General features: G+C 34.3%; 2 protein-coding genes across 2 annotated transcripts; one reads left to right on the top strand and one right to left on the bottom strand.

Annotated features, from left to right (window-relative positions):
- Positions 1 to 2,557: 2,557 nt before the first annotated feature.
- Positions 2,558 to 4,326, top strand: LOC123541124 (uncharacterized). The gene is made up of 2 exons (XM_053526557.1): positions 2,558 to 2,909; positions 3,428 to 4,326. The coding sequence occupies exon 2, from the start codon at positions 3,576 to 3,578 to the stop codon at positions 4,308 to 4,310; it is 735 nt and encodes a 244-aa protein (XP_053382532.1). The 5' UTR covers positions 2,558 to 2,909; positions 3,428 to 3,575; the 3' UTR covers positions 4,311 to 4,326.
- A 4,330-nt stretch (positions 4,327 to 8,656) lies between these two features.
- Positions 8,657 to 88,356, bottom strand: LOC128549574 (cysteine-rich venom protein kaouthin-2-like). The gene is made up of 8 exons (XM_053526556.1): positions 88,284 to 88,356; positions 86,048 to 86,138; positions 85,610 to 85,752; positions 13,080 to 13,165; positions 12,205 to 12,302; positions 11,055 to 11,159; positions 10,494 to 10,613; positions 8,657 to 10,237 (listed from the first exon to the last, which is right to left on the bottom strand). Exons 1-8 carry the CDS (start codon positions 88,338 to 88,340, stop codon positions 9,951 to 9,953), a joined length of 987 nt encoding a protein of 328 aa, XP_053382531.1. The 5' UTR covers positions 88,341 to 88,356; the 3' UTR covers positions 8,657 to 9,950.
- Positions 88,357 to 104,394: the final 16,038 nt, after the last annotated feature.

The following is a 104,394-nucleotide window of genomic DNA, read 5'->3' as shown; positions in this document are numbered from 1 at the left end:
TGAAGTGATTCAATTCCTTTACTTATGAAGAAAATTGCATCGAAATAGTCTGTTCCTTTTTAGGGGGTAATCTATATAAGTTTATTACAGTTTGATGATAAATTAAACCATTCTTGAATTATATCTCTTTTAGCTCAGCGGGGAATGAAACAAACACTCTGACATAACTGCTTTGTGTGTAACTCTCTTTCAGACTATTAAGGGGAAATTTGTTACACCGTTTTGGACCCCCGCATTGTACACAAATGTTAGGCTCGTTTGAAGTTTCGATGGGGAAATTGAATTCATTTTAAGATAACTACAGAGTTACCATAATATAATTTATTTTGTTATAATAATAGAATCCCGATGCATAACATCTTTGTAAAAATAGTATCAACAGATTGATCCTTTTTCTTCCTTTTTACATGATACATATCATGCTTTTTCTCCAGAATTGCATAAAGAGAAATCCATGTAAAGCACCTCATAACTCCTTAGTGTGTCATCAAATTGGAATCAAGTTACAAATGCATGTATTTGACAAAAATGTCCATCTAAGATACAAAGAATATGTTCCTCCTGCATTGATCCACATTACGAAAGTGCAAAATAAAGAAAACAGAAAATATTTGCACATTGCATTTGACCTGACCTGCAAAATTCAAGCTAATAAACTCGTAAAAAGAAAGCCAAAATCACGCAACATATTCTATTCCATACTTTCATTAACCTGCACTTCACATATTTTGCAGACAGTGAAAACACACCTTGTTCCAGCACATTGTTTTCCAAGATATGAATACGCTATAGAAAATATTGAAGACATATTTAAGAGGTACAACAAGTTTTTTTTCGCAAACACCAAATTGCTGTATACAAAAGGAGGAAATATCCATCCATATTTGCAAAGGAGTAGAAGAACCATGGATTCCTCTTAAGGACGTTCTGCTTAACAACGACAGAGCAGATGGCATTGATATGACATGCAAAACTAAAGATACTATCAAACGTCTGATGCAAATCGGCAGGAGAGAAATGTCAACATCGGTCATTATAACTGGAAAACATCAAACGAATCTGATCAAATGGGGAGCTAAAAATGCCTTAGGTGTCGTTATCGTTGCTGCAGAAAGATTAGAAAAGAGTGTGGTATCAAGACGATACAACCTTTGCTTTAGACGGAACATAGTAGTAACAAATGTTACATCTGCCGCCGAAGACCTCTGCAATATGCTTGAAAGACTCGCTTTTTCGAAAGTAAAAGGCGCTTGTGAAGGTATATATAACCACTTAGAACAGGAATGTTTTGCATTGCAAAATTCAATTCTGGCAACCTCACTCGAAGGTAAAGAGACGTTCGTGTCCCATATCGCACCGAGACAGACAATGCAGTCAATTCTGATCGAGCAGGAACAAAGAAACTATCTGTTCAGACAAAAACAGACAAAAACAAATCCAAATAACACACCAAATCGATAAGTACATGACGTTCTAAACACACTAAAATGACTGCCTCCATGATCAGTCATTTTTCTTAATTTTCATACTGCCCTCTCTTTTTCAGTAGTGGTCCGATTTTAAAAATTATTTCAACGTTATAAAAGGTTTGAAGATGGCTTTCATATAAAATTAACTTATTGGCAGGCATTCCTTGCCCTTTAAATATTTTGACAATTTCTTTTGATTCAGATATCTGTTCTAGTTTTACATTTGTGTTTGATAGATAACTATCTGGAACAAAAGACAAGTTTTGAAACAGCGTGTGCCTTTCGGATTCATCTAATTTCAATCCTACTTGGTTGTGCAAACAGAAATGGACCAAGGGAGGTAATAGTGAATTCATAAACAAGCATTTTTCTGAATTTTTGCAAAATATGTATTTATCAATGCAAAACTTTGACAACTTTAATATAATTTTGCTTATATTCATTTTATTCCTTTGGCTAAATACAAGGATAGGAAAATGATATTTTAAAAACCTTTCCTGTGGAAAACTAACGTGTATTTATGTGTCGGTAAACACAAATAAGTGTAAATGATCAGTTGGTTAATGTCAAACAAATTAATTGGTTGATTATACTCTGATTAACCACCTTTAGTAGTGAAGATTCATGCGCGCTTTTAATTAGTTGAGACTTCTAAGTGCGTTATTTATCATCTGATCTTCTCACGGGGTGCCCACATTATCCTTTATTTGTTTGTTAGGTTCTTGTGCGCCCGCTTAGCTCAGTAGGTAGAGCGTTGGTCTACGGATCGCGGGTCGTGAGTTCGATCCTCGGGTAGGGTGTATCTTCTCTGTGACTATTTGATAACGACATTGTGTCTGAAATCATTAGTCCTTCACCTCTGATTCATGTGAAGAAATTGGCAGTTACTTGCGGAGAACAGGTTTGTACTCGTACAGAATCCAGGAATACTGGTTAGGTTAACTGCCCGCCGTTACATGACTGAAATACTGTTGAAATACGGCGTTAAACCCAAAACAAACAAACAAATGTTCTTGTGGTCTAATTGTTTAAATTAGTCTTCACATGTTGCAGTTTTAAAGATATGATTTAGTGTTTTTTTCTCTTAAATCCTCATCTTTGCTTTTAATTGTGCATTTGGAAAGCCATATTACTTTAAGTAAAGGAGACATTCCTCAGATGATTATCTTATGAAAGAAATGTGTACGGAGACATGTGTAATTATACGAATCTTTGAAATGTATTTACAATATTATCTTATTTTGAGGAACTTCCTGTAACTCACACCTTGAAGGCTTGTTTACACCGTACATGATAGACGAACGCTATCTGCAACATATTGATGTCAGTATCAAAGAGTCGCTGCTTGAGGAAATTCTTGCATTGTACAAATTGAGTAATGTTCCCCACAGAGAGTGGCCAGATATCCCAAGGCAAAAGGATCGTAAAGTTCCAAAACAGGTGAGAATAGCCTAACAGGATGAAAATGTCCATAAATTATTATCTAATAATGTATTTTGACAATTTACATAGACCAATGGACAAATTATGTACAATTTATATACTTTATAAATACAATGTTTACGGAAGGTCGGTGGTTCTACCCAGGTGTCTTCCTCCACCATTAAAAGCTGGAAAGTCGCCATATGACCTATCATGTGTCGGTGCGACGTTAAATAAAAAAAAATATAATGTATACAGAACTTAATCTTTTAAGCTTGTAATGGCTCGGAAAGTGTGTTCAAATGTAAAAAACCTAAATATTCTGTGTTTAACGGAACACTTTTCTCAGAGTCTATTATATGTAAAGTGGTGTAATTTTCTGATTGAAATTGAATATAGATTTTACAGTTTTCGAATCTTAGTCTTATATACATGTTTTACAATTGTAAGACTAAAATTTAACAACAGTTAAGATTTTTAATGCGCAATTAGTTCCATTGATTTTACTTATATGTTTAAATTCTCTAAAACAATAGGTCAGTGAAAGAATATTTCGAGCCTGTCCGATTGTAAAAGGCGTTGGATATAGATTCAACACACTATAAATTGTGGTCGAAGAAAAAACATCGAAGGAGAGTGTATGTAGTCTCGAGAAATTTCTCCGGCAAATGAAAATAGATAAATATGTTATTGAAAGAATTTTCGAGTGTAGGATCCGAAATTTATGTCGATAACCTTACCACATCGGGTAGTCTTGGAGGCTTTGCTACTATGAAAACCACATCTGAAACGAGGTCGTCATGTGTTCTCTTGTCAAAACATGTGGCTGCTGCAGGGAAAGGCAAAGAAGGACGAGATGGCAAATTAGTTGCTAAAGAAGGCGATCGCTTACTTGGCTATGTTATACAAGATACTGTAAAAGAGAGAGGCTATGATATTGCTGCTGAAAGACTGGATGTGGACATCACAACATGCGACACCGTGTTGAAAAATTCTAAGGGAAAGACAATGAAAGGATCTTCAAAAGGCAAAGAAACATTAAAAGGAAGTCTGCGCGGCCGTAAAGTCCATTTATGGGGTGCTAAATCAAAGCCAGGTAAAGGTGTAGTTACAATTCCTTATTATATAATGGAAGGAATGGATGAACATTATATACAAGTGGAGAACCTTCATGGAGAACATAAAAGATTTGCAGAACCAGGTGACAGCGTTGCTATCGCATGTGCAGACGACCCTTTCCAAGCGTCCGTCTATCCGGTGTCCATGAATATGGGAATACTTAACCACAAAGAGATTGAAGAGGATAACAAGAGAGACATCAAAACAAAACGAGGAAAATATCTAACAGCGCCACTTTCTGCAGGCCTCGAACAATTAGGAACCAGGACTGGATGCACATTTGATTTAACTACAGAGTGAAAACTATAAAGTTTTCCAAAGAGGTCATACATTCAATGATTGTGTTATATTTATAAAATGACTTTACTGTTTTAAATGTGTTTATATTTAATATTTGATCACTTTAACATAAAAATACTTTCAGTCTAGGTGTACGCATGTTATATAAACAGAACAAAGAAAGTTCGTCCCTGTTTTAACAAACAAAATTTATTATTTTACTGGCATACACGTAACGGAGACGATTAGGGCAGTGTTTGCTATTCAACAATAGACATGGTTATACAAACTTCATGCGTGATATAAATTTTTAATTTTTTGAAACAAAAGTTGCAAACATATTAACGTTAGACAAGCAAAATGATCTTATATGTCTATTTGTTTTTATTTCGTAATTATTGCTGTTATGAATTTTTCTATATATAACCATTTTAGATGTTCCATGAAGAATTTCCGTCTGTATACATAATTATTATATGTTGACGCTACTTAGAATACGAGAAAAACAATGTAGTAAATAAAGATAGTGTTAGAACTGAATTTATTGAACAAGAAGAATATAATATGATTCGAGTCTCTGGCGAGTTCAATACATTATGTATTGAAACAATACGAAAATATATCACAGAAAACAGCACTATATCTTGACTCCGATGCTATAAACAATTCTAACACGGCTATAATTATTTTTCTTAAAAAAGGAGTAAAAATTAGGTTTTATTAATGCAATAATTCACTGCTTGCACGTAACAATTATTAATCATAGCGTCAAACGTAAAGGCGGAATAGAAACCTATAAAAACATGCCAATATTTGGTGAATGCCACAATAATGTATATACTACTACGTTTAAAACAAAATGATATATCTCAGACTGTGATCTGTACCAAGATAAATTCATTGCTGCCATTATGATATAATTCCTTCGCGTTTGAACTCCAAACAATGGTTTTATTCAGCGACAAATCACTGCTTCTGGCAAATCATTTGAACTTAATCCTGAGCTCGAACTCTAATGATTACAAAATATATGTTCGTTTTTGCTCTTTTTTTTAATTTAATGACATATTCCTGCTAAACTACGGAGTCGGTGTAACTATGTTATATAAAAATACATGAGATTATTTAAGGTGTTTCACAGTTTAGAATATATGAAAATATTTATATCTTTACTGTTTTTAAGAAATTGTAAGTTTTGCCATATGCCTTCTAACGCTTAATAGTAACGACACTTCCTTTCGACTGAGACAGAATTTTGGTCATACTGTTGGCCTTTCAAAATATTTCAAAAAAAAAACAGGACCCTGTTAGCAATAAGCCTTATATGTATGATTTTTTTTTTAATCAAACCCACAACTGCAAGATCAGCTGAAAAATGAGACCCTGAATTGCAGTGGTGGTATATGATCTAAGTGTCCATGACAAATTCTATATCATTTCATTATGAAAATGCTATCTACATGTCAAACATAGATCTGTCATGTGATTTCAGTAAAATAGAAAGTACAAAAAATAAGGAAAATAGCTTTACAGAGACAAAAACTAAGGACTATGAATCCGCTATTATGCGGCATCTATTTTTTCGCGCCATTTTCCTATTTAGTGTCTGGTTTGTGTGCCTCGTTACAAGATGACAAGAGGACACTTTAAGCCCTTTCTGAATTAATATGATTTTGCAACTTCTTGTGCTGACTAATTAAGCCAATCACTTTTCAGTATAGATTTAAAACATGGATAAATAAATATCATACCCTGTAGGAATAGTGTGGCCTCAACTCAGTATAATACACCAAATACTGTGCATATAACGACATTTATTCAAGAGAATATATAGGTATTAAACAAACTGTCAAGGCCGTTTAAATTTACTGTCACTTTGCTACTAGACACCTGTATTTCTCATGCTTTTCAAGCAAATAATGTATAATTTCCATCATGGAAACAAAAAGGAATGCAGTTATTCTGTGGAGTGTCTTTAAATGAAATTGTTTAATATGTAGTTAGTGTCAAAATGTTCCTTACATTTTTATATATAAGTAATACCTGTAGTTACACTGCGTTTTTCGACGAAAAGCTGAATTTAAATTAGCAGAATATTTCATGTAACTGTTATATTTTAATTTTCGTTTTCAACAATATGTATACCAATTATTTGCTATCATGCTATTTATCATTAATTAGTATTCTAACTCAAAACGAAGAACAAAAAACTATAATTACAAGCGACGTGTTTTGCTTATATGCAGGTTATTTGTTTGTCATAGAAAGTCTGATATATATCTCATCTTAGGTTATCCTAAATGTGAACCTATAGATTATCCTTAATATGATTTTGTAACACACAAATATTTTCTTGTCTATCTGTAGGGGGAAAACAAAGATGTCCCGAAGGAGAAGACATTATATTTTCTATAGAAAAAAAGCAGAGTGCACAGAACACTCTTATGATATTTAAACTAACGAGCTTATTTCGGAAATCAGCCTCTAGAATCCAATTTATGGTGGAATGGTATCCGTTATTGTCTCCAGAAACAAACATCCCTTACTCTATTGTTGTTTCCTGACTTGGAGATATATTTGTCTTAGTATTACAATACTCCAACCGTATTTCTTCTTATATCACTTTTCGTGCAGTAGTCGAAACTATATGTATACTCTTATAATTATTATTATTATTATTAAACTAGATTTATATAGCGCCCTTTTCATGATAATAAACAAAGGCGCTTTACATATAGCAAACGCAGCCACACAGGGCGCGAAATTCATCCTCTACTAGTACAGACAAAGAGCGATCTGACCAGAGGGACAGATTGAGATAAATCCCCAAGAACAGAGAGAAAGAAATCCTTTTTAGATACAGGCTGTCTGGCTAACTTAGCCTAGCTATTTGCGAATAGACAGCCTGGTTCTTTAACATGCCCGGTGTATAGCACCGGTACACGCGAAGCAGTCTTTTCTGGGAAGAACCAGTACAGGCCTATTAGTTAAGTGGGAGACACTCAAGAGCATCTCAGAAATTTCCAGTGCCTGGACCGGGATTCGAGCCCCGGACGTTTGGATTGACAGTCAAGAGTGTTACCACTAGATCAACGACCCATTATAACATGACATCTACATAAATGATAGTTTATGCTATTGACCGATCTATAGTTCAACGCATGTTTGACAGGCTGAAGTCAAGCATGTAGAAATAAAACTTCGGATTTTTTTTCTAATTTCATAAAATGAAAAACGTATGAAATAGCTTGCCGTCAATAGTCAAAACTATAAGCCCTTATTAATATAGACCTCGGATACTAGCTCTAACTATGCAATAAGAGTATAATAAAGAACCATTAAACAATACATCATTGGCAGTACTATGTGGCCAGAGAGTAAGAGAGATCCTTAAAATAACATATCAGCTTTAAAATGTTTCATTTCAATATTTATAGTTGTTTGTCTCTTTGGAATATGCTAGTTACACTTACGCAGTGATAATTATTGGTGGAGGGTAGGGAAGGTGCGTGAAGGTTTGGGTCTTAGACCTCATACAGCTATCAAGAACAAAAATTCAGCATTGGAAGGAATCGTATTTTGACGTAGAGACATAAGGACAGACACTAATATGAACTATTAATCAACTTTATGTTGTAGTGAGAACGCGAGAACGCACTGTTTTCTACAATAATACTACTTTCAATGGCGGCTTAAACTAAAATATGTTATCAGGCGCTGCCTAAATCGGGATATTACCTGCTTTCAACTCATTCCAATATAAACGAAAAATGCATTTTATGAGTTATGTGTTTTAAGTTGTTTTCTTTAAGGAAATGTGTAAACAGTATGAAAGTATTTGTATTACGACGCACTTTTCCCCAATTTCCGTCGTGACGACGTGATCCTCCTCCCCGTTATGTGCCCTGTCACTAATCCACTGGAGCTGAACAAACCCTCAGATCTCGTGACTTATTTTCTGACATACTTTAGTAAACTATTGCACCGAAGGACGTGTTTCAATTCTCAAACGCTGGATGGGGTAAATCACCTTTGTTTACTTTGAAATATTTTAATTTTCTTACGCAAACGCGTTTCAGGAAATGTCAAGAGGTTACATCCCGTATATTTTTATTCCAGTACTTCTGCAAAGGTTAATGTGTCATAGATTAGCTGTCATAATCAGTCCACATCTTCGAAATTCCCAATTAATAAATTGTTAGTCTATAAGTAGTGCAACTGAACGGCCATGCTTACAACTTCACTTTTTTCTTTTCGTTCAGATGATGCTGTTAAACTTCCGAACAAACAGATGCAAATTTAAGATTTAAACCTAGAATTCTTTCTGTTTGATATTGCATTAAAGCAACCAACCGGTCATAACTTTGGTTCGACAAATTACGTAGACGCGCTTGTTGCACGTGTCGGAAGGACAGATTTTCATCTGATAGCATAGTTTAAGTTGGTATCTTGCAAGTTACCGCAGAGGGACGAATATCGGGTAGGTTAATTCAATATTAATGTATTAGGCAAAAGTTCCACTACCGGCAATATGTAAATACTATGTTGCCGAAAAATATATATGTAGACTTCCTTTTAATTTAATCACTTAGATACCTGAACATGACAAGCGTAAATAATATGATTTTTATTAAAGTGTCATGTGTCATGGATCTACATCGAAACCTACAGTTTGAATAAGTACATCATCCTAGACTTTCTGGGCTCGTTCTCGACCTGTACACTAGAGACGGCTTTTGTCCATATTGAATTAAAAAATAAAAACGTTACGGTAATTATTTAAAGATTTCGACTACTGTTTATCCATGAAGTATTGTGAATGGTTAATCGCTCTATGGCCATAAACGTTAATTGTTTGCTACGACAGACTCCAAATTCATACATGAAATAATGTTTTCTGAATTACCCTTTAAAATCATTTGCCATTATAGAAGTAAAAAATAACAAGTTAGATTAAAGAAGTTTATATTGAGTATCAAGAAGTTCAACTTAAGCAATCCCTCACTGCTTTCGGATACATCAAAACTCATTAAACGTTGTTTGAAAGAGATCATCACAAAACAAAACATTCAACACAGCAAGGCACGAACAAGTGGTCAGTAAGTGGAAAAGGAAATGTGGACTTTAATTGGTTCATGGTATAAAATGTACCAAACTTGAAGAAATAGAAATCATCTCCACTACGTGCTAAGCTCAAACATGAATGAAATGTACAATTCATGTCCTGAGGAGTTAAAAGATATAAACCAAACAGACCATAAAGTACAATTAATCTTTTTTTTTTTAAATTTGATGTTGATAACTTACTGACCTATGAAAAGTTACTATTATCCTTAATCGTGTTGAGTCGTGTATGGACATTTGTCAAAGTCTACATGTTGTACGTATAACAATAAGTAGATTTTCTTATATATGAATTTTTTCATGTTGAAGTTATTCAACGAGTTAGACAAGATAAAACACGAGTCAAGTTATATAAATTATATGTGGAAGGACGAAGAATTGTTTATCATATGCAAGCTTTTCATGCTGAAACATCTTAACTTTTCTTTCATTAAATAATATCAATTTAGCCGATATCTACGAGGACAATCCTGTAATAGATAAAACCTTCATGGCTTTAAAATATTTCAAAGTTTTGCTACTGTAACAGTTAATCAGTCAAGCAGCGACACGAAAGCTGTTGAAGACAACAACGAAAACAATAAACTCTGACGTAAGAAGAACACGTGATGATGCATTCTTATTTAAATAGTTCTTGCTGGTACTGGTGCCTGCCAATGTACTTTTTGATGTCACCACAGACGTTGCTGCAACTACAAATCCAGCAGACGTTGTGGAAGTCGTTGTGGTAGTCGTTGGTGTTGACGCTGTCGAAGTTGTGCATACTGGTAAGCCGCGTTCCCATGGTAACAAAACGCTACTCTCTGTATAGTTTACATCAGCATCTAAAACAAGTTTGCAGGTGAGCGAGGAGGATTATATTTACACTCCTTATAAACATATTTCCAAATTAAATATGAAAGTATCAGTAATAAGTTCGTGATGTAAATGCATTTTAGCATTTTATTAATCGTTTCATTTTTTTCTTCTTTGTAATTCACATATAAAAATTCATAATGTTTGAATTTGAAAAATGATCATGGTTCTGAGAATTAAATTAGCTACTATCTAATTGAAATTGTTTACATTTGTGTTACGTACATGGACAAATATTACACATCCAAGGACAATGAAAATTTGTGAGGGAGTTGTTTCCACACGTTGAGTTTGCATATGGATGTCTGCCGCAAAGTGGGTCATCACCTCCAGAAGTACAATTCACTGACAACAATAAATAAAACACAGGTCAAATATAAGATAAAGCAAATTATTAATCGACACAGTTGAATGTTTCCAACTTTTTTGTATACTAAACTTAAAACCGAATGCACACTGCACTTCAGAATAATATGATTTTTTTCGTCATCATGTAATGAAACACTTTTTGGATGTCTTTAAGTTACCAGTCAATAGTCAAAACTATTTTCCCTTGATCCTTCGGACCACGGTCAATGATTTTGACTACTGACCGTTAAGCCAATCAATAAGAACAACAATGTTTGTTGTATATGTCCTACGATCATAATTTGTGTTCTAGCTTTACGGACTGAACATTTTTCGACAAAGTCATTAATGTCTTTGAAAAACAATAGATTGATTTTTGTAAAATGAAGTCAAATATTTGATATCCAGAAGTAGTGCCAATGAAACCCAAACACTTACGTTCGCAGTACTGCGGATCATATGTTCTCACTTCTTTGATGCACTCACATGTACATGTCATTAGATTTAACTTGCCTCCATTCAAACAGAGTTTTCCATAGCAGTCTGCAAATTTACGACACCCCATGATTGTTATAAATCTGAATACTTTAAATTAAAGTACAACTTCAATATGTGTTCATTTGTACAAATTAGGCAGTGTGATGATTTTATTAATTCAGCTGCTGCTTACAATTCTTTAAAATATAAGAAGGATACCTGAAATATTTCCATGGATTAACGCTAAATGGAAATTATAGAACCATATCTAAGACAGCAAATCATTACACTTAATCTTACGTTAATTTAAAGACGTACAATTGCCTTAAGAATTATGTCCCACCTTTATAATAAAGATATATTTCGAGGTCAATATTTTAATGCGTCCACCACTAGATAACAATTAAGCGAAGAGAAAACATAATACATAGTACATAATTTGTTTTCTCTTTTGGTAGATAATAGAACATGTGAAAAGAAAGACATTTCTTAGTGAAATTTAACAAATTTAAGACAACTTTATGCTTGACTTTATTCGCATGGAACGAAACAGTATGCGGACCATGTAGATATAATAGTTGGAACTTTTTGTTTGTTATGTCCTAAGAAAATAATAAGCACCTGCAAAGACTACTTATACCGATATCAAACATGATAGCCTTTGTAAGGTGCGATTTACCTTTTATGTAATGCATTGCCAGAAACTTACTTTTATCTAGACAACCGGCTAGCTAAAAAGCTAAATGCGATTTACAGGCGGGCGAGACATACAATTCAAGACAAACGACTCTCTTTGTTTCTGTTTATAGTAACATACGTACGAATAATTCATTATGTCATAAAACATAGCTTTTTCCATGTACAATTGAAACTTGATATTTCGTACTCGCTTATCTCAAATTCCGGCTATCTCGAAGATATTTTCATGTCCCAACCCGAAAAATGCGTGCACAAAATGTCCTTTTCAGTCGACTTTCGGTTATCTCGCTTGATACCATTGAATTTGAGATACAAAGTTTCAATTTAATATTTAAATTGTGTACAACAATCTACAGATGTATGATAGTTGTATAAAATATAGACATTCCTTATAAAATAAATTTTAGCTTACCACATTGTTTAGAAGTCACATTATCACAGTGAGTCTTACAAGAATCACACCAGCTGCCGGATGATATATAGGGAGTAGATAGCTCAGTCACGTTCATACTGACACAGAGAATCGATTAAACAGAGAATGAATTAAATTAATGGTAACATATGAATTATGTCACTTGAAATGCCGTTGTTGCATAAACAAATCCAACAACGAGTCTTGATTGGCTAATGTACTAAATGCTCATTTAAATTAGGTGCATCAATTGCAATCTGACTAAAGTACTCGATCTTCTAAACGAAGATCTCAGAACGACCCATTCACATTTGTCTTCTGTATATTTCGGATTTCCAATATTTTTATTTTCTCAAATCTATTTTTTTTAACCAATCAGACGACTTGTTCGAATGTAAAAGAGTAAGAAATTTGTGCCGTCAATCCAGGGCTCGAACCCGGGACCTTCGTTTACATAGCAAGTGGCCTAACTACTGAGCTAACCAGCTATCTGACACATAACGACATACGAATTGTTAATATAGATTTGCAAAAAGTTGTAAGTTAAGCTCTGATTGGCTAGCGAAAGGGTCGTCAGAACGAGGCTATCAATAGCTCCTTTTCAGATCCTTTGCGTAGCGTTATAGGAGATGGACTTTAGTCAGACTGTATCAATTGTACATCGGCTCCTAATCCTTAATTGTGCAAAGGTTGTGAAAGCAGTAAGTACATTTTTAAAAGATATTTTATTACCACTTTTACCTTCAGTAAATATACCCTTATGAGAATCTGATCACTCGACAACTTAACTGTTATTATAGATTTTATTTTTACAGTAATATTACTTATATGTACCATCATATTGCCAAACTAACTTTTAATTGATATAAACTCACCCAGGAGCATAGTTACACACATAAAAGTAATTTGTTCCACATTTGCTGACACCACATCCGAATAAGAATGTTTCTGCCCAAATCATCTACAAAAATATATAATGTTGCTGTTATTCTACAAACGTAAGATGTGTGTAGATATTATAATAATAGTAGAAAAAATTACCGGTATAACAGTCATTGAATAAGTACTTGTGACTTTACATTTAGCTCTCTGTAGGCAGGTGATTCAGCCTCTGCGATAAGTGCAGACCAAGATCAGCCTGCACATCCGTAAAGTTTCATCATGGTCTGCACTGTTCACTATTCAGTCAGTAAATATTTAGTACAAACCCCTTCAGATAGTAAATGGGACTTCCCAAATTGAATGATAGACTTGTCAATTGTTGACATTTAGCAAGATAAAGGTTAATAAGGAAATGGATCTTTATGAAATGCGTGTAATTACACTTTTTTTAGTCAATTTATTATTCTTCTGACGTAAATGTTTCTCGACCCACAAATGGCTTTCAGTAAAACCCGGAAGGTTTAGATACCGCATGTGGAGAATGCGTAACTCGACGACTGTCATATCAGTAGCCAAGTCTTAATGTATGACGTAACAAGAACTTTAACTGTAAGTTATTATTTATCATCATATTTTTTGAGGCTTACAAGAACATTATATAAATAATTTGATTCTAACAAAATCAGAAAATATTTATAACACAAATACCTTTCAAATACCATATGCCATATTATACATAAATGATGCCCTTATTTGGGCATCGGAAAGTCACAAAAATGTAGAAAAATACTTACAATATCATTTATCTCAAAGCGGCATGCCTCCAGATCGTTCGACAACAAAAAAATAATTTTTTAGATATCTTGAAATAAATGCTATATTTCTTAAGAAGGCTTTAAAACTTGATTACTGACTAACTTTATGTTACGGAAACGCATGAGAATTTGCTGTTTTTGCTACTTTTTACGATGAAAATAGAAAAGCGTTTGTCACAGTTTTACTCCAGGTAAAATGTCTCGATAATAAATATATATATATTAGGGATGGGAACGAATATTCGAATATTCGAAAATCGGTCGAATATTCGAATATGAAAATCAAATTCGAATATTCGTAAATTATTGTATATTTTTTTCCAAAATAAGTATCATTGATTTTTGGCAATATGAGCATGCTAATTCTACAGAATAAAACCATGTCATGTTTATCGAGTATCAAAGATACCAGACATGTCCAATTAACAGACAGACAGACAGACAAATTCTTTATTTCATCTCAGGTACATATGTACAACATGAGGAAATACAAATATTCTGCAAAGAACAGTTATGCTTCCAATAGTGAAAATATTATAGCCAACAATGTACATTAAAGGTTGAAGCAAGATAACAGCATTTTCTTTTGTCATCTATGGGGGAACTCAAGTATGTTCAAACGATTTGCAATTGATGTCAAGATAATTTAGATATGTGCATTTCAACTTATGGTATAATTTATATAAATAACGGGAATTCGGCAATGAGACATGCAGAAAAAAGATCACGTCTCCCTCGATCAAACATGGTTCTAGATCCAACGAGCTGTGACCCACTTTACACATAACATTGCCTCACACACGTGATTTAGTGATGACTAAGCGCTAGTAGGTTATTCCAAAAACCGGTTACTATAATTAGTGCATATATTTATAGGACACTATTTTTGGCTATTCGACACGCGCATATAATTATAAGATAGGATTTTGTAAATTAGATATGTCTTTTGCATTTTAATCACATTTATGAAACAAATCTATTTTAACTAAATTGAAAGAGTAGAATTTTATTCCAGATAATTTATAAAGGAAAAGTAGTTCCATTTGCGGATATATTTAGTGTATTTAATGTAATTAGGCTCTGCACGTTTTGACCCAGTAATTCAAGTGTGCTTTACTTTTTTTTTTTTAAGTAAAAGTTGTAATATTTCTTGGAATAACCTGCTTAGTAATCAAAAAAGTGCATGCCCCGTAATGACAAAAGTACGGGATCCGTATACTCAGTATATCATGCGTATACGGAAAAAATCCGAAGCCCGTATATTAGAAAATACAAGTCCGTATATGCCCCGTATATTAGATGCAATCACAGTCCGTATATGACAAAATACGGGATCCGTATACTACGTATATCATGCGTATACGGAAAAAATCCGAAGCCCGTATATTAGAAAATACTAGTCCGTATATGCCCCGTATATTAGATGCAATCACAGTCAGTATATGACAAAAATACGGGATCCGTATACTACGTATATTCGGAATATACAGGCTCGTATACGTCTTCCGTATATTCTAAAATACAGAAAGTATACGGGAAAAAAGTCTCAAGACCCTTCGAATACATGAAAATGAAACTTATGTTAAAGCAAGACACGAATAAACACCATTTCTAGGGATTTTTTTTTAAAGTTCGTATATTGCATATATACGGGAAATATACATGTATGTATATTCGGCGTATACGGGATCCCGTATATGCATGACAAATATACGGACTTCCCGTATACTAGATGTTCCGAATACGGGATCGTATATTAGGTCCGTATATTTGTAATATACATCCCGTATACTCCCGTATTTTCGAAATATACGGGACCGTACACTCCCGTATATTGACCCTTTTTTCGCAGTGGTTTGCATTCGAAATTAATTAAAATCTGTGCATTTTCTAGTTGAAATTACAGTAGAATCAAACTGCATTGATATATATACTTATTATTATACTAAAACAACAGTATAATTTAAAGCTTGCATGAAGAAATCTTACAGGGCACTTTTCATGTGCTCGGTAATCAACTGGCCTCTTACAGTACACCATTCTCGTCATCATAGGTTCATCAAAATCCTGAGATAAACTAGGAAACCATGGTAGACCTCTTGTATGCGAGAATGACAGTACACAATGATCAGTACTCTTTTATCAATTAATTTTAACATTTTACTGATTCTCGTTACCTTTATGCACTCGCAGTGACGTAATGTGTTGATAAAAAAAATTGGGTGTGGCATGTCTACAGGATAAAGGGAGGGATTTGGCTGAAGATCAAAGGCAGGAGGGCATATTTTAAGGTCAACATGGCGGCAGTTTAGAAGGGCAGGGCAGGATGCCCCCACTGTCTCACTATAGAAATAACACTATCATCTTGACTTTAAACATTGAAACCTGTTTAGATGTGTAGTTTAATTTTTGATTAATTTAATGTTGTTAAAGGGAAAGGCAATGTTAACATATGTTTATTCCGTCTCGTAGAACTTCTTAAATTATTTAAAGAAGTGAAAGAATTTCAAAAACTGACGTAAAAAAGAGAAGTAATTGATCAAACTTGTGGCCATTTTGTTTCCATGGCAAGGTTAAATACCATGGCGAATTTACTAAATTGCTAGATTTATATTCGATTAGTAGTTACTTGTTTCTATAAAGTAATTTCTCTACTTTTTCCAGCTATAGAAAGAAATAACCATGTTTCACATCTTTCACTAAAAAAAAACATTGGGAGTTAATCTATTTTAAAGGTTATTTGCCGAATAAGCAGTGTGTAAATAACGTCATAAACATAATAAAATTGCTGCCTCAGCCATTTTCTTAAATTTCAAACTGCTAAATCTTTTCCAGTAGTGGTTCTTTAAAAATTCTTTCAGCGTTATGACAAGGCTTGAGAATGGCTTTTGTATCAAACTAACTTATTGTCAGACCTATGGTCAGAAGTAAAATTAGAGATGTGTGGTTATGCTGGTGGGGAGTGTCTGCCAGTCCCTAGGAACAAATTGACTCTTGTTTATTCCACTGAGATGGGGATGTGTGGGAGTTTGGGTTAGGGAATTTACTAAAACTGATCTTACTTATTGGGATAAATATATTGTTTCCTAACAAGATTCTATCCTGCCAGAAGAAAAGTGTATTATTTTTGATGTGCGATTTACTGGGAACAAGCCTTTCGCTAGATGTTGAAAAAAAGCTGAAATAGCATTAACGTAAACAGGTGTGGAAACATGATAATATCTGTATTTATTTAAGCTTTAAGTTGTGATTTTAGGCAAGCAGCTAAGGTTCAGGGGAAGGACAGTTACTTATTTCAAAGAAGACCACTACCATGAAAGACTAGCCTCAATCACTAAGATATTTTTGTGGCTTTAGTAACGCCATTGATTTACTACTACTCATTAAACACAAAACACCCGATGTTGGAAGTGGAAAGCAAAATGCTTGAGATATGCAGGATTTTGAATGAACTAAACATGAAAATGATAAGAAAAACGGCATGATGGACCATATGAATTTCTCGGGGAAATAAAACTTTCAGTTGTCGAAGCTCAAGCATGTAGTCCTCTGTCATAGAGGATTCAAACTACTGTTGTTTAATATCAGGTGAACATGCCTAATGATAAATGTATCCGCTTTCTTAATATAACAAATGCTTCTTCTTTTACAGGCACCATCAAGAGAAGATAAAATCAATACACATTTCATTGCCTTTGTTTGTAAAAACAATGAACTTTATGAACTTGGTATGTACATTTGCATGTTTTAAATCCTAACTAGTATCCAAAACATTTGACTAAAGAACGTCTTAAAATCAGTTTGAAATGTACTAACACAACCACACAGACCTATAGATTTCACTATATTGTAAACAATACGATTATTTATACTAATGGGAACTCCTATGCAAATCTGCATTATTGAAAAAATTCTGTTTGTGAAAATGCCATCAAAATTGTGTTACTTTCTACAGTTAGACTTGTAAAAAATCAGGTTTACCATACTTTCTTCGAATTTTCCGTATTTTCTAATTTTGAAAAATCATGGTTTTTATGAAATCCTACAATCATGTAGAAAAATATTTTATCTTAACATGTAGAACTACTTTAAGCTGTCAAAATAGAGAAGATGATTATGTTTATTATCTACCTTTTCCTGAAGAACTGCACAAGGGTTTTCACCTAAAAAATCTAAAGCATGGTACTGCCTTACTAAACAAGTAGATGAGCAGATATATGTTGTCAAAAATTGTTTGCCTTTCAACCAAAATCATTTTCATTTTCTGTTTATTACCATTACAACAGATGTTTGTAAATACATTGTATATGGTTTAGCTTTTTACTTAAAATGTAGCATTACATAAGTTTACACTTACTGTTGATCTGAATGTTATTGGAAGAAGATGATTTCCCTCCCTGAATTTGAGGCCACAGGTATGAATTCTACCAACAGATAAATCTGACCATGCCTGCCCAGTTGTTACCAACAGGTATGGTTAGCATAAGTCTGCAGTCAAGATAAGTCTAAGTTTAGAATCTCATGTTAGTTAAATTCTGTTGTTCTACTAAACTTTCATAAGGGTCTTGAAAGAAAAAGTGAACATTGTACAGGTAGACAACTCTGCCTCATTTGCAATAGTGAGATATTTGAGTTACTTTATTTACAGATTTTGTTTCCTTTTACTATTTCAGATGGAAGGAAAACTGGTCCAGTTCAGTATGGTCCAACAGGTCCTGACACTTTACTTGAGGTTAGTTCAAATTTTCCTTAGATTCCTGATAATGAGTTTGTATGTTATCTCAGTTTTTATGCCCCCACACATTTAAATGCGGGGGGGGGGGGGGGCATAATAGTGTTGCTGCTGCTCGTGTCCTTACATACGTACGTCCTCAAATCTTGTGTGTCCAACTCCTCTCTCACTATTAACTTGATTTGCTTTACAGTTTCACAGTGTGAAGATGACAATAAAGGAATGATTTTTTTCTGTGGCTATTTTTCTACAGTTATTGCCCTTTGATATTTTTGCTATATAGAATATAGAAAAAATATTGTTTGTCCAACTCCTCCCATACTACTAACCTGATTTGCTTCAAACTTCGACAGATGAACAAGCTTGAAGTGCAGAATGATGACCTTAAAGGAAGAAATGTTTTCTTTGAATTGTTTTACTGCAGTTATGGTCCTTTGATAGTTTTTGCTCTATAGAGGATGGCACAGTATGTGGGTGCATCCATGACCTATAGACACAATTCTAGTTCTGCACCAGGACTACACTATAGTAATAAGAATGTGTGCTGGAGTAGAAAGTCTGTAACTCCTTTAGCTTGATACAGGTATGAGGAGAAACAGTCACAGTATAGAAATGAACTTAGTCAATACTGGATATAGTTATATAAATGCTTTTGCATAAGATTGTGTTCACAACTGAGAATATTTTTGCATCACTTGAACCTCTTCAAACATGGGATTGCACTGTACGTGGATAGTTTAAATATATCTTTATATATGTATATTTAACGAAATATACATATATAACCCACCCGCTTAGCTCAGTAGGGAGAGTGCCAATCTATGGATCGCGGGGGAGTGAGTTCGATACTTTGGCGGGTCGTATGTTCTCCATGAGGATTTGATAAAAGACATTGTTTCTGAAATCATTCGTCCTCCACCTCTGACTCATGTGGAGAAGTTGGCAGTTACTTGCGGAGGTTTATGGTAAAGAAACAACTTGCTACTGGTCTGACAGTGTAGTCGCAAACGACAAGAAGAAAGAAGAAGGTAAAGAATCCAGGAACACTGGTTAGGTTAACTGCCTACATGACTGAAATACTGTTGAAAAATGGTGTTAAACCCGAAACCAAACAATATACATATAAAACACAATTTGAATAAAAGAGTAATTTTGATTCACCAAACTGAAAAAAATCCATTAAAACACCATTGTAACATACTAAACTTTACACATTGTAAAATTGCGCATTAAATCAACAAGTTTTACAGAGTCTAATCACCATTATCAGATGTACCATGTTGTCTTTTTTGTATTGAGAAAATGTTTTGCTATATGTAAATTTGCATTTATCAAAGTAGATATTAGTTATTCAGGCTCTTCAGTTCAGTTTTTATTTTCACAACTTTTGCCAATAAAATTACCATTGGTCACAGTTTGAAAAAAAAAATAATGAATAACTGCTATTAGTCATTCTTTCCTCGGCCTCCACATCTGTATCACAAAAGTTTTGCATATCGGCAGATTTCTCAGAAATCATTGTGCCAAATGTTTTCAGACTTTGAACATATCTTGGGCATTATGAGATGACCTGTCAGGACAAGCAACATAAATGTACTTTTTATTTTGTCAAAATTATGCCCCTTTTTAGCTTGACTTTTGGAAGAACAAGTAGAGGTATTGCACTTGCCCCGGTGTCAGTGTCATCATTGGTTAAAGTTTTTGATAAAGTCAAATATCTCTGTAACTATCAAAGCTATTGACTTGAAACTTAAAATAGTTACTTACTATCAAAGTCTACACCAGGAGAAACAATCCCAATAACTCTGATTTGAATTTTGACAGAATTGTGCCCCTTTTTAACTTAGAATTTTTGGTTAAAGTTTGTGATAAAGTCAAATATCCCTGTTACTATCAAAACTTTTGATTTGAAACTTAAAATAGTTAGTTACTATCAAAGTCTACACCAGGAGAAACAATCCCAATAACTCTGATTTGAATTTTGACAGAATTATGCCCATTTTTAACTTAGAATTTTTGGTTAAAATTTTTGATGAAGTCAAATATTTCTATTACTATTAAAGCTTTTGACTTGAAACTCAAAATAGTTATTTACTATCAAAGTCAGCACCAGGAAACACGATTCCCATAACTCTGATATGAATTTTGACAGAGTTATGTGCCTTTTTAACTTGGAATTTTTTTACTGACAAAGCTCTCCTTCAGAGTCAAGCACTGAGAAAAGTCGAGCGCACTGTCTTACGGACAGCTCTTGTTAGCATTGTATTTCAGGTTAAAGTTTTGCATGTAAGCAGTTTTTTCAGAAACTACTAGGCTAAATGCTTTCAAACTTCACACATGTCTGTGGTTTTCCAGGACAAGTTACATTACTATAGCTTTCATTTTGTCAAAATTATGTCACTTTTTAACATAGTTTTGCATGTTTCTCATGAAATAGAAGACTAAATGTTTTCTGATTCTTTACAATTCTTTTACTTCATGGGATATATATCTGACTTACTTTTTAGCAAAAACAATGCCCTTTTTTCAACTCAAAAAATTTGCTAAGCTTTTGTATGTGAGATATTATTAGGTGAAAGGTCTTCAGATAACCATGTAGTGTAATATTGTTTATATCTATATTTCCAACAATGGCTAACAACTTTCCAACTTAAAACAGAGATGAAGGGAGAGAGAATAATTTTGGCAGTATTTTCTTTGGTCAAATTGTGAGTTAAACTTTGACTTTGATAGTCTCAAACAGTCTCTGAAGATCTAGCCAGGAAGACTGAAAAATATTAGTTTTAGAAAACTTGGTAGAACTGCTTTAGAATGAAGTGCACTAGACTAGTATGACTATTATACATTGAGCGAACTGCCTGTCTCATGCTTTAAGCCAACAATATCAGCTTCGAGTAAAGGCACCTACAAGTATAGCTGGGAAGCTGAAAACTTCAATCACTAATACAGTTGATAAGCTGACGATCTCACTTGACAGTACACGGGGTTGGGGAGGGGGATGAAAACTGACAACCTCAGCATCCAGGACAGTCTAGAAGCTGACAACCTTATCCTCTTGTACAGGCTAGAAGTTGGCAGCCTAAGATACCATAACCAGTTTGAAGCACACAACCTTAGGTATTAATGCAGGCAAGAAGCCAACAACCAAAGCGCAGGTTAGAAGCTAACAACCTCAGTTACCAGAACATGCTAGCTGACAATATTAGTTACCAGAAAAGACTATAAGCAGTAGCTCTATTTAATCAATACATTCAACTGGTTAATAGCCAAGAATCCTGCACATTTTGAAATAATGTTTACAACTACGGTAATTATCCCACATTCACTTCAGTTTTATTTTTAGTAAATAATGAGTTATCATCTTTAATTACCTTTCACTTTATTTATTTTAATACAGCTGAAAAAAAAAGTTAAAAATGAATTTTCATAAATTGTTATGAAAATGATTCTGCAATGTTAAAACTTAAATAATAATGTACTGGTATACGTAGTTTTATGCTTAGATCACTGTTTTGATTGAACTGTGATGAAAGTAGAGTGAAAATTGTTGGACTTTTATAGCATCATAAAGACCATTTGCAAAATAATTGAGCTCTTTTAAGATAATATTGTGCTTTTTTTAACTCCCACTTTCAGTATATGATGCAGGAGAACCTGTGCCTCAGGCCATGTCAAATGATTGCCCATGAACAAGCAGTTGTGGTCTACTTTTAATTTCTTTGAAAAATGTAACTGATTCAGTTAAGCTGATTTAATAATTTTGTTATTTTTCAGTATAATAAAATGGTCTTTAGCTTAGCTGTATGAAATTTTCAGTTGTTTTTTTTCTTATCACAGTTTAATCATTTCACATTTTACAGAAGTTTTGCATGTAAACAGGTTTCCCAAAAACTACTTCAGTTTTCATACATTTCGAGATTGCATCACAGGGCAAATTACATAACCAGCTTTTATTTTGTTAAAATTATCCCCCATTTTAGCTCCACTTTTCGGAGAATAGGAGCTATTCTACTCGCCCTGGCATCGGGGTGACCTTTCTTGGTTAAAGTTTTTCGGCAACTTTCTTTTTTCTGTCATGATTTTGTTACTGTTTTTTTTTATCATATCTTTGTTACTGTTGCTTGTATCTTACTGTAACTTCACATAAACATTGTCCAGCATACAACCAAAGTATGTGCAGGGGCTAGGCCCATTAAACCCAAGGTCAAGGTCACCAAGGTGTTATACTTAGGTTATTTTTAAGGTAAGTATTTCGGCAACCTTTGTTTTTCTGTCATATCTTTGTTACAATAGCTGATATCTTACTGTTACTTCACATAAACATTTTCCAGCATACAAACAAAGTATGTGCAGGGGCAGGCCCCATTATACCCAAGGTCAAGGTCGCCAAGGTGTTATACTTAGGTTATTTTTAAGGTTAAAGGTTTTCGGCAACCTTTGTTTTTCTGTTATATCTTTGTTACTATTGCGTATATCTTACTGTAACTTCACATAAACATTGTCCAGCATACAAACAAAGTATTTGCAGGGGCCAGACCTATTATATCGAAGGTCAAGGTCACCAAGGTGTTATACTTGGAATTATTTTCATATTAATTTTTCGAAAACTTCGTTTATAAACATATCTTTGGTACTTTAAAAGATAGACTTGAAATAAAAAACATTCCTTCGTAATCATCTTGTGAATGTGTGGTTATACTCGACATCATTTATCCCGCGGTATCATTTGTCTCGCGGTATTTACGTAGCGCCACCTAGCCAGTGTTTACCTTGTCACGTTGTTGACCTACTTTCATTTTGCGACAGAAAACAGCTTTATCTCCTGTCATGAACAGTATCTTGGTGAGTAACTTTCCATATATGTTGAAAATATTGTTTTCCATTGAAACAGGCAAGAATCCTACATGTAAATGCCATTATTTTTAGAAAATTTGCATTGTTTACATTCTCGTTTGCCCCGCCTCCATGGTCAGATACCACTAAATTCATGCACATAGGTTGACTGATTCCCGTTCGATTTTTTTTTTAGGTCAGATACCACTAAATTCTTTCCTTCTTAATCTCTACTGATACCATTTTGTATTTTTCTTGCAGAAACTGAAGCCAAACAGGGAGAAGAAATCTTATGACAGGGAAAACCTGAAAAGGGCATACCAGGCTACCCTCTCAGGAATGTCAGTGTACCGTGCCTCCAGAGTTTACAGTATACCCGAATCAACCCTAAGAGACCGGACTAGACAGAATGTGTCTATTGATTGCCAACACGGAGCAGCCAGACTGTTTACTGAAGTAGAGGAGAAGGAGTTAGTAGACCATATTGTGTACATGGCTAATATCGGATATGGATACACGATTACTGACATAAAATACTACTGTTTGCAGATCAAATTGCCCTTTCGTCTTTTCTTAAATCGACATACTTGTACCTTTACGTTACAAAAGCAGCGATGCTGAAGCTATTTTTGGATCTCATCTATACAGGTAACTCCGCCTTTCCGATACGAGTAAAAAAAACTGAATGAACTTGTTACATTGGTTTTATCACCGAGAAAAGATGATTTAAATACTCATAAATACTGTTGGAACGGGTGTTTAACCGGATTGTAACAGATGTATCAGATCTAATCTTCATTTAGAATTTAAATGAATCTTGCCACAATGCACACTACATTTAGGTAGCGTGTATGTGGAAAAAGGACACCCTCTTATACATTACAGGCCTTTTTCTGCGTAAATTTCAGTACCTTTTGCTGCAGAATTTTCTTTTAAATAATGTATCTCATATTAAGTTGTCACTATAATTATAAAACGTGCCTGACTCGAGTGTTGGGTTCGCTCATCATTGATTGAAGGGCATAAGTTCGAATCCCGGAACTGACCATGCCTCTTTTGTTGAAAGTCGGTAATTACGGAATATGCGAGTCTTAATCTAGCCAATTTGACGTGATCCTAGGAAACAGTTACGAGTTGGCTTTAAATGCTGATTTTGTTGCAAATATGAGAGAAATTCAAATAAAACTTTCATGTATCAAAAGGAAGTCCAAATAATTGTACTCAATATTTTAATATCGTTTATTTTTTGACTAATCGATATCCCCTTTACGTAGACAACGTAAATTATCAAAATGTAAAATCGGTCTTCCCGAGGTCTCATTATTTAGACTTATCAAAAGGGATTCAATTCCTCATTAATTTATGTAAAAGTTATCATAATTCCCTTTAATACGATTAACGTTACCCATAATATGCAAGCTAACTTATCCTAAATTATTATGGTCCTTTTAGAGTGACTGTCAAAAATATAAAACAAACAAAATATCGAATTATTTTGACTTATGTGATTCTATAACTGGTTCTTTCCATGAACGAAGACGAGGCTTATCAACTGCCAGTATGTAAATAACTGAAATAGTGTTTTAACGACTTCAAATAAATAGATCTAGTAGATAAATTCACATGGGGCCTACACGTTAACCCCACCAAAAAAAAAAAAAAAAAAAAAAAAAAAAAAAAGATCTATAATGAAGTGAGATTCATACTTTCATACCTTGCATGGTTGGAAATTTCGTCGATAATAATTGTCATAACAAACAAAAAACGCTATTTTCATTTGAATGTAGTTGAAATAGTATTCTATTCTACTTTTAACACATATCCAATGATTATCACCTTATTGCACTTTACAATGTATGCAAGTACGCTGATACTTCAAAGATAGAGTCAGAGCGTGCGCTTTGTGTGACGTCAAGATAAAGAAAAAAAGTTTCACTACAAGGTAAATGATTAATTTATTGTGGATGAGGCGGGGTTAACCTGTCAAGAGTATTCCAAAAATAGCTTCAGCTTCACAGTTTTTGTGACGTGAGCATGCAACTCTATCGATTTGAAAAACGTTGAAGGGGCAATTCGATCTGCAAACAGTAGTATATGGCTGCTGGCTATGCCAGATCTCTGGGCAAGACAGTGAGGGCTAAGGAAGGTTTGAGCCAGGGCTGGATGTATTCCTTTCTTGGAAGGTGGGATGAACTGAAAGTTGTGAAACCCCAGAAACTTACGATATCTAGGGCCAAGTCAGCTAGCAAGGAGACCATCACTAACTATTTCAGAGAGTTAGGAACTATACTTGAAGAAAATGAACTAATGAATGCTCCTGAAAGAATATTCAACATTGACGAGTCAGGATTCTCAACAGAACATACACCACCAAAGATAGTATGCGGGACCGACTCAAAGCCTCAAGCTGTCACTTCAGCTGAATCAAGGACAGTGACTGTAATAGGTGGTGCAAATGCTGTGGGAAACCATATTCCACCCTTCTATATATTTCCCGGGAAAAGGTGGTGTGACAGCCTGCTAGAGGGTGCTGCCCCAGGGTCAGTTGGTGGAATGTCTAAGAGTGGTTTTGTGAACAGGGGTCTCTTTGAGACATATCTAACAGGACACTTTACAAAGCATGCTGGATTAATCAAGGGAACAGACAGACCTGTCACTCTAGTACTATATGATGGTCACAAATCTCACCTCTCATTGACCCTCACAAACTGGGCAAGGGAACACTCTGTGATTTTGTTTGTACTGCCTCCGCACTCCAGTCATCTCACACAACCGCTGGATGTCGGGGTATTTGGCCCCATGAAGCATTACTACAATCACGAATGTAAGGCATACATGCACTCCAATCCCGGTGTCAACATCACCAGATATGATGTGGCCAGACTAACTGCAAAGCCCTACGCAAGGGTATTCTCAGCAGAGAACATCAGTAGTGCCTTCAAGAAAGCAGGAATTTATCCATTTGACTCTGACATGATAACTCCAACTCAGACAGCACCATCTTCAATATACCCTGACCCAGAACCTATGCAAGAACAAGAACAAATTCCCATCTCTCCATCAGTAACTGTAAATGATAATGTCCAGCAAAGTCAATCAACACTGGAAAAAAATCAACTGGAAATCAGCTTTCTTGAAAGCAGGAAAATCAAAAGTGTGGTTCCGAAGCCAAAGAAAAAGTTTGTTCCTCCCTTCAAAGTGCAAGGAAACTTAATGTCAGGAGAGAACCTTGACACATTGAAAGAGCAACATGAAAAGAAAGTTCAGCATTAGCAAAGCAGTCAGCAAGCAAGAAACCAAACATGAAGCGCCTAAAGAAAGTGAAATCCACCACTGGCAAAAAGCACCCAACATCACCCAGGCCGTCCACATCTGGCCTTACAACCAGAGCAGGTGCCCCAATTAGTCTGGATGACACGTCAAGTGAGGAGGAGGTGGATGAGGATCCCTGCTGTGTCTGTGGCAAGACCTTTCCACCGCAGCTGAGGGGAATACCTTCCCTAGTCATAATTAAATGGGGACAGTGTGATAAATGTAAACATTGGGTCCATCTGACCTATTGTACAGAAGTTAGAGTGTTGAGAAGGGACAGTACATTCTTCTGCAAGCACTGCCCTGAAGAGTAATTTTTGACAGTCAATGTATTAAAGTATCGACAATCCAGTATTTATTATTTCAAATTAACTATTGACCTCTCATATAGACAACACAAAGGTAGTTTTATGATTATGTAACATTTAGTGGAGTCTAACCTTTTATAAAGTAAGTTGTTAGTTGAAAGCAGTGTATACCGCGAGACAAATGATGACGTAATATTCCAAGATGGCTGTCACCTGTCATGTAAATAGTCATGTTGTTATTTTTATGCCCCCGGCATCTACTGATATGGGATGTACAGATGTAACCTGTGACCATTCCTAATCTTCAAACATCACCCGAACTCAGTTTGACCTTGACCTCGTTTTGGACTTCTAAGGTTGCTTTGTATCGACAAGGATGCCACCAGAGGCATCAAGCGTTTATTGAACGCAGCTCCTTGTTTTGTTGTTGTTTTTGTAATATTTCCGTATAGTATGAAATGTGAAACTGATGGAATAGAAGTTTGAAACAAAATATTTTCTGGTAGGTTGTTTGTTGCATTTGAATGTTTAATTCAACAGTTAAGTACCGCGAGTCATCAGATAAGCAGTATACAATTCCTTATAAAGCTAATTGTATTTTAGACAGAATTATGCCCCTTTCATACTTAAAGTTTTTTGGCAATCTTTGCTTTCTCGATATAACTTTAGTACAATGTAAGATAATGACTTGAAACTTAAAATGTATCTTTATCATCATCATCATCATCCGCATGTGTGGTAACAATGCCCATAACTCTGATTTGTATTTTGACCAAATTATGCCCCTTTCATACTTAAATTTTTTGACAAAACTTTGTTTTCTGGACATAACTTTGGTACTATATAAGCTAATCCCTTATGAAAAACCTTCCCTATTGTCAGCGTATGGTCAGTTTATGTCCAGTGTGTTTCCAGTGAATAATACTCTAAAATCCAGTTACTTGCCAGCCTATTTCCAGAGCTGACAATAAAATGATCCAGTGTGTTGCCACTGAATAACCATCATGTGTCCATGTACTTGTCAGCTAATTTCCAGACCTGAAAACCAGCTGTAAAATTTAACTTCCAGTCTGCTGTCAGTTTATATACAGTTTGTTGTCAGTGATGTATGTAATGACATTTTAACAAAATTTCATTGATTTTTCATATAAAATTATTTGAAGAAACTAAATTATATAGAGGTATCTGGAAATAAAACACTGACAACAAACTGATATGCAGTGTCAATCTGGCAACACACAGGATACACAACTGACAACAAGCGGCTTTTTGGACTTTCCAGTCTGTTGTCCTTGTATTGTCAGTGCACAGCCAATCAACAGGAAATATTTTTCTGACAACACACTGGCATGTTGTGTTGTCATTGTATTGTCAGTGTATAGTCAGTCACAACATGCCAGGCTCTCTTACATGGACAAGAGAAACACTTTAGCAAACTGGACTCATTATTTCAAGTTTTAACTAAATTCCTTTATGCAGTACAAAGTTATGAGCACTTATACATTAGTGTGGCAGATGGGCTAGTTTTGTTTGTTTGTTTTGGGTTTAACGCTGTTTTTCAACAGTATTTCAGTCATGTAACAGGGGGCAGTTAACCTAACCAGTGTTCCTGGATTCTGTACCAGTACAAATCTGTTCTCCGCAAGTAACTGCCAACATGAATCAGAGGTGGATGACTAATGATTTCTGAGACACAATGTTGTTTAACAAATAGTCACGGAGAACATAAGCCCAGTCCGAAGATCGAACTCGCGACCCCGTGATCCGTAGATCGATGCTCTAGCTACTGAGCTAAAGATGGACTAGTATCCCAATATATCGCTTGCTACTCAGTGTTACTAATCTTATTTATTTCCCCCTAGGAAAATTGTTTTTATTACCATTGTATTGTCAGTGTATGGGAAGTTTGTTTCCAGTTTAGTGTCAGTATATATTTTTTTCTATTTATCTTTATTAATGTTTAATATGAATTTTAATGTGACTTAAAACCTTCATTTGCTTGTGACTCAATTTTAAAACCAATTAAAATTTGCAATATTTCAATTATCAATAATATAATATTGAAACCAAAGGAAATTTGACCGAGATTATGGTAAATTTGCAAGTTTAATTTTACAGGGTAGCGAAAATACATGACTTTTAAAATTTCTGTATCTGTTTAGCACAAATACTTGTTGCAGACAGAATCTGTGTTACAATGAAAACAAATAACTGTAAAATGATGAAAAAGTACCTTTACAATGTGCCCATCAATGCTGGAAAACTATTGAAAACTGAAAATAATTTTGGAGGGAAAAACGCAATACTCGGCCATTTTGATAAGGTGTCTTGTAATATTTGTTTTGCTGTGAAGATTGCTAAGATGTGTATATTGCCAGTGTATAGCCAGTGCATTGTCAGAATCTGATCTGAGTAAATTTATATCCACTCTACTGTCAGACAGACAGAAAATCCATATTGTCACTTATGTAATTTTTATCTCGACCATTCAAAGAATAGTAGAGTTATTGGACATGCCCGTATGTTTTTTGTTGTTTTTTTTTTTTTACAAAATTATGGCCTTTTATCGACTTAGAAGGTTAAGGTTTTGTATGTAAGCTGGTATCTCAGAACTCACTGATGGGAATGGATTGAAACTAACTACACGCTTGTTCACTGTCATGATCTGACATGCACTAAGCAGGTCCCATAACTTTTTTTTTCAAAATTATGCCCCTTTTTCCACATAGCATTTTTTGCTTAAGTTTTTGTATGTAAGCTAGTATCTCAGTACTCACTAATGGAAATGGATTGAAACTTCACACACTTGTCGACTTTCATAAGCTGATATGCACTGTGCAGGTTCCATAATCCTGTTTTGCATTTTTACAAGATTATTCCCCTTTTCCGACTTTTGCCTTCATTCAATTGACAAGGCTGTTGAGGCATTGCTGTCCTCCAACAGCTCTTGTTTACAATTCCAGTGTGTTGCCATATCAGTTTGATTACAGAAATTATGCTTTTTATCCCCCCGGCATCTACTGATGCGGGAGGCATATAGTGATCGTCCCGTCCGTCCGTCCGTTCGTCTGTCCGTACGAGGTTAACCAAATGGGACCGTTTCGTCTGTCATCAATACCCCTAACTAGAATGACTTGATACTGATGCAGATGTATCCTGTGACCATTCCTCATCTTCAGACATCACCTGACCTCAGTTTGACCTTGACCTCATTTTGGACTAAGGTTGCTTTATATAGGCTATATCTTGGTCAACCAAATGGGACCGTTTCGTCTAGCATCAATACCGCTTACAAAAATGAATTGATACTAATACAGATGTAACCTGTGACCATTCCTCATCTTCAAACATCACCTGACCTCAGTTTGACCTTGACCTTGACCTCATTTTGGACTTAGGTTGCTTTATATGGGCCATCTCTTGGTTTACCAAATGGGACCGTTTCGACTAGCATTAATACCGCTTACAAGAATGAATTGATACTAATACAGATGTAACATGTGACCATTCCTCATCTTCAAACATCACCTGCCCTCAGCTTGACCTTGACCTCGTTTTGGACTTAGGTTGCTTTGTATCAACAAGGATGCCACCGGGGGCATCAAGCGTTTATTGAACGCAGCTCCTTGTTATTTTTCATTACTGTTAAACAATTACTAATGTTACAATACAAAGAACCTGTCACTCTCGAATCATCGAAGAAAGATATGAACAGAGGGGATTAAAAAACGTCTACACCGGACTAATAAACAGCACCGGTGTTAAAATGTTCAAAACGACGTGAAACAAAAAATGTAAAGTAGAAACGATTCACAAGTCGTATGTACGGATATGTAGGAATACTTCTCATAAAATTACATACATTAACTAGCGCCTGAAAACCTATGGGTGCCCGATACAAAACACATTTGACGATAAGGGTCTTTAAGTAGCTGGTTCTGATATGCTTCTAATAGCATCTGGTGCAATATCTGTGATATTAGACCTAACAGTGGCATGAATTTATACAAAATTGACTTGTTATTAATCCAAAAAAGAAATGAATTATCTTGTATTTTGTTACAATTTCGAGTCAAAATAACAACAAATGCCCAATTTCCCTCATAGCTTTTCACAGTCGGTACCTTCTCTCCAATTTGTGTCCCAGTTCACACATTTTGCAACCGGGCTTGAATCAAGCAAATATATAATAACACAATCGTACATATGATAGTTGAATATTTATCTGAAGGTTAAAACCGGTGTGTGAGTGTTTTTATTTGTTAACAATATCGACCAGAAAAATTGAACTGCGCACAATGATATATTTAGAAAAGAATAGTTTAAAACAGTAACAGAAACCCCCATTTCGACCTTAAAAAAGAACTTGTCCGTGTTCTTTAAAGGTGGTCTATCTAAAATTTGATTCTCCACAAGACATGTACCTTTTAAGAACATTTCTTTTAAAGCCAGATTTTGTAGATAAAATAGAGAAAAAGGAAACTTCACAGATCACTATTTAGGTTGAAATTATGTCATCCTGAATTCAAATTTTATTTCAAATAGACCTGTTACTTTATATTTTCTGTTTAACTTAAAGCACCTGTATAATAACTTAAGTATATATGTGTCTTATTATTCCTTCTCTTGAGAAGGAATATTATAGTTTAATAAGTCACACTTGACTGAGCTACTGATACCGAAAGCTGTTGCCATTACAAGCTTGCCAATAAAACTCCGTGACCTTAGAAATAACCTCTGACGTTAGACTATTCTTTCCTAATTGAGGCGACTGTCTGACTGAACGCGTTCCGTGGATTACATATTACTACATTCAGTCGACCAGATAGACATATATCAGCAAATTTAAATGTAAACAACTAAATATTTTCTTTCCTTGAAATGTATAGTTAATGTATGAAAACAAACCCCATTGCTACCCTCTAATTATGCGCAACAAATTTACGCATCGAATCGTAATTGATTAACCGGGTCAATGTCATACTGCCGTATTGACTCTACTGAAAGTGGTAACAGATTTATTAACAATTTATGTTAAATTACTAGCGTAAATACTTACTTCAAATTTTTTGGCAGTATAAAACAGACATTGCAACCAAAATTTTACAAGATGATCATTTTATATTTATATAGATATGCCCTAGAAGGAACTTTTGCTATGCTTTAACTTGTTCAGCTTGTGATTAATGTAAACTATTCCGTATCAAAGAACTTTAAAATCGATTAATTAATGTACATTTTCGAAGAAACAGTTTCAGTTTCTATCAGTATTCCAAATAACGTTTAAGTTTCTAATTTTAAATTGATGAGGGCCGTCTATGTTATTTTAATATGGAATTTTACAAAAAGGAAGTTACAACTGGTGCTTTTCAAAATTCAAATTCATTTAAACGCAATTTAGGGGCTAGGGATTTAACTTGCATACCTGTAGTATTTTGCTTATCACATGCAACTCCTAAATATTTGGCTACATGATTGCTATTTCAGTTTGCTTCAGGAAATGGTTGAAATGTACGTATCTGATATGCGCGTGTCTGTATACAGTAGTGGTCGAAATGCACTTTTCTGTATGCAGTGGTGATCGAAACGCATATTCTCGTATGAAGCAGTGGTTTAAATGCACGTGTCCGTTGGCATAGTTGTTGAAATGCACCTGCAATTGCGATTTGCCATTCTAGTGCTTTGGGGTATCGTACAGTGGCTAACAAAATGTAGTGCCGACTGTTTACATAATGATGTCGTTTATATAGAATAGCACCAGTATTAGGCAGGTACTTCTATTCAAAGCAGGCAGGTTCGAACTTTCAGACTTGTAACTCAGTGAACCATATAGCGGCCATATAATACGGAAAATCGTTCATTATATCTGCCATACCTATCATACAAAACATTTTAAAACAATTGAGTTAAATAAGATCTGACATTTTAGAATAGTCGTAGAAATGTATCGGTATGCATTACCATGGCAACGGCTGATGAAACTGGTCAAATTGGCAAATGCTGATTTTAAAAACAACTGAATATTTTTTAGTTAAACTTGACACACGATATAAGTACATCAGTTCCCATCACATTGGTTTATGATGATGAAAATTACCGTCTAAATGACCGAAATTTGGGGCTAACATGCAAAATCACATAGTTGATACGTCCGTACCTATTATTTTGTTTTTTAATTATTATTTTTTAAATCAGACATTAATTTTATAACGTCATTTGATGTTACGCTAAAATCTCAGTTGAAACAGATAAAAAGGAATGTCACATGTTAGAACTGTTTCCCAGTCCATTTGTCTTTTCTGTCACATTTGATGACAGCACACTTAAATACAAATCGGCCACTTTAGAATCGAAAATATTTATTTCAGGGGACGCACGCTTCAGTTGAATTGATCAGTCGTATTGTTGTCGAGGGATGGTGTAAAAAAATCCCCTCCAGACTAAGATCATTTTACTTGTAATAGTGTTCACTTAGTTATCGAATGTTATTCACATGCCATAATCATAGTAGCCTAGCCACAAGACTGGTGATAAATATATTTCTGCATTTTTTACCATTTTTGTCGAACTCAATTTGATAGAGACAAAGGCCAGTCTATTTTAGAGATTTTCACAGAGGAATGATGTTAAAAATTGTCACATTGGCCATAGGATATAGACTGGCTCAGTTCATTACATTCAATCATAAACATGTAAAAAAGATATGTCATAGTCCAGGAGCTAGTCCATGATAATAAAACAGTATCCACAAAAAAATGACCGGGCGTTTTACTTGAACGTTTTTGCAGGAAATGCATATATGTCAAATAAACTCTCTTTTAAGTTGACAATAATGAATATCCAACAGTTACAGCCTAAACTGCACATCATAAGTTTGAAATTTAGTTTTTGTTCTGTAATGCGCTCAACAGACGGTAGGTTCTAGTTGTACAACACTAATTATCTCAAAGATGTACCATTTTAAAATTGTACATTTTTCACATACAAACAGTATTCCACTTTCAGATAAATCACAGAAATTTACCTAGTAAACATAGTGAATCTGGTACTGAAAAGAATGTAACCATTAATAATAGAAAATAATATTCACCTTTTTATGTCCCATGAATTTGATTACGCATGACAAAAATGAACCGCGCCATGAGAAAATCAACATAGTGGCTTTGCGTCCAGCATGGATCCAGACCAGCCTGTGCATCCGCGCAGTCTGGTCAGGATCAATGACGTTTGCTTTCAAAGTATATTGCAATTAGAGAAACCTTTAGCGAACAGCATGGACCAGACTGCACGGATGCTGGTCGGAAACGCACTATGTTGGTTTTCTCATGGCGCGGCTCAAATCATTTAATTTTTCAGTGTCATCTTTTTTTTCCATTATGCATTGGAAGCCATTTTATATTCAGATTTGTGTTTATTTTTGGGCTGTTATTTCTGGAATTTCATTCACTTGCCTCTTATCAACTAACTATTTACCAATTTGTTGCTTGTCAACGTGGGTTGTACGTAAGGCAAAACTTACGAAATAGAACATGTCCTAATCTGTAAGTCAAGACTTAAGATTTACAAAATCAAGGAATAGCATCGTACACATGATAATACATGTATTTGGCTGTACATCCTAAATTTAATTGGTGTTGTACAAAAAAAACCTACCGTCTGTTGAGGGCTTAAGAAGGACTTGAAAAAATTAATAAATTACCTTCAATACTATATTTGTGTTGAAATCACCCTTTCAATAAATTAGAAAACTTAATTTATATTGTTATTGCTTTTTAAAATGCCGCGTTACCGGAGAGTCGAAGACTTGATTCCAACTTAGATCACGATCGAGCCTTCTTATAAGACACCAGTACTGGTTTTTCCAGGGAGAGGACTCAATCAAATTTACTACAACAACTACTACTACTACTACTACTACTGCTGCTACCACTGCTACTACTCTGCTACTGCTACTGCTGTTGCTTCTACTGCTGCTGTAACTTCTACTGCTAGTACTGCTACTGCTACTGCTACTACTACTACTACTACTGCTGCTGCTGCTACTACTACTACTGCTGCTGCTGCTGCTGCTGCTGCTACTACTACTACTGCTACTACTACTACTACTACAACTGTTGCTACTTCTACTACTACTGCTGCTACTGCTAGTGCTACTACTACTACAGCTACTTTTATGCTGCTGCTGCTGCTGTTGCTACTGCTACTACTCTGCTGCTGCTACTGCTGCTACTACTACTACTACTAATAATAATAATACTGCTGCTGCTGCTGCTATTACTAATGCTACTGCTTCTACTACTACTACTACTGTAACTACTACTACTACTACTACTACTGCTACTATTAATAATAATAAAATAATAATAATAATAATAAAAATAATAATACTGCTGCTGCTATTACTACTACTGCCACTACTTTTGCCACTGCTGATACTACTACTAGTACTGTATACAAAATGGTAAATGTCAATGCTAAATGTAATAGAAACTAATTCTTATAGTTAAATGATAAATGGTAATTCTCAAATTATTTAGCTTTATACATTAATGAGCAGTTTTCTTTTCAACTTATGAATGTCACTTTACTCCTTTGAAAAAAATCTACCTGACTGATTTGAAGCAATAATATGTTGCACCTATTATGGGGACATGGAACCGTAACTTTTTGCTGTAAAATGCTTACTAAAATAACACATAAAGCGAAGAACAATGAGTATATAAAGAATGCATTCATCCACTGATATCTTCAGCTATTTACTCAGCAATAAGCATTTAGCATTTATTGTTTCTACAATTAGCATTAACCATTGACAATTACCGTTTGACAGCCAATATATAAATTCAAGCATTTGGAAAAAAGGATTTTGCATTAACGATTAACCACTTTGCATTCAGCAATTAGAAAGGCGCATCGGCCTTCCACAGGTATATAACATTTGGTACGTTGCATTAAGAAAGGCCACTGACCATGGTAAAATCCAATTGATAAATGCCAAATAATCAATGAAAAATTCAACTACTTAATGCGAAATGGCATTTTTAACGCTAAATGCCAAATACTTTATGCTCAATATTACATAAATTGCATTTAGTATTACATATTTGTCATTTTTTGCATTACATAATTGGCATATAGCATTAAAATATTTGCTATTTAGCATTTGGCAATGAGCATGGTGCACCGACCTTTCATTGTAATGTATGTCACTCGTTTTCCAAATATTCTTCGTAAGGTACATGACATTTGGCATTATTATTTGGTATTCAGCAACTGACAATTAGCATGGCTCAAGGGACGTCCATAGCAAGATAAGCAACACTTCCGTAGATAGGTCTGATGTTGTTATTGAGACACAGCTTTGGATAGGTTGAACAAATGTAGGAAACCCGTTGGCATCAATGCGGCATAAGCTTTTATGTAAAACTTGGAATATTTTACAAGTGTTTGACTGAATGTCTGACTAGTAATAACACTCTATGACGGGGCAGGGGTAAGGAAGTGGGTGAATGATTATACGGGAATCTAAGATACAAATAATAAAAAAAATAAGGGGGGAGCGGTGAGGGAAGCTGGGGAGTAAATGTGTAGGGATGGAAAGGGAGAGTTAGGGAATATTGTCGGTAGTGCTGATGATGATGAGTTACTATGACCTTGATTGTAAAATGAACAAGGAAATAGAACCCATGATCAATACTAATTGGAATATGTCCGACCCAGTGTCGTACTAAAGATGGCTGCTGTAATTGAGGGTCATACTAATTCGGAATTGTCTTCAAGCAATTTGGAATATGTCCGACCCAAAGCCATACTAATTGGAATATGTATGATCCAGGGTCGTACTAATTCGAATTGTATTAAAGCTAAATAGATTTATCTTAATTCAGAGTCGTACTAATTCGATTTAATATCATACTAGTTGAAATTGTCTGACCCTGGGTCGTACTAAATGGAATAGCTTTAAGTAGAGACCGTACCATAGCTCTTCGCATACTTTGATTTTTCAAACTAAAGTGATTTTTACAAGTGCACCGGTTACGATAAAAATGTAAACAACGGACTCTGTCTATGAAACTTTGAAATGAATGAATGACAGTCGATCTTAGTCTTAATACTGATTGACAGTGAACTCCATGTGTTGCAGGAAGGTATTTAGTTTGTAACTGTAATTTCCCATCAATTGAAATCCTCTCAAAACTGGTAAAATAATTACTTATATTTGGACAAAACTCACCGTCTTTGCCGTTCGACAGCTTCAAAAAGGGCAAATATAAAAGATTCAGTGTAAGTAATATTTCACTGGTACTACCAGTTAGTAAGTTCATACTCTGAACAATATGTCAGAGAAATTTGGGCAAATTTGACCGATTATGACGTTGGCAGCATTAGATTATATTTTTTCTTTACACAAAAATTACCGTTAGGTAGCAAAGCGAATACGCCGATAATCCGGAGTTCACCGATTATTGTTCCAGTTCACGCAATGTAATTCAGCAATTAAACTGAATAGCTATTAGCTACTGCTGTTATAGGGAAGTGGTAGAGTGGCTGCCTTAGGTGTGAGAGGTCCTGGGTTCGAGTCCCAGTTAGAGCTTAACTATTTAGATTCTGCTAAAGCATAGTTTTGCTGTTAATAGACTGTTCCAGATGTTCTAATTTTTAGCACACAGTATCATGGATCGTTATTTAGCAATCCAGATAAAAATTGAATGTTAAATCAAATGCACCCAATTAGAAAATATTGACTATATTATGTCCCTTAGATGTTTATGCTCTCCATGTTCAAGAAGAGTTACATTTCCTTGATAACAAAATTTTCGTTAACATGAAAATATTAAATGCTCATAACTCCACGCTTCTGGTTAAAACATTGTCTATATTTCTGTTTTTGAGAAATATATGGACATTTGTCTTCATTTCAAAGCTTTTTAACTTCAAACCTATGATTTGAAAAACTTAGGTACTATCTCTACTTTAAGTTAATTCTCAACCAGGTTCATACTGAATTGAATTGTCTTAAAGCTAATTCGGCATTTTCGACCCTCACGGTACGTCATAGATGGTGTTACCATAAATTATATATATGGAAAAAGGTAATCTTATGTAAATTTAATCTGATTTTTTAGATATATATTTTAAGGAAGTCTAAGTCGTTTATTTTCACAGCTTTCTCATAGTATTTTATTTCTTTGGAGAATTGCAAACTATTGTAGAATGTGAAACCCTCTGCAATATTTAAAAAAATGAATTTTATCTTCTTTTCAAATTGTTAAGCCATTGCAAATTGGTCATGTACAGACATATAACGCCCTAATTGGAAATTACAGTTTCCTTCCATGACAAATGTATCTGTTTGATATTAAAGGTAGCCAGCTACATCTTAGCAAAATTTTATGATATTTTTCCTTTTTTCTTTTTTTTTTCTTTATATTTTCTGTGCAAGATTTATTTACGGAACAAAAAAGCAATTACATAGAATTAAGATTCTTATATGAACTGTCTGTTTTATTACTTTTACTTTTTACTTTTAGTATGAAAATGCTATCTTGGACTATTTCTTTTGATTTCTAAATTTACATTTGAATTTGGTAAATATTAAGATATTTAAACGCTAAAGGCATACAGACACTAACTAGGAAAGTGGCGCGCAAAAGAAAGGTAGTAAAATTATGGCGGATATAAAGGCAGATCCATGCTTGACATGTTGGTAGCATATTCATAATGAAATAATATCATGACAGAATTATTCATGGAAACTTAGATCATACACCACCAATACAGTTTGGGCTCTTATTTGTAGCAGATTTTGCAGTTTGTGTGTTTGACTGAAAATGTTGTCTTACATCAAACATGACCCCACCTTTCTTTTGATTTTTGTCCAACACTGGCAATATTCTTCAAGAAAATGATGGGTACAAACAATTAAAAAGGGTCCTGATGTGTGCTGCAGCCATTGGAAATAAGTCAATTTTATATAGAATAAAGAAGAACAGCTATTTAGTGTGTTGTAACCTATAATGCGACATTGGTATATAATGAAAGCTGGCCAGATGACGGTAGAATGGGCTACTTTGAATAGAAATTCCTCTTTATTCTACCTGTAAAGGTTGTGCAGCCGCTATAGGCAAAGGGAGGTAATGATAATTTTATAAACTCGCATGTCTAATCAATTTTGGCAATATATGTATTTGTCAAAGCAATCTTTGACATTTTAATACAACAGTGCTTAGATTCATATCATTCTTTAGGCAATATACGTTTATTTCATTTATACTTATGCTACAATAAAGCTATTTTAGTTTTGTAAACAAGCTAGGAAATCAAATTCTAAAATACTTCCGGAGACAATCTGATGTGTAAGAACTCAATGCACAAAAATAGTAAATGATCATTTGGTGAAGTTTTGAACAAATCCATAAATTGACCAAAATCTCATTTTCTAAGCATGTTGAAACCGAATCATTCCTGCATGTACTTACACAGCAGAAAATGGAAGGATATCAAAACAAAATTCCATGTATCAGCAGCATAACTTGGGCTGTATAAAACAAAATGTTTCAAAGATGGTGATTTAAATTCAGATCAAAGCGCTACTAAAGTGAAGCTTTGACTTGAGTGTTTTCTTTGTTTTTGCTGTTCTTGCTCATTGTATTACAGTAAGCCTCACTTATAAGGAACTCGGATATAAGGAACACTCGGATATAAGGAACAGTTTTCAAATCCCCGATCTTATTCCTTCTTTATTCAATGTAAAAATCCTCGGTTATAGGGAACTCGGTTATAAGGAACACTCGGTTATAAGGGACACTTTTTCCTGTCCCAAAGTACGAAATTCAATGGAAAACACCTCGGTTATAGCGAACAGACAAAAAGAATAAAAATTATTAAAAACCGGAAATAAACAGGAGAATCGCTGATGACGTCAGAGTAACGTCGGCACTTTCACGCACAAATTATTTCATTTCTATGATCTATAGTTTGTTAATTCACGGATACGATAAAATGACAAAAATATAATATAATCTTTAACATTTACAAAATACTAGACTATTATGTATTATGCTTCAGTCTATATACTCGTAGATAACACACTTGTGCTGTTTAATTTATATCCATACATTTGTAGAGACTCACAGAAAGTATTATAATTAACCTAACCAAATATTACAACACGTTTAATTCTGCATATTTGGAAGCATACTTTTTGAAAAATGGCACTAGAAAATCCCAAACGGGATTCCCCGGGACGCATTTTCTTTTTGCCATGCGCGTGCTTGCTGAATACACAATGAATTAACGGAAAACAGTTGCGCATTAGGAGTTTTGAATTCTCCGTTAATCGCGATAATTGGATTAAGTGATGATTGAAATTAGAATGTTTGCAGGACAGTCACAGGACTTAATTGTGTTGTTTTTCGTAGCCGTTCCCGAATCAGTTAAACAATAATTGGCTCACATTGTTTTCAAAATGGATACGATACGAAATATATTCCCTTGGCTGGTTTGTTTGGTCATTTTAAGTATAGAATTTCCTTGTGTAAGATAAATATGAAAAATAAACAGAGACTTGCAACTTTCTCACATAAAGATTCATGGTCGGCCCGGAGTGAGAACACATAGCCCTTTTCAAACGTCATTCAAGTAGTGTTCGCTATACAAATTGTGTTCGTTATACCAACCTCGGTTACAAGGAATTAGTTCGCTATACGGATATAAGGAACCTCGGTTATAAAGAACAATTTTTAAAGGTCCCGAGCTGTTCCTTATAAGCGAGGTTTACTGTATTTATACTGAATGTTATCTTTGTTTGAAATGAAAAGAAAGCATTACTATGATAATAAAAAAAAATACAGTCAGATCTGTGCTAAAGACCACCACTGAACTGAGACTACCTGACCCTATGGACCACATGTTTTGTTTCCCATTTTAACATTTACAATGTATTTTATCCTGTGAATAAAGACCACCTCCCAAATTAAGACCACTTTTAGGCTCACCGAAGGCGGTCTATATAAATAGGTTTGACTGTATATGAAATGCATAAGAACTGCCTAGAAAGAGAAGATGGCAGATTTGTCAGTAGCAGCAGTAGTATCAAAAGCAGCAGTAGCAGTACTGGAAGTCAGTAGCAGTAGCAGGAGTAGAATACAAGGAGTAGCAGTAGCAGCAGAAGTAGTAGAAGTTGACGCAGCAGCTAAAACGTGAAATTAGCAGTTACTGTAGCATTAGTAGCTGTAGCAACAGCAAAAACGTGAAATATGCAGTAGCAGTAGCAGAAACGTGAAATGCGCCCTAGCAGAAGCAGTAGTAGCAGTAGAAAAATCGTGTAACTGGCAGTAGCTAAAGCAGCAGTTGTAAAAATGTGGACACTTGCTCCAGCTACCACTTATTTGTTTGTTGTTTTTTTTTTTTTTTTTTTTGTTGTTGTTGTTGTTGTTTTTGTTTTTTGTTTTTTGGGACTGTTATGGGGGAGGGGCGGTATATATTGCAGTGACACAATTAAAGATCAAATGGCGACTTTCCAGCTTTGATAGTAAAGGTCGAACCTAGGTGCTCCTCCTTGCATTATTCATTATGCACAGTCATCTGTGTAGAACTACCTTCCAAAAGCCGGCTGGATGGCTTCCTCACACGAAGAACTCAGCGCCACGAGTGAGACTCGAACCCACATTGCTGAAAGTTGAAGTCAGCTACTTAAGTCACTTGGACGGCCCATCTGCAACCACTGCTTTTACTATTACTTCCAGTACTGATATTTACAGCTACTGCTGCTGTTGCTATTACTGCTGCTTCTGCTTCTGCTACTGCTATCATTGCTACTGTCGCTACTGTTACTGCTGCTACAGTTACTTCTGCTGCTATTACTGCTGATACTGCCGGTGCTATTACAATTAATGCTTCTACTGTTACTGTCGCTTCAGCAGGTTATACTATGGCTACCGCTGCTACTGCCAAATTCACGGGTTTTTACTGCTATTGTTGTTGCTATTGTCAATTTCTCGATTTTGTTACTGCTGTTACTGCTACTGCTACTGCTACTGCCAATATCAAGTTATTGCTATTGCAAATGCTTCTTCTACTTCTGTCGATTTCACTTTTTTTTGCTAATGTTATTGCTGTAACTGATGCTGCCAGTTTCTTATTTTCTAAATTTGCTACTGCAACTGCTCATCAGATTTTTAGAATGATAACAACGTCACTTTCCAAACCTTTTTTGTATCATTATATGATTTCCAGGTCAAGAACGACAATATGAAAACTGCTTCGGAAAACAAAACAAAATGAATAATATTATGTAATTGCAGTGACCATTTGTTGGAAATACACAAAAATATAACACACATTTAAGCTGAACTTTTCAGATATTCAAATTAGGATAGTCTAGTCTTTCATGAACAAGCAAAAGGCTAACTGATTTCTCTCGGCTTTCTCTAGGTGATATGTTTCCTGAGCAATTTTAGACAAACACCTCTAATTTTGTTTCTTTATAAAACGTATTCTTTGTGTTTACATCAATGATTATTTTGTTCTTGATTTCGTATTAGCCATTTAAAAGGTTCAGTACACACCGTGTCAAATTAGGTAGATGAAACAAGTAAATAACATAAATTTATATTGGCAAACGACTTATCAAATAAAACCACTGATTATGTCACATAGCACAAATGCCTTGAAAAATTTGCACACACAATGAGTTGACTATTCGATGACTATTGTAGAATAGTTCGACATCATTTGCGCTTTAGTGTAATTATTCTGCAAGACATATTACCATTTTCGAATAAGGCGTGTATAGATTAAATGGACCATCATTTGGGGCCATACATGCGCGAAGAATCAATTCTATCAAATTTGATCTAAAATTTACAATAAAAGACATATTTGAATCGAAATGATTTACAGCAAAACCGTGTTACGGCACTATTTATTCACTCTGGTAGTTACACGTTGTCCCTAAATTAAGAACTATGTTGAAGTCTACGGCAATAATGAAAGTTTTTTCATCATGATTTACAATAAATGTTTAAATGTTCTAAAAAGGTAATGTCGTCACTCTTTTGAGTATTTACAAATGAAATATCCAACACATTTATTTCAAAATTAATACACTGGAAACAACCTTCCATAATTTATGTGAGTCTATTTGTTTCAATGGCGTCGGACACTATTATTAAAACAATTGTACTATTTCAGCTGTTTCCATTTAAAGATGCTTTCCCGCGCCATTCATTCATAACAGAAATATCTCTTATGGCAATAAACATTCTGTAAATGTTGATGTCATATTAATTTTCTGTAAGCCAGGTAAATATTTGCTTTCGTTTCTTAGTATCTCCTAATTCTTTAATATAAAAAGAACATATTTTGTTAAACGTAATGTATTTAATTAATATGGAAGATCAGGTAAGAGAGGAAATAATACCAGAAACTATTATAGGGTACTGTAATATAAGAAAAATCATTTACCGTCATCGTAAACATGTCATTCCTACGGTCAGATAAAATGCATCACTCATTAAATTGGAAAAGCTAAGAGCATTGTGATATAACGTATGGAAAAAAATATGTTAACAATATAGACCCCTTTGCACCGCTTTTGATGTTAGTGGAAGATTCTACATCATTAGTTGTGCATCATCTGTGTATTAAGACACAAAACTAACCAACTGATTGTCTCTCTCACATAAAATAAGTCTAGACCCAAAGCCATGTTTCGAACCCATACCTTTGAGTGACAGTTGATTCAATGTCTGCCGCCTTAATCACTCGGTCAAGAATTCAAATGTTTATATTTTTATTTTTTAGCGCAAACTGAATATTGCCGCGGCTTCGCATTATCTATTTTGGACTTAAAGACATAATGAACACTAGAACAAGATTTCCTATTCCTTTTAGAATTAGAGTAACGTTACATTAAGCATTTTAAAATATAACATTTGTAGACATCATAACGACTGTTACCTTTATGCCTGTTTGATAATAATCCAATTACGTTTTTTTTTTTATAATAATCTTTTAGATGTAATATATCTTCCTTCGTCTTCTAGACACTTAAACAACGTATGTATTCGAACGTTAAGAGTCTCCTAATCTATGTACAATCAACAATATTAATGTCATTGCGTTGCCCTATTATCTGCTAATAAACGCTTTACCAAGGTGTATACAATTGTCAAGTCACCACATATCAAATTTACCTATTGCCCAATCAGGTATTGAGTTTTAAAACATTTATGTCCGTCATTTTACCTCAACAGATAAGTGTGTATCTACCTTCAAAGTTTTGTAACAAACTACTTTGCATTGTTAAACAGTTAAACGTGTAGTAAAGTTGGAGTACCATTTAGACTGTCCTAAAGACAAATCAGACCTTCAGTCTTTCTTACAATAACAAGCACTGATGTCGCCTGAAGGTGAATAAACCGTTGACGTTGAAAATTTTAGTCGTATGTAAATATTTATCAAAGTGTGACACCTTATTGAATAGGTATCCAGACAAAATCCCCCCTGGTCAAAAAAAATGGTCAAACAGAAAGAAAACCTGGATTTTTTTTCAAGGTAGACAAACCCCTCTTGATCAGTTTGGAAGACGTTGAAAAAATACCACAAGGCTTTTGTCCACATGACCGTGTTTAGCCCAAGGGGCTTTTGTCCTATATTCTATTGATAATATTTATAGTTTGTTGTTTTAAACATTCCACTATATTGTAAATATATACGAATATACAATGCAAAGCCGTGTATGCGTGAATCACTAAATTGATTTTGTTTCGATATTTAGCCATCAAACATCACACAATGTCTGAAATACTTAGTTAACTTTATGTGTTAATAATTGTGTTTGTAATATGTAGAATGTCTGTAATGGCTAGGCCAGATGGAACTTGATAAACTAACATACTTTCAGAAGACATCTAAACGTACGACAAATAGTTATTGAATAATATGAAGATAAATTTAGAATCAACATTATTGAAGAAGGAATAGTTTTGTAATATACTAAACAAACGTTACGTCTACAATGCAAATGCAATATATATTGTAGGCCTTTCAAATTTTCCCAGTATATGTATGTATCAATATACGCCCCTCAGCATATATAAAAAAAAATTACAATGATGCTTCATGTTTGCAAATAAAAACATTGCATATACATACAGTAACATCCCGTGGAGAAATTTTTAAAACCATTTTAAACAGTTCAACAGCTCATCTGGACTTATAGAAGAAGTGATACTTAAGCAGTTCAAAAACTTTAAGTTTAAGAATAAAAAATTTAATAAGGAACTAGTACATTGAACACCTGATGAAAATATTCTTGAAACAGTTGAAGAACCTCTTCTAAACAGTTCAGAAATCAAGTTCAAATTCAGATCTGCTTCATACTTAAATTTTACCGAGATCAAGATGTTACACAAATGCATTCTATATATAATAAGAATATTAAGTGAGTAAATAATGTGACTGAACTGTCGACATAATTGTTAGTTGTTTTTTATGTAAGATCACAAGCCGATGTTACCCAAAATTAACTTAGAACAATATAATTATCGTTATATAAACAGTTTTCAAGTATGCCCTAGACCACTTCAAAGTTGTAGTTGCTAGATTTTAAACCATGGACTGACACACAAACGGACATCTATCATAATAGCATTTCGAGCCTAGTTGTACACCTTACACTCATTCTGAAATACCCTAATTTAGGTTGCAGGTTCCACAAAAATTTAAGCTGTACAAATTGTATAATGTTTACTGCTTTAATAAAATGTCAAAGTCTGAAATATTTAGTCATATTATGTGTCTGAAATCTTCAACTACGAATCGTTGGTGAATGTTCTTGAACAGTTCACATTTTAGAATCTAGAATTTTAGCCAGTTTGAATTTAAGAAAAAAGTCATGAACATAACGTACTGGTAAAGTTATCTTTGTGATATTACCTAAGGCTTATATTGTAACAGAACTGAGGAAAAGTATTAGTCAGAGGTATGGAATGTTGCCTTTAAAACAAAATGTTCAATTGTCGCAATATTGTGTTCATGATGCACAAGGAGCTTTTAAAATACTCAAAGTCATAAGTCATATTAAATGCAGTTTTTTCTCTATCTAGACTCATTTTGAGACATCAGAATATATGAAAAGGTGGATTTAAAATAAATTTAAATCATCACACCTCATCATAACAAATTTGATTTCTGACAGTTGTAGCAATAATTTACTCAAATAGAAAACAATTTACAACCCTGATAGGATCAGTCAGAAGTAAACTGAAATTGTTGAATGGAAGCCTTTTTCGTCTGTTATAATCCTTCTTATAATTTCTGAAATACTTTTTGGTCTTTATTTCATATAAATATTCAAATACTCGAAACGATCATCTTCTGTTGACATATTATACATGATATAAGCCATCTAATTTTGTCAGTGATATAGAAATGATACTTCTAATTATCATTTGGTCTTTGTGAAACACTTGAATCTGTTCCAAGGCAAAATACCTTGATGCCAATCAGAAATAAGCATTAAGAAGAATTATTTTAAAATAGATGTAAATGCGCATTGCAAAATGACTAGATCTATCTATATTTCAGTAAATGTAAGATACTAGTAAGATTATATTTAAAAAAACAACATTTCATCATATCATACAAAATTTTCTCCGACAGAATATTTCACTTGCATTGATTTTATCAGTGTGTTTAAATTTCCAAGGGAGATGATCATTGACTCCATACTTGCTTAATCTTATCAACGAGTTCTTTTCCATAGCTATTACTTTATACCAGATGCTGTACACTATAGGTAAAATGTTATTACCGAAAGGCAAATATTTTATTACTTTGTCAAAGACTTGACATTATGATGAATATTTTCAGTGTTAACTTAAGTACGGTCGGTCCGCATGACCTTAAATGAAAGGCGTCTTGATTCATAGATAAATATATATTGATATAATGTAAACGCAATTTGTTAACTTAGGTAGGTAGATTCCATATTTGAACAGTGTAAATGTTTCCAATCCCTTCGTTTTGTTATATGTAAGGGCATATAATTCGTCATACTTACAATAATCTTAATAAAATTCGTGTCATTACCAAGTATTTCTACAATTGGTAATTTTTCAAAATTCACACCTGGTTTACTTTCAAGCACAAAATCACAAACAATCTCACAAATAAGGATATCTAATAACTGATTCACATGGAGTTGACATGATTAGAGAAATCACTATATCTTGATACGTATGAAGTGTTGCTGGATGATATTTTAACGTCATGAATGTGTCAAGAATATATAAAATCGTAAAATAAATAAAAAAGATTTATTCAACGGTTTACTTATTTGTTTTAAGTACATATGCCTTAGCGGACCCTGTTGATATTTGATATTGTAAAACATGATACAAAAGTTTTCGGTGTCCGAAACAGCTAATGACACACCTCTCTCAGACTTTTAGGGTTAGGGTATACACACAATGACTCCGCCTGCTGCTATACCAGAACGACCATTTAGAAATATCTGAAGCTAAATTGACAGCTCACACATCTACAGTGTTTCAATAATTTAGAATTTTGCCTGTTATATTCTGTATCGAATATCCTCAAAGTTAATTTCAAAATAAGTTTTATAAACATGATAAAGGCTAATCTTCATATCCATTATTGATATTTTGTGCGTTTTCTAGTATATTTTTTATTCCTAGACCAGTCAAGAAGATGCAACATTTACTAACAGCTTGAGTAATGACTTTATTGCATTATGTGTGAATTTCCACATTACCGTATGAATGTTTTTGGTTAAGAACTGAAAATGATGCGAAAACACAAGATAGGCCATTAACTAGATTAAATAGAATGTAGTGCTGTGATATATGCTGTAAGAATGAGGAAACTGTTTCACATACTATCATATATTGACCTAAAGCATGTCAATGCTATAATAACATCATTTGTACATATATTTGTTTCATTATAACATGAAATTGCTGCTTTCCGATTCTTATTGCTTATATACATGATAGTTTTGTAATATCATTCGACTAAGCAGAATATTAAATAAATGAATAGTGGATAAATTAATAAATGAATATAGGTATTGATAGGCCCTAGTTCTGTTTGTTTGTTCCTTTTATTGGCTTTAACATCGTACCGACAAAATTGTATGGGTCATATAGAAACTTTGCCAGCTTTATCGGTGGAGGAAGAACCGAGGTGCTCCGCCGTGCATTATTGTATCATTTATGATGATATTGATACTAATCTGCCTGAAATATCACTTTATACTAATATCCGAATATTAACAAAAATGCCATCAGAAGTCACATTTTCTTAAGATATTGGCAGACTAAAAAGAGAAGTTAGTTTCTTAAATACATAATACCGTGTTTGTTTTGATAATCAAAATTGTGAGAAGAATCGTTGGAAGCACAAAACGCAACCGCGAACAACTATAGCAGTCTTGGTTTGATTGAGTCTGTTAATGAAAATTTATGAAATGTGCAACACCTTCACACCCACTTGCATCGATTTTAAACTATATAGTGCAAAATGCATTTCAATTCTCATGAGATCTATTTGACCATACAGCAGAGTATTCCTGACTGCATTGTGACGAAACGTTAGAATATTAAAAAAATGCTTTTCTGAAAAACCAACATTAGTTGGCAATATTGTGTCAAACGTTTATTTATATTTTCAAATATACCCCTCGATAAGAATGAAAGAGGAAACTTTAAGTATTAAGTAAATAAATAAGTATAATTAGTTATATACGTCGTTCTTTCCATTAAGGTAACATACTGTTATACTATGAAACGCATGACTGTGCTTATGGTATATCCACAGAGGCAATTGGTAACCACACACTTTCCACTTATTGCAGATCCAAACAGATTAATGTCTTACATGAATATATATATTATCATACGAGATGTATTTTATGGTTATTGTATACGATACCCCTAAGATTATATCATGAAAAGTCTGGTTTTCCAAGCCTCAACACCATTTGGCAGCAAAAATGTGCGGGTATCTACACTGTTACTTACATTCATGTGTTACCCTATAAAAAAGGGCTGAATGCACCACTTGTTGTGATGTCTATACTACCTACTTGTAAATAAACCTTCAACTTTAGTCTCTTTATAATTTGTGAAGAAGGTAGAAAATGACAGAATGACTTAATCAGAGGAACCATGCCATTACAATCCAAACAAATTGGTTCTGTTAAATTATTCAATTTTGTGGTTTTCAAAATTAAGCTTATTGACGGTGGTATTTTTTTTTTTTTTTTTTTTTTTTTTGGCGCTCAAGAGCAAAATCTCCCAAAACAAAACTGATATTATATCGAAATTTATCTTCATCCATAAGGGAGAAAATTCTAACATTTTCACTCAGGCCCCGCCTTCTTGATCATATTGAATTATCCTCTTATCGGTGATTTCGATACCACACTTAACACAAACTATCCTCTATTAATTACTTTTTGTGACTTTAGATAAATCGAAAGAGGTCGAAAAGCGAATAAACTTATATATTTGTACTATTTTGCACTGCTACATATTTGAAGTAAGCAGTATACCGGTATATATTGGTCAATAGCTATACATAGCTAAAGTTGTCTATACATGTTACACCGTCTTAAAATAAAATTGTATCTTGTATCTTGTCAAGATTTGATAAATTAATGAAGTATTGGAAAGATAATGCAAAAAGTTTTGAAACATCATCGGAGTTATATATATGATTTATTGCGTCTTACCTATGTATTTACTTTTTGAACATTTTTATTTGACTTTATATGATAAATCTATCATTTTTTTGTCTAACAATTATAACAACTCAGCGAAATGTCTCCGCACCTCCACGCCCCCCCCCCCCCCACCCCAAACAAAAAAAAAGAAAGAAAGAAAACACACTTTTCCTGTATTTTATAATTGTGTATACAATTGGCCAGAATTTCAAATTTTATAGGCAACTTTGTTAGTAAACTTGCACATGACACTTTAAACTGTTTTACTGTTTCATATGCAGACAATATTATCATGAAAGAAAGCAAAATTCAATGCTTTTATGTGTTACCAATTTAAAATTATATAATCTAGCAATCAAGCAATTTAATGACAGAAACGTCTATTCATGTAGGGTAAAGAAACATGTAACAAATCTAAGACCCTTAGCACAAGCTTAAGCTTACCTCTCAGAGCAGGGACTGCAGAAGGTTTGTTATAGAGAGTCAAAACCTTTAATGCACTAATTAGTCTTTTGAAGTATGTCCTAGAGACTAATTAAAACATGTTTAACGGCCGTTTATCAAAAGTGTTTCGTTTTAAACAACCGTTCCTTACTGGTTCTCCGCGTTACATCGTAACGGATTACATAAACTGGTCTTTACGGTTTGATAAGCATTTAAGCATACATGTGTATTCATTAGACTGGCTCCCATCCCTATGTATGTTTTTTTCTTATTTACACATATTAGGTTTCTTCATTAAAAGGAAAGTAAGTAACTAGGTAGTTTCTACATTGACATTTTTATTGCCCCTGGCTCCAAACATAGGTTAAGCCATCAGATAAAATGTGCTCTTTAAGAGGCTTACTATTTTCTTTTAAAATGTTTCCGGTATTTATTTAAAAAAAACAAAACATGCAGCCAGGGAGCCATGCTAGTGCATTCATGTATGGGTATTTATACGAAAGGCGTTGCATAGAAATCAGTACTAGCGAGTGTGTCTTAAGAACATCTTCAATCAAATTCAATTTATGATATTTATCATGTTTTTGAAAGTATAATTATAATTCAGAGTATATTGAAATATATCATTTATGTTAAAATGTAAGATAATATAAGTATCAGGTAATCGTAGACAGCATATAGGAATATGTCATAATGTAAGACAATATATAGGTGGGCCGGTGGTCTTGTGGTAACACGCTTGACTGTCAATCCAGAAGTCCGGGGTTCGAATCCCGGTCCAGCACTGGAAATATCTGAGATGTCTTGAGTGTCTTCAACCTAACTTAGAGGCATGTACTGGTATACCGTGCACGTTAAAGAACCAGACTGTCTATTCGCAAAGAGCTAGGCTAAGTTAGCCGGACAAGTCTGTATCTTAAAAGTTCTCTCTATCTGTTCTGGGGGCTTTGTCTCACTCTGTCCCTCTGGTCAGATCGCTCTGTGTTTGTACTAGCAGAGGATGAATTTCGCGCGTGTGGCTGCGTTTGCTATATGTAAAGCGCCTTTGATATAAATCTGATATAATAACAAAAATAATAATAGTAATATATGAGATATTCATACATATAATGCTAAAATATTATGTTAGCAAATAAACCCGGAGTGAAAATTTGTTTTATGGCAATTTTATGATAACAAATATGTATGTAAGCATATCTGAGCACGGTCCGTTGTTTGATATTCCCAGGAATAGTCTGAGGAGATTCACTGAAAGTGTGATCTCCGTGCATGTCACGGATTCTATGGTTCCTCTTTAATTAACTAAAAGGGGTTTTATGCACTGCCAGGCGAATATAGGATCGAACCTGTTACAAAGTTTGTTTAATCAGTTGTTTTAAAGAGTAGTTCTTGGAACTTATAGTACTTCTTGAAACCTATATGACAGTTTTGGTCATGATATGCTTCATACATGTTTCATTGAGATGAATATATCTATGCTAAATGAATGCAGATCTCGTAATAAAATCATCTCGCTGATTGCACAACCGTGTTGTTGGTTTATTTAGCAGTTACAGTAAGACTTGATTATCTATTAATGATTACTATCTTAGTTATACTAGACCCGAATGATATTTTTGAAGATACAGTTTATGTAAACATGAAACTATCAAGTCCATCTATATTTACAGTATTATCTATTTGATTTGAATAATATTCTCTCAAAACATGTGCACTATGGATAAGAATGATATAAATGTGTATTATTGCTAAAACTTAACAATTGTTTTATTTTACAGTTAAATTGACTGCAACAAAATTTATCGGTTTCCAGTAAGACGCATTTTTGTGAAACTCTTTTTACAATTAATCAATAACTTAATTTTATATTTTCAAATGTCCCCGACCTGTCATTACTTGCTTACTCTTTTGCTATTTATCCGGGATATAATTGCCATTGCCTTTTACAAACAAAGCTTCGGTGATTGACGAAACTATCGAGAAAGGTACAGGTTTAGCTTCTTAGCCTGTATTTTAATACAACAAATAAATTGACCTTCCGCTCATTAAACAGTTTTAAATAGTCTGACCAGATTTAACGACATTGACATAATTAGCTTTTCGTTCTTGTCATTTTTATCTATTATTTTGATTTCATTTGATTGAGAATTGTCAACATCCCGTTGTAGTCATATGGCAACTTTTCAAATTACATGGTTGAGAAAGACGCCAGCCACTATTTTATCACGGATGGGCACTGTGGTAGAAGCACCGAACTTCTATTAACCAGATAAATGGCTATTCAATAATCATACAGCAGATTGGGACTTGAACCCACAAAGGCAAGGGACAAGTGTCTTGAACATTTTTATCTTGACCACTCGGCCAATGCGGCCCCGATACATTTTTTATTTATGAAATTATATTTCAAACACTTGTCAATAGTGGAATAGGTATCCGTCCATTTAACATATTTAGACCACGCAAGGGACTTTGTAACTAGACACGTTTAGATTAAAAAGATAGTGAGGTTGTATAAATATTCTGTCCCCCATATGCTTCTCTGTCAAAATATACTAACATTACACATATAGGCATTGTTATAGGTGATAAAGAGACAAGTTTGAAGTAGTCAGTTATTTAGATACTTACACATGATCGATTTTTACAGACATAAAATAGTGTGTCATAACATAACCTTCTGTGTTAAATAGGGATGTCATAACATAACCTTCTGTGTTAAATAGGGACATAAATCGGGTCGTGTTAAAGAATGTCGTATAAACCGGTGTTAGTTGCCAGGACGCGTGAGGGGTGTTGTACATTTCATTGTCTCTCACGGACAGATCAAACCAAGTCTACTATTAGTTTTGCATGACTTCGTTTTATGCTTCTAGAGGATCCTCTTATACAATTTATTATATGTTTAATGACTTACTTCAAAATATTTCATAGCTATATATTTTTGTTTTAGAAGAAGACGATTACATACAGACAGAGCTTGTCATCAAAAGGGCACAGTCTGCAAAAGGAAAATTGTATGCATTATATTAGCTGGCACATTTATTTAATTAAGCATTCTACTAAACTGACTTGTTAAATGAAAAATGTATTACATTTGATTTGAATCGATTATTTATGCACAGGTCAATCTGCTTATGTCTGCAGTGGAAAATTCGTTAGATATTATTTGTTCCGTCATACAATTAATACGATCGTGGTGTCAGAAGTACATGTACTAATGTTACAGAATTTACATTCAACCATTATATCTACACATTTCAGGCAGCATACCTAGAATGTCTTTTTTTCAGCCAACACGACTACACAGTCCATTCCGAAACGAAGCCAGCAAATGAAAATTCAAAATCAGGTAGTAGGCTAGGTTGTAATGTTGAAAGTATGTTGGGATGAAACATTTTAGAATATATATATATTTTTCAACCAATACGCATTCAATGTAAGTAATATTTAAACTTGATGTGAAATGTAAATATACACTGATTTGACCTAAGCCTTCAAATGAACTTTTATATTTTAGAGTCGATAACTAAATGCTTTCTTCTTAAAATATCGACAAAACTATTGATAAAATTTTACTTTATCTTTTTTTTCCTTTTAAATTGAACAGAAAAAGATATGTTTTAGTAGTAAATTGTGGTTTATCTATTAAACTTCGGACGGAATTTAATAATCAAACATTTTGTAAGCAAATGTATTTGATAAAATAATGGATTGCAAAATTCAAAAGAAAATATTGATTATAACTGAGCCGCACCATGAGAAAACCAACATGGTGCATTTGCGACAAGCATGGATCAAGACTAGCCTGCGCATCCGTGCAGTCTAGTCCTCTCGGCGATATATGATCATTTTGTGTCGATTCACCGTAAAATCCAACTCACTAGTCAGGATCAATACTGATCGCTAACGGTTTCTCTAATTGCAATAATGTTTGGAAGCGAACAGTATGGATCCTGACCAGACTGGGCGGATGCGCAGGCTTGTCTGGATCCATTCTAGCCGCAAATGCACTCTGTTGGTATTGTCATGGTGCGGCTCGTATCTAATCTGATAAAGTTTAGTTCACATGGAAACAAATTTATGGTTTCCTTACAGTTGTGAAATTTATTTTTATACATTTATGAACAGAAGCATTGATTATAAAATTCGTGCTTTGACTTGAATATCCTATTCAAAATTTTTTTTAAAGCATGCAGCTGTATTTACTAGACAATCTGACAGTTAATACCATTCCATTCATTTTTCAAATCCAGGAGTTTTAAATATATGAAACAGTAGAAAAGATTCCATTTGCTTTCCTCTTGGTTACATTTTCTGATCTTATAATAGATAGGAATATTATATTCCATAAATTAATAATCAAAGAAGACTGTATGTAGTACATGTTTTCGAAATGAGCTTCCTTCATTCAAATTTTCAACTAATATATGTATAAATCAACAGTGTATAAATCTGCAAAATGAGTTCATGCACAGCGGCTAATATTCATTAATTACAGTATAGGTGTGACATTCAAAATAAATTCTATATACAAATTTCACTAAACATTTTGCGGAAAAAGACTGACAGAGTTAAAATGCGATGTGTTTTTCTGTCCGCAGGTAGACATATTGCCGTAGAAAACAATCAGAATATTGGCACAGAAACCAGATATACTACTTCTTTGTCAAGAAAAAGATTAAAAACTGTGAGAAAACGAGGTATCAATACTACAAAAGAAGGCTTGTCAATAATGTATAACTACTTATACAATGGTGCCATTTAAGTTAATACGTGTTTGATAAACTTTGTATGTGAAGCAATCGGTAAAGTTGTAGAAATGATTTATTTCACAATTTTTACAGTTTAAATAAAACATTTTAGAAGATACGAAACAAAATATTGTTTCAATGACATTTATATCTATATTTATTTTGCATTTTATATTTATATTTCCAGAAAAGAGTGAAAACACTAAACCTCAGAAAAGTATCGCTGTTTTAAGCAAAGAACATATCGAATCTATAGAGCGTCTGTATGATGAAACTGTTGGGATGTTCAATAGAAGTAATCTTCCAGAGACTGAGTTTCCAAAACTACGTTACAAAATGAACAACAACATAGATGAAAATGTTGGTAATTTATATGCAATTTTCCATTTTCTACTCGGTAGAGAAGTTGGCAGTAGGAAAAAAATATTATCAGTATTTTACTATGTTCGTGAAGAATCCATTTTGTAACGTCCATGAACTGTATCATTTCAATAATATATGATTTTTTGTTTTGATTTTCAGTTATTGATCAAGCTGCAGCAAATGAGTGATGTGATACAAAGCTGTGGGTATCGTTTCAGCACGTTTCAGGTTTATACCAAAGACGGGCTTTGTTCAAAAGATCTCAATAAAAACATTAAAGCAATTTTAGAAGAGCATGGTATAACAGAATATTCAATAGTTTCATCAGATATAAATACATTTTCAACTTGTCACGTCGGCAAGAAAATTGTAGTGAAAGATATGAATGATCGTAAAATCTACGGAACACTTGGTGGATTTGCGCATACATCGTCGGGAGAATCTGAACGAGCTTGGGCCCTCATCTCAAGACATGTTGCAAATTGTAGTTCAAATAGAAATTTATATGTTGAAAATGGTAAAGAACGCATGGTGGCCAAAATAATGAAACAGATACATGAAGGTGAAACAGAAAAACAATATTTGGATATCGCCGCTGCTTGTATGGAAAATGATGCAGAAACTGGCTATGATACACGGTATATTACAGAAGAAAATATAACCGTACAAGGAAAGCTTTGCGACTACGACACTAAAAAGCTTCGAGGGTTACCTGTGCATATCAAAGGTGCTTCAACACCACTGGGACTAGGTATTATAACGATTCCAGAACAAAGTTCAGTCCAAAATTACGATTTGGTCGAAAATTATATTGTTGTAGAAGACAGAGAGGAAAATGGTGCATTCTGCAAGGAAGGTGACAGCGGTGCAATAGTATGTGCAGAACATCCGGATAAATACGGTGAAGAGGTCCAGCTTATCTCAATGGTTGTTGGAGAAAACTGTGGTAGAAAAGGTTCATACACCACGGTCAGACTTGATAAAGGGTTGGCAGAGCTTAAAACTCTTACGGAAAATGAATTTAACTTGAGTTGACATTTCTGATACATGTGTCAGGCTTATCTCGATGTCCAAGAATTTAAAACTCATTCACTGGCTTGAGATTGAAACAGAAATATATACGACTATTTTTCCAGATCATCGGACATTCCGATCCGCAACAGCACTAGGACTAGGCTGTCAATACCATATACTACAGATAACTGAAGACAGAGGATAAAACAAAGGACATTTTTGTAGTATTTTAGTATTGTGTTCTTGTACAAGTTTACATATTTACGCATCTGTTAATCATTTACGTTCAATCTATCTAATGACGACATTTAAAGCAAAAGTGTCATCCTCATGTCAGATGAACTTTTTTCGCATACAGGATGGGACCTTCTGCTTCTTTATCCGCTGCCAGAAAAATCGATCTGACCATATTGGGTGTAGAATAATTTTCGTGCCGTAACTCAAATCTTTGTGCAAGATTCGATTTTTATGCTTAGAAAATCCTGGACAATATCCTTTATGAAATACATAAATATATATACTCTTTGTTCCTTATATATTTCTGGATTCTTTTACCTAGATAGATAGACAGATAGATAGACGGACGGACTGACGGACGGACGGATGCATAGTAATATGTTTGCGGCAGAAATGTCAATTCGCAAGCGTTTGTTTTACCAGGCGTTGACAAGTGAGCGCTCAGATATCATGCACTCACAACATAGCTGAGCTTTAATGAATACATTGGGTATTACGTAGAGTTCACTAGTACAACAGTTTAAACCAAGCTAGATTGAAAATGCCTAAATCCGACTCCTAATATGAAAATCTGATGCGCCTATGATATTTTGTTATTATTTTATTTCGGAGCAAATTCCTTTAAATCAGGATTGCATTTTGTTTTGATTCGTTCGTGATGTTACTTTCTACAAAAATCACATTTTGACAGAGCCAAGAGTGACATTGGAGTTACCGACTAAGCAATTTAAGTGAATTACACTTTCTATAATATAACCATTTTAAACCAGTATTGGAAAATATTTGACACGCATGTTTCAAGCCTGTTACCGAAAGATGTGGCTACTTATTCAATCTACAATCACACATTTATTACTAGAAAATAAAAAGATCATTGAACATATATAAATGTTTAGATTTTATTCAAATAAACGTTGAAATTAATAACCCTCGTAGATTTAGGCTTATGTTTACTGTAAAATCCATCAAACCTGTTTCTATAGACCGTTTGTTTACAGTCTATATACGCATTTATTACTTTATTTAACATAAATACTAGGTTATAAGGAAGCGAAGTCTTAAGTAGGAATATCAAAAAATGAGTCTAAATTCTAGATTTCCACAGATCCTCTGAAAAGAATGCTCAGGTTTTAATAATGAACAAAAATTTATCAGCATCACTTGTCAATGAATATATTATTGGCAATAAATGAGTTCGTGTCCTCTGGAAAAAGAATGTTTTCGACATTTGAAAATATTAAGAATTTTCTTTAACAACCCTGTTTATTTTAGAATTTAACACTTTAATTGAAAATAAACAAGCACGTTTCATTTGCTGAATTAAATAATACATGCAGGACCATGATATAATCTCCTTTCTTCAGGGTTTTTCTTTCTTCCATTACTAATTTCATCAATCTTTAAAAAAAACCTTGGGGATTCAAAATATGAAATAACTATCACACCTCCTTATTTTCTATAGTTGCAAAACAAAAGTTAATTTCCTTACATAATGATTATTGTTTTATTGCTTCCTCCTTGTAATGGCAGACATTTAATGTTTATGACTTGAGTCCTAAATTCAAAAACCACAAACGTATTTAAATGTAAACTTGCATTAATTATCCGTTTATTTAAGAAACCATCCCAGTTTTGATAGTAAATCAATAAAACTGTTCATATTATCTACAATTTAAAAACAATATTGCATAGAAATATTATCACACATATATTTGCACAAAATGTGTAGTAATTCTATTTGCAATTTAAATAAGCGTTTATTTATTTAAGGTTATGGCCCACGAAAGATCGACAGAAAGACCAGCAGAGTATGGTTGCATAAGAGACATAAGAAAAATGAAATTTCAACACCATTTATGGAAATATGTATGCTGAATTGATGATATTGTACAGTAATATGTTGATTATAATGTTACAGAACAATAAACTTCATCGAAACACTAGTTTAATAAACATATAGCGGAATTATGTTGCATTATACAACGGACAACAAGGGCACCAGAAGGACCTTTATCTCCTTAAAATATATTTCTCAATTTCATCTATCAGTTAAAAAGTCATATGATTGCCAGAATAGCTTCAGAGGAATAAAGAGATATAACTTTCATATGAGAAAAAGTATTTAAAAATGTTCCTATAATCTAAAAACTTTATAACTAACAAACAAAATAGCAAACAGAGTATCATATATTTGTTGTTTTCATATATTTTATTTAGAAAGTTAAAGCCTATTATATACGCCAGTAATTATAATAAGGGTAAGGGTTCCCTTTGGTACGCTCGTATGTGTCTAAAGGTGACATTTGTATCATTTCAAACAGTACTCAAAGTATATCTTCAGCAAAATATAGTCAAATTAAATGAAGAAAATCTTTCAAAGGAAGTGACAGATAGATGCCGGTTGCTACATGATCTCAAAATATCGCTCCATTCCTAAGGATACAGGCAGGATAAAAATCTATATCAGTATATTTTTGAAAGATATACTGACTGATGACTTTATCTCTTTAATGTTAGTGTATTTAGAAAGACACCTTATCAATATACATTGCAGTGACAGTTTATATTTTCTTTATGGGTATACCAATGTACATATAGAAAAACAAATAAGCATTCTTGCACATCGGACTGGAGTTTCAATTGATATTAGCAATGCCGGCAAAACCCCATGCCAGATGACTCTCGTGCTGTTAATGACAATTGGTGATTCATGCATGATTATATAATGTTTATGTAAAATACGAAAACAACCAGGAACCTTGATAGTTTCTCTCCGTTTCTTATAGTATATTTCTCTTTATTTTGGAATTTTGTTATTGTGCATTACTACACGTCATGACCTCACTTATCCTCACGAATGTTAATTTCCCGCGCTATGTGTACATACTCTAACCATAAGAGTACTACATAGAAAGTATTTCTATTTGCTTTATTCATTCTACTATTTGTAAAATACGGTAAGAAAGAAAAACATGTCAAAATAAAAAGTTTATATGTATACGATATGCAAGAAAAATATCAGTCGTGTTTATGTACTGGATAGAAATATCCGTTCCTCGGCCACCTGCGTATGGGCGGTAACTCGGCAACCTTGTTACCACCCAATGCGCTGTTACTCTCGGGACGAATCTTTCGACTCGATTTGTATACAAATGACAGATATTATCACGATAGTTCAGGCAAACAATGAAATGGTAGTAGGATAAACTGCTGATTGATGACTGGTTGTATTTTTCATGTTAAATTATGAAAATTTAAAACACTGTTATCTTCACTGTTCATTCTTTAGTCTCCCGTGTTTTAGTTCTCTCCTGTATTTCTTGTGCATCATCTACCGCGAAAAATTCTTTTTACAGAGGTTATTAGTTCCTATAGGTTCTGAAAAAATGAGAAAAAACTGATAGTATTTAGATTTGTATCGCATAAACGATAATTATGTTGTACATTTATTCTACAGAACAATGGAAGTTTTGTTCTCATTATCACCTTGTATAAATGTATTAATGTAGAAAAAACAAAAGTGGTGTGGATAGACGCAATGAAAAATAGTCATTTAAGGTGATGTGCTGATCTGGGTCTATTATGGGAACAAGAACAATTTAAATTACTTGGTGTAACCTTTACACTAAATCTGAATAATATTGTTATTGCTAACTACTACCATTCAAAAATAGAGGAAATTAAAAACTTATTAACACAATGGTCTAAAAGAATGATCACACCATTAGGCAAGAATATAGTTATTAAGACATTAGCTATGTAAAAATTGAATCATCTAATTGTTGTATTAAGTTTACCAAACCCAAACATAGACATAACTAAATCAATACAAAACCTATTTTATAAGTTTCTGTGGAATTCTGGACCTGATAAGATAAAGAGAACAACAGTCAGAACACAATCTTATGAATATGGAGGGATTAGAATGGTGAACTTAGAAACCTTTATGACATCTCTTAAAATTACATGGCTTCGAAGGTACATTACCTATAATACTAAATACTTTAACTTTATCACACAGGTATATCCATTTCTTAATACATTTCACAGTTTTGGTGCTGACTTTCTTAAAAGCAAACTACATTATGTTTTTGGAAAGATATTTTCCAGGGATATATAAAACTCAGCATTCAATATCCAAAATTATGGAAAGATTTCTGTGTTTTACCAGTTTGGCATAATAGTATGCTTTAAATAGAAGAAGGAAGTTACTATTTTTAGTTTATACAGAATTTATTTTAGGTCGATTTTGAAGGAAGTTTAACAACTTACATTAATCACTCTCGACACCTCATACCTGATGGAATCCATCGCCATGAGGGTATGAGAGAAGAGGCCAGTTTCCCCTTTAATTCTGAGCGCCAAGCAAGGGAGGTACTGGTACCATTTTTACATCTTTGGTATGACGCGGCCGGGGATCGAACCCACGACCTCCCGCACTCGAATCGGACGCTTTACCACGATGCTATCGAGGCTGTTACTATTGTTCGAGATTTTTAAAAGGGGAATAAAATTGATGAATGACTTTATGGACAGAAATGGAAACCTATTTTCGTTTAACAGTATTATAAATATAAATAATATCCAAACTAACTTTCTTTAGTACCAAAGTATAATTGAATCTATTAGGGAATTTCTAGATAGATTAAGATTTCCTCATTACGCTGTAAAAGAGCAAAATCCTTTGCAGCGTTTACAAATAACTAGAAATACATTCTACATGCCCACGGGCAGAATGTTGAGCTTCAAGCTGTCTAAAGAAATAACATTTATTGGCAGTGGCAGAACTAATTTACACTAGCACTTGTATTTGAATATATATTTTTTTTGACAAATGATAAAAATATATAATTTATATATAATATAAGTCCAAACAAAATTCCTTACCAGGCACAGATAGGTCAAAACACACCAAAACATTGGATATAACATGCATGTTGTACCACAGAAAAGTGGTCACAATTTTTTTCCCACGGCCAGTAATAAGACATTTACAATATAAGCTATTTATAGTAAAAACAAAGGGAAGTAATTCTAACAATAAGATTGCCTTATTGTGCTGAACATGTGTGCCAAGTTACATCAAAATCCCCTAATGCATGAAGAAGATATGCTTCAGACAATGTCACTCTTTTATCTGACCTTTGGCCTCTAAGTGTGACTTGACCTTAAGCCTAGGGACCTGGTTCTTGCGCATGACACTTCGTCTCATAAAGGTGATCATTCATGCCAAGTTACATCAAAATCCCACCATGCTTGAAGAAAAAATGTTCGTGACAAGCTTCAATTTGACCTTTGACCTCCAACTATGACCTTGACCTTTGAGATAGGAACATGGGGTGTGCGCATGACACGCCTTCTCATTAAGGTAAACATTCATACCAAATATAAACAAATTTGGTCCATGCATGTAAAAGTTATGGTCCGGACAAACTTCAATATTACATTTGACCTCCAACTGTGACCTTGACCTTTGAGATAGGAACATGGGGTTTGTGCATGACACGCCTTCTGATTGAGGTAAACATTGCATTTCTTTTCTATAGTAAGTTTTTGAAACAAGGTATATGGAAAAAAACATAAAAAATGTAGTTTAAATAGTGCATGGTCAGAATGGAAAAGAGTCAGTAAAAATAACCATTAAGTAAAAGCTAATAATATACATCATAGATAGCATGTAATTCAGACTTGAGTTAATTGATTACTGAGAAATAAAACAAAAACAAAAACAAAAAAGAAGAAAAAACAAGGACGCACGCACATACACCGAAAGTGACGACTATATCGAGCTCACCGCAAGCGGGCTCGATAAAAATCATTCAGAGTGCAAATGAAGGTAGTAGGTGTATTTATGACTTTTTTCAAGCTTTCATAAGTTACCAGATTCAAGTAGAAAATGGAGAGACAAATTAAATTTAAATGCTAATTTCAACTGGAAATTTAAATACAATTGTCCATTTGCAATAATAAAGGACCCAAAACTTCAGTGGTTTCAGTTTAAGATAAATCACAGAATTATTAGCACAAACTATTTTTAGAAAAAAAATGAGGAAAAGAAATGATAATCTCTGTAGTCTATGTCACAATCACTCAGTAACCACAGAGCATTTATTTGCAGACTGCCAACTTTCACTTACGTTTTGGGGAGAATTTAAAAGATGGATGAAAAGAAAATTTCCTAATGCAGATATTAATTGGTCAATGTCAGATATTCTATTAGGTATTTCAAATGTCAATGCAGCTACTCTATTATTAATCTTGTTTCGAAAATACACTATTTATCAAAGTAAATTTAAGGCAGGTAAAACCTTACAGATGTTTATTAATAGTTTAAGAATACATTTGAAAACAAAGAAGTATGTCGCTAAAAACACAAAATATTAATAGCTTTGAAAAAATTGGAATAGTTATAGGATTCTATTTGTAGATGGTGAAGTGTAACACGTGGATCTGGGGCTTCATAGTGACTGCGCTTGTTGTCTTTTTTTTATTTGTTGTTTCTTCTTTTTTTTTTTTGGTTTTATTTCTCAGTAAACAATTAACTCAAGTCTGAATTACATGCTATCTATGGAGTATATTATTAGCTTTTACTTAATGGTTATTTTTACTGACTCTTCCATTCATGGTGCATGAACTATTTAAATTACATTTTTTTATGGTTTTTTTTCCATATACCTTGTTTCAAAAAGTTACTATAGAAAAGATATGCAACTCTGCAATCTCCACATAAACGTATCTGTCAGTGTTTCCCCCTTTAGATCAATACCATGTTAAAGATTGTAAAAAAAACCCTTGCGGTTAAACGTAAGCAAGTTAATTATGTATGCTAATTAAGCCGCTAACTCATTGTGTGTAATTGGATTCCTGGTACCTACTGGTCAACTTATCCTTTTCATTTTCGTACTAGTTTCCTTTTCTTTCGGGCAAGGATATAAAATTGTGATACAACTATTAACGATATTCATGTAGATCCAAATATTGCAAGTTAAATTTATATATTGATTAGTTACTCAAATAGTGTTTGAAAAAGTATCTGATCATGTGCATGGTCTTTTCTATGTTAATATATTACTATTCATTTTGTTTAGAATAGTCTCCATCCGAAACATAGCATGTATGACTTGATGATATTGAACAATGTATATCATTAATTGCATTGACATATACATTAATGCATTTTCAGACAATTCTGGTTTATGTAGGTGGAATTATTTTCCAACTACGCTTGATATCATATATTTAAATATCTTTTCTGGCAAACAAAATCAATTTTGTGATGAATGTATGATGCTTTTGATGTAGAAAAGGAAATTAATTATAAAGGTGTGTAAATTTCTATCAACATAGACACATGTAAACGAATCAATGTTCCTGTATATACATGTAAGTATGTGTAAAGTGTTCATTTTCATCAATCGTACCTATGAGTCATTATTTAATTTTGTGTCAATAGCTTCAGATACAAAGCGCATAAAAAATTACTAAACCTTTTCATCAGTGCCAGTCGTTATTTCTCCATTAAAGCCCAATAGCTGGGACTAAATGCTTCCAATGTGGAAGTTGCAGGTACCGAAAGAGACAATGCAGCAAAAGATTAGGCGTCTGAATAAAGAATAATATCGGTAAGTTGTCACTTACTTGCGGAGAACAGGTAGAGAGCTGCAGCTTCATATTTTATCACCTGTATGCAAACAAATATTGAAGCGTGGTACCGGTATTCCCTAAATAAATTCAAATGAATGTAAGAAACGTCATTCATATTTTTATTTGAACCGGATGCTCAGTTTTTAAATGTTGGATAGCTTTCCCGAGTTCTGATTGTCGGCAGATACGTCTACTGCAAGTTTGGATTGTCTGTTGTTTGTTGTTTTTCATGTCTTCCTATTCAAAACCATAATTATCGCCTATGTTTTATCTATCGCGAAGGCCAGCATTTTGATGCTAAGTTGAACACAAGATTAACTGAACGAAAGTCAACTGATTACATAAGGATTATGCGGATCTGTTTGTAATATTCGCACTTCTGTGCCATTGTTCAATGTACAGCGTACAAAGTATTATATAGATATGTGATGTCAATAATGATACCACATGAATGGATGGCGTGGCAAATGAAAAGAATAAGTATGAGCTTTAAATGTCTTAAGTCACTAGGAGAGGATGGTATTACTGCCAAATGGTATAAACAATTTTGGCATTTAAAGTAAAGGAAACTTATCAGAAATCACAGAATGTTCAAAAAATATTTGTCTGTCGAATTCCAAATGCAAGGGCATGCCAGCGTTGTTTAGTATAAAAGTTGTGATAGAAAAAATCTCAAAAGTTGGCGGCCGCTAACCTTGTTTAATGATCACACAATATTTTTAAAAAAAACATAATAGCTGAAAGACTTCTTTCACATTTACGTAAACTGATCGGAACGTTTTATGAAAGGTAAATATTTAAATTAAGTAAACATATTAATACGTGACTTATTTTTTTCAGACCTCGAAAAGAAAGGGGATGGAAAAGATGGTAATTGAAATGTTTCTGTAGGCACGAAATCAGCTATATAACAAACGGATGGGTCTATATCGGAATACTTCTCAATATCAGGGTGTATAAAACAAAGCTGTCCTTAAGCACCGTTGCTTCACATCTTGCAGGCATAACATACAACATGCTATGTCAAAGTATAAGTAATACAAATTTTTAAGTCATTATACTTCCATCTCATAATCAGTGGAAATTAGAAATCAAACTAAATCAATATTTAGGCGACAAGCAATGCTTCTCCGAAAATGTTCCGCATCTACTTCAAAATCTAAAAGCATATCAATAAGCGTAGGTTGCAAAACTTAAAGAAAGAACAACTGGCCTCTTTATTGACAGATTGAAATATGGTTCACCGAAATGCAACAACGTTAATTAGACTGAAAATTACATTACAATTTTAAGTCTGTGCCGCGGCTTATATATTGACACTAATGAAACTTAGATGAAGATTAAAATAAACAAAATAAATAAACCGCATTCAAGTATGTACACCAAGAGATTTATCGCATTATGGAAAAACACTGTCTTTAAAAGTTTATGTCATATCGCTTATTGCATTCGAAAAAGAAACTGGAGATATTCCTTTAAAATATATTCACAAACTTAGTTATTTTAGGAATAACAAGAAGCTTTTAGAATTAATGATATAAAAGTACATTCTTTAATAAACAGATGAGATGGAGAAAAAGCAACAGTCAGGCACCGCCTAAGGATGGCCGGTGGACAAAGTTATGGTGGGCACGATATATTAATGATGTTAAAATCACTGTGGGGCACCGCCCATGATAAACAAGCATAGAAACATACGCACACACGCATGTCAACCTCACACATACGCACAGCAGGAAAAACAACAAAGGCCGAGCACTGCCTAAGGACGACCGGCGAAGATGAAGTAAATGCATAAAAAGCGTAAATGCAAGGGAAAGGGTTGGAATTGGACGATAGGGGTAAAAGGGGTAGTGAGGGGAAAGCTGGAAGAAACGCAAACAACAAACAAGACAACCTACACAACACAAAGTACGAGACAAACAGAAAACAAGTTGAAGATAGGGGCACTGCCTGGAACAGTCAGTACCTAATAGAGGAAACTGGGGGTGGGGGAGGGGGTTTAACGCGTTTATGGCATGTCAACCTCACACCTACCCTATTTTTAACAACTTAGACAAGACAGTGTAAATAATATCACTTCCCGCTGTGAAAGGCTCTAACAATAGTGACAAATCACCAGATCATATAAAGTAAATAGAAAATAGGGTCAATCTAAGGTATAAATACACAGAATTCCGTCAAGTGACTCGAAAATAAAAGAAACCAATACAGGTGTGTATTCCGCTAATTGGATTTCATCTCGAGTCACTCGTAGGATTTCTTTCGTGTGACTTTGCATAAATCTTCGGAGTTAGACAGCGGAAGTCTTTGAAGCGGAACCTTGGTACCCGTTCGGCAATCCTCCGAGTATCGAGTAGAATGGGCTTTCCGTGTGAGATGATCTGTAGTTCCCATTTACTTGTCTAAAAGTTTTATTGTTAAATTTAATAAATATGAAATGTAAAAGTAGCCTTAAAGCTATACAATTTAAATATTTCTTTTCGTTTCTCGGTATCTATTAATCCTAATATTAACAGAACATATATTGTTTAACAAAACTGATTTAATATAGAAACAATACCATAAACTATTATGCGGAACTGTGACAGCTGATATTTAGTTCGAAAGAAAAATAGTGTCCTTTTATGGTGAACATGCCATTCTAACGGTCGGACAAAACTGCACTTTCATTAAATTGAAAGAGCGAAGAGCTTTTAGATATTATAATAAAGTACGAAAAATATTACCAATAAAAACCCTTTTCCTTTGCACTTTTTATGATAATGAAAGACCCTAGATGCCCCTTTGTGCATTATTTAAGACACAACAGGGCACTTGTAGTAGAAATAACGAAATTTCGTTAGCCAGCTGATTGTATTTGTTTTTGGGTTTAACGCCGTTTTTCAACAGTATTTCATCTGATTGTATCTCTCACATTTAAGAATGTTACACCTAAAGCAAGATCTCGAACCAATGCCGTTTAGGGACAAGAGATTTAAAGTATGCTGCCTTAATAAACAACAAATCAACCAGTACTTGAAATGTTATTATATTCTCATTTTATAGTGCGGATAAAAAATTGTTGCGGCTTTTATCATTGATTTTGGACTTAAAGGACATAATGAAGACTAGAAAAGGATTTTCTATTCCTTTAGGAACTAGAGGTAATTAAAACACATAAAGCATTTTAAAATATCAATTAATATGTAGACAGTGTAAAAATTGTTACCTTTATGTTTTAATATAAAAATCCAATTTGAAATTCGTTTATTTTATAAAAAATCCTTTATGCGTCATAAATCGTCTTCGGGACACTAAAATAGCGTATGTACTCAAACGTTAAGAGCCTCCTAGTCTATATAAGCACGTTCGACCAAAGCAACAATTTTAATGCATTGCCACTATTATCTGCAAATAAATCCGATAGTAAGGTGTACACATCTGACAAGTCACCACCTATCAAACTAAGCTAATACCCAATCAGGAACTTAATTTTAATACATTTATGTACGTCATTTTTCTTTAACAGAATTCAAACTGTGTAATAAACTCTACGTTGTATTATTAAACATGTAATTCGAAGTTAAGCATGTTTTATAGTTAGAGTGCCATTTATTTCTATCCAGGAAAGAAATCAAAATTCTAGTCATTCTGAAAATAATAAACACTGATGTTGCTGAAGATGAATAAAACCGTAATATTGAAAAATTTAGTCAAGCTTAATATTTATCACAATGTGACACCTTATTGAATAATAAAAGTAACACTTACTGACCTAGCAATAAATATATTAATGCGAACAATTACAAAAACACACACAAAGCATAGATATATGTTACGAGGTCCAAAACCAGTAATATCAGTAATTTGCCTAATATATGTTGTATTGTCCTCATACCAAGTATAGATTGTATATGTCTTTATGTGTTATCATTTTGTATCATTTCCATACCGCCCGATCCTATATGAATTCCTATATCATTTATATTGCATTCAAAAGTCTAAAAAAATTTAACATTTGCCAGTTTATTATAGGCCTTAACAAGATTTGCATGGTTTTTTTCTGTTTTTTATTTTATGTTTTTTTATTTTTTTCCTGGATGTAACTACATGCATGCGCACTTGGAAAATAGGTTATTGATATCTTGCGCCTGAAGTTTTTCACTCTAATACTTTCATTTATAAGGGTTTTGTTTTGTGCCTTTATAGATAATTGTTATTGCATTCATTTTGTCATGTAATAGTCTTTCCATATCGTATTTATGTAATTTCGCACTGTACTTAATTACACTTGGAAAATATATTATTGATGGCTTGCGTCTGTATTTGTGCCTTTACAGGTAAAAACGCCCCATCCCAAAGAGAAAGAGAACACACTACATTTAAAATTTCATTTCAACTTTCTCCCCATTCCCCTGGACATTTTTGTTAATATCTTTCATATTTCTTACAGTACATATTGTTATAATTTTCTCACATAATTAGACAAAGATGTTAAAAATTTCAATATAATCAATTATGATATGATACTTTCTTATATACCTATATAAAATCTATAAAAAATTCGGCTTTTATTTTACAAGTAAATATAAACAGGCAGACAATTTCCGTATTGTACCTTTTGTATTTTATGTTGCCGGACTACTTTTATTAATATGCATGACCTGACACAGTTTTATATTTAGCGCACATGAAAACTTTACTAATTTCCACTTTAACATCGGCAAACATTGAAACATTTGTTAAATAATCAAACAACAAGATAAAAAAGGTGGAGATTTATAATAAAAGGGTCATTACAACACTAGCTAGATCTGGGATTTTGTATTCTGCTCTCGTGGATTTTGCAAGGTCGAATCACACTCGGCTCTTGCATTCCTCGTGAGATCCGAGCTAGCAAATATTCATTCGAGCCGAATTCAGCATCCCAGATTGAGCTACTATTATGATAACCCCATTATGTATAGCGCCTTTGAATGTGTTTATCATGGAAAGAGTGCTTTATAAATCTGATATAATATAATAAGTTATTATGACACCAGCGCTACATGGGATGCTGTATTCGGCTAGAGTGGATTTTGCCAGATCGGACCTCACGAGGCGCGCTACAATTTACGAATGAACCAACTTTCTTATATAATCGAAAACTAGGCCAAAAAACAAACATTCAACAAAAACAACATAACTTTCTATCCACTCATATGATAGGAATAAATCTAATTTCTGCTTGAATTTGATCAGATATCAGTGAAAGGTCAATATCTACACCGTTTACATAACTTCTTTATCCAGCTATGTCTTAGGAGTAAATCTAAGTTGTGCTTGATGTTGATTGTATATGTCAGTGAAAAGTCAATATCAACACAGTTGTGTTCTTATAAATTGTATTGACGTCCTGCTAGGCACCTGTGCATTCATTTTCCACTTAAAGACTAGAAGCCTTCGTTACATAAAGCGTTAATATATTTGAAATGAATTATACCTTCATAACAGTACTTAATATATTTATATATATATACATTTCTACATCATTTTCCATTGACTTTTCATAGCAAGTTTGGTTCAATATCATTTTGCATGCTACATAGTTTTAACAATTTTAATTTGTTTAAACAGAAGTGTTTATACGAGTATAATAGTCGAATAACCATAACTAAGCACTAAGATTTAAACGGTAATCTGATGTTATCTCTGATACCAGCCTGTGACAAGCATTGTTTTTCTATGTAACCAATAGCTATATTCATTTTTGGGCAAAAAAATTATGGATCATCCGGAACTACGTGCTGTCGATGAGGCAGAGGTATCTGCATGTTTTGAGAGCCATTGGAGGAAACACGAAGTATTAACTACTCGGACGTAAAACCTGTTCTGTGATTCAGTTACTTTTCTTATTGATAGAATTACGCTCTGTGCCATTTTGGGAATAGGATTTTACAGTGATAGTTTTATTTGTTATGTTTTATAACCATACGTTTATCAAATGAAATTGAATTACAGGGAAGTAATATTTCATGTGAAACCTCTTTCTTTCAATAGTTTGTTGATTTAATTCTTTTGAAAATATGGACCAAACTGTGTATTTCAAATTGCAATATATTATGTTTTATTCTATTTTATTTAAGATTTGTCTTCTTTTTAGTTAAGTACAGGCAAATAAACCATTCAAATCATTAAATTACCTCAGTCTGCTTAACATTGGAAAAAGCTCCGTCATTCAATAATAATCGACATTCTGTTGAGGACACATTGTCCTTCAAAAGATTACTTTAACCGAAACTAAAAAATTAAATCCTTAGATCATTTCTTTTCACGAACACAAGTTTGATGAAATCAGTTCTATTTAAGGCATTCTACGAAATATGATTTTTTGTCACAGTTATACTTGATTTTTGGCGTGATTCCAAACCTAACAAATTTTGTTGTTTTGTGCTCTTCAATTCCAATGATAGAACGTATTTCAGTCAGAAATTTATGACTGATCTTATGTCTATATTTAAAATATTTAAGGACTGAAATTTGACAACATTAGCGGACAAGAACAGCTCATTTAGCAATACTGCATGTCCAGTTATTTGGGAAATTTGGGTTGTCCTTTCTTTTACTGTGATATGAATTCGTCTGGAATTAATCGCGATTTTAATAATTTATGACTTCACATCATTCTTCACCATAATGAAAGTTTCATATATCCAAACATTTTGACGATTCAGTTCAAAAGCTACTATTGAGGAAGTTCTTAATGGTCTAATGGTTAGGTTCATCTGCCCATTGCCTCTGGGCGGTGCCCTTGTTATAATGTAACTAAACCATTAAGCTGGTTGGAAGGAAAGAAGTTCTGTGGTTTTACCTCGGTGCCAGCTCGGAACTGTGAAAAGCGACAGTTTCCCCTGAATAACATGTCAATGAGTGTTTTTAGCATGATCTTAAATTTAAGATGTAACAGTATCATTTCTAGGTTCATTTCCATAAAGAGCCAGTTCAAATCAATAATCCGGGAATTACAATCTTTTATTTAGTCAGAAATTTGGAAAGACAATAGAAGAGAGTTTATTAACCCGCTACACAATTAAGGACAGCGAGTGAGCGAATGTTCAAAGTTATGAATTTGTTTTGCATAATTACCGACCTTGACCCTGTTGATGCGATATATAATACAAATTCGCTAAATATTACAGTTGACTTGAAATGATACTAAACTGTCGTTCAGTGACACAACAAATTAAATTAATATACACACTTATTATCCCACGGTCGAATGAAGTTGGGCATATCGGAGGTCACTTCTGCAGGTAAATTTATGTACCTTTCTGGTGATTTACTCTGATGAGCCGTAGTCGGCTGCTTTTAATGACTAATGTTGTTCATTTTCATGACTGAACTACAATTCTGAAGTTCATCCCACACAACCTCTCTGTTCATGATTACTTTTTGCAGGGTAGCCGTTATTCTTCTGCAACCGGGGTTGGCCCGTTTAAGGTCCTTACATGGTCCCAAAATATTTTTTTGTGCGCAAACAATTTCGTGCAGAAGGGTCCTGATTAATGCTAAAGTGCGTGCTCTTTCATAAATATGAGTCCGATAAAATGGTTTCCACGTCAGTGTAGTCTCTAAAAACAACTGCAATTGCGCAGTCTTGTAACGCTGAAATCTTCCGAGCCTGTGCGCACGTTCAAACTGGACAGAACACTCAGTCTATTAATATGTATACTACGAAATGGTCAATAACATGAGGTGTTGATTGACTCTCTCATGTATGTACATTTAAAAACAATACTGGATTTTTATTTTTTTATGCTTTTATTTCTCATACAGAAATCCTAATACAATAATTAATGCTATAAGATATGAATTTATCATAAAAATGGCACAATATACATCTGGTATAATAATAATAATAGTCATAATGATAATAATAATAATAATGACAATAATAATAATGATAATAATGATGATAATAATGATAGTAAAAGCTTAAAAGCTAATTATGACACGGAGCCATCATTGTATTTTAATATCCATTACGGATATCAATTGTTGGTAAATATTCAAAAGACGAAAAACTAAGTGGTTTAATTGATATTGAAAAAAAAAACAACAACAGAGAAATAGACATATACGTTACAGGAAGTAAAAGGGGTTAAATATAAATGTTGGTGTCAGACAGTGAACAGGATGTGTTAGAAGCATACTAATACCCAAACATCATTAATCGATTAACGGGAGAACACAGTCAGTCTATCTCTGATAGCTAGAAATATTCTGAAAAGAATGGCCTTACAGGAGTGCAGGTTTCCTACCTTTGTACACTTGTATCCTTATACATTCCATTATGCTACTGAATCTGAGTCATTTAGGGTTATGGTAATTCCATATTAGAAATGTCAAGTAATATTAAGTGCATATTTTTACTCTGCTCATCAGGATATGTTTTATTTTATTTCGAATATACATGTATGTAAATTTAAACTGCTCTATCATTATGAAATCATGTTTCGTTCCTGCAGATTCATTACAGTATACATCTATACTAACTACGATACCGTATAGCGGGTTAATTCTGCGGGCAAAAAATCTACGGGTTTGTCCTCAAATGGGTCTATTTTATTTCTGCTACCTTCCAGAAAAGCAGGAATTAATTTTTGCGGTTTGCAAAAACCGGAAGTACATTCTGCGCATGGAAAATAGCTTCCGCGTACTACGCCATAATTAACGACTCAAATGCATATGGTTCTCGCTAGTTATGTCTTGGTGGCATTATTTGGGTAGGAGTATAGGATAATGAAGTTAGCGCAGCTGATTTATGTTTAAATCTGATTTCTTTTCATTACTGTGTATGATCATAACTCAGAGTTAAAAATAAATACTGTAGGTCTAGTACCAGTAATTCATTTTGAAAGACATTTTCATAAAATGTATCACTGTTGGTAGAAAAAATACGTTTAATTTACAAATACATACAAAGGCAAAATATAGTCCGTTCACAGTCCATTCAGTTACAACAGTTACAACATATATTAATTAGTTTCACATTTCATCATCAGTTCAGATACGCGTTCAAATCAACAAATTCAATGGCAAAATGTCTTACAGACATGCCCTTCTTTTTAAAATATCGCATAATGCTGAGTTTTATTTACCCAAATTTATAAAACGTTTGTCAAACTTTTCATAAGCAAACAATTTAAAATTCATACACAATGTATGAGGGAGCGGACCTATATCTCTCACAGTGCGAAAATATAGATTTTATATTTTTACATTGTGAGGGATTAGATATAATTATATTTAAGTGATAGAATACAGTATTTCATTAATTAGCATAAAATGAATAAGCTTTCCTTTCATGGCGCGCATCCTTTATTATATTTGTTTGCTAACTCGTCTCGTCTTGTATGAGATCAGTCAACATTTAGAGACATATCAAGAATTTAAAACCTCAATAGACGTTTATATTTGCTTTGCCCATGCAATGAAAGCAACGAAACAATCAAGTCTCGATAGAGACATATCTATTATTAGATGAAAAGAGAAAAAATACATTTTCTATTGTCCAATTGACATACTGTGTAACAAGATTTTCATTAAATTTTACAAAGTTTTTTTCTAACACAGATATTGAGAAGAAAATATGTTTGAATGTTGAATCTGGATTAGGAAAATTAGGCATAATAACAATAACAAATCAAATTCAAAACGTGCACCATGACAGAATAAAACTAAGTCTTATTCAATGTACCAAATTCTATTACATTCACCTCTAAGTCTCAGTTGATGGTAACGCCAGTTTAAATTCAATTACTAGAAAGTTTGCTAAAAACACGATTTTTTATCTAAGCAATAACATCAATCAAATATTACATCGTCAACTAGGATCATCTACTAACGTTTTCAAGGCATACGTAAACCATGGGTTTATGATATTGAACGTAAAAGAGAGCGCTTAGGAAACGACGTGATTTGTGCCTGGGCCAATTCACTGTAGTATCAAATGATGAAGCGATAAATACAGTGTGTGTATGTAATTGATAAGTTTTGTGCTTGTATGTTTTGGGCGTTCGTCGGTGAGTATTGTGCATATTGTGCCCCTTTGTAACACATATAAAGGATTCGTCTAGCAGGGCTATTTTCTGTTTACAATTTCTTAATTTTTATAGAACATGATTGAAATAAAGCTTGAGTGTGTGCACGCAATTATCCGGTTGTATTTCTACCACTGTCAGGTAAGGATACTAGTAGAGATTATTTTAATTCGCTAGTATTTGTTTGTTTGTTATTGAGTTTAACGCCACTTTTCAACAGAATTTCAGTATAACGGCGGGCAGTTTACCTAACCAGTATTCCTGGATTCTGTGTCAGTACCAGTACAAACTTTTTCTCTGCAATTAACTACCAGCTTCCCCAAATGTATCAGTCAGAGGTGGAGGACGAATGATTTCAGACATAAGCTGTCACGGATAACATACGCCTCGCCTGGGACTGGAACTTACGAGCGAGGCTGCGATCCGTAGATATGCGCTCTCCCTATTGAGCTCATGAGTAACTAAGTCGTACGTATCAGATAGTAAGCCGTACGTAAATTCATACATATGATCAGTTACTGAGACAAACGTATAGGATTCTTAGCATTGCTTAGTCGTATGTATGTGTAAGTAAGTCATATATAAGACAAAAATATCTCTGCTTCTACCAGGACGGTTACATAATTTGCTCCGTCCTTGTTGTCTATGTTTTACTTGTATGTGTCTATAACACATACATACATACATACATACGCACGCACATTCGCATGCACGCATGCACGTACGCACGCGCTTACGCACATACACACATACATATTGAGGTTTCCTCGAACGTGGCTATACGTGCTTTTTTCAATAATTTGTAAAACGTTCAGTCATAAAAGATATATAACCTTTTATACAGATTGAGTTTTAAATCTCACCAAAAATATTTTATTGTATATTGTTTTTGACGACAATACCATTGACGATTTTCCTTTGACAAGTTCATATACATTAAAAATTGATCAATATTATAATAGTTTTCGACTGTGAAGGAATATGACGCATTTGAAAAATTATAGAAATATTGTATTTGATTTTCTTTTAAATAAATAAGAAAGGAGTTGCAAAAAGTAAAAATTCATAATTCTTTTCAATTGAGTTTCAAAACTTCGAAGCTACTAGCCCATGCATTTTGTGATTTGTGTTTTTTCTTTAAATAAATATCACCGAAAGGTAAAAAACCGCCACGGTTTTATATATTCACATGAAACTTGATAGTTGATAAGTTTCTTGTTTACAGTCTTACGGGAACATTCGAGTTTTCGAAGTTTTTTTTTCCTTATAACCCATTGCAACGCTTTATAAATGTAAATATTGAAATAAGTATCGAACGAGAAACGACAGTATTGTTAGACACAATTATCACGTGGACAACGAACCCAAACAGCGCATGGCACAATGTGGTATAATGAGGCTAATGCTGTATAGTATATGGGGGAATTTAGCATTATGAGTATAGATATCTTAGATATTGATATTTCTAATGGAAGGGAAAAGATTATTTTAGCACTAAAAATCAGGCATAGAAATATTCAAAACTATTTCTGACAGCCCTCTTTATACAGTAGGCGCGTTGTTTCACCTTTTGGTCTTTCATGCATCAATTTATTTGGAATAGTTCGATGAAGGCAACGTCAGTGTTTTGGTTATATTTAGAAATTTGTTTCTTTATTTATATTAATATAAAGTATTAATTATTATTCATCAAAAACAATTCATTCTTTCTTCTTAAGATAGTTTTAGAAAGTTTCCGTTTGTTTTATTTAAACGGAGTGTTATTATAATGAACTGATACTGGTCGTGACGGGTAAATATTAGATTCAAACGATTTAGGGCTATGATTTTATGATAACACCGCGGGCGGCGTGATCTTAAGTACATGTGATATACCTACGTAATGCACCAAATGATTTCTATTCTAAAAAAAATTTTCTTGTGCGTAACATGAAGCTATTGTAAGGGTACATATTAAATATAATAAAATTTTAATGATTTTTATCATTTAATCCAAACAGTTATTCTGTACAAACTGTTTGAGTATTTATGTGCGTAGCAACACACCATCCTTTATTATATTTTTGTGTTCTGCATTAAAATGAAATGTTTTATGATGAGCTGATTTATTAAAAATAAATATCCAGGACATGGGCGGATAATAATTGATATTCTTTTGGTCAACAAATATGCGATTCAGCGTGTGCATATGGCCGTTATAATCACACGGACATTATTATTGTTAGTTTAAAACAATACGATTAATTTGATTTTTTTTAAAAGAGGATTCTACACCAATAATCCTCTTTTAAAGAGGCAAAATTAGCTTTTTTTGCCTCTTTTTTCTCCTTTTTTCACACAGAATGTGAAAATTTCTACGACAATATGTAAAATATCACAACGCTTTTATTCATTCCTTTTCATCTTTTTGTGCGAATGTGGAAATTTCCACACCACAAATATACTAAGGAATACCCATTTTAATGTTAATAAAATAACAACAAATATAGTTGGCATATAGATACATATTTATTGAGGGAATAAAAGAAGTAATAACAAACATTGTGGAAATTTCCACACCTCGTCGAATGCATAATATAACGGGGTAAAATTTCAAGATATCAACACATGGTAATTTCAACATTACTTGGCACAATCTTAGTGTGGAAATTTCCACGTGAACCCATTATTCTGTAAAATATAAAACATAACAATGTTGAATATCAATCTATAGATCTACTAAGAAATCTGATCACTCGAGTCAGTGTGGAAATTTCCACAATAAATATATTGTCTAAATGTTTTCAAACAGTAATCTTTGGCGAAATATTACAAGCAGTAAAGAACATTGTGGAAATTTCCACACCCCGTAAATGCACAATAAAATAGGGTAAAATTTCAAAATATCAAAACAGGGTAGTTTCAAAATTTACCCTTTATAGACATCTGTAGCAATCTTGGTGTGGAAATTTCCACGTCAACCCATTATTCCGTAAAATATTAAACATAACAATGTTCAAATCAATTTATACTAAGAAATGTTATCACTTGTACAAGTGTGGAAATTTCCACAATACATATATTGTCTAAATGTTTCTGTCATAAACGTGGAAATTTCCACGTTTTCAAGGTCATATTTGGCGGAATATAATAAGCAATGAAGAGCATTGTGGAAATTTCCACACCTCGTAAAATACGTAATAAAAAGTGTAAAATTTCAAAACATGGCAGCTTCAAAAGTAACCCTTTACAAACATCTGAAACAATCTTGGTGTGGAAATTTCCACAATACATAAATTGTCTAAAGGTTTCTTTCATAAACGTGGAAATTTCAACGTTTTCAAAGAATCGTTTTAGCGGAATATAACAAGCAACATGGTAGTTTTAAAAATTAACCTTTAAAATCATTTGTAACAATCTTGGTGTGGAAATTACCACAATACATATATTATTGTCTTTATATTTCTGTAGCAAATTTCTTTACACTAGAACCTGTATTTGCATGTAAAATATTTTGGCCAATTATGAAAGTTATAAAATTAGTTATCAATAGTAACAATATAGGGAAGTTAAACCTTAATTCTATATAACTGAAGCCCACCAAAACTCGTTATTAGGAAGAGATCAAAATACACCTAAAAATCGGATGTAACATACATGTTATACCACAGAAAAGTGGTTTTGGGGACCTTGACCTTAGATCTAGTCCTTGCCCATGACACTGTCTCATGAATATACATCAAAATCCCTCCATGCATGAAGAAGAAATATAATGGACAAAATTTCTGGAAACACAGGGGCAGTAACTCTGGAACTCATTGTGGGATATGGTTGGTTCAAGAAAGGAGCCTTGATCTTATGGTGATACAACTTGTGAGCAAGATTGGTTAAAAAGAAACAATAGGGGTCACCTACTCTATAATTTTTTATGGAGTTTGAAAGTTCTAGGTCAAATGGTTCTAAAGTGATAAACTGGAGATGGTTTCCATTTTTCTATATGCTGCAACCGTGACCTTTAACAGATCTAGAGTGACCCCCAAAATCAATAGGGATTATTAATTGTACTCTGTATGTCCAATCATCCTATGAAATTTTAACATTCTGAGTCGAGTGGTTCTCAAGTTACTGACTGGAAATGGTTCTCCAAGTTCAGGTTCCTGTGACCTGGACCTTAAACAGTGTGACTGCGAAATCGGTAGGGGTTATTTCCTCTGCATGTGCAATCACCCTATGAAGTTTCAACATTATGGGTAAAGTCATTCTCGAATTACTGACGGGTTTTCTATGTTCAGGTCCCTATGACCTTGATCTTTGATCAAGTGATCCCCAAATTCAACAGGGGTCACCTACTCTGCATGACCAATCATTCTATGAAGTTTCAACATTCTGGGTCAGGCGGTTCTCAAGTTACCGACCTGAAATGGTTTTAAATGTTCATGCTCCCGAGACCTTGACCTTTAAAGGTGACCCTTAAATTCGATAGGGTTATCCCCTCTGCATGTCCAATCATTCTATGCAGTTTCAACATACTGGGTCAAGTGGTTCACAAGTTACAGGCCAAAAATGGTTCTCCAAGTTCAGACCCCTGTGACCTTGACCTTTAATAGTGACCCATAAATCAACAGGCGTTATCCCCTCTGCATGACCAATCATCCTATGAAGTTTCAACATACTTGGTCAAGTGGTTCTCAAGTTACAGACTGCAAAAAATGTTACGGTCCAGCTATGTTTCAACTCGATTAATGTGCGTATCTGTGGTAACGTGTCAACGGCTGCTGGACTCGTACAGTTGATCTGTTATCAAGACGGACTAATATTCGATCACAATAATTACAGAATACTATATTCTAGTATCTGTAATGATCCTGCGAGCTCGTAGAGGTGATCTTTTACCCAGACAGACAAAGACTTGATCACAAAATTACAGAACACTCAAAATTCAAGCATCTGTATTGGTTCTGTAAAGCTTCTGTAATATTGGTGTAGGTATGCTGAGGGTAGAAGATAAACGCTTAGGCTACTTAAGTGGGTCTGTACCCAGTTATCAATAGAAAGAAGAGCAATACTGTTCCAACTTTACTGATTTTAATAGATGCCTATACTCTGGCTTTACGACTTGATGATTTCCAACATGTACGAAAAATATGTTCGTGAACGTATAATTTATGCTTCGAAACGGCGCACACTTCTGACGTTCAAAATTGTCCGTAGAAATAGACGACGTTTGGTTAATAAATATTATAATACGGCTTTTCTATATAAAGATCGTGTTTGAGTCAGTGACCAGTATTAAATGCGAAAATAATTATAAAATAGATCATCTACGTTTCGAAAAATGCGTATCAAATTCTAGATATTGCAGACCAGTTATGTAGTGTTCTAGCTTTAGTCCAAAGAGGTAAATGGAAAGTCAAACTGGTTTAAGTACCATTTAATTTCGTAAATTACTGTTCTTTAGCCTTAACGTATGCTAGAAAGCTGTTGTAAAAACTGACTGCAGTCGAACATTTCCAGCCCTATTTATACTAAATCTAAGGAAACGAACAAGAACTTGTTCGGAAAATGTTCGACGGTTCGTTTTAGTTGACGTCCAGTGTTCGACGTTCGAAAATCGCTCGATTGACGTTCGGAAACGATCAATTTTTGTACGGACGAACGCTGTCAACCAACCAAACCAACCAGAGAAAATACGATCTCAAGCTAAAACTGAATGAAACTTTGATAGAAAATTACTGTTACAAAGAGAAAAGGCTTTCTTAAAATGATTAATACCATGGGATTTCCACCGAAAAAGTCTTTTGCCGAAACATAGTGATTTACAGTAATGTAAACAAAACACTGGAAGCAGTTGCTAATGACAACGGAAGTTATACAATCCCATCATGCATCAATGATCATGGCTGACGTAAACATGAAACATACATGTGAAATAACAATAAATGCAGCTTTCTTGCAAAGTGTGCGCCGTTTACGAGTTAAAACACTGGTAATCATTAGATATAATAACATATTTCATAACCCTAACTGTTTATAGCGTGACATTAAAGATTGTTGGCAAAATAACCATCATTTGCATCACAACAACAACAATAACAACATGTTACAATACGAAGGCAATGGTAGGGTATTTTCATTACCCCCCTCTTACAAAGGCAAAGCTCCTGCTGCCTTACCTACAGACTTTAAATTTTAATTAGATTTTCTGACTAGAAAGTTTAAAACAGAGTAAATAAACAATTAACACCAACGACTTAAGCACCCGTAAAAGTTTTCTGTAACATCAATAGCGTCATAACATTCAACTAATGTCATTTCCTCGAAAGGTTGAAATTCAATACGCAATACACAGTAAGAGTTCAATCAGTTCCAACTTTTGAGTAAACCATACGCGCTGTATAAAAGTTGCTTTAAAATAACCGTGAAATCTCCTTAAAGTCAGAGTTTATTTATTCGCTGTTTAAATAAGTTTATATATCACTGCTCAATTCATTTAAGTTAAACTAACACTTTTTGACTGTCTGAATTCAAAATTTTTCAGAGTTTTATACGTAAGGTTTTTTTAGGAATTTGATATCAGTTTGTTGTAAATGTTGCGCTATTGTTTAATTTAAAGTTTTTTTCACAACACTTTTTAAGGGCTTTGCGTTTTCTTTGCCCTTGGTTACTTTAGTATCGGTGGCGCGATCCTGAGCTGTTGTGCTCGCTCCATCATTGCGATTTTCCTCTCAATCCTCGAGAGCTCGCCAACCACTCTATCAAGGGTCTTGTCCTGGCATCTTATGGCGCGAGTGTTGCTATCTATGGCATCCACTACACGTTTGGTGCCATCGTTTATTGCTGCAACAATGGCGTTCAGAGCAGCATTCATTAGTTTCGTCTCGTCCTCCGTCTTCCTCTTCTTAGGTGCAGGTTCATCTGCAGAGCTTCTTCTCTTTGGCACCACTTGTGCAGACGTTGTGGTCAGTGGTGTTACGTTGCTGGCTTCTTGCATCAGCGGGTCCTCCTGGTTTATATCTATCAGGGTATGTAGAATATGCTCTGTTCCCTTCTCGTCCAGACATGGGGTGTTCAAACTTGCGTTTGGCGTCCTGGTTGGCATGACTGGAGTGTACAGAGCAGGTGCAATGCTTGTAGTTGGAGGCTGGCTCCCCACCCTACGGAAGGCTGAAGTGCAAGATGTGGGTGCAGTGTAGGTAGTTGGAGACTGGCTCTCCACCCTACCAACAGCTGGAACTTGCAGGGGAGGTGCAATATTAATGGTTGGAGGCTGGATCTCCACCCCACTAAAGGCAGGAATGCGCATGGAAGATGCAGTGATCGTGGTTGGAGGCTGGTTCTCCACCCCACGGGCGATCAATGTACTCATGGTAGGCGCGATGCAAGTAGTTGGATGCTGGCTATCAAAGACTTGAACATGCAGGGAAGATGCAGTGTTAGTGGTTGGAAGCTGGCTCTCCACCCCACTAAAGGCTGGAATGGATCACTCTCTTTCTGGGATCGTGCTGTGCCCTGTGCACCAAAAGGTTGTTCTGTTGACACAACCGGGTAATCACTCGAGCCAACCAGAGTATTTGATGGCACAGTACAGGTAGCCGGGATATAACTGTGGCCAATATTTGTTGGGCAATTTGATGGCCTCGTTGACGCTGTAACGTTAGGTGAGACCCTACTACGAGAACCAGTGGGACTAAACACCGGTCCCTGCTTAACACCAGCCATCCAACCCGGCAGCACTAAACCATCTGCCGTTGTTACGGTATCATCCTCCTCCTCCTCGAAGAGGCCATCAGTTTCTTCTAGAGGGTCTTCTTGGGAGATCATATGCCTTGCGTGCCACCTGTATGAGTCCTCTCGGCTAAGGATGACCATGTCCTTGTCGCTGACATATATTGGATGCGGTGCCTTTTTCAGGACTTGATTGTAGTCTGGAGTGCCCCTCTTGGATTCTTCATCGCGGTGTCTGGCATATTTCTTGATGTGAGCCAGCAGGGTATCCTTATCTTCGCACCGGAAAGAACATAGTGTGCAGTAGTACGGCACCCGATCCATCGGTATATGGGTTTTCAGAATGTGCCCCACCATCCTACTCTTCCGTTCGATCTTACTGCAGTGGCGGCACCGGTATGCTCGTCCCCTGTTCTGGAATTGTGGTAACATCGTGTTCTGAAATTAGATTGGAAGGGCCTTTTGAATTATATGCATTCTTAACTTAAAGACACCTGGCCACTGACTCTTATAAGTGTTTTAACTACCGCGCACGTGTATCTTGTTCTGCAACGTCTGGCCACGTAGCTAACTTCCACGGATTTGTTCATTCTCGTTAAAATATCGCAATATTTTATACAGTTAAAGGATTTTATACCTTTTAGTTTTTCGTTATACAACAATGCTTTGTACACTTTATCATTTTGCACTGTGAATGTATGAAACCATTTACACCATTTATTTTAGTAGCTTTATTTATGCCATCAGTTTATGAGTCCTTTACATACTCCAGGTTTATATAAATACTCTTACAACCTTCACCTTTCACAGTATTTACATAAGTTTTATCCAAGTTTCCCTTTTTATTGTTTGTAAAAATACATTCCTTTAAAAGAACAAATTTAAGCACAAACACAGTTTACACCATAAGTTTATTCACAATGTTTTTTTATACATAGTCTTCCAAAAATATTCAGAGGCATTATTTACTTTGTAGTATATACATAAAAACTTATAATACAGTTTTACACTTTTACATAGACATTGAATGTCACTGAAAATATCATATTTAGACATGTTTCTGTTTAAGCAAAGTAGCAGTGCGAGCTACCCATGCAGGAGGACTAGTTCCATCATAGGCCTTCAGCTTGTCGTGATGAACGGTCCTTGTTGTTCTGTTATCGTCCAGCTGAATAATGAAATTGACAAGAGAGAGCTTTTCCTTGACGACAAAAGGGCCATCGTAAGCCTTCTCTAGTTTCGGAGAAATTCCAGGTCTTCGCGTCTCATGCAGACACCAGACTACATCACCTACTTTGTAGCGGTGGAAAGACAACTTAGCATCATAGATATCTTTGCTTCTTTTTCCACTGGCTGCAAGATGCTTCCTCGCTACATCATGGGCGTGCAGCATTTTGTTTCTCAAATGCCGGACATACTCACTTTCATTTTGGAGTGATGCAGTCACTGCCTCAGGGTGGTTGAACATTAGGTCGGCTGGCAATCGGATTTCGCGGCCAATGCATAAAAGATTTGGCGAAAGACCTGTAGCTTCATTTGGCGTACATCGGTATGCTCCAGCTAAGCATCCTAAGTTAAGGTCCCACTCTTCTTGCTCACCTGCTAGAAACGCCCTAACCATCTTTAGAAGTGTCCGGTTGAACCTTTCGCACTGACCATTTGCCCTCGGATTTCTGGCGCTTGTCCTTGATTTTCTGATATCCAGCATCTTGCAGAGGTCTTTAAACAGCTTGCTTTCAAAAGCGGAGCCCTGATCGCTATGGATGGAAAGCGGACAACCCCAGTGCTAGACAAAATCATTCAATATCCTTGAGGCACAGGTTTCTGCTGTTTGGTCTGGGACTGCTAACACTTCTACATACTTAGTGAAGTGGTCCGTCAATACAAGAATATATTTATTCCCTCTGGGTGTGATTGGAAACGGGCCGGTGTAGTCAATTGCCAAGATATCCCAAGGAGCACCTGCCTTTAGGGATCCCAATGGAGCTCTCGGATTTCTGGGCGGTTTCTTATCTGCCGCACATGTATCACAGCTTCGAACATATAACTTTATGTCATCTCTCATCTGATGCCAGTGGTAGTGCTGTGATATTTTAGCCTTAGTCTTTCTAACCCCAAGATGGCCGGCAATAACCGGGTTGTGCATCTGGAACATGACCTCATCTTTCAGCTGCTTTGGTACTATAAGCTGTAAGGTCTCACTGCCAGTGTCAGCTTTATTGAATAGCCTGTAAATGACATCATCCTTTACTACTAGAGAGTCCCACAGTGTTAGGTAGTACCTGGCAGCATGACTTTTACCAACCATAGTCTCTCTCCCTGGCAATTGCTGTTCCTTCCGTGCATTTATCAGGAAACCTATATCGGGGTCATTGTACTGATAATAGGCTATCTTATCAGGTAGACTGGAGCCCAGCCATGTTTGGACTTTCGGTCGAGTCACAGTGCCACTTCCGGCATTCGATGTGCTTGGCCGCGATTCACTTGTAATTGCCCTTACACTTGAAACATTACCCTCCTCCAGTTCAGTTTTTCCCTGTTTTGTAAGTTCGCCCTCAGCTTGACCTTTGAACTCGAGTGACATGTTGGATGCTCTCTGTATACATTTACGACAAGGCCCACACTTGAGAGGTTCGGTCATGTCCACTTCGTGGCAGGTACAATCTCGGGGCGTCTGACAACGTGACAAAGCGTCGCAATGACCTTGCTTGTTACCTTGTCTGTACTGGATCTCAAAATCATACTGAGCTAGTATCTCTATCCAGCGTGCAATCTTACCGTTTGGCTCGCGAAGGCTGAACAGCCAAACTAAAGCTTGGTGATCGGTGCGGACCAAGAATTTCCTACCGAGAAGGTACTGCCTAAAGTACTGTATAAAGTAGACTACAGCTAGAAGCTCTTTCTCCGTAATGCAGTAATTCCTTTCTGCTTTATTGAGCGCACGGCTGGCGTAAGCTATTACTCTTTCGCGGTCCTGTTGTATCTGTGCCAACACCCCTCCGATACCTACACCTGACGCGTCTACATCTAGAATGAACTCGCCTCCATCGTTCATAGGATAGCCCATTATGTCTGGACTTGTAAGCGCCATCTTTATACGCTTTTTTTTTTTTTTGGCATTCTCCACATTTTTTCTGGAAAGCCATATGTGCGCTACATTTACGTGCCAAAAATATCGGAAATTGACATCACTGCATTTAAAACATTAAAGTTTAGTTTCAACACATGTGCAGATTCGATGCATATAATAATTTAGTTAAACATGTGATTAAAGCTTATTTCATTTCGAAATTTAAGATAAAAAGTATCGTTTGAGAATGCTACACATATTTTTTTTTCATTTATGCACCAGTGAGATACAATAAGACAGAACAACGTGACCTCCATCCAGTAAAGGCAAACCTGTATTGGACAGTGACCCATGACCGCGACACAATCAAGCTGCTAAAGGCCTGTGGTTGCTTAAAACGATTTAGAATTAATACAAATTTCAATTAGATAAGTCAGCTGACTGGCTGATTAAAGCAAATGGCCGCTTAAGTATACCTGGGTATAGTTCCCCACAGTTGATACACTGTTGGAACCGTTATATGTGAACACTGTTTTTTCACTTTCCCACTGTTCTAAGACTTCCGTCCAGTTCAACACTGGTCCAGTGACAGCAATATTTTGGCCAACATTGAACCTGTCTGAAATCAAAGTTTTATGAGCTGTGAAATACGACTTATAAACACAAACAGTGAGAATATAAATCAAGTCATTGACCAAAGAAACATACATGTCTGTATCATAAAGATATTTCATGTTACGCATAATCTGTATAATTGATACCTGCATATATATAGTAAATACATACCAAAAAGCAATACTACTTCACTAAGACTTTACAGAAAATAACCGACATTTCCTAAAATATAACATTGTCAACCAAATCATCATAACCATCAAATAACCATTTGTAGATGAATAAGTATGACAATGTACCCGCAAGGAATCGTAGATCCTCCCGATCATGAGTCATTTTACAGCGCTCCGCCCAAATCTGTGCTTCGTTTTGCAGAAGTTTGTTGTGTTCCTAGTAAAAATTAAAGGAACAGTTTTTAAGCAAATTCATTTTTAATAAACTTGGGAGCAATAAATCCAAAAACTACAATAAAACCTTTTCAATCATGTTTTCGGCTATTTCCGTGCGATTACGTAATCTTGTAAGTTATTCCAGCATCCTACGGCAAACAGCAAAACGTTGTCTTTACAACCAGAGACTGTCGAAATCACATACGGAAAATACGCAATCCAATGAAACATACCGATTGCCAGTAGGGGTCCACAACCTATATTTTAGCCAGTCAATGAATGGTATCCTATAGCCTATTTGAGAGGAAATATTTGTTTTAATTTCTTAGATGACAAAGACCTTCGCTCACGAACAGCTGATATGAGCAAAAACACCATAATTGTTAATGCAGATACTATTTACATCAAAACAAGTTAATAGGATTAAAACAGTCAAGACAAGTAAACTTTTGATGCAGAGCATCAAGTCGCCGGAGAGCTGTCGGCTAATATTTTAAAGATTGGTTTGGAAAAAAGGCTTATAAAGCTATAATTGCTATTGCGGTGCATTGCATGCATAAAAGGCTGAAATACGTCGCATCATTGATGAAAGTTACCCCCAAACCGTTACCCTCTTACCATTTTAATGTTTTTCCTTGTTTACAAACCCACGCTAAGCCTCGTTCTGAAACCAACGCGCCAGCATTCTCATGAACAAGAACGGAAATCTACAACGGCAAATATTTTCCACATTTTCCAAAAATGAATGCAAAAGATTTCTTGTAACCGAAGTATTTTGACAAAGTATATTACATATCTTCTAATGAAATGCCCATAGTTTGACAATAAAGTAAAAAAGAATCACGAAATTTATAGACTGTTCCTATAGGTTGATGGTCAGTAATTTTGATGCATATAAAAAACGACAACTTCAGGTCGTCTCGAAGTATCTTTATGAAACATCACTTTTTCCTACAACTATTTTTCATGAAAGTTCTATTATAAATTAACGACAAAAATGAAAAGAAAATAGGGGATTGAATTGTTCCTAGTGAAATGCTAGTCAGCTGTGGTCTGCTACCCTAAAATGGCGCATATTTGCTCTTGTCCGCACAAATAACCCCTGCTCCTGCTTTCTGTTTCGACCCCACCCCCCCCCCCTCCCCACCAACCCTCACCCTCCAAAACTTGCCATGTGGGGTGTATAAACATGAAAACCGTCTCATTTTATGCAGAATATATTCTAGCAGTGATAAAAAGTGTAAGTACACTCGTTCTACAGGAATTTGCGCTAGAAATGAGAAAATTAGGATTTATTTACTATGGATTTCTTTCGACTACAACACAGAAGCACATTTTCAACCGAATTACTGATCTTATTCCGACAGACAAGAGACAGTCACAAATTATTCCCTTAATCTCTGTTACTTCCCTTGTCTTTCATGCGCTCATGTAGATTTGTTTTTCGTCTGCAGTAGTATATTCTAAATATAGCAGCGTGACGTAGACACAGGTAAAGACACAGCCAATCATTTCTCGCTGGAAATCTCCAGCTGTCGTTAATTTGTAGGGATAAGTTCTTTATACATTTTCCCTATTTTCCTAAAAATGCTATCTTTTGAAATAATAAAAATCTGATGCAGTTTTCAGCTCATAACTCCTTTATGTAAGCATTTCAATAACTGTCTTATAATTCTTTTATTTACAATATCATTTTATCATTGTCACATATTAATAACTTCTATTCTCCAGTGGCAAAATCCTAAAGCGTATCAAATATAGTCGCCGGTTCCTACCGGCGACTAATTAGGTGTATGAACACCAAATAAGGGTATTCCCGTCTTTCTGTCTGTTTTCCTTGTTTTCTCAAGTTTGTAAGTCTTTTCAATTAAATTGGAAGTAAAATATATTTAGTTTTCACTAATGATTACACAATAGAAGTATAATGATTACACATTTATACTTCCATTGATGTCATTGACTTCAGTTAAATCCGTTATTCATTCGTTCTTACACTTATACTTTCTAATGGTACCATTGAAACGTTCTGAAAATGTTTTTGTTTTTCTTTTTTTCTGCAATGTTAAAAGATAACTATTGGAATTTCTGAAATTCGTAATTCTAGATGTTTTTTTCTAGCAATTTTTATTTCCAATATAAAACGTACCATTTTCATCATATTTGCCGCCGGGGGATTCACCGTTGTCCTGATTGCCTCGTGCATTTTCGTGATCTCAGATCGCACTAAATAAAAATAAATAAGTTTCGATAAATCTTTCACGGCTACGTTTATCAACTGTAATGCAATGGCAAAGTGTCTTGAAATTGTAATGTAAGCTAACAGTTTCTAAATTTCGGTGCTCAAATAAATAAAATGCTTTCAAAAGAGTACAATATCAACATGAAAAACATCTTTTTTCCCAAACATTATTCATCGAATACCTCAATTCGTAGGGACATAATGTAATGTACAAAAGGATGAAATGTTCTATTCATTTGAAGTAAAAAGTATAGAAAACAGAATGTAAGCATACGACATTTGCAAATTTTTTTTTTATAGTAATAATATGTGCTACTAATTAGAGACGTATTAATACTATTTTGTTGTTGGAAACTGAAACCGTTACGGTGTTAAAGCTCTACGTTACACGACTGTTTGTTCTTAAACACTACACACTCATTACCCTAGCAACATTTTGATACCGTACACACAAAAAGATTATCCCGATTAAGGTTGCATTTTGCCTATATTTTCCTTATTTAATTTGATAAGATTAAGAGCGGCGACGACAGTGCGATGCGTGGTTTTCTCCGCACAAAACGTCTGCAATCAGTATTTCTGTACTTTTCTCGAACAAGTGTGTACATTATCTACATAGCTGGGCGAAGTGTCCGTGAAAAGTACTGAGAATAAAGGACAGCTAGCTGTGCGAAGTGTTTGTGAAAAGTACTGAGAATAAAGGACAGACGCTTTTGACGAGGAAATCACTTATTTTGCTGTCTTTAACACACTTTATTTTATGAAAACCATTCATGTAATAAGAAATATATAGGCAAACGTGTCATTTCTCCTTGTACCGTAAGGTCACGTGAGTTGTCCACCTTGAATACAGCATATTTGCATTAAAGTAAGATATTAACCTGTATCATTCATCAAATGTTGACGTATACCGCCGAGACACATTGTATGTCCTCTCCGCGCCTCATTCTTATCTTGACAGAATGGATACCGTACCTTGATGATCATAAAAAAAACTGTTAGGACTGAAGCCAAAAGTTAAATTTTGTGGCCATTTTGATTGAAACAATATCAAAGGTATTTACTTTTGACTTCAAGTAAATATTTAAAGTAAACGTTACATAACTTCGAACGGGTAGTTTTCCTTATTTTAAATGGATTCTGTTTACACACAAGTAAAATGTCACATGTATGCGCATTCCGTTGTATTTTCTTTCAGTCAGTTAAAGTAATTGTATCTATGCAATCAAAATAAAACAAACACGCACATATTTCCACACTTTCTGGTACATTTTCTAATGATTTAATGTACTTCTTATTATATTTGCAAATATGATAACAAACCTTTGGTCTTTTGATGCAGTCATATCCTACAGTCTGATGTAACACTGCAAGTAAAGGAAGAAAACCTACAAATAAGAAAAAACGTGGCGCAAGATATTCAACTAATTTTATCTAATAATAATAATAATAACATATGTATATAACAATTAATTGACACAAAATACGCTAGTAGTTTAATTTAACCATTACCATGCTAAATTTAAAAAAACGGACTGGTATTTCATTCAATTTGGGCTGTACCATTCATTATTTGAAGGGTGTTCACTGAACATTTTCTGACTGACTAGCGAACAGTGCAGGACATGATCATCTTTGTCTGCACTGGTCGCAAAGGTAGAATCACTTGCCGCCAGCAGGCTAGAGGTTAATATATTATTTTGTAAACTTTAAAGTCAAATTCTTTACCTTTTAGTTATTTATGTCAGTTAAAACAGCTTTATTCTAAATCTCTGAGAAAACATATCATTTGATTAGAAAAATATATCTTGATTCTCAGTTTTATAAGAAATATTTTCGTAATTCTTATTCAATAATCTTTGTGTTAAATTCTTAAATTCTGCATTTGGATGTTAACAGCTATGAAATCGAATACATTTAGTCACAAGATAGGCTATACGCGATTTTATTGGTAAACAAAGATTCCAATTTATGACAAATGTTGGTGTAATAAATAATAAAGCCAGGTGGCTATGAAATAAAAATATATTACATCCTTACCTTGAAAGATATTTAATATTACCAAAACGCCAAAAAATTGTTTCCAAAACATAACTTCTTGAAAAGTTTGTTTCTTTAATCTGTCAAAAACTAAACCTGTCAAACCATAGCCTTCACAAAGCTATATCATTTTTTTAAGCTTTTCCCTTTTTATATCAAATGTGTTTATTTTTTTTACATTTAATTAAGACCAAGAATGACCGTCATCATAATAACACTTAACAACACATATCTGCGTATAAGCCCAGTAACCTAATATAAAAATATTTAAGACAGAAGCGTGATTTGTTGACATTTTCGAAACTATTTCTTGATTATGAATCTACATATTTGCATAGCAAATATCGTACAAAACATGTTGAACGTGTGAAACAAATGTTATACCCAATCTAGTGATGTACAATTTAAGGTTCTACAGTTAGCGTACGTAATCTCCAGATTGTTCAACAGATAAAACTCAATCTCAATGTTGTCGATAGATAATCATGCTGGTATCTCTATCAATAAATTACAGTGTTACTTTGAGGTTGATGGCCCTGGATTATATTGCTATTGATCTGCCTACGTAAACATACTAACGTACGAGCTGTTCTGTTCGTATTCAATGCAAAAGTTTAATAAGTTGTTTCTGAAGTATAACAGCCACCAGGATATCTTTGCAAAACAAGGATTTTGCAAATTCCACTACCATTTCTAAGTGACTTAGGAGCTTCTGTTTTGGTTTGGATGGTAGTTTAGGGACCGCGGAGCAATAAATGACTGAGTTTTGTAATATTTCAAAATTATCTATGTACAAAAAAAATCAGTTAAAAGATTTTGTCCAATTTGTTTTAAAATCCGATTTGATATATGGTGACCGATCGGATTTTTTCCAATTTTAAATGTGTGCTCAGTTATAATGCCAAATATGCGACTTTCATGATGACCCAGTAAATGGAATGAAAAGACCCAATAGATGGCACAAAAGGCCCAACAAATGGAAAATGACCCGGCAATTGCGGAATGAATCTCATTTGGGGGCCCAATTAGTTGATAAAAATTTAAAGATAAATTGATCATATATATATAATGTGTGTGTTTTAAGGTTTAGGAGTATATCATCAAACCATGGAAAAATTTGTTAAAAACAACATCATTACCAACAATTAATCGACTTGACCATAACATGTTCTGCCGTACTGTCCCGTACGATGAATACTGCTGAAAATATTCTGAAAAAATTCTCCCTTTAAAAATGACTGCCATTTGTAAAGAGATAAAAATTAACGATTGCTGAAAACTACGCTTTATCTAGTAATGTTAAATTTCAGCACTTGGACATTATTGCAAATGCATGAAAACGAAGATATGTAACAGTTCTTTGAAAATAGTTAGTTTTTAAAAGCTGGAACAGTCCGAAAGTGTGGCCATTTTATGCCATCCTTTTCTGGAATTCTATGTATATATCAGTTAACTGACAATCGTGTTGTAGATTAATTTACATCGTCATTTTAGTGCAAAAAGTGTATAAGCCCTTCTTTAAGTCAATGTAGTTATCCATAATTTGCAGTGAAGTGACGACTTGTTTTATATGCTCTTCAACTTTCATGAGAAACTACGATTTGGTGGTGTTTGAAATTGTTTTCTCAAAATGTAAGGCTAAGCGTTAACCTGATTTCACATCAAATCAAACTAAAAAACAACTGTTACAGCATCGGGTTATCATTATATCAGCATTTTAATGAAATTGCTCAAGCAGTTAGTATCAAAACGCGACTAACATTTCATAAGTAATAGGTATACTACCTTTTTCGACGAAAAGCTGAATATAAATCAGCAGTATATTTCATATGACGTTTTTATTCATATATTTCGTTTTCAGTTGTTAAATAAATATATACATACCAACGGTTTGCTCGTATGCTATTTCTTCATTAATATCGTATTCTAACTAAACAAATCAAGATCCTTTAATTACAGCTTTTATATTTTTTGCATGTAGGCCATTACGTTGTCAAAGACAAATAAAAATAAATATAAACCTTTGAAATTTAACATCTGATATTGAGTGGCCTGCCTTGGAATAGCCAAAGTATTGCCCGATGTCCGAAGTTACACGACTCATAAAACCATAGTTTGAGATATTGACAGATCTATAAATCAACACATTTTTTTGAGACTTGTTAAAATCAAAAATAAAATATCGAACTTTATTTCTTATAAAACACTTTTTAATAGCTTGCCAAACTATTAACCTTGGCTCATTTGGACATTAGGCAGTACTTTTGATTATTGACCGGCTATCCTCGCAAGAGGTACACGTATTTAATATGGGGTCATCAAGCAGCATGACTTTGGCTAGAGATTTAGAGACACTCTTTAAGAAAGAAATCGGCTTTCTAATACTGTACAGGAAGTATTTTTATTTCAATAAGTATTTAAGTCATTTACCTCTTTGGTACATATAAATTGCCAACTTGTATGCAGGAATATTCTCAAACATTCATCCCAGCCTCCAAGTAAATCCGGTGACGATGGTAAATGTCACAATTGAAGAGTATAAAAACGTTTGAAATTCTGCCCAATGTATGTATTATTGCAGTGTGTTCTGTACCAGTGAGGGTGGTAACATTGTATTGAAGGATTACACTTAAGGAGTAGAGGTAATTGGGAGAGATTTGGGAGTCTTGAGTCTATCACCTTATGCAGCTATTAAAACAACACATTGGACAGAACTGTTGTTAGGTTTTTAATAACAATATAAAAAGCTAATATGAAATATTAATCAATTTGTTCTACTGTAAGAACGCAATCTTTTGTTTATTAATTCTTTATTAAGTAAGTATTGACTGTCCTAGGGTATAATCTAAATTTCATCTAATAGGGTAAGTAGATCAACCACCGGTTGTTTGTTAAGTCCCGGCCATTGTGTAAGCAAATTAAAGAAAGAAAATTAAAACAGTTACAAGTACAATGCAGTACTATTGAATACTTATATTTTAATTATTGTAATAAAAGAGTTTTTAGATAAATAAGGCCTCTCATTTACTGTCTATTTATAAAACTTGTACAGATCTTGCTTCACGGCTATATATTTTAGAACTTAGACCTAAGAAGTAAAAACTAAGCCGGGTTTCGTAGACATCTTAATACATTAGAGACCACCATATCAAACATTCATCATAGTAAGACACAATCGAGTACCAGGTAGAAAACAGGCCTGGGGTACCAGCTTGTATCGATCAGTCAGCGGGAAATGAAAGTTAGGCTGAAATCGGTTCTTAGTATGCAGATGTATATAACCTGAATGAGAAGACAGTGTAAACAAATCTACTTGCCAAATGCAACGTGCCAAGTAGGTCATTAAGATTTAGAAGATCGAGAAGCATGGATAAAACAGGACAACAAAAGAAAAGCAAAGTACAGCCCTATTGTTTATTTATTCATTGTGTATTATATGTTATAAATCACTGTAAAGGTTGCAACAAATGTAAAATGTTGTGATAAAACGAAAAGTTATGGTAATTCTTAAAAAGTATCATGCGTTCATTTATTGATTTTGAAAAGTGTAGGGACATACGCTAAACTTTAAAGCAGTACATATTAAAATAAATATAATATTAGGAATCTTACGTATCTGTCTTTTCATTTTATATTTTTCAAACTCGTCGAAAAAGAGGCTATGCCAAGTATTTTATCAGTTTTGTAATTAAATGTGGAAAGAACAGAAATGTAAGATTCTGTTTTATCACAATGCAAGCTTTGAATGATGACATATAAAAAATTAATCTGTCTTTACCTATTACACACTGTCCGTTCCTCTAGATCTAACCTTCCACCATTTGTAATGAAAAGTAGGAACATCTTGAATGGACTCTTAATCAATGAACTAGAAATTAATAATATTCTATCGTCTTTGCCGATTAAGAAGCCTCGGGCCCAGATGAAATTAGCCAAAGAATGCTAAAAGAATGTAAAATTTCAATTTGTAAAACATTGTGTAGACTTTCTAATAGATCTCCGACTGAATGTGAAAATCAAGACATGTGGAAATCAGCCACTGTCATGCCTCTATATAAAAAGGGCAATAGAAATACTCCGTCCAATTACAGGCCTATTTCTCTGATTGGTTGTGTAGGAAAAGTTTTGATCCGAGTATGGCATGCGGGTCTAATTTTTTTAATTAAAACAAAACGGAATCTGTGGAAATCTTTTGCAGTGGACCAAAAGTTATCTTTCTAATCGTAATCAAAAAGTGTTTATCGGATCGTCTTTCTCTGATCTATAATCTGTATCGGCCGGTGTCCCCCAAGGCTCGGTCCTTGGTCCTCTATTCTTTTCAATATAAGTGAATTACATTACTGATATATGTAACCTATTGAGTGTAGCTCGTCTGTTTGTTGATTATAGCTCTTTAGCTGTCTCATCTTCAGAATATAGATTTCATGCAACGCATCTTAAATACTGATCTTCAGATAATTAGTGACTGGTCTCTGCAATGGCTCGTTGAATTTAATCCTACTAAAACAGAAGTAGTATTTTTAAGTAGTATTTTTTTACATTAGGTTAGGACGTAAACCTGCATTAATATTCAATAACGTTAGTCTTGACATTGTCGAAAGTCAGAAACATTTAGGAGTAACATTTAGATCTGATTGAAAATGGCATGATCAAATCAATAATATTATGTCATCCGCTTCGAAAGTTCTTGGAGCAGTGAGATCACTAAAATTTAAAATTGATCTTAATTCATTGAATCAGATATACGTATCTTACTTAAGACCCTTATTAGAATATGCTTCTATTGTATGGGTTCGAGAAACAAACTTTAGAAAAGATTCAGTACGAAGCAGCACGCATTGTTACAGGCTTAACCAGACCAGTCTCGATTGAACGGCTAATGAAGGAAATATGCTGGGTTTCATTAAAAAATAGGCGCACTGTTCAAAAATTTGTAACTGTTTATAAAGCAAGACAAGGAAGCTTGCCAAATTATCTAACAGATGTATTCCCTGCAACTGTTTCTGAAACTACTCCCTATCCTCTTCCTCTTCGTAGTAACAATGACTATGAACATTATGAAACATTAGCTCGTGTACTTAGATAATTATACAGTTCATCTTTTATTCCATTAGCAACTTCTCTTTGGAATAATCTTGAACCAGACGTACAAAACTCGGAATACATTAATATTCTTAAAACGAAATTGAAGACAAAATTTAAAGCGCATACCATTCCTAATTATAAGTACTACAGTATAGGTGACAGACAAAGTTCGGTATATCATGCACGCATGCGTAATTACTGTATTTCCCTAAATGGTGATGTTATTCGTAATCATCTTCTAACAACTTTTTTTGCGAATGTGGTCATCAAAATGAGGACGCAGAACAGTTCTTCTTCAACTGTAATTACTTTAAATTTCAGAGAATTACTAATAACTTATTTCGCGATACTCGTTTGTTTCATCCGCTTAATTTAGAAGTTATGCTCTTTGGTAGCGATAGATATACGGATGAAAAGAGAATATTTTATATTCTCATAGGTTCAAAAATACATAAAACAGACTGCAAGATTCAAATAGTAATGTACTTTATTATGAATGAGAATATAAAGTTGAAAATACTGAAATTTCTTACTTATAAGGAGCTGGACCTGCAACCTGCCCCCACCCCCACCCACTCTCTCTCTCTCTCTCTCCCTCTCTCTCTCCCTCTGTCTCTCTCTCTCTCTCTCTCTCTCTCTATATATATATATATATATATATATATATCTCATAAACAATATATTGCTTTATTTCAATTTCAAATTTGCAAAAGCTTAGATTTTTCCCGCCAAATTGTTTCGTTTTATATCTGATGTTGAAAGAACTTGTTGTCCGACCCATTTGCTTATTTGTTTGTGTTTGTAAAATTGCTATATATTCTTGTAAAGTTTGAATGAGCAATAAATATGTTTAAAATACAGTTCGACCAAATTCTTCTATACTTCAAAATGCAATAACAGTTGTGTAATACCAAAATTATGACATTCCTTTATTACACCCCACGACGTCGAACATGTGATAAATAGAAATTAAGGAGGGCATACTTTGGATGGCTTTTGCATGTTTTATAGTTCTGTTAGTGTTGTGAATTGCCGATTCTATTATTCGTACATCGACAAAAATGTTATTAAAGGAAACAACACCAACAACATACTCTGGCAGAAAACATATGACGATGCATTCTTTTGAAAGTGGTTCCTGTTATTATTTGTACCAGCCAATGTTCTTTTTGTTGTCACCACAGACGTTGCTGTAACTACAAATCCAGCAGATGCCGTTGTAGTTTTTTGTATTGATGCTGTCTGCCTGTTAGTATTTGTACCAGCCAATGCCCTGTTTATTGTCAACACAGACGTTGCTGTATCTACAAATCCAGCAGACTTTGTGGAAACCATTGTGGTAGCCTCTGTGGTAGTCGTTGGTGTTGACGCTGTGGTAGTCTTTGGTGTTCACGCTGTGGTAGCCGCTGTGGTAGTTGTTGGTGTTGGCACTGTGGTAGCCGCTGTGGTAGTCGTTGGTGTTGACGCTGTGGTAGCCGCTGTGGTAGTCGTTGGTGTTGACGCTGTGGTAGCCGCTGTTGTAGTCGTTGGTGCTGACGCTGTCGATGTCGTGCAAAGTGGTAAGCCGCGTTCCCATGGCAACAAAACCCTACTCTCTGTGTAGTTAACATTTGCATCTAAAAAAGAACTGCACGTGAGCGAAGAGAATAACTTGCATGAACGAATGGTTGTATAATACTGCTTCCTGACAATTCATAATGCGTACTCCCTCTAAGGCTGTTCAGTAGGTTTGAAACCAAATTGAATGTTTTCCTTCAATGTAAAATTTTACTGCACCGTTCTTTTTTTAAAGCATCGTTTTATCAGAAGGAAATTCAGCCTATAAAAAAGACAGTGTCTTGTTTTTTGGTAGACCAGTTTGAAAATTTGGCCATCCGATCAATTTCAACAATGAGCGTGTATGGGAAGATCGAACTTTATTGATATCATTTTTAATATTTTACATAAAACTCTATTGTTGATATTAACCTGCAGAAAGATAATAGCGATGACTGTTTAACAATCAATATATGAGACATGATACTATTAGTTACACTGCTTGCTGGTGACAGGATACGGGATATACGCTGTCGCCTGATATGGATTTTTGAGACAGCGTATATCCCGTATCCTGTCACCAACAAGCAGTGTAACGATTTTATCTTGCCGACTACCTTTTACATCCTCGCTGAACTGATTGACACAATTTTTAAATTAATAAAGCTACTTACAGTGCAGACTGGAATCCTGAAATCTTCCCTGGTTTTCATGCTTTGATTATAGTTGATTAACACCAGCCATAAAATGAAAAATGAACTGTATTTTGACAGAATCACAAAACACAGAAGCTCATTTATACAGGTTATGAACTGGTTTTGAAAAACTTTTACTTTCCATCCTTTCGAAAAATCATCAGATTAGACGATGTCAGAAATGTCTTAAAACTTCCGCTTTAGAAAGTTTAGTCCCGTTTCCTGTTAATTCCTTCATCTTGCAGGTAGATTAAATGATCCTACAACAAACTGCTGTTTTACAAATGTGTTAATTCCTTTGCTTTTCGATGAGTTTACTAAAACAACGTTTCAACCTGTCAACGGTCAAGGTCAATCGCGGCCGTGCCATACAGAGTTACTGTTCTTCTATATAATTTCCACTCACTTTACGAACCTAAATTAGATAGGAAAAATAAGAGCGGCAACAAAACACTATTTTTTTTTTTTATATCGGAAATGATATCTATAGCTTGGGCTTATAATCTGACTTGTTTTAATTACCCTAGCGATGCGGCAGCCATTTTGTTTTTAATCAAAATTCATATCTGTAATGTACTAGCAGGATATGGAATATATCCTGTCTCCACCTGACGTCTGTTGACCAATAGAAATGCAAGAATCTTGTAGGAGGCGAGATAAATGTATATTCCTTGCAACATTAACGTTATCCGTATAAATGACGTTACGTCGACTTTTATGATTAATCAAACGTACAGATCTACCTTAAACATGCATGTCAGTAATAATTGAATACCGTTGTATTGCATGAATCTATTTCAAACTTCCAACTCAATGACTTGCCAATGTATTTATAATTCTTAAAATAGGCTTGTGTCAACCCTAAAGTTGGAAAAAAAAATCTTTTGAAATGATTTCTGTTTGTGATACTAACATGGACAAATGTTACACATCCAAGGACAATGGAAATTCGTGAGGGAGTTGTTTCCACACATTGAATTTTCATATGGATGTCTGCCACAAAGTGGGTCATCACCTCCAGAAATACATCTTACTGAAAACAAGGACTAAAACACTGGTCAAATATAAAACTGGGCAAGCAATATAAGAAATTATTAAAATGCTAATTATTAATTCTTACAGTTGAAATTTTCCAAATGCTTCGTGTAATTATATAAAACAGAATATCACACTGCACTTTTCTCTGTATAATTCTAGGGGAAAGAATAGTACACAATCACAACAATTTTCGAATTTAGTGTTGAGTCACAGACCGGTTAAGAGCTAAAACTATGAAATGCCGATTAATATAAAGGAAGGGTCAATGATATATGTTATTACTGGTAAATGACATTTTCTGTTTTCTAAGGTGTTACAGTAAATTTGACTGTTGTAAATAGAATGAGTATGTTATTTTCCTTTGTCATGTAATAAACTACTTATTGAATATCTTTAAGTTACCAGTCAAAAGTCAAAACTATTTTTCCTAAATCATTAGGACCACGGGCAATTGTTTTGACTACTGACCGTTAAGTCATACAATAATATAAACAATGTATGCCGTATATATGAAACCTGTTATTTAGTGTTTTTGTGTGTTCTAACTAAATACAGATTCTGAATTAACCGTTGCAGGAAAAGTCATTTACCTCTTCGAATTACTGTCCAATGAAGTCAAAGATTTTATCCAGAAGCTGTATATGCAGATGAATCTGAAACACTTACGTTCACAGTATTGAGGATCATATGTGCTAACTTCTTTGATACACTCACATGTACATGTCGTTAAATTTACCTTGCCTCCATTCAAGCACAGCTTCCATAGCAGTCTGCAAATAAACGACACCCCACGAACATTTCCAAGGAAAAGCGGAAAATGGAGATTGTAGAATTATATCCAAGATTTTATGCTTTAAGACTAATCTTTGCCTTAATAGTTATGTCCCATTTGTATAATTAAACTACAACTGAGAGCAAAGATTTGGAAACAAAGAATGGTGAAACGATTCAGAGTTAACTTTGCAAGGCAAAAAAAAGGTTATCTAATATAATATCATCATATCTCACTATTTCCCTTTAACGTTTATACCTTCATATGATCTTCTAATTAGTGGTCAATACTTCAGAATTGTCCGCCACTTGATAACAGTTGCCCCCAACGGAAGATATTAATCTTAATATGTTAAAATTATTCAGAAAATGAAAAATTTAAAGAGAAAAATATTTGTTATTCCAATTTAAACAAAAGCACAAATTTATGATTAAACTTTCGCATGGAAATGTTTTGGTAATGTCTGAAAAATAATACTTATAACTTAATCAGACCTGTGGCCTTTGTAAGATGCGATTTATAGATTGCGTAATGCATTGCTCGAAGCTTCAATTTATCTAGAAAACCGGCTAGTTAGAAGGCTAAACGCGATTAATCACCGGGCGAGACAGCTAATTCAGGACAAACCATGCTGTTTATTTTCACATATAGTGAAATATAATTTGTTTGTAATGTCCCGATTCAAAAACATATACATAAAATATCCGTTTGAGTCGACTTTTGGTTATCTCAGTTATCTCGCTTGATCTCTTGAAATTCAAGATATCGAGATTAATTTATGTGCAACAATCTATGGATGAAGGATAGTGGTATAAAATATTACAGATACCTTTATAAAATAAAGCTTAGCTTACCACACTGTTTAGAAGTCGCATTATCACAGTGAGTCTTACAGGAATCGCACCAGCTGCCAGATGATGAAATGTATGGCGTGGATAGTTCAGTCACGTTCATACTAATACAGAGAATGGATTGAGTTATAGGTAACGTATAAATTACTAATCATAATGCCGTTTTTACAGGAACAAATCCTGTTTAAAATTAAGTTTTGTTTGATTTACTTAATGCTTATTTAAATCAGGATTTTCATTTGTACATCGACTCTTAAATCTTTTATTGTGCAAAGACTGTGAAAGAGCTAAGTACAAACTTAAGGCATATTTAAATATGCTACTTTTATTTCCACTTAATAAACAAATATGAGAATCTGATCACTCTACAACTTGACTGTAATTTTAAAATTTACAGTTATAATATTATTACCTAAACGTGCCATCATATTTTCGCATTAACTTTTAACTGAATAACAAACTCACCTAGGAGCATAGTTACACACATAAAAATAATGTGTTCCACATTTGCTGACGCCACATCCAAATAAGAATGTTTCTGCCCAAATCATCTGCAAACATATTTAATGTTGTTATTATTCTACAAACATACGATATGTGTGTAGATATAACCATAGAAAATTGTTATAAAAGGAATTGAATAAGAACTTGTGACTTAATAAGGAATTGGATCCGTTATGAGACGCGTGCAATTCTTTTTAGTCAATTTAGCATTCTTAGGACGTGAATATATTTCGACGCTCACATGGCTTTCATTAAAAAAAAAGACGAAAGGTTCCGATATCGCATACGGGAAATGCCTGATCCGCCGATTGTCACATCAGTTGCAAAGTCTTAATGTTTGACGTATCAAGAAGTTTAAATGTCATTCATATATATATATATATATATATATCAATATATTTTTGAGGCTCAAAAGATAGTTATATAAATGATTAATTCTAACAAAATTAGGTAAGTGTTTTCACACCAAAACCTTTCATATCAAATATCATATGCCACATAACACATAAATGATGCCCCCATTTGAGCATCGGAGAGTCACCGGAGAGTCAAAAATAGTGGAAATATACTCACAATATCAGTCAGCTTAACAGAGACAATACAAATTTGACAAACTTCTTTTCTTTATTTTCAGTGTTATTAAATTGTTACGGTTTAGACAATTCGGATTTTGGATGAAATTGTTTTTCCCTATCATTTGTAAACATGTCACACTCGAAAAATGAATGAAACTCATCACCTAGTACAATTTTTTTACAGTTGTTGCATGGTCTTTGGTTTAATGATATTCTTGTCCAAGGCAGTAGCCCAGTTATAATATGGGCAATTTATGTAAAGTAATATGTTTATTCGGCATTCTCAAGATTTTTCGGAAATCTATATATGCGCGCTACATTTACGTACCAAGAATACCAGAAACTGACGTCACTGCCTTTAAATTATGTAGTTTCGGCACATGTTATATATTATATAACAATTAGGTTTAACTTGTGGTTAAGGCTGATTTCATTTGGAAATTTAAGACAAAAAGATTCGTTTCAGAATGTTATTATACAAAATATGTCATCGCACCAGTGATATACATTAAGACAAACAAAACGTGAACATCATCTAGACTAAGTACAGTCAAACCTGTACTGGACAGCGACCTATGATCGCGAAACAGTCAAGCTGCTAAACGCATGTGGTTGCTTAAGACAAATTATTTAAAATTAAAACAAATTGCATTTAGGTAAGCAAGCTGACTGGCCGCTTAAAGCAAGTGGCTGCTTAATTATACCTGGGTATATTTCCCCACATTTGATAAAATGTTGGAACCGTTATATGTGAACACTGCTTTTTCACTTTCCCACCGTTTTAAGACTTCCGTCCAGTTCAACACTGGTCCAGTGACAGCAATATTTTGGCCAACATTGAACCTGTCTGAAAGCATAATTTTATAAGCTGTGCAATACGGCTATATTAAACGCAAACAGTGAAAATGTAAATCAAGTCATAGACCAATGAAGCATACAATCATGTCTGTATCATAAAGATAGTTTGTGTAAAACATAATACTGCTTTTTATACAATGTATAATTGATATGTGAATTTGTAGTAAACACATACCAAGAAGAAAATGATTGATTTATCACTTTACGCAGACTTGAAAGAAAACTACCGGCATTTCCAAAATTAAAACTGTCTTTCGAATCATCATAACAATCAAATTACTATCTTTAAATGAATACGCATGACAATGTACCCGCAAGGAATCGTAGATCCTCCCGATCATGAGTCATTTTACAACGCTCCGCCCAGATCTGCGCTTCTCTTTCCAGAAGTAGGATGTGTTCCTAGTGAAAATTAAAGGAAAAGTTTACATAATCAAATGGAATTTTAAAAACTTGAGAACAATAAATCCAATAACTACAAAGGGGTGTCAATCTAATGATCAGCTATTTCTTTTTTCGTGCGATAACGTGTGAAAGTTATTTAGGTATCTCTCGGCATGCATCAGCATACGTTCTTTCTTTCTCACACCATAAATTTACTAGCGATAAAAATTGAAACGTTCTGAAAATGTTTTTGTTTTTTTATATATATGTATTTCTGCAATGTTTTACGTAAGTATTGGAATTTCCCATACTGCTCGTAATTCTAGATATTACTTCCTGCAATTCTTATTTCCAATATAAAACGTACCATTTTCATCATATTTGCCGCCGGGGGATTCACCGTCGTCCTGATTGCCTCGTGCATTTTGGTGATCGTAGATCGAACTAAAAATAAATAATTTTCCATAAATCTTTCACGGCTACTTTTATCAACCGTTATGCAATGACAAAGTGTCTCGAAATTGTAATGTAAGCGAACAGTTTCTCAATTTCAGTGCTCAGATAAATAAAATGCTTTCAAAAGAGTAAAACATTAACATGAAGCACATGAGCCGTGCCATGAGAAAACCAACATAGTGGCTTTGCGACCAGCATGGACCCAGACCAACCTGGGCATCCAAACAGTCTGGTCAGGATTCATTATGTTCGCTTTCAAAGCCTATTGCAATTAGAAGAACCGTTAGCGAACAGCACGGATCCTGACCAGACTGCGCGGATGCGCAGGCTGGTTTGGATCCATGCTGGTCGCAAAGCCACTATGTTGGTTTTGTCGTCGGATACCTCAATTTGTAGTGACGTAATGTACGAAGAGTGAAATGTTCTATTCATTTAAAGTAAGGCAGTATAGAAAACAGAATGCAAGCATACGACATTTGCAAGTTCTTTTGATAATAATATTATGTGTCTTGCGAAAGTGTGTACGTTATCTACACAGTTTAAGAACTAAACTAAGCTGGGCGAAGAAGTATTGAGAATTAAAGGCAGACACTTTTGCCGAGGATAGCATCCATTTAACTGTCTTTGACACTTTATTGTGATGAAAACCTTTCAAGTAATAAGAAAAATATAGGCAAACGAGTCTTTTCTCCTTGTGTACGGTATCAGAAAATCACGTGGGTTGGCCGCCTTGCATAAAGCATGCTTGCATTAATGTAAAAGTAAGATATTAACCTGTATCATTCATCAAATGTTGACGTATACCACCGAGACACATTGTATGTCCTCTCCGCGCCTCGTTCTTATCTTGACAAAATGCAAGCCGTACCTTGTTGATGAAAAAAGAACTTCTGTTAGGTCTGAATCCAAAGGTAAATTTTGCGGCCTCATAGATTTATACAGTAACAAATGTGTATAATATTTCTCAATGGCATTCCCTTTTGACTTCAAGTAAATATTTAAAAAAAGTAAACGTTAAATGACTTCGAACGAGTAGATTTTCTTAAACTTATTTTAAATGCGTTCTGTTTACGAACACACAAGTAAATTGCCACACACATCTTCATTCCGATGTATCTGTTGATTTAAAAAAAAACGTGTAATTGGAGATATGCTATCGAAATAACACAAACACGCACACATTTCCGCACATACATCTTCTAGTGACTTAATGTACTTCTTATT

Source organism: Mercenaria mercenaria, chromosome 16 (assembly GCF_021730395.1).
Source record: "Mercenaria mercenaria strain notata chromosome 16, MADL_Memer_1, whole genome shotgun sequence".
NCBI lineage: Eukaryota > Metazoa > Mollusca > Bivalvia > Venerida > Veneridae > Mercenaria > Mercenaria mercenaria.
Note: the sequence above shows the minus strand (reverse complement) of the source record. Positions and strands in the feature narration are given on the sequence as shown.

What these genes read in the sequence shown, in the direction of transcription:
- LOC128549574 (XM_053526556.1), bottom strand. Translation starts at nt 88,340, where the DNA reads ATGCACGAGGCAATCAGGACAACGGTGAATCCCCCGGCGGCAAATATG. An exon ending in CTGTGGGGAACTATACCCAG is followed by an intron (nt 13,166 to 85,609) that starts GTATACTTAAGC and finishes ATATTTTTGTAG; the next exon opens with ATGATTTGGGCAGAAACATT. An exon ending in TGTGACTTCTAAACAATGTG is followed by an intron (nt 11,160 to 12,204) that starts GTAAGCTAAAAT and finishes GTAAATTTGCAG; the next exon opens with ACTGCTATGGAAAACTCTGT.
- LOC123541124 (XM_053526557.1), top strand. Translation starts at nt 3,576, where the DNA reads ATGTTATTGAAAGAATTTTCGAGTGTAGGATCCGAAATTTATGTCGAT.